The following is a 110,964-nucleotide window of genomic DNA, read 5'->3' as shown; positions in this document are numbered from 1 at the left end:
CTTGCGTGATCGCAGCGTACTGTGTAAAATAGTGGAGGTGTTAGTGGTGGATTAGGCGGTGGTGGAGGAGGCGGATTTGGTGGAGGAGGTGGTTTTGGTGCTGGTAGTGGGGCTGGCTTTGGCGGTGGAGCTGGAATCGGAGCTGGCGGTGGCCACTAATTCAAGTGCAATCATGATATGAACATTAGTTTTCTGCTGCAACTTAATTTAGAGAAATGAATTAATTTCTAGCTATATATTATTTACTTATTATGTTCCCTATCATGAAAGTACGTAATGTGTTAATAGGAGGGGTATTATTAATTTGCAGCTTTGGTAATCAGTATTATTCTTTAATCTTATTATAATTAATTTCCTTTAATTTCTTAGTCCCAAAAAGCATCACCATGAAGCTTTTCAATGTGATTATGCTACTGCTTCTTCATGCTTATAAATATAGGATAAGAAATCCATCATTTTAAATTATAATTAAACTTCTGTTTGACTAATCTAAATTAATTTAAGAGTTCCATACTAATATGTTTTTCTATAATAATTATCCAACACAATGTCGTCTCAACGCTAGTGTCAATTTGTGATTGTTTTTACATGCAAAATTTAGTACTGCACTAGTCTAATGTAGAAGAAGCAAAATTACCATTGATTGAAGAAATAAAATATTATGGCCAACCCCCAACCCAACCAAGAAGTGTACTAATTAAATGCTTTATATATAGGTAGGATGATGCAAACAAATACTTGTTTGAAATAGAGATATCACTGTTTTGTTATTTCCAGTCAATTACATTATGTTCAGTGAAAAAGTTATCACATGTAGTATAATGTGATTGGTCGAGATAATAAAATAATGATATTCTGGCCAATCATGTTATAACAAGTGAAAAAATTATCACGTAATAACAAGTGAAAAAATTATCACGTATGACATGACTCATCGGAATAGCAAAATAGTGTTATTCCGTTGTGGGTCTGGGTGCATGTGGTGATCAATGTAAAAGGCCCCAGTTGAGAAATGACTACACCATACTATAGTTATTATCTACTGTGTGCATCAATGCATGTGGTGATCTATATTAATTTAAAATCATTTTTGAACAAACCCAGCATCTCTTTTAACTCTATTTCATTTTCTCAGGTACTTAATGTTCCCAAAGCTTTTCTTTTGCCACCATGAGCTGGTTGAGCTAATTTATTAGCTTCACACAAATCAATAAAATATGCTAGTTGACACTTACTCAAATTCATGCTATCATCTGATCTCTCTGGGCAAGAAAATGAAAGATATGGGAGAGCCTTCTTCAAATAGGATAATATCAATCGATAACTGATAAACTAGGACAAAGTAATGAGGAAAGTTTTGTGACAAAGCGAGAGCAGGCCCACTCTGTCCTATATGAATTCTCCCATGCATAAGTAATCATTTACTTGAAATGACGATTCAAACTCGGTACAAAAGAGCGGGCACACTACCCTATCACTTTCATGAGGAACATGTCTGTGTAGTGGTCATATTTACGTGAGGACTGTGTAAGAAAATGATGCCCAATATATAGCTCACCTTCTGAAAGAAAGTAAGAGTAAAGTATCCTAAGTACCTACCGACCCTTAGCATATATTTCATTAACAATGATTTTATCAAAACTTCAAAAATGCATACATAGAACTGACATATTGGGAGAAACTACGAAGTAAAAGAAGCGAGCATATCCCTGGCATTGTGTGGTTAATTAAGATTTAAGTGACTCAGAGTTAGCACTATAAATCATCAACGTTTTCTTCGATGAGAGACCTAGAAATCTCTGTTGCACACGGTGGCGGATCCAAGATTCTTGGTCCAAGGAGTCACAGTGTAAAAGTGTCGAAATTTTTTTAATAAAAAAAATAACACTAAAAAACATAAAAATAGTACATTTATTCAATTCTCCAAAAATTAGGATAAAGTACGACACGTATACGAAAATTAAAATAATGTATTTCTTAATTTTAATAAATTATTATTGTACTTAGACTAAAAGGTTAAAAGGGTTTTATTAATAAACATTTGGGCCAGGCCATAGTTATACATGGCCCAAACTTTTAAAAAAAACCTACAACTAGTGAAACGGTGAGTTTTAACTAAAATGAGGCATAAGCCAGGGCAAATCACCCACACTTTGAAAATTTCTATTTATATAGTATAGCTGCACGGCTACACTGATAAAATATTCTATTTAAATGATACATAGTTGCGCAGTTATACTGTTATCATTTCTATTTAAAGAGTATAGCCGCGTGGGTATTATCTTAAAATTTATATTTATAGAGTATCGCCGTGCGGCTATACTTTTAAAATATTCAATTTAATTACATAAATTAAGTAATTAATTACTATTTGTTAAGTAACTTATGAAATGAGTAAAATATTTAAATATTCACTAAAGAAACAATAATTAAAATATAATTACTAATTAAAAAAAAAAGACTAAGATATTACTTCATTACATAAATTAAATTCGTATAGCTGGGCGGCTATACGTTTAAACTATTCTTTTAAAGCGTGTAGCCGCGAGACTATAATTTTAAATAATTATTTATACAGTATAGATGTGCGGCTATACTATTAAAATATTCTATTTAATTACATAAATTAAATAATTAATTACTATTTATTAAGTAATTTATGAAATCAGTAAAATATTTAAATATTCGCTAAATGAACAGTAATTAAAATGTAATAACTAATTAAATTAATTAAAAAGAAAATGATATTACTTAATTACATAAATTAAATTGAAGAAGTTTCCCAAAAAAAAAGTAAAGAAACTAATTTTACACTTCTAAAGAGTATAGCCGCGCGGCTATACTTTTAGAATATTCTTTTTAATTATATAAATAAAATAATGAATTACTATTTATTAAGTAATTTATGAAATCAGTAAAATATTTAAATATTCATTAAAGAAATCATAATTAAAATATAGTAACTAAGCAAAGTAATTAAAAAGACTAAGATTTTACTTAATAACATAAATTAAATAAAAGAAGGTTGCCAAAAGACAAAAGTAAAGAAACTAATTTTACAGAATATTCTTTTTTAATTATAGAAATTAAGCAGTTTTGTCGGCATAGGTATATGCTAGCAAATGTTTGTTGGATTAGACCTCTCCTGACAAAAGTTACTTCTACCGACAAAATTTTATCGGGAGAGGTCTAATATGGTAAATTTTGCTAGGAAAAATATGTGCCAACGAAATTTCGTCTGAAGAGGTGCTTTTGTTTTTGCTTTTAAATTTTAAAAATATAAAATTAATATCTTTACTTTTGTTTTTTGTCCAATTTCTTTAATTTATGAGAGCAAAACCTAAATTGTAAAGCCCTAGGTCGAGTTACGTAATTATCCAAGCCTAATCGAGTCCTAAGTGCCCTACAGTAGGTTTACAATTAGGGTTTGAGTCTTGCGAACGGTTATGGAACAAGTTCGGATAAGTTTGAAAGCTATGGTTTTTGGTTTGACACTTGGATTTAGGGTTTGGAGGCTAAAATTCCATTTTTATACTAGATGTGATGTAGTGGTACTCTTTTTCCTTGACCGGATTTTTCTCCATTTGGGGGTTTTTAAAGGAAAGGTTTTAATGAGACCACACTTGTTACATTACTAAAGTCCAGTCTTCTTTTTGTACTTTGACATTGTTGTTTCAATGAAGTTATCTCACTTTGATCAAAAAAAGAAATGAATTTAAATATTTAAATACTAATTCTTCATTAAATAAATAGAAGTAATTAAAACATAATATATTCAAAGAGTATCGCTGCACGACTATACCTATAAAATATTCTATTTACTATTCTATACGTTTAAATAGTATAGACGGGCGGCTATACTCCATAAATATAATATGTAAATGGTATAGCCGGCCGGCTATACTCCAAAATAGAATGTTTAGAATATTTTATAGGTATCGCCGGGAGGCTATACTCTACAAATATAATATCTTAACGGTATAGCCGCACGGCTATACACCAAAAGGAATATTTTAAAGTATAGCCACCCGACTATACCCTGTAAATAGCAAACTAGGAAAACACCTCTCCCGACGAATGCATTGAATTTTCACATTCCCTTCAGACCTTTTGTATTTTGAAATATGTGGGGGATTGTTGGAATTTTTGTGAGTATTTCGAAATACAAAATTTATTTTATTATTTATTTTATGTTTCTAGATTTCGTGTGGTTTAATTGCAATTTTAAACTGAATTTATTTTGTAAATTTATTGTATGAATTGAGTGTTATGATTTCAAAAGCTTATTTGCGTGAGTTTTAGTTGGAACAATTTTAGGCTTCAATTGGGATAATTATTGATTTGTTTTAAAGGTCTGTATGCAGATTTATTCTAAAAGCTTTGGTGTGGCAATTTCATACAAACTTAATTGTTTTTCAATGCTTTTGGCATTTAAAGATTTGAATTCAAAATTCATTTGCGTCAGTTTTGGTTGACCAATTTCTATTTTGCAATTGCTACTTTGTTTTGCTATTAATTTGGTGATATTATAGCTGTTAAGTTTGTGAAAACGGGCAGACAATTATGTTGTTTTGTTACTATTTCTTTTAATGCCTTAGCTTCTTGTTGAGGCGACTAACTATATATTTAAGCCCATTCTCTTTAGTAGGAAATAATATATGAGGTTATTTTCCTTTCATATAAACCTTGAGGGAAATATTCGGGTTGTTCATCCGATCTAAGTATTGCGAGTGTACGTTTATGAGGGTCATAGGTTGTAGTATCTTGGAGAGTAGGGCGCCATGCATACAACCTTGCTACACCGAGACATTATCTCTTAGGGGCGAAATCTACTCTTAAGGACAGTGAATGGCACGCCTCAACCTAAAACTATTATTCTACTCAAGTATCAATGGAGACCAACCTCTACATCCCAAAAGATAAGTATTTTGCTATAATTTCATTGATTTTATTTAATCGACTGTATCAATATAAATTACAATTTTCTAATATATAATTTCTGTGATGTTTTGGAGGAAAAGTAGCATCCTTCAACCAAATTCTCCAACAGAATTTGTAGGTTACGGTGAAGATGGAGATTTCTTCCTAGTCAAGTAATGAATGCTTCCCATTTCAAAAGCAAAAGGATGGAGGGTCATAACATGCACCCCCACACAAGTGATCCTCCCTATAATATCTCTCCAGACTCAGGATCCTTTCCTACTTATATTACTTTATGCAAGCCCATTGTTTAAGTCTTTGTGTTTTCATTAGTTCCATTCTTTACTTCGTCAGTTTTACCCGAAAAGGTTTGAACTTCGAATTCCATGTCTTTTTTTTTTTTCTTTCTAAATGTACTTATGATGTTGAGCTGTTTGGACCGATTATATGCAAAAATATTGATATGGGATTTAATGTTTTACTCTTTGTGCCATTACTGTTTCTAGACATCATATAATTTGTTTTTTTTTTTCCATTCTTACATTTCCATCTTTTTCATAACTCATCCCAACTAGGAGTCACGACTAGGAATGCAATGTTGCATTCAGGTGTCTTAAGGGTGTGGGCTTTATTTGGAAAATGACCATTTTCATATATATGCTTGTCTTTTTTTAATATATGTTCGAAAAATGCGTAGGCGGTAGGTGGGCAGCAAGCATGGGCCTAAAGCCTAGATGAGTAATCGGGGCCTAAACACCTCTTTTTTAATAATTATTTTATATTATAAATTTATACAAAAATCATGCAAAATAATCAGATATATAAAAGAGAATATTTTCCAACCTTGATATTATCTGACTTTTATTTTTGTATTTTCATTAACCTTGATATTTAAAAAAAACTGCAAAAAAAACGTAAAAATAGGCCCATTTTAATACAATGTTTAAGGCCATTTTTTACAAAATCCAACCCGTTAGTTATATTAAAAATTAGGTCAGATATCGTATTCTTCCCAGCGTCACCTTCTCCTTCCTCTCTCTGTCTCTCAGTCTTTCTTCCTGACAAGCAGCGGCTCCTGCGCGCTTCAACCGCCCTTCGTCCGCTCCTCAACGTCCAAACGCCCGCCTAGACCCGCCCAGGCCGCCTAGACCCGCCTAGACCCGCCTAGGCCGCCTAGGCAGGCGCGCCTAACTCCCTGGCGCCTACCCCTAATGATTAGGGTGAAATCGCGGTGGTGTGCTCCCGCCTAGCGCCTAGGAGCCGCCTAGGCCGAATTTTCGATCCTATTTAAGATTACAATTTTTTAGTGTAAAAACCAAACAGAACTGCCATAAGTGGTTTGGTTTTTTGTCCATAAAAAATGTGTATTCCGTAGGCATTTCGTCTTTTGGTGACCTCTTTTCTTTGTGATTCTGCTCTCACCAGTGTATTCCTCAGGCATTAAATAAAGAACTGTATCCTTGACAGCTCGATTGCCTAATATGATGAGGTGATGCTTTGTTGCTACAAACTGGAACAATAGGCCAATATGATGATGCCCATAGGTGTGACTTGTTTGCACTTTCCATGCCCTCCTGTTTTGTTTTTGTTTTTCTGTGTTTTTTTTCTGAGGTTTAAGTTGTCTTTAAAACTTTGTAAATCACAAACATTAACCAGCCATGAATTATAGTGGATCAACGAACGAGGACATCATCACCTTCGCAACCTACACCTCTAAAGGCTCTAACTGCCAAGTGGCTATGCTCATTACGGTCGATGATTTGAATCAATCTACAGATATTGTTTGTGTTTTTGTGAATGCCACATCAACTTGACTGTACATAGAGTATATGCGTCTCTAATTCTGAAGCTTCAGGTCATCTGATTTAGTGGATATCTACCAAAGAGGAGTTTTCTGATGACTAGTGGTTTTCTTGCTTATTGCAGGCTTTGCATCTTTTGTTTGTGCCTCTTCTATAATCAATACCTGCATTGGCAGCCGAAGCAAGAATAATGAGAGCTTGGTTAATATAAGATCCATATGAGGATCTATCTTTAGTTCTTTTCATCTTCTCTTCTAAAAGCTTATATTAAAATAGGACTTTGTTTGGAGACACAATGAATGAGGATGAAGAAAACATTTCTGTCAAACTTATAGCTAGCAAATTAAAGAAGATTGTTTGTTATGCACAAGTAGGGGAGGATTTCGTTAATCTGTAGTTATGAATGATTGCTTGTATTTTGTTCTAATCATTCTCGAACTTATTCAAGAATAACTTGGGATGAACTATGGTCTTGAAGTAAAAATTACAAATTCCACTAAGCTAGCTATGACTAAATTTGCAGTATTTGATCTGATATATAACATGCAATATATATATTTTGATCACAAGATTGAGAGCGAAACCTAAATCATAAAGCCCTGAGTCAAGTTACGTGATTATCCAAGCTTAATCAAGTCCTAAGTACCCTACAATAGGTTTACAATTAGGGTTCGAGGCTTGCGAACGGTTATGGAACAAGTCCAGATAAGTTTAAAACTTGGATTTAGGGTTTGGAAACTAAAATTCCATTTTTAGAATACTAAAATAATTTTCTAGAATTTTTAAATAATTGAAACTATTTTAAAAATAATTTTAAATTCTAGAAAATTATTTAAGATAATTAAATATAATTAATTAAGTAATTTTTATGAAATTAATTAAAATATTTAAATGCTAATTCTTCATTAAATAAATAGAAGTAATTAAAACATAATATATTCAAAGAGTATAGCCGCGCGGCTATACATTTAAAATTAATAGTATAGCCGCGCGGCTATACTCAATAAATATGACATGTAAACCGTATAGCCGCACGGCGATTCTCCAAAATAGAATGTTTAGAACATTTTATAAGTATAGCCGTGCGGCTATACTCCAAATATAATATCTTAACAGTATATTATATTAGTAATTATGTATTAATTATTATTTCTTTAGTGAATATTTAAATATGTTACTAATTTAATTCTGCTGTGCAAAAACGAAAAAATAAATTACTTATTTTTCGTTTTGGTGTCTTTATTACATTTCCCCATAGCCCAAGTCCCATCTTTTTTATAATTAAGTATTATGTATTATTTAATGCCCAAATCGAATTAAAATTCACCAAGACATGTCTAGGTTAGGTTCGGTCACATCATACTAACCCAAGATTGAGAGCGAAACCTAAATCGTAAAGCCCTAGGTCGAGTTACGTGATTATCCAAGCCTAATCGAGGCTTGCGAACGGTTATGGAACAAGTTCGGATAAGTTCGAAAACTATGATTTTTGGTTCGAAAACTATGGTTTTTGGTTCGATAATTGGATTTAGGGTTTGGAGACTAAAATTCCATTTTTAGAATACTAAAATAATTTTCTAGAATTTTTAAATAATTGAAACTATTTTAAAAATAATTTTAAATTCCACAAAATTATTTAAGATAATTAAATATAATTAATTAGTATTATTAAAGAAGTACTATTTGCAATGAAAGAAGTTCTCGGAGCCATTGCATGATAGGATTCCCTTGGACTTTCAAATATATGATCATTCTTCCCCAAGTCTTGTCACTAGTTGTATATAACTTGCTTTCTATTTCTGCACAGATAATCCTTGATGTCCCAACAGTAGAAGGACGCTTGATGCTTGTGGACATGGCTGGCTCTGAAAATATTGAGCAAGCTGGCCAAATTGGATTTAAGGCAAAAATGCAGGTAATGTCTTGGTGGTGCTTAATTTATGCTGATATACTGTATGCAGTTTCATTGTCATTGTAACAAATGTTAAATTATGGTTATATTGAATTCACAGACTGCAAAGATCAACCAAGGAAACATAGCTCTCAAAAGAGTGGTTGAATCCATTGCCAATGGTGATTCTCATGTGACGCAGCACAAGCACAAAGGTTTCAAGCGAAACTTTGAGTAACAATAAAACTGGATTCCACCAGAAAATTAAGAGAAGCTCTCTTGGAATAATGTTATTAAAAATTGAGTTGCCAGAAACATTAGACAAACCTGTCTAAATACACAATTCTCAACAACCCTCAACCCTTCAACTACTAGGGGAGTTATTACATAAAACTGAAAAAAACAGGATTAATTTGGAGTCTTAATAACGTAACTCCTAAACTGTCCAAAACAGAATTTATTGGAAAATTAACTACCAAACTTTAACTGCAGTTTTGGAAGGCCAAACGACCTCAGAATGCCAAAATCCACCTTATGTCACAGCAAAGCTGTGAGTTACACTCGTGGCGTCGTTCCCTTTCCGAAAAGGTATTTTGCGTCCTAATCGGAGCTTGGACGACAAAACTGCATATTCCCGCTACGTCCTTTTTCTAGCTCAATCGCGATAAAATCTGCCATCTGTTCTACATCATCATGTGCCTTTCAGTGACAGCAAACTGACCATGCTTCTACAGGTAAGTTTTATTCACACTAATGTCAGTTACTAAGGATTATATGGTGCCCTGCCCCCTAACCTTGTATGTGAATGACAGTTCTCATGTTCTTTTTGTGCAGGATTCTTTCGAAGATGCTAAAACAAAAATTTTAATGGTACTGTGTGCAAGCCCAGACCCAAAGGAAATACACAAGACAATCTCCACTCTTGAATATGGTGCAAAAGCAAAATGTATTGTCCGTGATCCTCATACGCCAATCAAGGATAAAATTGGGACTGAAGATTCATCTGCTGTTATTTTAGGATCAAGGATTGCTGCCATGGATGAATTCATCCTTAAACTGCAAAGGGAAAATAAGCTCAAAGAGAAAGAGCGAAATGAAGCACACAGGGAGTTACAGAAGAAAGAAGAAGAGGTTGCTGCACTGAGAGCTAAATTTGAGCTTGTGGAAGGGACGGGATCTGGGAAAAAGGAGGAAGAAATCAACTTGAAGGTGACTGAAGTGGCCCAGACTCTGTAACGTGAGTTGGAAAAGAAGTTGGAGGAATGCCAGCGTATGGAAAATGAGTTTGTTGAATTGGAGAGGAAGAGAATGGAAGAAAGGATATTGCAGCAGCAGCAGGAAGTTGAAATACTGAGGCGGCGGTTGGAGAAAATTGAGCTTGAGCTATGCCGCTCAGGTGATGGAAATGTTGAATATTTGGATTGCAAAGGGAGCAAGAAAATGTACTGAGAGAGAAAGAGAGAGAGAGAGAGAGAGAGAGAGAGCAGTGAGCCTTAGATTGTTCTAACAGTTTTCTTACTCTGCATGAACATAGCAGCAGAGCTTATATTCCTTCATGACTGTTACATGTTCTCTCTTACATCAGTAGATTCAAATCTAACGGTTTGTAATAGTAAGCCAATGTGAGTATGACACATGGCAATACACAGCTGTCCTAACAGCTGGGAATTCAAAACAGACTCTAGCATTGCACCTGGCATATAAGCACAAGGCACTCAGCTAACACAAAGATTAAAAACAGATTGAATATAAACTGACATAGAACTTACTAACTAATCTGAAATTAGCTAGGCAGTTTACATTTTAACACTCCCTTCTAAAGTGCTAGCTGATTTCACTCCAAGCATTCTCCTCAAATAGTCAAACCTGTCTTTGGGAAGAGCTTTGGTGAAGATATCAGCAATCTGCTCTTCTCCTTTGCAGTAGAGCAGTTCAATCACTTCTTCTTGTATTGCATCTCTAATAAAATGAAACTTCCTTTTAATATGCTTGCTCCGTTGATGAAAAACAGGATTTTTAGCCATTGCTATGGCTGAAGTGTTGTCACAAAACACAGTTGTTGCAGTGGTCTGTTCTTCCCCAAAATCTTCAAGAACAAACCTGAGCCAAATGGCTTGTGATGTAGCTTCTGCTGCACTCACATACTCTGCCTCTGCAGTAGAGAGAGCCACACTGTGTTGTTTGACTGATGCCCATGAAAAAGCACCACTTCCAAATGAAAATGCATATCCAGAAGTGCTTTTCATATCTTCCTCAGATCCACTCCAGTCACTGTCACAGTAACCAACTAAGAGTGCAGATTTTCCTGTCACATACTCAATTCCATAGTCAATTGTGCCTTGTATGTACCTTAGAACCCTTTTAGCTGCCCCATAGTGCATCTTAGAAGGGTTGTGCATGAATCTTGCAAGCAGGCAGGCAGAGAACATGATATCTGGCCTGGTTGCAGTAAGGTACAGCAGGCTGCCTACAATTTTTCTGAACAAACTTTCATCTGCAGCATCACTTCCATCCTCTCTTTTCAATTTATCAGTAGCCACTAATGGAGTGCTTACTGACTTGCAGTCTTTGAGTCCAAACTTATCCAAGAGAGTGAGAGCATACTTCTTTTGATGAATGAAGATGCTCCCTTCAGTTTGTGTTACTCCCATACCAAGAAAATGGTGGAGTAAACCCAAATCAGACATCTCATACTTGCACATCATTTCAGCTTTGAATTCTTTCATCATTTCATCACTACTTCCTGTGTACACTATGTCATCTACATAGATTGACACTATTAGTGTTCCCACACCTTCCTTTGTTCTCACATAGAGAGTGGCTTCACTTGGACTTCTGTGAAAACCACACTGATTCAAGTAGGTGTCAATTTCACTATACCAGGCCCTTGGAGCCTGCTTCAACCCATAGAGGGCTTTTCTTAACCTATACACCTTACCCTCATCACCTTTAACTACAAAACCATCCGGTTGATCAATATAAACTTCTTCTTCAAGGACACCATTTAGGAAGGCTGACTTGACATCCAATTGCCATAGTTTCCAGCCTTTCTGAGCAGCAAGAGCTATGAGAGTTCTAATGGTGTCTAACCTTGCTACAGGAGCAAAGGTTTCATTGAAATCAATCCCTGGTTTTTGTGTGTATCCCTTGGCAACAAGTCTTGCTTTATGTTTTTGAATGGAGCCATCAAGATTAAGCTTAATTTTGAATATCCACTTCACTCCCACAATTGGTTTACTACTTGGCCTGTCAACCAATTCCCAAGTGGAGTTTTTCTCTATCATAAGTATCTCCTCAGTCATAGCCTTCCTCCAAGCTTCATCTTTGACTGCTTCTTCAAAATTTTCAGGTTCAATGATGCTCATCTTGCATTGAGCATACACTTCACTCAAACTCTTCCATTTCTTTGGGGTGTTATCATAAGTTTCTAATGGAGCAGAGTCTTGAGTAGCATGCACATCATTACCTGTTTGTGTTTCCATAGGAGACTGTACAATCTGTTGCTGTAACAGATTTGGTTCTGAATCCAAATCTGATACAATTGAACTTACTCCATCACCCCAAGACATAGGGATTTGCAATGCCTCATTGGTTTCCCAATTCCACATTGCTTCTTCATCAAAAATAACACTCCTAGACAGCTCAATCTTTTGAGTTCTCAAGTTGAGCACTCTATACCCCTTTTCACATACACCATATCCTACAAATACTCCCTTCTCACCTGTGTCTTCCAGCTTGTGCCTTTTCTGTGTGGGGATGTGAATATAGCATAGAGAACCAAATATTCTCAAATGCTTGACACCTGGTTTTCTTCCACTGAACTTCTCAAATGGAGTGGAATTGTCCAGTGCACTTGTAGGACATCTGTTCTGCAGATATACAGCTGTATTGACAGCTTCAGCCCAAAACTTCAAAGGGATTTTCTTCTCATGCATCATGGCTCTTGCCATTTCCATCACAGTACGATTCTTTCTCTCTGCAACTCCATTCTGTTGTGGAGAGTAGCCTACTGTCAGTTGCCTTTCTAATCCCATCTCTTCACAGAACTTTGAGAAATCCAGAGATGTGTATTCTCCACCTCTATCACTTCTTAGCTTCTTAATTTGATGACTACTTTGTAGCTCAACCATGCTTTTGAACCTTTTGAATATGTTGAATGCTTGAGACTTATGCTGTAGGAAGAACACCCAACACATTCTGGTGTGGTCATCAATGAAGATGAGGAAATATCTGTTCCCTCCAAGAGTGATGGTCTGCATTGGACCACAAATGTCTGAGTGAATCAGTTCTAGAGGTTGAGTGGCTCTCCAAGCTCCTTCCTTATCAAAAGAGCTTCTGTGATTCTTGCTTTCTGCACAACCTGAGCAGACCTTCTCATGTTCTTGTAAATTAGGCATTCCCTGAACCATATCTCTCTCTTGTAACAACTTCAAACTAATATAGTTTAAGTGTCCAAATCTTCTGTGCCACAGCCAGGATGTTTCTCCAACTGTTGCTCTGTTTGCCATAGGAGGATTAACATAGTCAAGATTTAAAGGAAAACATCTGTTTCCCTTCATTGGCACTCTTGCAATGCAATCTTCCAGCTGCCTATCTCCATAGATATCAACTGCATTATCACCAAATACAAGCCAATGCCCATGTTCTATCATTTGACCTACACTTAGCAAATTTTCATCTAAACCTGGTACAATCATGACTTCTTTGATATATCTAGTCACACCCTTCATTTCTATAGCCAAAGTCCCTTTGCCTATTGACTGCACTAGATCACCAGTCCCCATTTTGACTTTACTCTTCACACTTTTATCAACATTTACAAGTAATGACTCATGGGAAGTCATGTGATTGCTGCATGCACTATCAACATACCACATATTCACATTCTTTCCAATTGTTGCAGCATGACATGCATAGAACATAATGGCAGGTTCAGTTACCTGATTTGCAATGTTAGTAAGTTTCCCTGCCTTGTTTGCTTGGTCACAGTCCTTGACAAAATGACCAAATCGATTGCAGCCATGACACTTTGGTTTTCCTTTAAACCAACACTCACCATAGTGTAACTTCTCACAATGTTTGTATTTTCCAGATTTGTCTCCTTGACTTGGTTTTCCCCCTTGATTGGCATTGTTTTGAGGTTTAGAATCCCATTTCTTATCCTTGGACTTCCAGTTCTTCTTTGATTTATTAGAGCCAGAACTAGAACTTGATTGAGATCCTTTTGAGTTTATGCTCATGCTGCTGAAAGCTTTCTCAGTGGTGCTTTCTGCATGTCTGTCAAGGCGCTGAGCAAAACCTCTTAATGCTGCAATTACCTCCTGCACTTCAATGGTTTCAATGTCTCTAGTTTGCTCAATCACATAGCAGACTGGATCAAATTCCTTGGTTAAGCTTATTAGCAGTTTTTGAACTATCCTCCCTTTGGTCAGATCTTCCCCATATCCCTTCATCTGATTTACAAGCTCAAGTAACCGAGTGATGTATCCAGACAAGATCTCATCATCCCTCATCCTGGTGTACTCAAAATCTCGACGCAGACCCTGCAACATGATGGATCTGACTTGCTTGTCACCATGAAACTCCTGATGCAAGATATCCCAAGCACCTTTTGAGGTTTCTTCATTTGAGATTCTGGGGAAGATGTCATCTGAAACCGCACCTTGGATAATACCAAGAGCCTTAGCATCCTTCATCAACAAGGACACCATCTCTGAATCTGATGACCCTTCTTTATCAGCTTTTGAATCTGGAACTTGAAGGCCTTTCTCAACCAAATTCCAGATTCCATGAGATTTGAAAATTGTTCTCATTCGAATCTTCCAAAACTCATAGTTCTCCCCATTGAATATTGGAGCTCTAAGATCACTCCCTCCTGACCCAGCCATCTGAGACCAGACTCAATGAGTTGAGAGTAGGAAATTTCTCGTTGGATTTCCAGACTCAGCTCCCACAGCTTCAACGCCCTCTATTCAGATCCAACCTGCGCACCTGATACCATGTTGAATATTTGGATTGCAAAAGGAGCAAGAAAATGTACTGAGAGAGAAAGAGAGAGAGAGAGCAGTGAGCCTTAGATTGTTCTAACAGTTTTCTTACTCTGCATGAACATAGCAGCAAAGCTTATATTCCTTCATGACTGTTACATGTTCTCTCTTACATCAATAGATTCAAATCTAACGGTTTGTAATAGTAAGCCAATGTGAGTATGACACATGGCAATACACAGCTGTCCTAACAGCTGGGAATTCAAAACAGACTCTAGCATTGCACCTGGCATATAAGCACAAGGCACTCAGCTAACACAAAGATTAAAAACAGATTGAATATAAACTGACATAGAACTTACTAACTAATCTGAAATTAGCTAGGCAGTTTACATTTTAACAGGAAATGGTAAGGAAAGTGGGACAAAGGACCATGAAGGAACCCAGTTTGCCAAAAGGTTGTTAGGGATCTATGCCAGTGATGATGCAGGAGGAATGGTAAAGTCAATGGATTTGGACATGGATGATCAAGAACCTTTTGCTCGTGAGGTGAAATATGTAGGTGGGGTTGCTTATCAATCTGACAGCAGTACACAACCATATAGGTATGCCTAAGCACTGTTTTTGAGGAAGAAGAAATGGAAGAAGAGAAAGGACTTAAGGAAAATGTGGAAGCTAAAGAAGTGGAGAAAGAAGTTATAGAGGAAAAGAGAGTGCATGGTTGATGGGTCTAGCCTCCAGAGTAATTATAATATGGGATCCCTGACATCTTTACCTAAGGATTATCAACATACACCAACTGTGAATCAGCCAAGCAGAAATCCAGGGGAAGAAGATGGCAGGGGGGGACCAGATGATAGGCTTGTCAGGATCCGCTACATATTTACTATATTTACACTCTGTGGAAACTACAGAGAGCTCTCTCAATATGTGACAAGTCCAGCACCTACTGTTGCATAAGTTAAATCAGAAAAATGAGCAGAAACTGACAGAAGAGAAACAAAAGTCGAGTATGTGATGAGATGGCTTTGGCTTTCAAGGAGAATTACAACCCTTCAGATGTGGTCACTGATGCAGATACTGAAGTGTATGTGAAATGGGAGGCTTCAAAAGAGAATCCAGGGAAGTTCATTACAACACTTAAGGTTGTAAAAGATGCAAGCCTTGCTGACCTGCGAAGGTTGATTGAAATTTATCTTGGTGCAGACAATCAAGCATTCACTTTTCTCATGCTTGGGGTATGTCATTTATAAATTCTCTAGCTTGTTGATCTCGTCTTAAAAAATGGAAAACTTTATTAAGACAATCATGCTAACATGGTTGTTTTTATTGACAAAAAAGTTCTTATAAATCAAGAAATTTAGTGCATCTCTGTGATTAAGAAACACTTGATTCAAACTTCTATTGTGTATATATGCAGGACCCCACTGGAGCTTCAGTACCGAAGGAGAAGCAAACAATTCAGGCCACTAACAAATTATGTAATTAAAATAGATGAGATGGCAGATGACAGGGGTTGCCATGTCATGTGCCACATGTGTTGGTATCCAAAAGTTGGTAAACAAGTTGGTGCCCGTAGCGTTATTGTTAAAGTAATTAAAAAAGACTAAGATTTTACTTAATTACATAAATTAAATTAAAGAAGGTTGACATAAAACAAAAGTAAAGAACTAATTTTATACTTTTGAAGCAAAAATAAAAATATGGATTTATAGTGTGGCAAAAACATGGATTTATAGTTTCATATTTCCTTTAATATATTCGAATATTTAAACAGTATTGCTAAGATATTATGAAATCATTATTAAGTAATTTATGAAATCATTAAAATATTTAAATGTTAACTAAAATAATAATTATAAATAATTAAAAAAGGCTAAGATCTTACTTAATTATATATATTAAACAAAAATAGTTGGCAAAAAAAGAGTAAAGAAATAAAAAAACCTCTTCCGACGAACGATTTTGTTAGCACAGACCTACGCTGGCAAACATTTGTCGGATGAGACTTCTCTTGATGAATGTTGGCCGGCATAAGTCTATAATAATACTAATTAAAGTAATTAATAAAAAAGACTAAGATATACTTAATTACATATTATTAAATAAAGAAGTTGGTTTTAAAAAAAAAAAAAAGTAAAGAAACCAATCCGGCAATATCAACTAAAGAAAGTAATGCCATATATAATTTTGATACAATCACAAACTAACCAGGCTTTGAATCAAATATTTAGTTATAAACATATATAGGGCACAGATTGTTATGCATAACTATCACATATCCGTCAGTGAGGTATATATAACTCATATGGGTGAGCTCTTTCACCATCTATGTAGGTAGAAGTTTAAAACTCCCAGACACTCAATAAATATTTGTGTAAACCCCCCTCCCCCAATAGCTTGTACTAAAAAAAACCGTCACACATATCCAAAAACAAGTTTGCACTAGAGGCAGTACACCCCTATGATCATGATTGTCTTTTCACGCGAGGATAGCTCAAGGTTGAAAGAAAACTTTCAGCTTAATCATCCCTCATTTAAAAATTTGCTCTCACTATGACATAGCACAGTACGAGGCAATTACTTATTACAATTAAGGAAAAAATGTGGAATTAATTTACTGAGTAATTAGTGGGATGACAAATTGTTTGGCTACTACAAACTTTGAAAAGTCTCAAGCGTAAACAAGATAGTTCAAAAATTGTTGTGGTTGACTCGCTATTTGGTTTGAGGTGTTGGAAGTAAGGAAATAGGCCGGAACATGAGAACCGACCAGTCGCCAAGTTTTATGTGACCGGTAGCAACAATACCAAGTGTCCAAGTTTTGGAGCACCTAACCAACTAGTTCAGATTTGACGCAGTTTAGCAATTGGTCGTTCTAGCTAGCCAACCGGTCAGTTGTTCGGTTTCTTGTTTATTTTGGATAGTGTTTTAACCTATTTCTTTAATGTTTTAGTTTCCTACTTCGGATAGAATAGTAACACAAGTCCTATGTACTATAAATAGGATTTTAGGATGGTTGTGAAAACATAACAATGTACATGTATAGAGAATTTCTATGTTAATTAATGATGTCCTTATTGTATGAAGAGTGCACGTACATCCTTTGTTTGTAGTGCACTCGACAAAGTATTTCAATGATTGGAACCGTCTATGTTTCAGGTCATCCTTTAAGGATTATCCATGTAAAAATCATGAAGTTGCTTAGTCATCTAAAATGTGCAAAAAAATCCAGTTCGTTAGACAAAATTAAAAGGAAAATGTGGATGATAAATGATTAAACAATTCCAAATTTGTCTAACTTTTTACATGGATAATTTCTTAAAAGAGAACTTAAAAACTGAAAGGTTATGATCACTAGATTAGAGAGCCCATAAAAAAGATGTCCTTATTTTAATTACAATAAAGAACATTTTTATTGGAGAAAACCTATATGTACATATATAATATATTACATACATGCATATCTGAGCTCAAATTTCTGACATAAGAAAGAAGGAGATTAACTGCTTACTGTACAGAGCCAAAGAAAAAAGGACAGCAAGGAAAGGATGATCCATAATACATGTCTGAAATATATAAGGGAATAGTGTTGCTGTCCAAAAAGATAACATGAGGGGGAATGAATGAGGATGCATGCTAATAATGTATAGATCACCAGCTGCGCAGGACCATGGAGGTTGTGAAGAGTCTTCATTTTTGTTGTTTTTGGTTTCCTCTTTGTCTGAATTGCTTTCTTACTTGTTCGATTCAGGATTTGGACCGCTCGGGACTTCATGCGCAGAAGCTTCAAATTGTTGATTATTCTTGGCGCTCTTCTTAGCCTGTTTTGGATGCAAGTCCATGGAAGATTGGAGGAGCTGTGTAGCTGTTGAAGATGATGAGCCAGCCGCCATGGTTAACGACTTTGAATTATTAAACTCTGATGGTGTAGGACGAGCAAAGTGAGGAACAACAAGCAGCAAGAGAAGCCCAGTATGAAATAGCAACAGAGATAATTGTGATCTTATTAAGATTAAGAGTTGAGGAACTGATTTTCCAGCTTTTGCCATAAAATTTGAACCGATACGATAGCAATTAATCCACCCCCCACCAATCAAGAGGAGATCAATATCCATGCATGAACGGCTGCACCACCAGGTATAGGAAGCAAATTAGGGAAGGAAACAGCAGGAAAAAATGGTGACTTTATATAGAAGTGATGAATAGGTCATTTGGGATTTAGGGGTCACTTTGTCTACTTGACTTCATGCTATGAATGTATGTATATATGTGAAGGAAGTTGAGGTTCCACCCCAAAAGCAATTGGCAATGGGGGGAGTTGCCCAACTCCTTATAAACCCAGGCTAGGTCCCTTAACATTTCAATGTGGGACAAACAATCTCAACACGCCCCCGCACATGTGGCGAACTTTCAAGCCTAACACGTGGACAACACATATTGGGTGACGTGGGAGCACGTATGGCCGTTGGGCCCAACACGTGAAGCCTTGCTCTGATACCATGAAGGAAGTTGAGGTTCCACCCCAAAACCAATTGGCAATGGGGGGAGTTGCCCAACTCCTTATAAACCCAGGCTAGGTCCCTTAACATTTCAATGTGGGACAAACACTCTCAACAATATGTACAATGAGGAAATTATATATGCTATATATTTTATGTTCTGAAATACCATTAGTGCCCCTTCTCATTGCAACAAACTTCAATTAATTACCGAAAACTCCAGCTCTATCCAATTAAACTTTTTCACTGTTGAAAGTCATGATAGTGCAATAATTTCAAAACTTCAACTGCTATTCAACCTAGCTAATCTGGTCGAAAAGGAAAAAAGAATCTGGAAAAGAAAGCAGGCCATAATTGAACAATCAAGGTCATGAGGATGAAAGTGCAACAGAGTCGTGGCTTTTCTTGCATGGCTACTTGTGCAAGAAATCTCTCTTTATTCATTAAAGAATTTAATTTGGTAATCTGTGAATTGCTTTTTTTTTTTTTTTCCTCTTCTTCTGAAAGATAAATGAAACAAGACAGAGAAAGCAAAGCAGGACGTCCTCAATCAGTATACTGCTTTTCTGTGCTTGTGAAAAAATCTGTGGGGCTTTATCTCCATGATCCGATGCGTATTGGTCCCCACTTACCTTTAAACTTTGCTCTACACTGAAAAGGGTCATTCTTCGTACGTAAGGTTAACATTTATCTCTCTTTCTTTTTTTTCTTCTTTTTCATCGCGGCAAGCTTTTTGACTCTTGTGCATCGCAATTGAAAAGGACCCTACTTTCATTTTCATGCATGCATGCTAGTAAATCCTTTATATATATTCATTGTCTATATGTGCATGGCCTAATGCCTGTTGGCAGCTTCTTATTCCTTTGAAATTAACTTATAACGTTAATATATGTTAGTCTAATTAACATTTTCTCGTTTGTTACTGGCCTAACTCAAGTCTGCTTTTTGGTTAGTCATATATATTTTATTGTTGTATCAAAACATGAAAGTGGTATACTTTATATGAATATTTTTTTGCTTTGGGCTAAGCCAAAGTGTGAAAACACAGCTATGGCTTCCTTACAATTCTTGGATAATGGCTCCTTTATGGAAGATGGTTACCCAAGAAATGACTTTGATTTTCTTAGAGTGCTTTTATACTTTTATCGTTTTCTTCTTTTGTCTGCGGGATACAATGGCGTGCCAATGGAGGGGTCTTGTCTCTTTTGAAATCTAGAGAAAAGGTTATAAAGGCAGTTGAATAATTAAGCGCTAAAGTATATGCATGGCGCAGCATTTTCATCTACCTTACTGAAATCGTTTCACACAATGAATGATGCCTTGCTACTACAATACAATCACAAAAATGAAGTCATGAAAAAAATATTTTAGTCCACACAAATAATATTTAGTTCCAACTAGTTTGAACCATTAACATAAATATGCATGGAAAAATGAACTAGCAAGGTATATAATATATGCGATTTGTTAAGTCGAGGCATGCCATGCTGCTATCATGCTATGTCACAGATAAGAGATATGCGTGCAAATCTTGCTTAATATAGGAGCCGACGCACACACACACACTGTTGAAAAACAAAAAAGAAATGCTACCCTTAGATTTTGCATTTTATGGGAGTGAGGCACTATTTAGTGTTACAAGTTTGTTTGTTACAAATTTTGAATCGCAAATTCTTTTAGTTTTTGTTTTCAGGGTCAGAATATATGTTTCTTGGAACATAATATTGACTCCAACTAGTTGATTTGATTTTCGTTGGTACCATATGTATATAATATATATATATATATGTATTTTCTAGTTTTGTTTTTATGATTAAATTTATTATGTACATTCATTAAATTAAGGGCTGGAACAGTTTAGAGAAGGAATAATGGAACATAAAGTTTCGATTGTGGTATCACCTTTATGAGCTAATGCGCGTCCATTTCTTCCTTTTCATGTCTTTTTTTCATATATATATATATATATATATATATAGCCGGGCGGCTATACTCGGATTTTTTAAGGAAAAAACGTATAGCCGGACGGCTATACTGTTTTTGTGGGGTTTTTTTTTAATTATAAATACTCTAGCCGAGCGGCTATGTTCGGGGTTTTAAAAAAAAAATATAGTATAGCCGTCCGGCTATACCTTTTAAGTATAATATTTAAATGGTATCGCCGTGCGGCTGTACTATTTTTGACTTTTCACTAAATAGTCTAGCCGCACGGCTATACTGGGGTTTTTAATATTTAAAAACAGTATAGCCGACCGGCTATACGTGGGTAATTTTTTTAAAAAAATTGTATAGCCGCATGGGCGCCTAGGACCTAGCGGGTTTTTTTTTTTTAATAAATCGTATAGCCAGGCGGCTATACGTGTTTTTAAATAGTATAGCCGGGCGGCTATACGTTTTTTTAGTATAGCCGCGCGGCTCTGCTCGTTTTCACCACCTAGGCAAAAATGACTGATATTTAGAACAGAAAATAACCAAAAATTATCCATGAACTTCAAACAACTAAAGGAGAGTCCCAATACTAACCCCAGAAACGGGAGTGCAAGAACACTGATTGGTATTCCAAAAGCGAATCTCATTGTTAAGCGTATGGCACGGACCCAAAACCGCCCTGCTGCCTAGGGTTTTAAAATGACCAGTATAATTAGAAATTGATCGTCATCAACATCTAAGCAGGGTCAAACATGGTGGTACCTCTCTACAGCTTGAACACCCTCAGATTGGGCTATTCAATAATTTCTTGTACATTTGCTTCCACAGCTAAAAGATTTCTTGTTGGAGACCTAAAACCCTCACACATTTCTCTTCAAAATCATCTACTTCACAGATCCATCACCTCAAAAATCTCAGCAGACCAACACAATTTCACAGTCGCTTACCTCATAAACTCATGTGGGTTGTCCCCAGAAGGCGCAATTTTATCATCCAAATCGGTAGAGTTGCAATCCTCACAAGGAGCAGACTCTGTTTTGGCCCTTTTGAGCAAACATGGACTCTCTGAAACCCAGATCTCAAAGGTTGTCAGGTCACGCCCTACTATTCTTGCAGCTGATCCTGAGAAAATCCTTTCGCCCAAGCTTGAGTTTTTCAGCTCTGTTGTAGTTTCAAGGGAAGACCTTGCGAGAATTCTGTGTTTTAATCCCCACCTTTTGTTAAGAAGCTTGGAGAATCAGATTATACCCGCTTATAATTTTCTCAGGAGTCTGATTTCCGAGGAAAATGTAGTTTCTGTTCTGAAGCGCAGTTCATGGATTTTCCTGGAAAATCGCAGAAAGAATGTGGTCCCCAATATTGAGCTTTTGAGGGAATTGGGTATGCCCCAATCATGCATTGCTCTGTTGCTAGCTCACAACACTGAGGTCTTGATACACAAGCATGAAAGGTTTGCTGCAGCTGTGGAAGAGGTTAAGGCAATGGGATTTGATATGAAGAAATCAACTTTTGTGTTGGCACTAAGAGCATTGTGTGGAGAGAGCAGTAAGTCCATATGGAATCGAAGCCGTGAAATTTACAAGCGGAGTTGGGGTTGGTCTGATGATGATGTGATCTCTGCTTTCAGGAAGAATCCACAGTGCATGATTCTGTCTGAGGAGAAAATAATGCAGGGAATGAATTTTTTCGTGAACAAGATGGGATGGCCTTCAAGAGTGATTGCCACATATCCTGTGATTTTGTGTTTCAGTTTGGAGAAGAGAATTATTCCAAGGTGTTCAGTTGTTAAAGTTTTGCTGTTGAAGGGGTTGATAGATGAAGACTTCAGTTTGTCTTCTGTGTTGTTGCCTCCACCGCATAAGTTCTTGGAGAGGTTTGTGACCAGATATATAAACCAATTACCAATTTTGTGGGATGTGTATCATCTAAAATTGGATGTCAAGGATGTGTGATCTTTCTGCACTGTACTAAAAGTTTTGTGTGCTTAAGGTTTCATTTATTTGATAAAGATGAACAAAATATCTTTCATCATTCATGGCATTGGCATTGGTGTCCAGCATTTCTATCATATTGGTTTTTCTGTGTAGGGTATAAATATAAAAGTTACATTTTCATCAACTATTGTGCAGGTCACAGGAATATAAACTAGACCATATTGAAAACCTCATCAAAATGTGAGTTAGAATTGTTGGGACGGGCTTAAACTAAATCTGGTTGAGACCTTTTAAAAAAAAACCAAATCCAACATGTTATTCATATTTTGCTGGATTTAAGTCATTTGTTAGGTTTTGCGCCAAAGTCATTCGTTTGTTTGTTTTTACTCAGAGAAAATCAAATCAAATCAAATCACACATCGTTTGGCAGCCATGCCAAATTTTATGCATGTACATAAGCGGTAGTTAGAGAAGTTTTTCTATAATGTGGGTAACCACAAGTGCAGGATAACCACCTTTTGCCTTGCTGATCAACAGGTATTGTACATGCCAATCGATCAACGGTACAAAAATAGGTTATCCGCAGTTTACCGTACCATAGAAAACCTGGTATAGAGCCCTCTTTCTTGGTAAGACTTGGTAAGAAGACAAAACCTTCAATTCAACTAAGATAGCCTGTCTGCCAATAATTTCCACCTAAAATAGCCTCATAAGTCATTGCTTCATTAAACCATCAAACATTCCATATTTGAGATAACGTGTATAAGTTGCTTCTAACTAAGGTAAACTTTTACCATCACCTTATTACATGTAAAGGAAAAAAGAAAAAGAAAAAGAAATTATCAATGGAGGGAAAATAAACAATAAAAAATATGAAATCAAATTAAATACATGATGAGCTTCTATGTTTAAAATTTATTCAGACTTTCTCTGCAGTTGATGAGATGAAGAGCCAGCAGACTTGAAACTGGGGATTTGAAGCAAAAATCAGCAAACTTTATTTCCAGATTTTAACAGATTTGTCGTGAGACTAGTAGAGGCGACCATTCCTGTGACTGGTGACTGCTAAAGCTGATATTACACCCTCATGAGCCTGAATGGTCATACAATTATTCTCAGCCATGTTCCAGAGCTCCAACTACTGCAAGCAAATATAAAGAAAAAAGCAGCATTAGCATCCTAGAACATACATCACAAAAAGAAAACTCAGTCTCAATGGTTTACAGAACGGATGTTCTCTCAAGTTGCATTTGGAAGAGGATAAGAAAGTCCACTCTATTTTACGTAGCATTTGGCCGACAGATCACTATGGAATTGTTCTATTTCCATGTGATGTCTTGATGCAATATAATTGTGGCCAAACAACCTACAAGAGTTGATTTTTATTTCTAAGTGGCCGCTGACCAGGCAGTTTTGAGAAAATAATATTCTAAATATTTCAAACGTAACAGAATTCGTGTGCAATCCAATTTTTCATTTCACGTCACCAAAACAAAGCAAAGTTTACCTGGTAGCCTCCAATGACCAAGTGAGTGGAGTAGCTTGGATGGAAAACACAAGAATGGAACATGTTTCCACTGGGACTGAGTTCATGAATGCACTCTCCAGAGGATAATGACCACACTCTGACAGATGCCAAATAATCTCCATTTGTATCCCAGCAAAGAGAGTGTACCTCAGTGGAGTGACCCTGAGATTCAGAACATCGTGCTTTCCGATCAGTAACATATCAAAACATAACATACTTTTCAGACTTGATTGATTAATGAAACCTTTAAGTTCCGTTGAAATTAACAATTGCAATGAATGTGTCTGCCTGTCACTCTCAGCATCAAATATAGACACAACATTTCCAGATGCAGCAGCAAAAAACTGTCCAATTCTCGGCTGGAATCTCACCTGTGTTGAACCTCTCTGGATCATTAAATGACTGGTGTTTAGAACAGAAAATAAACAAAAATTAATCATGAACTTCAAATAACTAAAGGAGAGTCCCAATACTAACCTTAGAAACGCGAGTGCAAGAACACTGATTGATATTCCAAAAGCGAATCTCATTGTTAGCATCACAGGAGCAGAAAAGGTTATTCTTCTTAGGAAGGAAATCAAGTGACATTACATGCGAGGTATGCCCTGCAAAAATGAACTCAACCCTTTAGAAACCCAAAATAATAAAATGGGCAGAAAGGAATAAACTAAATATAAGTGCCCTTTATAAATGCGGACCAAAATCTTCACTGGTGATAAAGAAAAAGAAAGTCGGGAAATTCTTGATTACACGTGTCAAATACAAGCACCTAATGCATACTATGTTCGGATATTCCAGCACATAAAATGGACCTGATGCCATTGATAACATACAAAATATACCGAAGTAGAAGCTATAAAATAATGAAAACAGAAGTCAAAAGAGAGGTCAAATATCTCTCTCTGAAGGTAGATTATAATGACAATGTTGTAAAATATACAGTATCTTATATACCATATCATGTTTGAAAGTTCAAATAAGTGAAATCCATTCTTAGCATTCATGTTACACTTTAAATAACACCGATCATGCTTAGCTGACTATCCTGAGACTTACATGGGCCAAAACAATATATAAATCTGACAAATTTTAAACCTACGCCTTATCACACCATTACCTAAATTCCATAGTGTATTAAAAAATCTTGAGTCTCCTCAAATTGAATTTACAAACTAGCAAGATTGTCATAATGCATGTCATCAATAAGACTATCCAGTTAGACAACCGCAAACATTATATTGTAACAAAACTATGATTCCTTTGAGAAACAATAAGCATTCATGAACAAGCATAAAAAAAACGAAGAAGTTACCTTGCCAACTATTTTGAATAATTATTTCAGTCGGGGTCAAGATATTTAATTGAGAATAAATCAAAACCAGAGGAAGGGAAACCAAAAATTGTTTATGGAAAATGCATTTGGCAACATTGAAAATGAAACAGAAATGGAAGCACAGAATTTACTTCAGCAGCATCCCAAAGTCGCACAGTTGTGTCAAATGAAGAAGTTGCCAACTGAGTTGAATTTGCTGAATTTGGTCTAAATCGAACATCAGTAATTATCAAGGAGTGCTCCTCTGATGTGCTTTCAGTTTGCAGTGTTTCCATATTCCAGACAACAACCTACTGACATGAAAAAACAAAAGAAAATCATTCACATCATTCCTTTTCTCATTAATATTGAAATTTGGATAACTTAGGATTGTCTTAATCAATTGAAGTCACTAATTTATTGAATTCCAAAGTAAAAGTTTCAGACAATCTCAAAATAGAATCAATCTAAAACCAGTTCTGTTACAATTATCAGATAAGAAGTACCTAAACCCAATTAGTAAATCAATTATTTAGCTTACAACAAGACTTGAACCTGGGCTTTACCCCTTCCCCATCCAACCACAATGCCACCTGAGTTGGATCATGGGCATTTGAGACCAATTCTTAAACCTTCTGATTCTTTGATTGTGGATAAGGCAAAATCAAACATGGTCAATTTGAGTTTGCGCAACTATAGCACCACGGAAGAATCAGGAACACCACAGATTCTCTACTCATATATCAGTTCTTCTCCTATGCGGACGTTCGGACGTTATTACCGTGCCGATGCCATTGTAAACAGGGAGAGGGAGGGGTAGTAGAAAATACATGGCATCCATACAGTAATACATAGGAGAAAATCTTTATACATATACATATATATATACACACACACACACACACACGTATATGTGGGTTTTCTTTCCCAAATAATCCTGCCTTGATTGCACAGGTAGTTAAACCCACAATCAAAAGTGTTTTACCATCGATCTGCATTTTCCCCATAAGACATTATCACACACATCTTACTATGTAAAATGAATGCCTTGCCTCCAGTTGGAAATACTATGTGAAACTGGAAAAAGGCCATTCTGGGAGAACTTTATAAAATCGCAATCATACAGAGCCAGTGACAATGCATATACGCCAAAGCCATTCAACCATTTTGGTAAAAGGATCTTCAGGGATACAGCGAATTCTGGTATCAATCTATTTTTTCTTACATGCACCCCACTAAATCAGTGTCAACTTCAAATGTTATCACAAATATGGGGTGTAACAATCAGTAGAGATGCTTTGTTTTAGATAAATAATCAAAATAATCAGAATGGCTTTCCCCGGAACTAAGTCATAACATATTTCCCGAAGTATCTTCTGGACCAAAATAATACAAGTCAGTAGTAACTAGTAACAGCATCATTCATGTGAAGCATAAATGAATAAACACTTTACAACATTAAATATAGTAGTACTAGGCAGACCAAATTTTTGTACCACATTTCAATACGACATAATGTGGCAAGTGATTTGTACAAGCAACTTCCAAAGAGAGAAAATCATTAATTGACATGGCACGTACACATTATTTGCCACATGATGTGGTATTTCAATATGGTGCAAAAGTGTGGTCTCTCTAGCATTATTGTTCACCAGTATCTTTAGAAATTGTAATTCATTCCCTAGAGGGAATTATACCTTGTCATGCCCAGCACTGGCCAACAGTTTTCCTTCTGAAGAGAAATGACAACAGACAACAGACAACTTTGCTACTACTTTTACGTATTGAACCAACTTCACTGAAGGAAAAACCTGAGTTAAAGAGAAAAAGTCACTGTTGCAGTCAGTTGGATCAATTAGCACTGTACTTAATAGCAGTAATATTGGCTGCATTGAATTTAGCAAGATTGTCTCATGGGTTTTGGCATATAAAATAATTTATTAGCAAGAAATATGGCAGCTAGCAATGAATTCAGGTTGACATCACCTGGAATAGACCATGAAGGAAGACTGCCCAGAAAGTACACATTAGAAGGTCAAGGAGGGAAGAAAAAAATCCTTACCACTAAATGGTACAATCTGCCAAGTAACCAAGAATCTGGCTCTTGCGGTGCAGGATATTGATGCCCCGGAACCAAAATACCCAATTGTATTGTGGACCCATTGGTTGGTAGTGAACATTCAACCAGTTTTGGAGGGTATCCCAAAGGGCTTCTCTCTGGGAAAGAAGAGGAGGTGGATGGTGATAATGCTGGGATAAAAAAACACACATGGTCATAGGTTCCTTCTGTAATAAGGTTCCTGGGTTGCATGGACCCAAGTTGCCATGCATGATCCTAGTTTCAAGTTCAAGCTCTATGCTTTGGATGATAAAATGCACCTTGGCAACAAGGTGACGAAGGAGAAGCTCTTAGAGACAATTGACGGGTAGAAGAGCAGTCATGATGGCCATATTTTTAGGCTAATACCATTAGTTGTTTGGATATCATGAATCATGCATCTTTGGCTATGCTATCAATGAACATTTAACAAATTTAGGAGAAAAAAACATTTTCTAACATGAAATAATCTATACCCTTTGAAGCTTCTGCAGAATGTGCAGGGTTCCGTTTCAATGTGCCAAAAAGATCCCTTCCATCTCCATCATCATGTGATAAAAAGGATTCCACATTATCTTCTAAGGAGCCAACATCTCCGAATTGTTCAATGTCATCCTGCAATTGAAAAAATGATTCAACAAAGACTTTTTAAATTTAGTGGGGAAAATCTGTCTCGAAGCAAGCACAATTTGCTAGAGTGGTCCCATTAGATAAATCAGGTAGCAGACACAGATTGGAGCCATTAATCTCAAGCACTCCAATTGGACACAATGTTAAAAGTATAGATAGTTATAACTTATAACTTATACATGGAGAATAAAATGGATATGTGGGGAAATGAGAACTTTGGAGATAAAATTTTGCTGTCAAACACAAAGTATAGCATATTTAAATATATGAGATTCAAAAACCTCAGATTATAAGAAAATGCGTGTCTTGCTAGTAACTTTGTACACACAACACCTTTATCAATTGCATATCCATTGAAACATGGACATCTAATAAACATAATCAAATAATTAGGAGCATCAAATTTCCCTTTTCCATCCTTCACACATGATTTTAAATCAAGATATTATTGGAAAAGGTATGAAAGTAATTAGTGATTGCTTGTTCCAATAAAATGTCTACGGTGAAGACTTTTGTTCTAATTTGCTACTGGCATTTGGCAAATTACCAGCCATAGAAACTCCATCTCCAGGGGTATGGGTGGAAGGCGTTGATGGTTGAGAGTTGGGTGAAGGACCAATTGTATTTCCTGTACCAGTACTGTTAGCAGCTCCAGAGGAAGAAGGTCCTTTCCTCTTGCAGCTATTCTATTACATAATAAACGGCCATTAGTAATTAATCTAATATATATGTTTTAGTATAGTATCAATTTGGTTCATAGAAAAGCTCAGACAGAATTAATATTCAAACATGTGACCTCAATAAAAAATTTAGCTTATAGCAGTGAAGGGAAAATAAAGCACTTGACATCACTGTATCAACAAAAGGAAGCACAACCTGTTGTACTTGCTCAGGCTGCAAAGGATCTTGTTGTTGTTGAGAGGAAGAGTGATGCATCTGTGACACATGAACTTCAGAATACAACTCACAATTACAAGACATTTACCTAATAGAAAGGTCGAAATATTATTTAATCTGAATTATACCTCATAAATTGTAGATTGGTGTTAGGAATGATGTGGAAGGAAACAAAGAAAGTAGGAAAGTGAGCATAAACAAACATAACAAAATCAAGATGCTTTTAATCCTTCTCCTGTCTGGTAGACAACATAAAATTCTATGCCTCTATTTTGATTCTTAAATTCTTTTAAGAACCAGGAAGTCATACCTGCATTCCCCATTCCTGGTTTTGACTGCATCATGCCCTGCCCATAAATTGAAGAATCCATAGGCAAAGATCTCTGAGCAGTGCCCATGTTAACTTCACTCTTTATGTCCTACAGACAAGGAAGAAGCAAAGCTTTACTAAAATTAGAAAGAAGGAAAGGAAGAAAACAGTACAATTGGTGTATTATAAGTAGTTACTGTGGTCTGTTGACTTCGAGCCTGGATTTGTTGTAATGCCGCATTAACACTACCGGGGTTTCCTGGATTTGTTGTAATACAGCAAATGACCAAGAAAAATAAACTACCAAAATAACTAAATATCAGAAAACTGTGAAAATATGAGATCTTCCAGTTGCTTACCCAGAATGGTTTGTTGATTTCAGAAGGGCCACTCTAGCATCAAGGACTGGTCGGGATGTCTCTGACTCTGAGTCAATTGGATTGGGGTGTTTCATACGTTCCTCATAGTACAGCCACGGCTATACTATTTTTGACACGTTGGTCTCTTTTTTAAAATTAAATCGTATCGCCGCGCGGCTATACTCGGGTATATTTTATTTTAAAAAAAGGTATCGCCCCGAGGCTTTACTACAGTAATTTTTGGAAAAAATCGTATAGCCGGGCGGCTATACCTGTTTTGACACGTGCACACTTAATCGCTAGCCGGGTCACTTCTCCTTTTAAATAGTATAGCCGCGCGGCTATACATGGATAATTTTTTTAATATAGTACAGCCGCGCGGCTATATTTGTTTCCACGCGGGGCTCTTTTTTGTAATAAATAGTATAGCCGCTCGGCTATAGTCGGGGGTTTTTTTTAAAAATAGTATAGCCGCCTGGCTATACTCGGGGTTTTTTTTAAAATAAAAAAAATTAGTATAGCAACGGTGGTCCTAAATGGGGTTTTTTATTTTATATGTATATTATGTGATTTTTTTTGGTAAGTTAAAAAAAATGTTATATGAACTCAAATTAACAATTGTAATAGAAAGAAACAAACAACATGTAATTTACACAACAACTTTATAAAATGTATCTCACTTAAATATAACTCGTCTTGTATTTTTTATGCAAAAGTATCAATTAAATTTCAAATAATCAAGCTTTTCTACCATGTCTTTTTCAATGGACAACATAGCTAAACCATTAATTTTTTTCATGTGATATAGTTTATCAAAATTCAATGGTCAACTAATGCTTTATATTCTTCCTTGAAAAAAATCAATACAAAATATAAATAGTGATGAACAACAATGAAAGTAATACCACCACCCACACTTACAACAACTCACATATTTCAATTTTCAAAAATATAAGATTGGCTGGCTATGTTGTATGATACAACTTGTATGCTATCGAAACCTCTTATTTCAATATTCAATTTTCAACTTCTTGCTTTCTTGGTGGGTTGTCGAAATATCTATTGTATGCTATGTTGTATGTGATTTCCTAATTGATTCAACTAGGTTAATTGATTTATGCTATAAGTGGGCCTTTACTGAGTTTTCTCTTTTTAATTTTGAATTGAGTAATTGAGCAAGTTTATTCATTTTTTTTTCAATGAGTGGGCCTTTATTGAGTTTTCTCTTTTTAATTTTGAATTGAATGATTGAGTAAGTTTTTTTTTTTTTTTTTTTTTTTTACAATAATTGGTTTGGGCCTAACATAATATTTATATAATAATAATTTTTTTTAAATGTATGTATATATATGGATTTATACAAGTTGGGCACCCTCCCAATTTTGGGACCCTAGACGACCGTATGGCCAGCTCTTGCCCAGGGCCTCCCTGGTCCATAGTTACGGGATTGGACACTGAGGATTATCATATGGCAAGATAAGATGTACTTTTTTGATAAGGAAAGAAAATAGATTGTAAGGTGGGACTTAGGTGTTTACTGAAGTTTCCAAGGGAAATAAAGCTTGCTTAGAGAGGCTTGATGAATATGAAAGAGCTAATATCATATAATATATGATGCAGAATTATATTAGACTCAAAAGAAGAAGAAAGACCAACGGTTGCAGAGTTAGCTTGGAGTTTGTCTAATTACAAATTTTTTTATTTATAATTCTTATCAAATTGCTTTTGTCCATCGGTTTGAGGATGATTCGATGTGGAGAACTTCAACTGAGATCCCATCATGTTAAACAAACTTGTTCAGAACCTACCTATAGACCTAGTATCTTGATCATTAAATTCCTCTAGTAATCCAAAGTACTTCACCACAAGTTTAAAAAACAAACATTATGTCACATCCGCAGGGTAAGCATGTGGTGTGGCTATGAAAACCGCATACCTTGATAACTTGTCAATCATAACAAGGATAGACCGCATACGTTCTATCTTGGTAAGTTGGTGATGAAATTCATGGACAACAATTGCCAGGGTCTATCGGGTATAGGCAGTCGTTGTAGTAATCTTGCCTCTTTCTTTCTTTCAAACTTGTCTTGTTGGCAAACCAAGCAAGTTTTCACATAGCCTTCAATGCCGTCCTCTATCTTTGGCCAGTAGTAGGATCTTCAAACTAATGCAATCATTCTGTCAACTCCAGGATGTCCAACCCATTGTGGATCATCCTCCAACCAATATCTTCTCACAAGTCCCTCCCTTACTTGGTGTTGGAGTTTGATGTAGGCTGAATCATTAGATTGGTCTCAAATCCGATCTAAGAAATCTAAGTGCACTAGGGTAAGTGTAGCCACAAATTCCTGAACTTCTTTGTGACTCAACATGTTCGCCACTTGATTTAGCTTACCAGGTATGTGCACCCAATCAAAATCAAATTTCGACAAGAACTCTTGCCAACGTGATTTCTTTGGGGTCAGCTTCTTTTGGGTCTTGAAGTATGTGTTTGCCACATTATCTCACTACCGTGAATTGAGGGCCCAATAGATAGTGCCTCTAAATTTCCAAGCAATGCACAATTGCAACCATCTCCTTCTCGTGGGTGGAGTACCTTTGCTCACAATCCTTAAGCTTACGCCTTTCAAGGGCAACGAGGTGTACTTCCTAGACCAACACCTCACCAATAGCTCTATCCAAGGCATCAGTGTGAACTTTGAAAGATATGTCTAAGTTTGGTAGCTTGAGTACCAGCTCCATAGCCATGACTTGGTTTAACCCTTCGAACGCTTCAACACATTTTCCTGTCCAACACCATGGTTTGTCATTAACCAATCTGTCAAGGCATTCACCTTCTTAGAGTAGCCCTCAATAAACTTGTGGTACTAGTTAGCTAACCCAAGGAAAGATCTCAAGTTGGGCACTTTAGTAGGTGCAGGCCAGTCAAGGATGGCTTGAACCTTCTTCCCATCTATGTGTATCTTGCCTTTCCTCACCAAATGACCCAAGAACATAATATATTGGCAGCATAATTCATATTTCTCTTTTTTGACATAGAGTTGATATTCCCTAAGCCGTGCGAAAACAACTCTAAGAGGTTTCAAGTGGCTTTCCAACGAGTACACTGTACACCATAATATCATTCAAGTAAACCATAAAAAACGAGTCCAAATATAAAGGACATCATTCATTAAATTGTAGAAAGTAGCAGGGGAATTGGTTAACCCAAACGACATTACAAGAGATTCATATGAGCCATATATGGTTACACAAGCAGTTTTTGGTTCATCTCCCTCCACAATGCGCACTTGCCAATAACCCAAGCGCAAGTCCAACTTTGTGAAGTATGTAGCTTTCGACAACCTCTCAAATGAGTCAGCCATGTTTGGAACATGATACTTGTTCTTCACGGTCTCCTTGTTCAAGGCACGATAGTCCATACACATCCTCAACGTTCCCTCTGCTTTATTTTGGAACAACACTGGAGCACCGTTTGAGGCTTTTGAAGGTTGAATCGGTCCAACATCAAGAAACTCATTCAAATGTTTTATGAGTTCTGCTAACCCAGATGGTGCCATTCCATAAAGGGCTTGAGCAGGGGGTCTTGACCCAGAACCAATTCTTTCTTATGATCAATGACTCGCCGAGGAGGAAGCTGCTTGGGCAGTTCAGCATGCAAAATGTCCACGAACGTATCCAAGTGTTTAAAGTTGGAGTTTCATGATAATCCTAATGGTGGTTCTCCTGAACCTGCTCCTGCTTCTCGATTGGTAAAGGTTGTCAGCTTTGGTGATCGAATATTGATTCTAAGAGAGATATGCAATCAATTATTTCAAGGTAGCAGTGAAACTAGTACTTATGATCCCTGTGATAGGGCACTAAAATACAGCAGCATGGCATGGAGTTAATCAATGTGTAATGGCTCCAATGGTTCCAACAACGACATGACATGGAATGGCTCCAATGGTTTCCATACAAACATGCACTCCCTCCAGCCAGTTATTTACTTAAACTCATTCACGTAAATAACTGAATGAGTTTAAAATTAATAGAGGTTGAAGTTTGAAATTTAAAACTTATTCAAGTAACACTAAATAGAGTTTAAGTAATTTACCTTGTTTCAATGCCATACAGTGCTACCTCTCAATTGTCCATACAGCAACATGGCATGGAGCTGAGCAATGCGTAATGGCTCTAATGGCTCCAATGGTTCCAATGGCGGCATAGCGTGGAATGGCTCCAATGGTTTCTATACAGATATGCACCCCCTTCAACCAATTATTACATATCTCTGTCTTCACCATGCCATGCTTAGCCGTCTCTTTCCTTGTTTCAGGTTCAGACTACATCATATCACCACACCAATTATTAGAAATTGTTGAGTGAGATAGACTCTCTCTCTGTCTCTCTCTGTCTCTCTCTCCGACCCCCCCTAATGGCGACCATACGCCATCCTTGAATTTGGTGTTTGGGATGTTGTTTGAATTTAAAGCCCACTGGATCAATCCGGACGGACGGCTTCAACTATCAATGCCTGGGATGAAGTTGATCACATCTTCACCGCGAAAAGTCTATTCGGGCGAAAATTTATCGGGTAGGAATAAATTTCTATTTAAACCCCACACTTTTCTTTGTTCACCCCAATATTTAAATCATTAAGCTCTTAAGTTTTATTATTGTGTAAAAAGACAAAAAAGGTCATCCAACTTAATACTTAACCCTAATACATCTATACACACACCTCCACACACCCCACCATTATTCATATTAAGTTTTAGAAAAACACAAACTCCTTTACACCCTATTGCCAGATTATTATTCTCTTTCAATTCAAGAAATCTACTACTCTTATTTTCTCTTCACAAAACCTCCTAGTTCATTCTCAATGCTGCTACATATTTGACAACAATATTTTTATCTCTTTAAGTAATGTGAGGTTGAGGTGAACTTAGAGTGATGAGGGGCAAGATAGCAGGGTGTGGGATGTTTAGCTTAGCTATGCTTGTGAAAGAGCTCCATTTCTCCCAAAAAACACTCTTAAAGCCTTTTCCACTTTGAGGGGGGAGGAAGCCATTGTTCTTCCCCCCTCTTCCCTCTTCTCTTCCTCATTTCACCTCTTCCCCCATTTTCAAAGACAAAGGGTTTTCCCTATTTGTCTTAGTTTTGTTATGATTTTCATCCAACTATTATAGGCGGCTGCGGCTCATCGTCGGATCTTCACCTGCATTTCGGCGTCGAATCTCCACCACCATCTTTTTTGCAATTTCTTTATGTTTGAAATAAGTTGTAGAGACTCTTTGGGTTCTCTGTGTAGTTTTCACCTCTCTTTTGTGAGAGTTTTTCATCTCTCCTTTGTGAGAGCTTTTCATCTCTCCTTTGTGAGAGTTTTATTTGTATTGTTATGGCTCCAAGCTTTATCTTTTTTTTATTATTCTAAGTTTGCAATCTTAGTTGGGATGTCTATGCCAGAGTTTCTTCGATCTTGCATGATCGTTAGTGGAGACACACCATATTGTCTTAAATTTGATATTAGACCGCTCCGTTATTATAATGGCCCTTTTGTGGCTAGTTTGTATTGGCCCTTTGTGGCTGGTGGCTTTTTTGGCTGAATTATGAATGCAATCATAGAATTTCTCAACAAAAAAGAAAAGAAAAAAAGATAGCAGGGTGGGGTCTAAGGTTGATGAGTTTCTAAATAAAAAAAATCTTTTTCTGTTGGGTGTATATTTAGGCATAGTTTGGGAAGATAGTGAGGTTTTCTTAGAAAATTGTGAACTTTTGAATTAGAAGTTGGGTGAACTTAGAACGTGGGGTGAATAAAGAGAAGTGCGGGGTTTAAATAGAAAACTTCGAAAAAGGTCTACCCATGCGACAATTTGTTGGAAAGGTCTGTCTAGCAAAAATTTGTCAAGAAGAACAAAATTCGAGAGGAAAGGTCTATCTTGTCGAAGTTTGTCGAGAAAGAATAAGATTCGCTAGGACAAGTCCATCTGGCGATAGGCCTCATCATTTGGCCCGCAGGCTCATGGGCCGATGGGGGTTCGACCAGCCCGGCCCGTTATGGGCTTTGAGATGGCCCGGCCCACCTTAGGCGGGGCTAGACTTGAGCTTGGGTGTCTGAAGCTCGGCCCGACCCATAAGCCAGGCCCGATTAAGCCCACAAAAGCTCGGCCCGTTAGGCCCGCATACATATATAATTATGTATAAATAAGAGTTTAGGTTTAGGATTATATCACTTAAATCACATATATAATTTGTTTCATTTCATTTACTTTTCTTTACTCATCCCTAGTTTATAATTGGATGATTAGCACATTAATTTGTGTCAATTATTAATTCAATAATTATATATATAAGATGAACAACATATCACATCACCAAATATAATCATATCACGAAACATAATTGTACCACCAAATATAATCATACTTTTCTTGAACACATCACCAAATATTTGCATATTTATTCATACAATCCTTAAAAAAAATATTTTTTTGATAGTTATTATTTTTTAAAACATATTACGGTCTAATTATGTAATAACCTCAAAAATAATACTTGGTTTTATTATTTTTGTGAAAAATGTTATTAAGTTGTGTGACTTTATTGGGTGTTTTATGAATTTGGTTTGATGTGAAAATATTGTAATTAAGTGAGTTTAATCTCAAATTTGGACTAAAATGCCCTTATGATTAAGTTTATGATTTTTTTTTAATGAAGTAGGCCCGTTTAAGCCCGGCCCGATGGGTTTTCTCAAGCCCGACCCATGAATCGGGCTTGGGCTTTGAATTTTCTGAAAAAACCCGACCTGGCCCAGTCCGGTATTTTCTCTCTTCTCTCTAAAGCCCGGCCCAACCTAGCCCAAGTCCATTGAATTTGAGCCGGGCTAACTCGGCCCGGCCTATTGACGAGCCTTACCTGGCGAATGTTTGTTGGGAAAGAACATAATTCGTCGAGACAGGTCTATCCCGTCGAAAATTAGTCAGGAAAGAACAAGATTCATCGGGAGGAATGTCTATCTCAGTGAAACTCTTTTTTTGTTTTTCCTTCTTTATGTATAAAGATATCTTAGTGCTAATATGGTCTAGCTTAGTGGATAATGGTCTTGACTTGCAAATTAGAGGTCTCAAGTTCAAAACTCCATGACATCTTAGTTGTGTGTATATGAAAAACCCCTCTTCCGTGTTCTCAAAAAAGATATCTTCGTCAATTCATATATAATCTTGTTTATTGTTATTTCTCTTTCAATTTGAAAAGATACATTCAAATCCTCTCACTTTTCTCATATCCATAAAAATTAGATTTTTATTTTAGGCCAAACGACGTCGCTCGTGGCTTCTCTCTTGAAAATTTTCGGTTTTTGGGTAAAAATAAAATAATCCAAGGAAATTTCAGTTCGCCCCTCCGTCCTCTTCCCAACTCCAACAGCCACAGATCAGACCCTCTTTCTCTCTGTCCTCCCATGGATTTGCTTGCACGCAGTATCTGCTTCTACCTACTTACCATTTCTTCGTTTCTCTTCTCGCAAGCTAGGGTTTGCTCTCTCTCGCTCTATATATCTATCTATATATTTTTGTAGCGATGACAAGTCGTCGATCTGATTATTGTGTTGTTCGATTTTGATCCAGGCCGAAGGTACTGCTTCCGTCTTCTTCATCGATAGCTCCACCCATCGATTTCTTCGCAGCCCGTCCTCAAACGATGTCGTCAAGGTAATTCCAGCAATTGCTTCTGCATCTCAATTACCTATCTATATTCGTCAATTTAATTCTGCCTATGAAATTCAGTAGAATTGAACTAAAATGGTCAGAAATGTGTCGATCTATTTATGATTTTACCTCTAAAAGGGACTCTTGGGTTCTTCTTTGTACCGAATTTTAAGCATACCCACATGTAGTTTAACGTATTCTTTTGTACATAAAGGGGTACTTAGATGTTGTTCGTCATTTGTTTGCTAATATTACTTGCTTTTACCTTCACAGCCTGACTCAATGTTGCTCCCAGAAGTCAGTGCAGCAGTGTCGGTCTTGCTTGGATTTGCACCACCTGTCACGCTCTCAGCTGCTGGTTCAGCTAAGGTGTTTGATAATAATTTATGTGAAGTTATTTTATCCAGTTACTTTGCTTCTCGTTACTCAAATGTCTAATTCATGATATATCCTTGTTTCTTTTTGGTAGTTGAATGAGGTTCTCATGCCTAATCCATTCAATAGACCTCGTGCTGTTTTTGTGCTGGAAGTCAGAGGAATTGATGGTATATACACTTGGTTCCAAAATGCAAGCTAACCTGTGGATCTTTTATTTTGTCATTATTGTTTTATGTTGTGCACTGACTATCAACGTGAATGTATTATACATGCAGATCCTAGTCTTATAGTCAAAGATAACGCCATGTTCAGCAGCGCCTATAGTGCCAATATTGATTTTGGCTCAAACAAAGCTGACATTGAGCTTCCAGGTATATTACTTTTTCTAAATGTATAAGTGGCTAAACTAGTGCATGAACATTACTATTCATCATCTAGAAATACATGAGTTTTATTCATTGTGTGTGTTGTTGCAGATCAAGGTGAAGTCTCTGTGTTTTCTTTGGATGAACAATTGGCAGATTATACTGTTAAAGAGATTGGCGATTTTGTGAGTCAGGCTTCAAGTTATTCTATATCATATTTTGTTCTCCATGTTGTTTATCTTTTCCATATTCTTGGTTATTTTCCCTGTATACATGAAAAGGAATTTGAGTTCTCGGTTTAAACTTAATTTGAATTATTTTTTTTCTCTTAGGCATCTTGGATGGGTGGTTCATATGTTGTTGATACATTGGAACCACTAAATGGAGAATTGAGCATCCCTTTGGCCAATGGTGACAACTTGAAGCTTCATATGTCAAAGGTTCTCTTAGATTGAGTGTTACATGGTCTTTTGTTTGATTATATATTTTGCATATATGTTGTAAATTTGGCCACTTAAATCGCAAGGTTTGCATTGCATATCTTTGCAGGAGGCAGACAGGATATTCACAACTAGCCTTTTGTCTCTCATCCGCAACTTTAGAAGTGCAATGGAGATGCATCAAGATTTGTCTCACAGTATCCACAGCCCAGCCGAGTTATTAACAGGCTGTTTTGATCGAATCAAGGTGTTGTTTCCTTCCTTTTTATTCTTGGTAACTTCAAATTTTAGAATGGATGCTAGAAAATGTTCGATAGAAATGAAGCTTTATATAATGTATATTTTAGTTAGTAATGTAACAGTTATGATAAGGAAGACAGAGGTGTAGGTGTTCTGCATGGATTGTGTCAAAGTAATAACTAACTAGAGTATTCTTTGTGTGTGGATATGTTTATGTTTACGGTGGGAGGGGGAGGAAGATCTAAGTCCCTCCAGGCCCAGTTGAGGGTGATACTTTCAAATGGATCATAAAAAATAGTAGACTACTTTCAGATATACCCTCTGACAAAGACTCCATGTATTTATCTGATCAGAGAGATGGCATTCCAAGAAACCACTAAGTTTGGTATGATGACAAGCCACAGTTTCTCAGTTAATTAAAAAAAAAGTGAGAACGTACTCTTACCCGAATAGTTAAAAAAGCAACGTGTATTCTTTTTAATTATTCCGGATGAGGGGGAAGTGGAGGGTTGGTAGGGTGTGGAGCTCACTTTTGGGCATCATGCTTTCACATCCTCGGGATTTTGGGATATACTATTGTCTCTTATTTTTGTCGATTGGAAGGCTGCATTGTTAAGTTGATTTCAGTTAGCTTAGATGTTTTTTGATCTATGATACTCTGAAGCCCAGCCCACATCAGGAGCTGACATGCCTGAGTCGACTCTGCCAACTCTTCCATCGAGTTTTCCTTACTCAGCCGACTCTGCCATCGAGTTTTCCTTACTCAGCCTCACATATTTAATATGTTGTTTGTAGCAGCTTGTTGGTTAGAGGTCTTTCCTTTTTTAGTGGACAGCTTGTTTGTTTTGGTTGTATTGAGTATTGATATTTATGTCATATTTAATAAAATCCTTTTGTTCCTCCTTAAAAAGAAAAGAGTACATCAAAACCCGATGCGTATTTTACATATATGCAGTACATATGCAGATATAAACACGCACACCCACACCCACACAGTCAAATAATGTGTTTGCACTTTCTTTTCTGCATGCATCGTTGTTTATTCTTACTACACAACTGTAGTGAATTCCATAGCTTAATAATATTTGTTTTATAACACTATGCTAGGTTCTGCAAGAGCAGTATGGAACTGAAGGTGCTGCTCATGGAGTGGAGCTGCTACTTGCTACACTGTCCAAGATATTTGACTCACTCGATGATGCATACAAAGGTGATCTTGGTTTTAACTTTTTGGTAATTATTATCTGATCGCAGGCCGTAGCTTTGCAATATTCCTATGCCTAGGGGAAGAAAATACCTGACGTTACATGACAATCTGCACATAGCTAATTCTTGTTCTTTTAAAGCAACTCCTGTTCCTTGAAAGATTGTAGCCAATTTTATGTATATATCTGCCATATCTTTGCTATTGTTAAATCATTTTTATTTTTCGTTGTTTAATAGTTTGGTTGAATATATCACTGTCTTTAAAGTTGACATTAATTTGGCAGGTCAAATTGTTGGAGCTATCCTTTTCAATGGAGTTGCACCTGTGGAGTCAGGGAAGATGTTGAATGTGATGTTTACTTGTCAGCCATCTCCTCGTTGGTTGGCTGAAAAAGAAGTCCCGAAAGATACAAAGATTGTGCAAGTGCTTTTGGTTAGACGTACGCTTGCTTGGATCACTGGAATCATTCTCATCATTTCAACTCTATTGGGGGTAAGGTTCACTTGTCATTAAAGACCCACAGTGAAACATGAAAAGGAGAAGAAAAAACAACCCAGTGGCTATGAACCAAATTTTATATGCTGTTTGGACTTTGGTCAAGAGAATTGCAAGTTTAAGGATGAAATAATCAAACTAATTATAGTTGAAACATCTGCTCTGGCTTGACAGACTAAGGAATTTAAATAAATTAAAAAGGCTTTCTTGAATCATTTTTGTTAGGATGTCCAGTAGGTTATGAATCACCTGTAGATTGTCAGATACATGTTTTTGAGTGATTGTACAAATGAGGTTATTTTATGTTTTGGCTATGGAGGTTGTCCTGTGATACAGTTAGACAGTGGTTAAAAAGGATATTTCACATGTTTTGTTGTCCTTGTTTCGATGTAGGTATGCTTCCTTCTGAATATGCCAGTCACCAGGGATACCCTACTGTACTCTAATGTCAAGCTGGACTAAGCATGAAATGGAGCTACTTATTCAATGTTCCGAGTGCCGGGAAGAGGCCCAGGTTGCCACTAAACCTATTATGACATGTCTGATGTAGATGCCTTGTTGGATGTATCCATGATTAACATTGTTGTTGGGATACTGTTATCTGATGATACTGAACAGGTTTCTCTAGCTAAGCAGATGCTCTCTATCACACTGATGGCATGAATTGAGAATTGGCTTTATGGAAACGTTAGTTATTAGTCACAAAGGTTATTATTCATTTTTTATTATAAAAAATGTAAATCATGGTTTGGGCACCAGGGGTATGAACGAGAAATTTCTTGTTTGTTGAATGAGGTTTATTCTCAGCATTAGGGTTACTTGAGGAGATTCTCTATGATATATGTATTTGGTGTATTTAAATCTAGAGTTTTACATTATATGTATTCTATCTCCGTAGATTTGAATAAAAAAAACCATTCAATTTTCTTTCATATTCAGTTTCTTTTCATGGAGGCATGTGTACGTGCTCTTCCGATTTTTCAAAGTTGTGAAATACGGGCTTATTTTGCTTATCAACCTGGAATCATCATGCTTTGTTCTTCTTTTTCCTTATTTTGCTTATATTCCACCAAGATGGTTAGATGCCTTGCCTTCAATCTTGGTGAAGCCAGTAGCCCTCCAGTGTTTTGGAACTCGCCTCCCAAACCTCGTCAGTCCCTCGACACCTCTTCCTCTCTTGGACTTTTCGTTTAGTTTTTAGAAATTTTCATCAGTTATTTAGATATTTAGTGATATATCCATTTTTAGCACTAATATTATAAATAAATCCTACACAATTGAATTTCTATAAACAAACCAAAAAAAAAACCCAAAAAATGACAGCTGGTCTTATTGAATTTAATATTAATTATTAAATTACTTTGATGCCCTATTAAATGTTTTGGGTATTTTTATGAGATTTTTGAGTTGGGTTTGTTTTAAGAAATTGATGACAGTTTTGTAATTTATAAGAAGTTAAAATATTTTTTGTTATATTGTAAATGGGTTTTGCATGTGTTTCTAAAGCCCATTTTATATAGAGTATTTTTATAATTTGAGCCTCCGTATTAGGTATAATAGTGAATCTCTCTTTAAATATTGGCTATTCAAAATCTTTTTTTTTTTTTATTACAACAACTGAGATACTGAATAGGTCGACTAAAAAAAGTATATCATTTCGTAATTGTAACATTATCGCGTTCAAAAAAACACGTAGTAATCACGTTCGCAGTCACAGTATGACGGCAGGCAATCATGTTCACAGTCACAATATGACGGCAGGGTAATCACCGATGTCAAGAGTCCATGTTCACTCATGGCCAATAGCAAGAGAAAATTGCTCCTATAGTTTTTGGATAGGAAATAATGGACGTGTTGAGAAATATCCATTTTCACTCAATTTCTTCAGCTTAGATCTCATTTATTAACATTGTTAATTTACTCTAGGGTGTAGAATCACTTAGACATCATGATTCTAGTCTTGGATTGATCAATAACTTTTATTCTATATTTGAAATCTAGTTATTCGAAACCCTATAACACGTTGGCTGTGTGAGAAAATCCCATCCCCCAACTTATATAATTGTCTAGAAAAAATATTAAAAAAACCTAAAATCGAAACTTAAGGTCATTATATACCATAAATAACTAGCCTCTTGACACATGCTCACGCATGTGCCAATTGGTTTTTTTTTTCTTTTTTATTTTTATTTTTAGAATTAAGAAAAAATAACAGGGTAGTTATGTTCCATAAAAATAGGACCTATTATCTTATTTTAATTTTAATTTTAATTTTTTTAATATTAAAAAATGTGAATTTACGATATTATTCTCATTTAATTAATAATTTCAATTCTTAATGTTTGAATTAACAAAGGGCATTTTCTGATATTTTGAATGTTTCACCATTCTCTATCTTTTGCTTTATATATATAGATAGATCAACCATGCCAATAAATGAGATCAAGAGTCAAAACTTCAGGAAAGAACAAACGTCATGTGTAGATCATGGATAAATTATTTTTTTTCTTTTACACATTTATACACGTTATTTGTTGGAGTGGTATTATAAAAGTGAGCAGTTATAAATAATGTGTGTAATTTAAGGCCAAATTTTAACTAGTGGAGATGCTCTCCTTGAGATTGAGAGAGCGGGGGAGGGAAAGTGACCGTTGTAATGGCGGTTGTGCAAACGGTGACAGTTGAGTGAGGCTTGTGTTAACCAAACCCCAAACCCCAAAACCAAGCGTGTGGTTTCAAAGTAGAAAACTTCACCCTTCATATCCACTCAACACATATCTTCTTCATCTTCTTTCTTTCTTTAATTTCTCTCTTGCAAGTTACAGCTAAGTTTTCTTTTTCTTAGATGTCTTCTTGCTCTCTCACTCTCTTTCTTCACCCTCCTCCTCCTCCTCCTCCTCTTCTTTCACTTCCATTTGCCCCCAAAAAACCCCACCAATGTTACTCTCTCTCTCCACTTTCCCGCACTTTCAAATCCTTCAAATCTCTCCACATCATCTGCTTCTCTTCAAATTCTTCCTCTTCCCAAAACGACCGCGAGGAGTCCCGCTGGCTCCGCGAAGAGCAGCGATGGCTCCGCGAGGAGCAGCGCTGGCTCCGAGAAGAACAGCGCTGGGCCCGTGACCGCGACTCGCTCCTGCGAGAAATCGCCGAGCTCAAGCTCAAAATTCAGGCCCTAGAGCATCTTCAGGAAGGAGGAGGGGCTTCGGTGTCGGAGTCCGAGACCATCGCCAACATCGCCGGCTTGTTGCAGATTTTGACGGAGAAAAATCGGATAGCTGAGACAGGGTCGAGTTCCAGAGCCATAGAATTGGACCATATTCAGGAGGAGATTCAGGAGGTGTCTGCCGTTCCGGAAGTGAAGGAGAAGAAGAAGAGCAGAAATGCTTTGAGGAAGGGGTCGGAAGGTGAAGAGGTCCGAGCTATGCAGGTCTGCTTGCTTTTGAAAGGCGAGTTTTGATTTTTCGGAGTCTATCTTTCATTTCTTGTGTTTTGTTTATGATTTAGTGTTGTCTTTGAATTATAAAATGGTACTTTTAAATTTGGCAAACTGAAAACTGAGCAGCATACGGTTAATTACAACTTACTAGGGGGTATTAACTTTCTTTTTAGTATAAAAAGTTGTTAACTTTTGTTTATTTTCTTTTTATGTAACTGGGTTTGTGTGGTTCTTTCCTTTTCTAGTGTTCGCTTCGTTTTTGGATGTAATATTTGTGATTTCGACTTGTTCTAATATAATGTTCCTGTTCTTTGACAGGAAGCATTGCAAAAACTAGGATTTTACTCGGGTGAGGAAGACATGGAGTTTTCCAGCTTCTCAAGCGGGACCGAACGTGCTGTCAAGACTTGGCAAGTAAGTTTCAATTATCATTAGATGTTACCATGTATAATGCATGAAGAGTAAAATTTCATAATCATCAAGTTGAACAAAAATTTCACAACCCGAAATATATATGTTAGTCAACTTGTAATATCTTGTTTGACAGGCCTCCTTAGACGCCCCTCAAGATGGCATAGTGACTGCAGAACTTCTTGAACAATTATATACGGTCGCACAAATTGAGGGTCTGGATAACAAAGGGAGTACTGTGACTGCTACACAAAAGGTATAGCCTTCTGACGACATACCATTAGCCTTTATTAAGTGGAAGCCGTTGATGTTTTAAGTTTCAGTACCAATATATCATTCCTCACTTGGAACTAAACATAATGGTTTGGTAAGTCATCACTTGCATTCCTCAAGAGGAGCCAAAAACTCATTTGATGGTTCAATTTGAAGTGAACTAAGCCTTCATTTTCTTCAACCAGATTGTAACAAATTGTAGCAAACAGTACTAAGTACCAACCAAGAAGCTCTGTTACTTAATTGAGAAACGGACCTGAAGCTTCGACTCTATTTTCAGTAACTCAGACATGAGGTTTCTTGGTTCCAGTTCATGAGACAATCACTTAACATGCAAATAAATACGATATGACAGTGACATAATGTGCTGTGGTAACTGGTAACACACCGTAACTTATTTTGGATACTAATAAATGAAGCTGATTATATTGGTAAACTGATTTTCTTCTCCTAGTTGGGCTTGAGCTAGCAACCTGATCATGTTCGTATAAGCTATAGCGAACCACTACATAGGAGCTGAAACATCGTAATTCTTCTAATGGTTACGTGGGTTCTGTTGTTTAGGAAGATACAAATGGAGCTGCAGTTACTTCTGTAACAGAAATTTCGGAGGTCCAGCAAACACTTGTGAAAGAAGGTGTTACAGAAGTAGAGGTATCTGAGCATCGTGTTTTTCTTCTAGGAGAGAACCGCTGGGAAGATTCTTCTAGACTTAGCAGGAACCAAAAAAAAGGAGGTGAAAGCAAGGCAATGAATACCACCACAAGGTGTCTTACTTGTCGAGGGGAGGGTCGCTTATTGTGCACAGGTACCTCCTGTCTCCCGTCTTAGTCACTATATTCAAGTTTATAAACCATTGCCTTGCTACGCTAAACTTTTGCGGAAGTACTCTAAATCCACCCATACTATGTATTTGTATATTTATTTTGTTTGATCTGATTTTTAAATATAATGTTGAACACCAATGGCTTTGATGATGATAAGCATTAGTTTTATTTTTGTACTTTTGCATATTTTGTTTCAACTATCCTTAGTCCCCTTGGTAGCTTATCTGTGTATTTCTTTGTTGCAGAATGTGATGGAACAGGCGAGCCAAACATTGAAGAACAGGTTAGAGGTTTCAAACAGAGATATTAATATTCTCATTTTCGAGCATTATCCATCCAGGATGAAGTTTTAATTATTTTGTTAAATGACAACAGTTCTTGGATTGGGTGGAAGAGGGAGCAAAATGTCCATATTGTGAAGGTCATGGGTTTACAATTTGCGACGTATGTGAAGGGGCAACAGTAGCTTAGGTATGAAAATATCTTCCCATAAAGACGTGCAGTTTTATGCTTTAGTACATGTGTTTAATGGTAGTTTGCGTTTATAAACAAATGCAGAAAATCATATGTATATCTACTGTTTATTATACAGGTCAAGGGGGTCTAGCTCAGTGGAAAAGGGCGATGACTTGCAAACCAGAGGTCTCATGTTCGAACCACGACATCATAGTTGTGTGTGTATGTGAGAAATCCCCCGCCCCTGTAGTACTATAAAAAAAAACAAGTTGACGTTGTACTTGGAAATTAAAGAGAAAAATAAAAAGGGAAGTTGCCAATCGGCAAGTTTAATACTTGATCAATAATTCAAGGGAGGTGATGGAGGCAGAGAGATGAGAGATGGGAGGTGATGGAGGTGGAGAGATGAGAGATGAGCTATGTTGCACCGATACTCCTATCTGGGTATGCTGTATTCGATATTCTGATATGCCGATATGGATACGATAAGCCTCTTATACATATTCGATACGGATATAGGAGTGTCGTTGACTTTTCTGAAAGTTTGACCTTCTGATACGTTTCCAATACTTCAAGGATACTTTTTCAATACTTGAAGGGGTAATTTTGAAAATATATTTGGTCGTTTTCAAATTTATAAAATCCTATGGAGCTAGATTTGGGAAGTGGCTTCTCAATGTTTTGGTTTGTTTTTGTGTTGCCTTTTTTTATGATTTGAACAATCCTACGGAGACTTATATTTTGTGTTTTGTTTATGGAGACTTGTATTTTGTGTTTAGTTTTATGTTTTGTACTTATGATGGATGATTATAATATGATGGATGCAATATTAATCTTTTCTATTTATATTATTTTTTAAATATATATTATTTTAATCACCATATCGGTGCCGTACTCTTATCCTAATTTTTGGAGTTTTGCCGTATCTGCGAATCATATTGTGTTGGCATACCCATACCCGTACTTGTGCAACATAGGAGATAAGAGAGGATAGGGTTTGTCCCGAAAAAGGTGAAGACAGGGTTAGTGAAACGTCCTGTTTCACTTATGGGCTAGTATTTTAACAAGGTTCTCTTATGGGCTTGGGCCCATATACTAAAACATAACCTAATTGTGTTTTTATTTCAACCCTCTGCTTTATATCATCAAAGCATATCATGACACATATATACATTTTCTTATTAATTTTGGTATAAATTTATAATTTATAATACGAAATAATTTTGAAAAAAGAGAAACGGCCAGGCAGCGGGCTCCCAGGCTTTGATTACTCATCTAGGAGCTAGGCCCCTGCCGCCTGCCTACCGCCTAGCGATTTTTCAAACATTGAGTACTAGATACTTAACCTTAAGCCCAACAGCTAAAGCCTTCACTTTGAACATAAGCAGAAAACTTAATTGTATTTTATTAAAAAGGGAGGAAGTAAATTACTCGTGCAAGTGTCTAAATTGACAGGTATCAGCAGAGTATATAAAGCACGGCAACACTGTCATGGATCAAGTGATACAGTTATGTAGAGATCAATATTGTATCTCCATCAATCATTTAGAACTTATACTGCCCTACAAGCTCTTATTGTGACAGAATTCAACCAATTTAAATTTCCCAAAATATATATGTTTCCTCCTCTGGTGAATGTGAAACAACTACGTGAGCTTTGGGAGGACAGGACAAACTCCTCCAGACCTTGTATACAAATCTTTTCGTCCTATTGCTTGCATCCTTATAGATTTGTCTTTGGTTTGCTACCTGCAGCAATACGCCTCGTCACTGAACGCATTGTCACAAATTCCTCTGCTGCAGAAGGGTGTATTCCCACCTGCACAAGGAACAAAAAATAACTTTCAGTATAAGTGAAGCCACAAGGTAAAAAAGCATTTAGAAAACAAAACAATGTACAGGGGAATATACTCAGAATAAAATCACCATTTACTTTCCCTTCCAACATCCATAACAAAAGTTAAAGGATGGTTACCACCTCTCCCCTCCCCCCCTATTGCACCCAACTCATCCTCTCCCTCTCAACCCATGTTTCTTTCTGTCCTTAAAGAGAAAATGTGTTTATCCTCTGCTTCTGTGCAAGTAGTTAGTGAATAAGCATTCTTTTTTGTGTATTAATTCAACAGACTCTTTTCCTTAAGCCAAAAACAAGACATTAAAGTGGCAAACACTCGAACTACTTAATAGCCATAACGAAAAGTCCAAGTATGATCAATGGTCCTAACAAAATACACAAAGTAGGTGATTCGAAAGTAAACCTCAGAAATGAATCTTTGCCCAGCACTAATACCCAACTTACCGTACTGTCAAACTGTGCCTTGGTTGCCCCACACTTCAGTGCAATAGCAATGCCCTGTGTAAGACACCCAAAGTAATGTAATTCTCTGAACAACAATAAGATGGTAAAATGAAAAGAAGATGAAGAGTACTATAAAGAGCATTTAGAAGCAGTATAAGCTCAAATTACACAAAATCTCTGCAACATGGTGAAAATTAACCTTTGTCTATTAGAAAATGATAACTCATGATTCTAAAGGCTTCTATGAGTGCATTTTCTTTAGCTTTTTCAACCTAATCTGCTCAAAATATCGACAACTAGTGAGAAAGAAAAAGTGAGAGCGGGTCACACCTTGACCCAATGTCCTAGAGGCCCTGAACTTCCGCCTAGGGCTTCCATTGATCAGAACTGAAAAATTGGCCGATTTTATGTATCCATTAAGCAACTTCCTCCACCCTACCCCCAAACCCCCTTTTTCTGTGACATTATCTAAGAAGATCCACTACACATGATATTACACCTTTCAAAATTGACCTTGAACACTTCCAAAGTTTCCATAATGTGAGTCATCAATTTAGTTCCATGATAGTTTGTACAACTTTGAATATCCCCTTCATTCATGTAGTACAATACTTTATCTCCTATCATCAAGCATACACGCCCTCATCTTCTAAACACTTCAAAAACCTCAATAAGAATATTGTTTGGTCCTAAACCCCTTCCTGTGCCTAATACTTTGGATCACAAACTAAAGATGACAATTATCCAAAAGATTTTACTCAAGTATCACACGCAAGATTAAGCTTTCTATTTTTCTTCTTTAATACTCATAATATACCATCACTTAGGTAGTAAAACATAGGATCATGGGCAACAATATTGCAAGATTCCTCTCAGGAATTACTAAAAAAATAGAGCTGAAAATACTTGATTCTTGAAGGACTCTCAACATGCAGACACTGCAATAACTATACATATCTAGGGATACAGACAAATTAAAACTAGAGAGAAGTCCTGTTGTACTCGAGAGCAAATTTGTACAGAAAAGAAGGAATTAGTTGACTTCAGTTATGCAAGCACAGTTTTGTTGATTCGAAAAGTTCTTTTATGTATCAAATTACAGCAATTGCAAACACAACATAGCATTTGAGATTTACGGAGTTGTACAAATAACACAACATATACCTGCACAATCTCAGGTGCATCTGGCCCACACATGGATGCCCCAATAACTTTATCTGTCTCAGCATCAACAAGAAGCTTCATAATTGTCTTTTCTTGTCGTCTAGATGAAAAAGATTAAAAAAAACAAATACATTGAAGTCAGTGCTTAAAACACCAAGGGAACGGACTATAAATTTGCTCAAAGAGAATAAATAGAACTTCAAGCTTATAATTGTATGCTCATGATTTTGCTCATAAATTGAAGTCAAATTTTTTGCCTATAGTTCAATTGATAATTGAGCTCTCATGTTGATGACCTTATTTATGGAAAGCATGAAAGAATCCAAATTCAAACTTAATCATGGGGCATCACAGTACAAACCAATAAAGCAACAATTGTAATTTTCAGTCAGCGTCTGTACGGACATATGCAGTAATGCAAAGAGTAAGACCTCATAATGCCGTACGTACCCAGATACAGTGTTCTTCATTGGAGTGAAGGTTGATGTGAAAACCAATATATCACCTTTGGCTTGTTCTATTGCCTGTTCTTCACTAAGGCCCACAACAGAAAGAGGTGGAATGCTGCGAACATCAAACAGAAGTTCATTAGGAAATTTTTTTTATCCAAATGCAAGAAATCAGAAATGTTCGAGTATCATAAGATTGCCCTGACACAAATTTAAGTAACCACACAGCTACTGAGAAGCCAATTTAGTAGACTTAAGATGTCTAACATGACCAAAGGCAAAGGCTACAAAACACTTCTTAATTGTTGTCAACGTGGCAGATTTCAAGTGAAAAACCACAGTAAGTTTTTTGACCCAAGGCCTAATCCAAAAGTGCTAGCTGAAGGTGACTTTTGGACTCCTAGGCCTTGCTTATGTAACATAGATCTTCCCAGCACATTTTTGATGTTGGATTCGGGGTATCACAACCTCCCCTACTTTAGGACTTGGCATCCTCGCCAAGACGGGAATCACCTTTATCAAACAGGCAGGCCTTTCAATGTGCAATTCAACCATTTACCTGCCCACGGATCCACGTTATCCCGTAGCACAAAGGGGTTGGCGCTCTTTCCCTCATCGGCAGGGAGACGTCGTCATAACAAAGGCCCACAAATCCCACATAGGCAACCGGCAGGGTTGGGGTGTGATACCATTTGTAACAACCCAAGGCCTCGTCCAAAAGTGCTAGCTGAAGGTGACTGGGTTACCTAGGCCTTGTTAATGTGGCAAAGATCTTCACAGTGCATTCCCGATGTGGGATTCAGGGTATCACACCAAGCACCCGGTCTGGTGTTTGCACTTCTCAAGAAAAAGTACAACACTTAACTAATTCTATAAGTAATAAGCCCGACACTTCAAAAGGATGAAACACTTTTATAAAATCACAAAATAGCAATTCAAAATATAATTCAACTACTATGATGTTCCTATATTTACAAGAAGATTTCCCCTTCTTAAATGAAGTTAATTGGTCCCCAGAAAAACTAAGGTTCTTCATTCCAATCTTTTTCACCTAAAAGATTCCGCAAGGGACCTCTGAAGTTTAAAGCATTCACATTCAGATCCATAAATATCTGTAATTAGATTTTCATTTGAGTTGATCATGCCATATTAAAAACAAAATTCAAACCATAATGCATCTTCAAATCCTTCAGGAAAAGAGGGCTTCTTATGTTGATCCACTGGTGGTATTAAATCTTTAAGAAAGAACAAATATCTAACTTAAAATGCCAGTCCTCATACACTCTTTATATGCGGAGGAGTTCTCTGGCAAGAATCACTTATGAGTTAATGTATTCTAGAGATCTCATGAGATCATACAGTGTACTTATTGTGACCAGCTCCACACCACACAAAAAAGTCACCTTTAAAGGGGGAAAAAACATACAAACAACGGAAGGCCCTTTTTTTAAGGGAGAAACTATTACCAAAACACTGCACAGGGTATATCGCGGTGATCCGGTTTGCTAGGTTGGTCACCAAAAACAGTTTTCTGTTGGGAACATAAGATAAATTAGTAACAACATCAAATCATCTAATTGTTGATAAAGCTAAGAATCCAGAGAAAAGGAAAATTAAGCAATCAATAAAAAGTTTAAGGAAAAGGTAGAAAGAAAATACATACTGCGAAGCAAGTTCCCTCCATTAAAGCCACAGGGGTAAGGTTTGCTCGGTTTGTAACATCACCGACAGCCCATATGCTAGGTATGTTGGTACGTGAATACTCATCTACCTGAAAGAGAAAAGAGCCGAGACCAATATGGTATAATTGCTTGCCACAGTAAAAATCTCTCTCTGGGAATGGCATCACTGATTTTCGGATTAGGACAAAGCATCAGACAAAGAAAACAAAAAATAAATTACTAAAGAAAAGAGAAAAGGAGAAACAAGGGAAGTTGCATTAAGATTATCAACTGTATAACTCTATATTGTTTGAAAAGACGAAACCATAAATCCCACTGGCTCCATCCACTAATTGGAGACCACCCTGAACTGGTCCTAATCCTCACATTACCATTGAACTTTGATTGTCACATTGATTGACAGCAGAACAAAAGAGGAGGTATTAGGGTTTTACAAAAATTAGGGGACCCAAAATGCGTAAGTACAATTATTTGCCTTCTCATAGAGAAAAAGGGAAAATTAATTCCAAATAAACATTGAAGACTCAGATTTGCGAATAAGGAAAACAAGAGATATACAAGATACTGACACCAGATTAGTGAATCAAGTTTGCAATAACTTCGAATGTCTAGAAAAAACCACTGCAGAACTAATACTAAAATCAAACACATACAAAATCAATTCAAAGTTGAAACACATGACAAAATGTCAAATGAAAATAACAAGATGCAAAAGTCAAAGCTAGTAACCTTCACAGCTCCTGTTTTATCAAGTTCCACACCTACGGCTTCCAAATTCAACCTCTTTGTATTGGGAGCTCGACCTGTCATTTGTAAATTAGACCAAGGCAATCATTTCCCTGTGAGAGACTGAGCTAAACCATAATACAAATATCAGTACTAAGTTCACCCCTAGTGCTCTAAGTTACGAAAAACAAACACAAGTTTATACTACTAGTGAACAGACTATTAAATGCATAATGTCTAGATACACGGATGATTGGAGATGATAATTCCACAAAGTAGTGCAACTACCGAAACTATTATAATCATTTACCATGCAATATGGTGGAAGCCCATAATGAATCCCAAAAACCAGAGACACATTAAGAAGCATGGATAAGATGCAACAACCAGGATTGACAGCTAAACTTTAAAGGAAAAAGGTAGCACTATAGCTGTCACGTAGGTTATGAGAACTTTGAAGAAAAGTAGCACATGAACTCAGGTGATGTCTAACAGCTAACATGAAAAGGAAAAGCAGGTTTTCACTATTGTAACACTGGGTGACTTATACAATTATTTAGATAAAAGAAAAAAACAGCTAAACAGGACAGCTCAATATCAAGCCATGACCAATGACATTGCTTTACCCAACAAAGGAGGGAACCCTAGATGCTGTTCAAACTATTGGCAACAAGGGAGTCTTATCCAAGGCTTGTATGATGCAATGTGAATTGCTAAAAACATAGCGGAACCAACAGAAGAGTAAATACATAATTAAAGTGTTCAAATGGGACAGGCTGACTATCACCGAGGTGTATGATGCAATGTGAATCGCTAAAAACATAGCGGAACCAACAGAAGAGTAAATACATAATTAAAGTGTTCAAATGGGACAGGCTGACTATCACCGAGGGTTTAGCCGAGTGGTGAGGCCTGTGGTTTGCTCTCCCGGAGTTCAGTTCCTAAGGTACCTACCTAGCTATTTGCTACAGTTTCCTGCCTCCCAAGGATTGCAGGGTTCAGCAGAAGGTCCCAGTTCCGATTTCACGATTCAAATATTGAAAAAAACTGAAAATAATTTCTTTTTGGCCTAGGCACGAGCTCGTGGTTTTTAATTAATTTTTTTCTTTACTTAGTTACAATTTATAACAAGTAGCATTAAGTTCCAACCCCAAACACAACTAAATAGGTCTGTAGTTACCAGTGGCAAACAGTACAACATCTGCTATCAGCTCTTCACCATGATCCGTGCTAACTTTTATGCCATCCTCTGTTTTTATCAACTGAATTTGCAGGAATAATCATTAGTACTAGGACAAACAAAGATCAAACAAAAGTCAAAACATATACACTATAAAAGTAAGAGCAGCAACAAAGGTACGTCTATACTTCCTATGAGTCACAATACCTCTGTCAAATTTGTCTGTGGGTGTAGATCAATTCCCCTTCCTTCCAGATTCCGTGCAACCGCTGCCCTCATTTCATCATCAAAACCTCTGTAGTAGGATATGGACAAATCTAAGTGAGTCACAAATGCTACTGTGTCCTTCACAATAATTTGTAACATGGCATAGGAAACACATTTCAGAGTGCAATATTCACTCCTCAAACATGAAATGGCAACGAACTTCTAACTATTAGAAGTAAGGTTAGTGGAGAATCAATCTAAATATACTCTCTTTCAAATCTATATTTTTTTTTGAAGTCTTTAAAAATGGGTTCAAAAAATGAAAGTTGTTTTCTGGGAGAACCAAAAGGTAGTTCAGCTTCCATTCCAAAAATTGTTAAAAAGCAAAAATCATTTTTTCAATCCTTCTTTTTCATTGGATCCTTATAAGGGGCTTGTAGCTTAGAAAGACCGGGAGGGAAAAAGGAAAGGAACAAGCATTAAATTTCTGTACACCATGCAAGCTTAACATTTTACATCACTCAACATTTCAACATAATCAACTTGCCCCCTCCTTTTCTCTCCTTTTCAAATTCTTTCTCTCTTTCCCCATCAGCATGCAATAACTCTTTCTTCATAACAGTGGTCCATCCACTAGGAATTACCATGATTGATGGTCCAAAATAGATTTACACTTATTGGCATGGCGTGTACTGTTTTGAGCACCAATTTTCCTAATTTCATAGTCATTCCCAATAAATAAAAACGCCTTACTGTGCAATTCAAAAAATCTCCAAAAAGCACAAAAAAGTTAAATTAAACTCAATTCCCAACAAATACCTTAGTGCCTCAAACTTGCAACAAATATTACATAATAGACAGACAAAAGCCCACATGGCAGCAACTCCACTATAAACATCATCAAGGCTAACAGTTCAAAAGGGAAAACGCAATAACATCAAAAATAACAACCTCAATGGAAGTTCCTTTCTGAAGAATAGATCCACTGAAACACCCATCCCACGCCATATTGAAGCAAACTCAACAGCAATGTACCTAATAACAAGGAAGGATAATGGGGCTAACTTATGAGCATGCACAGCAGATTAAATCAAACAAACAACATAAACAAAGAGATCAAGACAAACCCTCCGCCAAGCACCACAACACGTTTAGGTAACTCCTCCAAACTCAATGCTTCATCAGATGATATACCCAATTCCTAGAAAAGAAATTAAAATGAATTAGAAAGAAAACAGAATATGTGTAAACAACAATAATAGCACAAACAGAATCATATTTGAATGCAGCGACCATGTTATGTATCAAACTTAGGCAGTAGTTGCAAATGAAGGACAGTTGAATGCTATAAAAATCAGCTCTATTCATCCAACTGGGGTGATAAAGGGCTTCTTTGGCTGTATTTTTAATGACAAGGGACCTCTTTGTTTTAACAGAAAATTCAAGAAGAATTATAACTTTGATGATCAACAAATCTACCTTTTGTCAAATAAAACTGCATAATATCATAAAGCACACTCAGGCCAAAAATAAAATGTCGAATAACACAACTTCATATTTAGCATACAAGTTTAAATTCCAATGCAGAATTTTACCTGCCCAGGAATAGCAGGTCGTTGAGCCCGACTGCCAGTTGCAATCAATATGTGCTTGGCTGAATAGCTCAATTTAGTGCCATCTAGCTGTGTCACCTCAACTTCGTTGGGACCAACTATCTTCCCCTCTCCTTCAAACAATTTAACCCCAGCATTCGACAATAAACGCTTGTATATTCCATTTAATCGAATTATTTCCTCTGTCTGTGAAAGAAGATAGGTAAATATCAGTTTTGAGTTATTAAATAATTAATAAGTAATAAAGGCAATTAAAATGAAATGAGGAAAATTTATTTCTGGATTTCAAAACAACAATTCATTATATAAAGAAATCAAACCAATCAAAGATATCTACCTTCCAAATGGAGTTTCATTGTAGTAGTTCTTAAATATAATAGGAAAATAAAACCCCACAATAATATTTTTGGTGGTCTTCTTGTTGTGCCTTAGTGAATTTTCTATCAAAAAATCATCTTTGTTTCTTTAATTAAAAAAATTATAACAAATTCAACCGCAATTGAAATTTTCAAATCTTTTGTGATTTTGATAACAATTAGACGAACCAAGAAGTCCCCAATTGGTAACTTTGTAATAATTTTGCAAGGCAACACACATGATATTAAGGAGAGTGAAATTTAACACTCAAACTCTGCTAACCAACCTTCTTATGCAAAAGTTTCTTCCAGTTGAAATCAACTTTCTCATTCACTTCCCACCCATAATTCCTGGCATCCTGCAATAGCAAAACCAATAAATTCATCAGACCATTTCTTTTAATAAGAGACAAAATACTTGATCAAATATACAATATAAACATCTGTAAAAACGTAGTGAACAAGCTATCCACTGGAAATGCATATGAAAAACTTCCACAGTACAGCTGCTAGAAACCTCGCATTGTGCTAGATTATCCAGTAGATCAATTAGTTTGAGTGTCAACTAAATGGTGTGATGACTTCCTTTTTGTTAGTTTTGGCTAATTCACATGAAAATAAGTTTGTGAGCTCCTGCTAGATGCATTAATTGAGGCAAGGGCAAGTACATTCATCATACCAATTAACATCAACTATAAACAATAAATGTCATATTCTCACCTCGATTTCACCACCAAAAGATGCTCCATACACCAAGATCTTTTTGGGAACACAACCACGAATGACACATCTGGAAAACCAAATGTGCAAAACATAAAACCATATAAGCAACATCAATTTTCAGAAGTCCTAATTTGTCACAACAACGTGACAGACCACTAACCACGGCATTGAATTTAAGAGTTTCAACGAACTTACGTTCCACCAACTCCTCCAACTACTTCTGAGCTGATAGGATGAAATGGAAGCTCACATATCCCAACCTATGAAATCAAATGAAATGAACCCATAATATGCTTCTGTCATAAAAGGGAATGGATGAACAAAGTTAATAGAAGTGTTTTCCGGTAATGTATATATTCGTACCTTAGCTCCAAAATTTGCGGAAAATCTGGAGGCACGGACACCGCCGCTTCCAGCCCCAATAACGAACAAGTCGAAGTCGTAGTGGACCTCTCCTTGATTAGGTTGGCTCACCTCACCATCAATAAGCATCTTCCTCGACATGATTATAGAGTAAATCCAACTAAATCTTCAGAAACCACAATATCATCATCATCATCATCATCATCATCATCAAGTATCTTTTTGGAAAAGTGCACAAAGCAGAAAGGCTACAATTCTATTTGGCTGCCGACCGAGAAAGTGGGTGAAGCGAAATCAAAATGCAATCTTTTTTTTATTAATCCGAAAAACTTATTTGATTTTGTTCAAATCAAAACAGACATCAATTACCAATTAAGAGTACTAGAAATTAAAAAGTAAAATTAAGAAAATCCCATCAAAGAGGGTGTCAAATGCATGAACTTTTTTTCGTAACCAAAAATGAGAATTTGAACATTTGAAAATTTGAAATACTGTATATAATTTGGTTTGGATTGTATGATTCGTACATAACCATTAATGTGTTGCAGAAGGAACGATCTTGTGGGTAATTAAATTAAAAGGAAACGTGGATCGTACCTTGAAGTTGAAGATGGCGAAGCGACTGTTGTTGTGGCTTGTAGGGTTTTAGGATATAGAACAAAAACAATGGGAAAATAAAAATGCGAGTGCGCGTAATGCGAAAATAAATGGGAGGTAGCTGCAGAAGCAAAACAGACCGACGTAGAGAGAGAGAGAGAGAGAGAGAGAGAGAGAGAGAAAGAGAGACAGAGAGAGAGGGAAGAGAAATTTGTTATAGGCTGCTGCTTCTTCTTTAGCAGAGGTTTCGTCCAGTCAAATGCGTGGCATTATTTAGTTGTCGAATTTTGGATCGATGATTTATTTGTGTGTGTGTCTGATTATTACTAATTAATTGTAGTTTGACACGTATCTCTTTTGAGAATACAAGGTCCATGTGGTGTGTCGTGGACCATACACAAAAGAAAGACCAATTGGATTTTGATTTTGCATCTCCTCAAGCTTGGATTTGTATATTTTAATTTCGATGGTTCCATTTCCAATAAAAAGGAACAAGATCAAGTTAACAATGTTCTCTTTAAATTGCTGTTTTTGTGTGTGAATTAACTCGATTTACAAAAATACTACAACTTGGATGAAAAGAGTGTCGAAAAATAGAATGAACAAAACACAGAATCGGTCTACATTCATCACTAATGAACCAGGGCATAGTTGCTTTCTTATACATCACATCCCTAACAAGTTTCATGAATGAATTGCATTTACACGTGTTATAAGTAGAAACGAACAGGGGTATTCTCATACCAAATTCTCACCACTCGAACTTCGACTAGTCTCCCCGGGAGACAAGACGACCCGCACTACGGTTGTGAACTTTGTGATGTTTATGGACAATTTGCTAAAAGAGGTGAATAATTCAAAAGGAAAAGCAAAATAGGGACCACCACAAGAATGACAAGAAGAAGGTTTGCTATTGTTTTCCTTCTTGGAATTAACTCTTTTTGGTATACATAATGGGTGGGGCAGTGATGAATTGTAACGTTGTCACATTTTAACATCACCCATCCAAATCCTTAATGGGTTGTTATTGTCAAGTTCAATAAAGAGTCAAAGACAGTTATCGTCCAAAACAAACGGATAATAAGAAGCTTGAGTACCACTTTCGAGTCACTCAATCATATGGTGCCTCAAGAACATGAAACGATTTCGGCATTGCATTCCAGTTTAGATCTCAGAATTCAGATACCAATACAAGGAAATCACTTGCCGTATTTTTGCTTTTGATTAGTCACAATAAAAAATTTCAATGACAAAGGAAAACTGATGTACACATCATGTAAATGAAATACAACTCAATCTTTTATTACCTATTTGGCTATTTCGCCAAGGCTTCCCCAAACCTCTCCCAGCATATATTAATTCACAGCGAGAGGGTTCCACGAAGCAAAGATTCGCTAGACACTTCTATACAATACAGTCAATGTTACAAGTTACAATCAGCATGCACAGTTGAACACAGAATTCCCAAAGCACTTTGCCTTGGTTGCTATCTTTCTCACACCTGATTCATTTTGAGAGGATCTGGAACTGAAAGATGACAAATGTATTCTATCCATTATATTAATAGTAGGAGCCTCGAGAATTGCCTTGGGCAGATTTAACGCCCATTGCATGGCCCAAATAGAGAGCGGCCTCATATATATTAGAGATCTGAAGTGGCCGTCCATCGTCCATCCCTCAGGAGTCTGGAACCCGTATCTATATGCAGCAGAAGATGAGAGTTATATTTGTCATGCCAAAATAAATAAGTTTTTTGTGTTCACAATATGATAAAGAATTCAAGATATTATTTCCCCGCCACAAAAGTTACATGATGCTAAAATGGTGATCTGGAGAAATGCACAAGTACTGATGTGAGAAACTTAAGACTAGCCAAATATTTTAGACCATATTGTTAAGGTTTAAAGAGAAGTGAGTGCAGGTCCATACTACTATCCTCATTAAGGGGAAGCAAGTGTAAGTGGGGAAATATAGTGTACAAAATAGGAGATAAAACTCTCAACCCTTATATTGATATGGAAAAAAAAAAAAGCTCCTTTCCGGCATTATAGAAGTTACAAGAGGTTCTTAAATTTGAGGGTCACATATTCTGTACACCATAAATACAACAGCAGTTGAACATCAAAGCTTGGCAATTGAATACCATAAACCATATATCTTTATCCGACCTTGCATTCATGCATAACTTCCTAGAAGTGATTACTGCATACATCCATAATCTTTATCTGGTATATACTGCTCGAACACATTACCCAGCTTTTAAGTTTAACCTCAGAAAACTATCCAGAACGCATTTGAATCAAATTCATGTACAACTTCATTAAAGAACGTCATGAACTATTGCATTCATCGACCGGCCCTTTCCTAGTATCTTATGCTTTTAGAAGAATTGATATCTGCCTTATTGGACAAATATGTTGACCACAGGGAAATATTCAACTTGAAATAAATAAATACTAGGATTATTTTTTTTAAAGTCCATCATTTTCACATCTAAAACATGACATGAATAGGTTTTTTTCTAAAAAAAATTAAGAGCGATAATTACATCAGCTATACTGTACTGAAAATTAATTGGAGTGTGTGTTGTACTTACCCGTAGCCCTCCTCAGACCAGCCGGCAATAAAAATACCTTCAGCAGTAGTGAATGCCTCTTTCTCCTTTCCAGCCAGGATCATTGTAGCAGCCACTCCATAGGTGACACCAGTCCATATTTCACGCGACTGCATGCAGGACTCATCCACCTTTCCACTGGGATGCATTCCATTTACGGCACCCATCTGGCCTCCTTTAACTTTCATGACATTGAAATCATAGATCTTCTGCAGAGCACTTTGGATTTTAAAATCATCAAAAAGGGAAGGTAAACCTGAGGATGCAGTATACCACTGCCCAGCCAGTTGATCTGCTTGTATAGATTTACTGTTACTACTTGATCCGCTATCGTAATTAAAATAAGAGCCATTCCACAATTTTTCCTCAAAAGCTGGTTTTGCCTTTAAATATTTAGTTTTACACCATTCAGCAAAAGCTTTGTCGCCTAGTTGAAAGGCCATCGCAGCTGCAGCTTGAAGTGCAGCAAGCCACAAGCAGCCACAGTAAGCACTAACCCCATGAACTGTCCAAGCATCGTAGGTCTGATCAGGGAAACCATCATTTTCAATGAGACCATCATTGTCCCTGTCAAATTGTTCCATGTACTCCATTGCAGCACGAACAGCAGGCCAGACATCAACTCCAAATGCCATATCCCCTGTTGCAGAAAAGTCTCTATACACCTGAAGTACAAACTTTGGGTTCAAATCCTTCCACTTACTAGTATCATGAATATTGTATGCATTCATTTCGTTCCACGGATCATGTGTTCCCAGATCATGAGGGACAGCTCCTCTAACCTTACGAATTCCCCAATTGCCTTCTGCCAGAAACTTTACTTTTCTTCCATCTTCAGATAAGACAGCTTTTGCAAAGTCCCTTTGAATATTGAGTTCGATTTTGGGAAACAGCTCAAGAAGGGCAAATGAAGCATAGAAGTGCACGTCATATGTGTTCCACATGATATATTCCACTCCTTCCAAATAAAGGAACCTCCCAACATCTTCGTAGTCATTTTGTGGATCCAACTTTACACTCCTATGATGACCAGTTGCAGTATGCTCGACAACTGTGCCTTGTTTATTGTTGACTTCAGCTTCAGTAACCTTGACGTCTGTATATTCAACATTTGTTAATTGACGTTGATTTTCATTAATGTTTGTTACTGGTAAGGGAGAATCTGCAAGAAAAATCATTAGCTATTATAAGGGAAGGTAATAAGCAATTAAAAGTACGTGTTAGGGCTAGTGCTAGTGCCCACACAACATCATTCTTAAAGCTAGGTCAAAATGTGAAATATCAAGAAAATCAGTATAGATGAATACCAATCCAAACTGTTCCTCCAGCCACCAGAAAGTAGAGCTCATTGAACAATGTGAACTTGTACCTGCAAACATTGTACACAGCATTAAGTATTAAGTACAGAAACCAGCAACGAGTAATAGCTCAGTTATGTCCTAGATATCTAAAAGTTCCCATAATCAATCAGTGACAAGTAAGCATAGCAAAGTAACTTAACAAAGTTCACTTGATGATTCCATTGTTGTGGGTCTTTCCATTTGCAATGGACCTGGTTATGGATTTATGATGCTTTAATCACAACACTTGCAGAGAGTATTTACATGCTTTTGACAGGTTTCCATAAGGGTATCTGACAAGACAATCTCTTAAAAATTAACTGCAATATAAAGGACCAATCACTGGCAAGTTTTTTTTTTTTTTTTTTTTGGGGGTCAAACTTGAGCAAGCTCGAAACAACTTTCAGTGGAGACTGTTGTGGACTGTTAGTTGGGTGTACACCCAAAACCATAAGAAAAAAATTTGTTGTTTGATAGAACATTACGATTTAACGAAGAAAAACAAAAGATAAATACTGCTTGAACTAAGAATTACCATTCTGGTAATTTTTCATCCTTGAGGATAGGGTTTTGCCACTTTTCAATATCTTCTTCCCATCGCTTGTAATCTGTCCAAATTTCAAGATTAATCAGCATCCCAAAAAAAAACACCAACTACCCTTGTTAAATTTGAAACAAATGCCAAAAAGTAAAATCTAGGAAACTTCAACAGATTAGTGTCTCGGTTAAATGTTGCTCAAAGAGGTCTCAATTAAAAAACAAAAGATACATACTTGTTAACGCATGATGCACCAAGTCCTGAGCTGCCCTTTCAGATGTTCCATAGAATTTTGTGTACCTCCTGAAACAAAATTATAAACATGAACAACCAAACAACCACATTACCATTCTTTTTATTAGCTGTCCAGGTTACAACTCTCGTACGCATTCATTTGTAAAACAGTGTGCTCCTCTGGATACTAATAGCTATAGTACAAGTAATGAAACAGAGCATCCCAAAAGTCCCATTACATGCACAAGGGAACAAGGGGAAAAAATAATTTTCCAATTACTTGCAAAAAGGAACAAGGGGAAAAAGAAGATTTGCAAGAAACTTACCTATGGTACGAGCTTCCCTTCAAAAATTTTACTTTTGGAGATGACCATGATAGACCAAATGCAATAGTGCATTTCCCATGAGGTTCCACCCAAGCAGAAGCTGAAACTGCAGCACAGAGTGTCTCTCCAGGTGATGAAGACATGCATGGCCCAGAATTGAAATTCTCCCGATCAAATTGTCCATCCTCGATAGATAAATGCACAAGTTTTTAAATAAATAAAAAATTGTCTAGTATGCATAACGAAATCTAAGTAGAAGTAATTTTAAAATTTAAATTTAAGCAACAAAATCACCGAATTGACATGTTCAAGTTAGGACAAGCAATTGAATTTCAGTTAATTGCCAGAGCAAGATGAGATATAACATAAAGCAACCAAAAACACACATTATACATAACATTAGAACACCAAAGCACTGAAAATAATACCTGCACCATTTTATCCCACATTTCTTTAGCGGTAGGGCTACTTCCTTCAGATAACCCAAAACATGGCAAAACAGTCACACTCACGTTTTGAGTTTCGCATGCAGCTACCGCAAAAGTAACAGGAGGATTCCCTTTTGCAGTCCTGCAACATATGCATAGTTCATAGAAACAATTAAAATCTACTGTTAGGGAATAGTGACTGACAGAAAGAACTCAAGAAGAACTTGCAAGAATCATGCAACGTGATAACTCAAATTGTGTTGGTTGTTCAGGTTAACAAGATTTCAAGGGCAAAAATAAAGCAGAATTTTTAAAAATTGCTACATGGAACAAAAACAAGCATAGGCATTGAATAAGGTGCTCACCAGCAGACATTCCACTGTTAACACATGCAGTTGCATGACATGTTTCACCAACAAATAAAGAAGAAAGCGCATAACATACTATACCATTTAACTAACAAAAAATTTCATAGCAACAAATAATAACGCATGAATAAGATTCCAAAGTATAAATAATTTGGCAATTATTTGTTGAAGTACAATTTCAATTTTTTTTCATCATATACAATTTTGTATTAATTTGCCAACACTTTACAAATGAATGACAATTAAAATAGGAGTAATAATAGAGAAGAAGTGAAATTGAATCTCATTTCAAGTTTGTTTATGGTTCAAACTACATAGAGAATTAACGAATTTGTTTGAGAATCCATCATTAACTTGATCTAATAAAACATGACACAAATAGAGATTTTATTATTTATAAGAGGTATTCTTGTACCGTGAATGATTTAACAATATCAGTTATGTAGTAGACTATAGTTCAAATGGTATTCCCAAATTACAGTAGGCTTCCAGTATTACCAAAACAAGAACACAGCTATTTTATGAAATCCTATATATGTAGATTACAAATATGCTTTTTAAAATTTTTTTTTTTTTTTTACCACACCTATGATTAACATACTGGCGTATGTAATGAAAACCCAATTCAGATTAAACCAAAATGCTTAATGAAAAGTATATGAATAATCATGCCAGTCAAAATTAAAACCAATCAGCCAATATCGTAAACAATGGTTGAATGTCTAAACGATATTAATATTTAATCTTAAGATTGCAATATATAAGCAACCATATTTTACTTTAGCATCAAACGACGATAGCTGAAATGCTTCTATGATAGCTGTCATACTTTTGTTTTACTCTTTGACTCATTTCGTGATTTTTTAAGAATGGATTTTAAGGTGGTAAGTTGATGCAGAAGCATTTTATTTTGTCTCATGGTCCACTTTCTTTCACTTTGTTTTGGGGCTTATATGCCTCAACAGACGGGCAGGGAGTTGTCTAAACACATGGTCTTCACTTTGACCTATTAAAACACTGTATGGGCAGAACAATCTGCAAACCAACCATCACAAAAGTGTAATAAGGTTTGTTGACTTGCTTGTGATGTAGAAGTACACCAGAGACTCCATCTTCGCCTCTATCAAATGAGAGAAGTAAGTCAGAATATATTTGAAATATGTATGGTTCCGTAATAACATACAGCAAACACCAAATTTACTCACATAAATGGTTCATTCACATGATCTCCTGACAAGTGTGAGATTCCTCCAATTGAATTCTACAACAGGAAAAGCAATAGTTACTACATATCCAACAATCTTTGAATCACTTGGAAACAACTCCAGAAGAAATATAATCTTACCGCCCATGTAAATAGAAGGCTGACTTTCGCTCTTTCTTTTCCAGTGTTCACCAACTATATCAGAAACAAGAGTCTTAGAAACAAACGAAATAAAAGAAAATCATATTGAAAATCTTGTGCTAGGATTTTTAGATTTGCAGCTTGTCAAATACATCAAAGAGGTTTTGGAACTAAAGATATTTTTCATTTAAATGTGTATGGCATCCGGTTGAATGAGCATACCGTGTAGACAAAAACAGCTGTAGGAAGACTGCTTTCTCTGTAATTATGAGGAATGAATGGTGAAATTTGCCGACACGAAATTTTCAATTCTGGGTCAGGTTCACCTAAAATAAATATATTACAAAAAAACATGTGAATTAAAACAGCAGTGCAATGGGGAAGTCATACATGAGCAATAAAAAAGAGGAACGAAGAAAGAATAGTACCATCGTATACGGTCCATGCCCTCGGAAATAAAGCATGGTATGTGGAATGCTGGCCACCCAGGTTCCAGCCCCATGATGATATACCCTGATCACCAACTTTCCTGTAAAAGAAATAAATTAAATTAGGATATTGAACTACTAAAGGTAAATTTAGCACTCCTAATAATCAGGATTTTTGTGTGAAATCTTAAAGGTTTACTGGTACATCTTTCCCTATTTCTGTACATAAGCTGCAAATCCTATTTGTGGAGTGGTTAATCCCTCTAAGTTGAAAGTCTGCCAAATGGTTATAAGAGCTAAGTATCTTTTTGATCTCCACATAATGTTAATAGCACGAGTTGCCAATTTCCTGCCTAAGTGTCAAAGCATACCACCAAATTCCATAGGGGCCAGGTTAACCAAGGAACATCTGCCAATGTAGCATTCACTTGCCAATTTAGAGAGACCTCTAAGACTTCCTTTTATGCTAAAAAGGAAGACAGAGACTCTCAATATGACATATGGACCCAAAGCTTGGTCTTGACTTGCAGTCAAAGATTGTAAAGAAGCATGTAGAATTCTATAAGGTATTATCATATGATGGTTTTTCAGAAATGGTTTCTAAACATAAAATTATCCTCTTACCCTAACCCTTCATGTTGACCAGGGGCCAAGACTGATGCATAATTTTTATTCCCACCATCCCTAGATATAAAAATCTGCAACATCACAAAATGAATCAAATTGTCAGAGTTAAATCATGATTTGAAGACAATAGGGCAAAACAATTTTCTTCTTCTCTAGAGATAACTAATAAAATATTGATATTCACTTCGCTTATATATTGTACAAAAGCAAACAACATTAACATTTCTGAGCTGAATACAGTGTCAGTAACAGCCTGAGGTACTAAGAGCAGCCAAGCTGGACTGTAAGCATTTAGAGAACAATCCCAAGATTCTAAAGTTTTAAGATGCCATCAAGCCCTTATATACATATCCCTTCAAAATTCTCAACCCCTCCCTCCCGGAAAAAAAAAAAATCATTTTTTAAACTACTAATTTGCTAGGTAAACATTGGGCAATGAATTTCATGACACCATCTCTCACACCTAACCAAGACCACCTTATCAAATATCTGTACGAAACTACATTAAGTAACAACCATCTGCAGGTAAACAACTGAAGTAAATAGATTGATTATTTGAAGCTTTGCCGCATAAATCCTTGACCATTGCCTTTTGAACATATTACAAAGATGTCCTCTTTCTAGCCATATAGTAATATTGCAGTCTTTCTACCATGATTCTACACTACAACATACAAAGTAAACTACAGGCATAAAACAAAACTCTGATGGTTTGACTGGCAATACCAACAGCACTGCTGGAGCTGGCGGCAATTGTATGGTGACATAGACACAATGTCAGTGCACATGTTAAAGGCATTAGCAATGGTATGGCAGTGGCAAATCCATATCAATGGCAGAAATGATCACAGTAATGTATATCACTATATGTGACCATTTAGTTGCTTATGAAGGAAACAATGATGATAAAGGATTACATGTTTTCCTATTCAGCATTCAGCGCGACACAGATTGCTTAACATTTTAGTAATTTTTTCATACCCGGTGCTTAAATTTTTCATCAAACACACTGAAATCTTTAATGCTATACCATTATCAGATGCATTGAGAAAAAAAATTTAAAAAGTTACCAAACACAATTAATCATCTGTTGAAACTTTCCATTGTCAGTGTTGAATTGATTTATCAAAGACACCCGAATTTAGTGTCAACGTAATTAGAAAGCAAAACAGCATATAGAACAATAACTTTTAAGGAAGATCAACTTTGAACTGCTGTCGAAACAATTCTTGACAGCCTGCTCCAGGCTTATGACATAAGAATAGTTAAAACTATTTGTTACTTATATGGAAGAGTTTCCAAGGACTCTCAGGTTATCCTGATTTGACATCCAAACACAGAAGGTACTTAGCACCTGTTATCGTATGGGTATTACGGAACATATAATTAAGAAAAGGAATTAGATAACATTTTTTTGGATACATAATTGACATGGTTGTGTACCAATAAAAATACAGTAGGAACACTTAAAAGAAACAGATAATATCAACGCATGAGTAACACGCGTTCCAAAGAAGCAAAAGAACAACAACAAACTACAATACAATTAAATAGGATAAAGGGTAGAACTTTACAGAGAATTGATTGGCCATGACAGGAGAACCTTCACATATACCAGGAATTATTTGCCATTGCCTGAACTCGCCTCTAAAACCTCTAGATATGCTGCCACTTCTGTAATACATTCAGATAAATGTCTGGTATCACATTAACAGAGATAAACAGGTCAAAGAGTTGAGTCAACCTATTGATTCATAACATACCCCATCCCTCCAAGTGGAACCCCCTGAGCTGCAGATGGCTTGCAACTTTCTCGTGTAAAAGGATCAATAGGTGCTTTCTGCATGACACAAGAATTTTAACATCCTTTGTAAGGAGGAATCTTCACCCAATTGTTGGACAGGTATAACTCATAGAAATACCAGTTGTAAAGAAGGGCAAAATGGCATATACATCTAGAAGGTTGAGAGATTTTACCCTTCCATGAGAAGCCTCTTCCCTGATATATGACCACAAGCGTATACCTAACCTAACCTAGAAATTCAAAATTTTCACACTAGTTAAAAAAATTTAACCAATGAAGTGGATGCTAGAAAATTGGTAAAAACTGAAAAAGCTCCAAACATCATAATGTACAGGATGAATTTATTAGTGGACAACATTAAAGAAAACAAATCACTAACCATCTTTATCGCTTCCCTAAATGTAACACTAAATTCTCTGAGAAGATTAGCATTGCTGTTTAACTTCCTCCTCCAGGCATGTTCTGGTGGGGCCGCACTATCAAAATCAAACTATAGAAAAGAATGAAAAGAAAAATTAATCAGATTGAGTACAGAGTAAAGTTAACCTGGCAGGCTAACCGCCTATCAAAAAGGCACAAAAAACACAAAATATAATAGCTCAGAATCAGTTTGCTTGCTAATACACACTACACAGTAAGAAAGATGCTCAACAAAATTCACAAAGAACAAGAGAATTGTTTTATTTATTTTTTATTAAAAGTTCATTCATTAGAAACAATAAATTGACAACTAATAACCCAAAATCTAACAGTGGTAGCAGACACAAATGTTGCATTATGATACGGCTTGAGATTCCAGGCATGATATGTTCCCACATTGTACACAACAACCAAAAAAATGTAAAAAAGACTTCAAATTAAGCATGAGAAGTCCTTCAATGAAGCATGTGTAGAATTAACTAAATTGCAGAATTTTGAGTTTAAACTTGGCACAGATTTTAATCAGTCAATCATGCAAGACAAGCTATTTGATGAAACTACGTTCAATAAATCAATATTTTAATTGCGATTCTTCTCCACTGGTTCAAGTTAATTGGAACTCCCCTCCACCACTCCAATTAAATTGTTCGAACACCTTTGAGAAGTAAACAAAATGCATATGAAGACCAGACAATTAACTTCAATTTTATTTTGGGCTTCAATAGTGAGAACAAGCGTATAGCTATGCCCTCAGGCTTTGTTGATCAAACTCTAGACTTGATCAGAACTGTCAGTTCTTTACTTTTCCTCCCATCTCTTACATTTTCTCAGCAACCAAACATAGCCCAAACGAATAACACAAATGTTTTGAGAAAGAGAGAGAGAAAATTAAGTAGAAGAAGAAGCATACCAACTGCAAAGTGTTTCTGTTGATATACTCCTCAGGCGGCCATGAATTCTTTCTACAATGGAACAAATGCCCACTGACCATGTCGACTAATTCTTAGCTATTCACTAGCCCAACAAAATAAAAAAACTATCTGAATTTCCAGTTAAAATATATCTCCAAACTAAGCCGTCCAAATTCGATTACAAGGAAGACCCAGAGACCTTCCTTCCACCTCCAGAAAACGGCAAAGCCCGAATATAAGCGTACACGAAAGGGCAAGCAAGCAAGCAAATAGCTTTGAAGCTTTCTTTGAGCTTTCTTCACAGCCAAGATCTTAAATTTGAATAGGCAGAAGAAGCAGCCGGAGCTGGAGCTCCACCGAATCCAATTACTTTGGGGATTCGAAAAGCAAAGATTTTGAAATTGATATTTGATTTGATTGAATTTGATTGGATTGGATGGATTGGTGGCTTGGTGGGTCTGTTGAGTTGAGAGTCTTTTGTTGTGTGTGTGAGGATGTAAGGCGATTGAGAGTTTGTCGTGGCGAGCAGAGAGTCGGCCGCCTGTAACTCAAACAGTCTCCAAATGCCTGCTGCAATCAACTACGTGTCTCAGATCGCCAGGTGGAGCTTCTTTCTGCTCTGCTTTACTCTCCCTCTCCCTCTCTCTCTCTCCTGCCCTGCTGTTTATGACTTCTGTTTTGTTATTTGGGGTATTTAACAAATTTTAATAAATTTGGGTTTTTTATAATTAAAAGATAAAGAAAGGAAGAAGAGCGCGTGAGTGAAAAGTCAGAAGCTTTGCTTGCTTTCGTAGCTTCTAATTCTAACCCGAAAATGAGAGAAAATGATAACAAAGCAATAAAAGTGAGAGTGAAAGTGAGAGAAAAGCATAAGCCTTTGTTTATTTGTTTGTTGTTGGTTTGGGGGAGGGAGGGAGGGAGAGAAGGGGGTGGCTCTTCCTGTTTGCTGTTGCGTCGTCACTCTTTGTGCGTACAACTTACAATCTGTGCCACTCCTCATATTAATCCAATCACTGTCCACCATTAAATGAGGGAAGATGCCCACTATAAACTATTCGTTTTATATATATATATACATATATGTTGTACTAAAGTTTAAAATTCAATAAGTACATTTGAATTCTCCGTTTCTCAATATCACTTGTATATTTAAAAAAAAGAATTTCCCAATTTATTTCAGCTCGTTTAGATTCTCCAACAAAATGACCCGATATTGCATTTGTACATCACTACTAAACTCTATAGTTTGTTTTGATTAATACTAAAAATTTGCATATTAAAGAATACTACAAATTTATATTCTATAATTATGTAAAAGTGAAAATGAAAATGAAATACAATAATAAATTTTCTTGACAAGCGGAGTGATACAAGGTGGACTGTGTCGGTATGTCTTGGCAAAAGCACAGGCACAAAAAGAGAAGAAAGAAAGGACGGTAAAAGAGTCATGGAGGGTGTGCCAGCCATTGATATATGGTCTGGTCAATGGGCATATCACATTACATACATATTGGCATTTTAGTCAATGTAGAACCATCTATTCTCCACTAAGCTTCTAGAGGATGTAACAAACTATTAAAAAGTCTAGTGCAACAAAGTCATTACTCATTATACATTTCTTGCCTCCTTGAAAGGAAGGACATTTCTCATTTATAAACCGAACTTATTAAAAGTATTTAAAAAAATTATTCATACATGTTAATTGACAAAAAAAGTAAGAATTTCTACATCCAAACAAGTATTTTCTAAAAAAAAATTAAGTGATCGTATTTTATACTATTATAATTATATTACACCTAAAACAATAGTAATAGTAGATATGAACTTAGTCAAGTGAATTAGAACGAACATACTTATACTTTGCATATAAATTCGAATCCCCCTCCTCATAATTTAGATTATATTAAAATAGAATATTGCTCGTATATAAAAAAAAAATTTATGTGTTTGTTTTCATTAACGGCGTGGGCCTTGGTGTCTACTTGTTACTACACCACGAGGTGATCGCCTGCTTGTGCATCCATTTGTCCATTCATATATGTTTGTTGTTTTTGCCGATTAATAGTGTTGTTGTTTGTAGCCCTAATTTTAACTCATAATTCAAAGATGCTTTTGGGACCGGAGTTTAATGGATAGGGATAGGGAGGATTTCATTTTATAATTATTAATTAGAGGGGCCAAATGGCAAGGCGGTACAAGGAAAAATAATAATGGCGGTGGGGCGGTGGGATTATAAATAAATCCAATCCAATAAATAATCAGGCAGACATATGATTGACTGTATTTGATTATTATAGTAAATAATTGTCACATGTGTGTTTTGGATTTTGCTTTGCATAATAATCCATTGAATTATTAACCACTCACTTCCACGGCCATCCAAAATGGACCCAACCGACTAAACAAAGTTCCCACCGCGCGCGCTTTGCCCGACCACTAGCCGTTGACTCACTCAACTCTCAAACTCAAACTCAAACTCAAACTCAAAGTAAGGAGCTGTTCAACTCTTGGTTACAAGCCCAAACCCATCATAGGCCCAAGCCCTAACAAAAGGCCTCCCCAAATGTCTTTAGACTTTTAGCTCAGCAAGCAAGCAGGGGCCACGTTGAAAGAAAAAGAAGTTCAGACTTCCATCTCTTCTGCTCAGCCAAGTTCCTCCTCCGTTGTTTCACTTTGTTCTGGTTCACTTGTCCTAATTCCAAGAACCAACACCACTCCACCAGGTGCTTTTCTTTAGTCCGACATTCAATATAGGTTCCGGGGCTTAAATTAGGGCTGGATTGTGATTATTGGGGATTTTGTTGAAATTAGTGCTTTAATTTTTATGATATTTTGCTGAAATTGTGGCTGTGATAGTATGATTTTTGGGGATTTCGTTTAATTGAGGGTGCTGTGGTTGTTCTAAGTGTCATATCCTAATTTCTAGATTGTGATTATTCATTATTGTGAGAATCATATCCTCCTTTAATTGCTCAATTTCTCTCATACTATCTCAGTCAAATTAAAGCTCAAATGGGGGATCATAATGCGTTTAAAGATCAGATTTTTAAGAGAAACCAAACAAAATTTATAGGGCCTTTGAATATAAAAACGTTAACCCCAACTTAACTATGCAAATGGCCTATAGATAAACAGTTTTGATTTGAGCATTCCATATATACTTATAATCAAGTTCACTTACAAGTTTTGCTGAACTGACCATTTTACCCTTCATTTGTTCTAAATGTTCATTTGAGCTTCCACCTGACACACCTGAAGAATAAACAATAAATGATCGAACTAATAAGAAAAGCACTAATGGAAAAACACCATGAAAGATCCAATCAATTCTCGGCAAAACTCACAGCTAGTTTGATTATGTTTTTATATTCAAAGGCCCTGATAATAGTATATATGCAGCTGTTTTATCAATGAAATTCAATCGTATTGTCGAGTTTTGTTTAGGATCATTTTATTTAGTTAATTTGTATGATTTTAACAGGATTTGCAGAAATTGGGAAATTCTAAAGAAGTAGTGGAAGCTCTGCCAAAGTTTCGATAAATCTTTTTCACTTAGGAAAAAACTTGGTATGTAAGCTCAGCCCAGCCCATTTTCAATCCTGCTTCCAGCATTGGCTATGAAATAGTGGAAAATATTAAAACAAAAAAGAAAGGGATAGAAAAGAAAAGGACATGGATCCGGAGCAGACCTTCATACGAGTACAAGAGCGGTTCTCGCAGATCCTTACTCCTAAAGTCAGAGCTGCTTTGGAGTACATTTACCTCTTCATAGCCATTACGTTGTTCTGTATTCTCGTTGTTATGCATGCCAATTACGTTCAACAGGTTTTTCTTCCACTTTCTTATCAATTTATGATTTTTCGTGTTTTTTTATAGCATGTCACAGTGGGACTTGAGCGTGGATAAAACTTGTATTTTGTGAATCAATTCCATGTAAACTCTCTCCCACCAAATACCTATTTTGATGCTTTTACTTGTGGAGGACATATATGCAATTATTGACTATTTATGCTTTCCCCTTTTCTTAGTTATCATAATTTTAAATTTCATGGAAATGCTTAGATAATTGGTTTCTTTTGATATTGTTGGATAATGTTTTCAGTGTGCTCCACACACATGCATGCTTTATATTTTTCGCCGTTGATTTTTTACCTTCCTTGATATCTTGCGATCCCTTGATTAACTTTGATTCCCTTGCACTGGAAGCCTGGCTGTTCAAGTGAGCTTTCTGGGGTTGAAACAACAGAAGCACAAATTATTCAAATTAAGGTATATCATGTCTTCTATTTCTTGAGCTTTTTGATTACTTTTTCACTTATTCATTTTTGTGTTGTCTCACAAATCTGGTAGAAGATCATTATGATGCTTTTGATTAAAGTTTATAGGTTAATAACAATAAATGGTAAGCTTGCATATTCTTTTAAAAAGTGGCTGCATTTTCTGGAGTCCTTGCTTTATCTGGTTGTAAACATAATAATACTGTTTTTGAATATGGTGCAAACGCTTAACTTATAGTTTCATTGGTGGATTTGTGTTCAAATTTTATAGCCAAAGTTGTTTTTTTTTTCTTTCGAAAATTCAGATGTACTTGATTTTTAATTTCTTTTTTAGCTTTAAAAGTCTGTTTTCTTTCCTGGATTTGGGTTGCACATTACAGGCAACTTGAGTTTGTTTGTTATCTTGGCCTGGTCATGTCTAAAATGCTGACTTTATCCCTTTCACTTAGATAACCAGTGCAGGATTGTGGTCGCAGAATGAGTCAGAGTTCACCAACGTGATAGATGATGTCCCAGACACAAAATTTGTAATGTATAAATTAGAATTTTGCTAACATAGATGGAGATGGATTGACATCTTATGCTGCAAAATTTTGGTTGAATTAAATTGGTTCTGATGCTAGGAGGGGGAAATTGGCATTGAAGTCTGATTCTGAAGTTCTGGATCATCCGGCAGATAGCTCTACCAATAGCCCCAACACTATGCCAACAGTTGATGATGCAGTTAGCAAAAATGAAATCAAGGAGGACCGTAGTAATTTTCTTTTATCTGTGAAAGAGACAGTTAAAGCAGCACTTATTAACTTTATCAAAATATGGCAAATGCGTCCTCGCCTCTTGTCAGTGTTTCGGAAACACGGAACACATATCATCGGAAATTTGTGGGTGAGCAAATTTCATTGGCATCCTTTAATATTGAAATAACTGCTGACATTGCTCCTGGATATGCAATAAGTTGTGTTTCAAGGTCCATTTACCTGCATTTCATCTGGTCCATTTCGAAAGTCATCAGGAAAAAAGGCTATATCTGCCTTGGTTTTACTGCCCCCTTTATTCCTTGGCATTTGAAGGATTTCAAATCAGCTTCTCTCTCTCTCTCTCTCTCTCGGATTTGACCAATTTCACACTTGTTAATGGATTATAATTACATGCTTACCGTGAACATTATTTTATTTCTTGTATTGTAGTTTAAATTTGTCTTTGCTGATTTTTAATTTTGATTGCAGAGCATTGCAGGTATACATTTAGATCTTGATATTCCCAAGTGGTTGCGCATACTTCGTTTGGACAGGGTTAACTTGTATGCAGGTTGCTGACTATCCTTTTAATTATTCTTTGTTTATCATCATTTTGGTTTTCAAAGCAACATGTCATTTTTTTAATTACTTTTTTAATCCGGGAAAAAAAAAGGTAAGATAGTGAAACTGAATTTATTGTTTGGTGTTTAAAGGAGCACATAACATTTTTCCACTTTGTTTTTTTTTTCTCCTTTTATTTGGCCTCTTTGTCAATAGCAAGAAAAAAAAAATCTCTTTGCTTTTGTTGGATTGAATTTTAATTACATTTCCTGATATGAAATATTTTATTCTAATGTTGTTTCAATTACTTGTTTGCAAATGCTTAATTGGATACAAAGAAAAGGCAGAAAATAATCATTGATAGCGAGTTCTCTGGATATTATGACCCATGAGCATGTAATTATTGTACTATATTGAGGATGTTGTTTTTGATATTGAAAGTCAAACCTTTGGAGGAGCTTCTAGTTGCCATAGTACCAAATCTTATTATATCTTATAGATGTCCTGAAAATTTCTTATGTGCATATTTATGTAAAAGCACGAAGTCCTAAAGCTAAATAGTGAACAACATAGTTACCCTTCTTGGGTTAAAAATATAGGTTATGGAAATAAAATTTGAAAAAGGTTTTTAATGAAAAAAAAAAAAAAACTCTTTATGAAATGATTACAATGATATTCATCTCTTGTTGTATTTCTATATGCTTTTCTATGAGCTTATTTTTTTCTATCCCAAAAAAAAAAAAAGAAAAAAAAAAAAAGAAACACGATAGCTGAACAGATGTTTCTAGTTATTGTTACTTTATATCCATTGTAACCAAGTTACTGGGAACATACGTTATCAAAATTCTGCAGTTAGGACTGTACTGGATCTTTTGTTCAGTATAATCAGTTTTTCAACAGCCTTTCTTGAACTTGTGAGAACTGAATGCAACTGTTATTGACAATTTGTTTTGAATGTGTCTCAGTGCAGTGGCTTGAGAACAGAAGCAAAACTTTTGAACCAACTTATTTATACACTATGGAAAAGGTAATTTCTGAACGTGGTACTTCCACTATCTCCTGAGCTTTCTCTGAGTCAGACTGCACAGGTTTTGGCTGCAAAAGCTTGTGATGAATAATAGTGCCATGGTTTTGGAGCTTGTTTTGTATTATTTTGGTAATTTATTTATCAAAATTTTGTTTGCAGGGTTATTTCTTATTACCTGAAAGTGCAAGGGCTCAGCATAATATTCGTTCTGTAAACATTAGCATATCAGCTCGACATTCTTGTTTTGGGAACAGGTACCAATAATATCTCCTGAAAAATTACTAATCTACAGTTAATACTCATGATGCAATTTTTTTTTTCAGTATTTGTTTTTATTATGAAAGGACATTATTTATGCAAGAAATATCATGGCTTATTTGGATTCATAGTTTTGAGTAGTTAATGTGCGTATGTGAGTTGTATACTAGCAGGTGTTCTAATTGTTGTGTATTTACCTGAAATTACCAGGTGGCAGCAACTGCTTATTAACAGATTTGTTGGATATGATACTATTTTAATCAATAGTTTATTGAGTTCTCCTGGACAAGGTAAATTACCAGTTTTTTGCCCCTTTATTTTTCCCTATATCTTGTATTCCTAATGTCGCATTAATGAAAAAGGACCCCTGTGCAACAACCAAATGAAATTGACTGTTGCTTAAACGAACTCTCTTAAAACTGTTGGTTTATAATAATAATTATTATTTTTATCCTTGAAATAAATAAAATAATTGGTTTTTGATGTTGCTGATTTGATATTGTGTGTTTTGTCTTCATTACTCAATTCTTGAAACAAAACAACCCAATTATTGTTAACCTTAATAGTTAATGTCCAAGTTTGACAAAGCAAAAATAAACAACATGAAAAAAAGCAAAGCCCCCACATGGGCCCATGTCAAATCACGGACACGTGCAATTAAGGGATGATTAAAGACGCATGCTTTGCCAGGGCATGATTGGGCTAATTCCAACAAAGTCCATTCTAAACTTATCTGTTTCATTCTAACTTTGATTGTTCAGAATCTGTTATTTTGAGTTTGGTTTAGCTCATGGTTTACTTTCATAGTTTGATTTTTATTAATTATCCTGTTGTGGCTAAGCTTGTTATGCCACCCATTCCAGGTTATCTTTATAATTTTCAGACAAAGGAGTTCTTTAATCTTAGTTATGCACAAGAACCCCCAAAAGGTCCTGCAAGGTTTGGAGGTTTGTTGACTTATGCCTTCGATTTCCATTCTTGTGCTGCCTCTCGTGCAATGTGGTTTCAATATCTACTTGTGCAATTTCATTACGCATCTCACTGGTAAACTTGATATTGAGGTAGAAGCATGGGGAGGCCCCCCCCATATATGTCTACCAATAACTTTAAGATGAAAAGTTGCATGGTTAGAGTACTAAGCAAACAGGCTAATTTCTGGCGTTATTGTTTATCTATTTATTTATCTTGTCCACTGGTTGATGATAATTGATCAACCACTGCTGTGGAAGATAATTGCTTCAAGGTTCTAGCATTCTATCACTTCCCCTCTGCCCTTTCCTCAAAGATTCTAGCGTTGGCTGTGTTAAATCAACTTTTAACTTTTGGCCCAGGCCATGAATACTTAAGGAGCCATTTGTAAATGAACTTATAAATTAATAATTTTTTTCTTGAGATGCTCTACATAGATTTTCATCTTGGACCAGTCTTGGGTCAACTAACATTGTAGAATTTTGACTTTTCATTGATAAATTAAATGAAATTGAGAACTTGGTCCCTGGAAATCAAATTGTATTAGTTAAAGAAAGTATGACTCCCAAACGTTTAAATGCAGTCAAAATAGAAAAATAGAACATTGTGGTTTAATACCCAAAAAACAACAGTGTTACTAACATGCCGTTCACTTTTCACAAACAATCATAAAGTTGCCACATATTTCCTTCTACATGTCCCTTTTTTGTGAAATTTTCATTTTGAAAAGCAGTTGGTGAGGTCATTTGTCTATAAAACAAAATACATGATGAATATAAACTTGTATAAAAAAATGCATCTGTTCTTTCATAAATAAATAAAATGCATCTGTTCCCCAAATATATAAAGGAAGAGTACATAACAAGCAGGTTCCATTAATATACTACACAAGCCTACTTATTTTACTGTTTGCGCTTATGGGAACATTGCAACAATACTTGATTTTATTTTATTTTTTTTATCAATCAGGGAGGGGGAATTGAACTTTTTACGTCTTCCAATTTTGGGAAGAAAAGTACCACTAGACCAAGAGCTAGTTGGTACATCAGTACTCGATGTGTATATTCATCTATCTGTAACTAAATTGCTTGTAGTTTAATGCACTTGTGAGTCTGACATAATGGAGAATAAGTCTGTAAATATCTTCTGGAATAATGACTGAGAGATTAATTGGTTGGGGTTAGGTTTGCGAGTCATAGGAGAGTTGCGAAAAGGGTTTGGACTTTGTGGAAAATGGAAATGAGACGGCATAGATTTTCTGTGTGGCGACGGGGTTTTAGGACTTTGGGTGGTTTGGTTAATGCAGCTGGTATAACAGTCACATTATTTTCTTTTTCATAATTGATTGGGTGGTTGGGTTTTAGGACTTTAGATATCGACTTATGCTTTCTGAAAAGACAAATTTTGTAAAAGGCGGACATGTGGAATGTGTGTTTGTGATGCTTTCAGTGTTACAAAAAATGTTCAATTTGGGTATCTAAAATAATGACATGTGTGCTGTAAAGAATAACCTGTTATATGGATTAAGACTTATTTTAATTATTTATGAACAAAGGGTCTTAAAGACTTATTTTACCCTTGCAATTTATGTGCATTATGCTCAGAAAAATTCTGGTTTCATTTGGTTTCCATGCAGACTACCTTGTGACAAAGTGTGGTGTGCTTATGATGTCACTCTTTGTGTTCTTTACAACCACCATGTCTGTGTCATTCACATTGAGAGAAACACAGACTCGCATGCTGAAGTTCACAGGTTTGTGTTATTTTATCATGTGTATTCTGGATAAAGTAGCTCTGTCTCTGTACATGCCTCCATTAATGTGTTCTTGAGTCCTTTAGCCAATGAAATGATGTATGTGAACTCTTAACTATTTTTTATTATTTTAACTTGAGAAATAGCATTCATCCTTGTGGAACTATGAAATTTAGAGTTTGGTACCCAAAACATTATCCATTTTGTTTGCCTGGTTTGATGAGTATCATTTGGTATGAATGAAGTGAGGTGGCAGCATATTTGGGTTTCCCCGTGTGTCATGCTTCCTCCTTATCCCCCCTCTATATTTGGGTGCTTACTTTTGTCAAATTATTGCAGTGCAGCTTCAACATCATGCTCGTCATCAGCTTCCGACATTCCAGTTGATTTTTGTGCATGTAATTGAATCACTTGTCTTTGTGCCGGTAAGAACACATCTTTTTGGTTCACCATCAATACAATATATACTGAATTTTTCATGCCAAAACCCTTTTTGGTTCTGCAGATTATGATCGGGATTTTATTTTTTCTGTTTGAGTTTTATGACGATCAGCTATTGGCTTTTATGGTCCTAATACTTGTCTGGTTGAGTGAACTATTTACGCTAATCAGGTTTCTCTCTCTCTCCCTCTTTCATTTTAAATATGTGGCAAATGATTGGGTGCCGGTGTACATACTCTTTCATAATGGCTACTTTTCGTGTAAAAAGTCATTCACTCTGTTTAGAATCTGGTTTGGGCATAGGGTTTATGTAGCTCCAGGCTTAAAATGGATATAGTTTTGAGGCTGGGGTTGGGTACTAATTGACAGTCAGTGGTAAAGTGATGTGGAGCTAGTCCAGTGATCCCTGCGGTAGGGTGCCTGGATCACGGGCTTTGATATTTTGAGTGGCTGATTAATTGGCTTAAGATATGCTCTTAGCAAAGGATTATGGCTCAATTCATAGATCTTGGCACCTGGTATAACAATGAGAGGCAAATTTTCCCTGCATTAGGTGTACCCTATTTTGCCACATTTCTAGTTTGTGTCATGCTTTTTTCATTTGATTGTCTTTCTTGCAGTGTCCGCACACCCATATCGATGAAGTTCTTTCCCCGCTTCTTTTTGCTCTACTTTCTGGTTTTCCACATCTATTTCTTTTCCTATGCTTATGGTACGTCACTGCTTCTTACTTTACTGGTAGATGGAAACGTTTTTTTTTATATTTGTTTCTGAAAACCTACCTTCAAACTGTTGCAGGTTTTTCTTATTTGGCTCTTTCTACAGCTGCAGCGTTTATGCAGCATCTCATTCTATACTTCTGGAACCGTTTTGAGGTAACCCCGCTGTGTAGTTTTTTCCCTTTTGGGCCTGGTTTATTGTATAGATGATTATATTATTTTTAATGGCACCTTTTCTTTTGCAAAGTTTGGTTGCTTATGATAAAACAGTGGTAGTTTCATTTGGCTTTCAATTTTACACCAGTGGAAGATGTTCAGATTTGGTGTTCTTTTCTTTATTGGTTGTTTTAGGCAGTAAGTAATTATATCTTGTGAACGTGTTTCCCACTATAAGAACATGTTGAAACAGATTTACACAAAGAAAAAAGGGTAAAAAGGTCTAAATAGCTATGTTTACATTCTTGTTATTCATTGATAAAAAAAAAAACCAGAAGATTTCATTATGTAAACTAAAATTTGGCAATAAAAGCTTATCTGAAAGCCATAAAAAAACGCCATAGATAAAGAAATTAGTTATTGGAAAGAAATTTTCGGAAAGAAAAAGATGTCCTTCATCTTGAAGCTGGGAGCAACTAAAAAACCCTGTCTATTTTATTATGGGAAGTCGTTCACTGCTTGATGTTGTATGCTGTCCGCTTTCATCAAACTTTTACTGTTGAAACTACTAGCCTTTGTGTATTTTCCTGGTTTGGTAAGAGACCATAGGAGATGCTACAGATATGGAATAAGATGATTTATGGCGTGTTCAAGTGTGGTCTTTTTGTTATTGCAGTAATCTGTAATTACCTTAATGAATCGATGTTTGAATAGTTATGTTCTTGGTACAGGTGCCAACTCTACAAAGGTTTATCCAAAATCGACGATCACAGCTCCAGCAACACCCAGATTTCCACATTACTTCATCAACATTCCTTGCCTCAACTTTACATATCACAAGATTGAACACAAGAAATCCTGGCCTGGTTAATTCTGACTTGGCATCTGGACCTGGGCTGAGATCTGAACCCAATCCAGCAGTGCCATCAAATGGAGCTGAAGTTCCTGGGCTGCAAGAACAGTCAGGTAATGACAACCCAGACCGGGTGGGAAACCCTCAGGTTCCAGGCCAAGCTGACCTGAGTGAAGCAGAGAATGGTCCTAACCCCGGCGCTATGAATCCATTCAGTTCACTTTTGTTATGGATCTTAGGAGGGGCTTCGTCTGAAGGCCTCAACTCTTTTCTTTCTATGTTCAGAGATGTGAGAGACCAAAGACAAGTTTATGCTGAACCCCCTAGGCAAGAAAATCAGGATATACAAAGATAGTACTACCGGAAGGCCGGAGGAGATGTTAGTTTACCTTCCTTCAGTTGTTCATGTATGTGAAGTAGTATAGGTTATGCTGGATATACACGTCTGTATAGAAATCATATATGCAGATATATCTTGTCACAAACTTTTAGTTTATCTAAGAAAACAAAAGAAAAGAAATATTGGGTTCGGAGATATCCAATTTTTTCATGTCTAGATTCTCATTTGCAGAACATGTGTGGGTTGCTTTGGGAATGATGATCACTTCTCTTGCAACTGAACCTCCATTTTTTTTTTCCCTTAAATCTTTCCAGGGTCCAGATTCATGTAGCAAGTAATTGCCTAATTTGTGTAGAAGTGGCAAAAGTTTAAAGGTTTCGAATTATATGGATTTTGGATAATGTGTACTTAGCTGTCTTAACAATGTATTTCATAACTAGACCTTTCATTAGATCATCCTTGCAAAATTTCAGTCAAATAGAAATGCATTTGGTTATCTACCTTTGATCAAATAAATAGACGTACACACAATATTTTCAATAAGCAATGAAATGTTACAAATAATAATAATTAGTTTCTGATTTCGGTGAATTTTCAACAAGTGGTTAGTGTCATCTTAAATTACTAAGATACACAATAAAATTCAGAAAGCAATTGACAAGCAACATAGTTCAAAGTTTTAATCCCAGAATATGAAAAACCTACAGATCCATGGAAAGAAATAGATGGAGCGGCAGTCTCTGGAGAGAAGACAGACTGATGGAGAGGAATAGTTTCAGGAGAGAGGCAGTAGGGAAAGTAGTCATCAATTAACAGAGACTATTATATCGAAGAAAAGTAAAGACTCCCTTGGTAACAACATAAAAATGAAGAAAAAGAAACAAAATACAAAAACTTAGTATAGAACTTAATACAAAAACTACCAGAATAAGCTTGAAAAGAAAAGAATATGCTCAAACATATTCAAATGCAAAAAAATTAAAAAAATATGAAAATTCAATTTCCTAATCTAATTTATCTCTTCCAGCAACCGTACATGAAGTACAATTACTTTCTTTTCTTGTCTTTTTAACGCCCAATGAAAAGCAGTTCTTAAATTGTTCCAGCTTCTCATAGCTATCAAATATCAGAACTCTCTGTGAACTTGTGATTCCCAATCTCCCAAAAACATCATCAACAAATTCACTGCTCCACCGGTCCAGGTCCCCAAATTGTCATTCCTGAGAAGGTTGAACTGATGCTGCCAAATCTTCTAACTGTTTCCTCCCAAGATTGGATATAAGCTCCATGGAAATGAAGTGCTTTGGTAGACTCTCAACCTCTTCCAACTTGAGATTGTATATCGGTTGAAGCTTTTTTGCTTCTGAATCTGCTGCTTCAGCCTCTGCAAGCAGAAGGTTTGCTTCTTCAAGGTCGCCCAACTCCAGAGCAGCTTCTCGTTCTGCTTTAGCAATACCAGATATCAGAAGCAACCTCTCAAACCTAGCCGTTGCTACTTCTTTTTCCTTCGATTGAATATGCCCCTCAGTCTCCTGCAATCTGTTAACAGTCTCTTTTATCTCTTGCTCGAGCTTCTCAAGCTCTAAGATGGCTCTTTCCATGTCAATCTGTATGCCATCCTTTTCAACATTCAATGACTTGGCCTCGGCAGCTAGCCGCGCAGCTTCCTTAAAGTTTCTTGCAGTGGCTGCAACTTTCTTTTCTGCTTCGACCTCTGGGACTCTTTTGTCTATGAAAAGAATTTTCTGCTTAGAGGTTGCTATATCTTGCTGAATGCTTGACTTTTTGGAAGACAGTTCCTGTAATGTAGCTCTTGAGGCAGATACATCCTGTTGGAGCATTTGAACATCCTTGGAAAGCTCCTCCTCAGTCTTTGCAAGCCTGACCTTATCTTCCCTGGACTTCAAAATAGAGGACATGAGAGTTTTTCTAAGGGTAGCAACTTGCTGATATGTCTCGGCTTCCTCTGCAGAAGCCCTAGCCAGTTCCCTCAACTTTGCTTCCCTCTCTTGTTCCTGAGTGAGGAAGGCATTGATTTCCGTCATTTTTGTTGAGAGAGCCTCGCTCTCTGCATGTATCTGAGAAAGGCCTGCTTGCAAGTCGCTAGACTTGGCCTGAATGCTGGATTGCATGTCCTGGAAGTCAGAGAGAGCACGATCAATCCTTTCCTCAACTTGTTTGATGTCATGATCATTTTGTGCAATCTCCTGTTCCTTGCGTTTGACCAAAGCAAGTAGCTTGTCCAGTTCGTCCATGAGAATGTCTTTTTTCTTACAGAGACATTCTTTCTCTAGCTTGTCATCTTCCACTAAAGTGTCAATGGAAGTGTTCAAGGAAAGCCCAGCATCATGGATAATATGGGATTCAATCTCCAATTCCATTTTCTTGGCTTGCAAGGCTTCAGTTGACGAAAGCCATTCGTCGGTTTCTTTTGAAGAGTGTGATTCTGCTGTTTGCAAGACCAAATCTGCATCATTTGAAGCATCCTGTGATATTGAACCAACCAACAATCATATTACTCATTAAGGATTACTTGCAGCTACTCATGTCATAATTTTCACTCATTCCTTTTATCTCCATTTTCAATACTCTGTCTATACAGTTATAGTGAATGCTATATATGAAACAATAATAGTAATTAATAAGTGGAGGTGGGGGTACTCACTGTTGCAAAGCGTTGAAGCAGGGAGGCGCATTCTTCCTCGGCGGCGATCTGGGATTGGAGAAGGTGGTGCATTTTCGAGTCAAGAGCATCGCAATTGGCCTCAGCATCTCTGAGTGCATCAAGGAGAGCCTGTTTCTGGTTTTGAGCAGCAGCAAGGCTGTCACTAAGCCTTTGGGCCGTGTCGAAATCCTCAGCCTCGCAGGCCTCTTCGAGCTGCTTCTCGAGATTGGCATATTCGAGGGAAGCCAAATTGAGATGGTCAGCGGCAGCCCTTCTCCTGGCAATGGCGTCCTTCCTAGAAACAGAGACGGATGCGGCTGATTGGCGAGTACGGTTGAGCTTGTCGGCGATCAGGGCCTTGCTCTGATCCAACCGTAGCTCGGGAGGGGCTTCTACTTGGTCATTTAATACCACTACTTGTTCTTCTACTGATACTGATGGTAGAGTGGTGGGACCCACTGGGGTGCTGCTGATGGCGGTGGTGGTGGGGGGCAAGGGAAGGGAATTGTCATCATCTACATAGACATCATCGACATCATCGTCGACCTTGGAATTGGAATTGGATCGGGCGTATCCGATGCGGAGGCCAGCAGCTCTCTTTTTTCGTCTGGAAGTGGAGTTGTGTCTGGACGTTGTTGTTGGTGTTGGCTTTGGTGTTGGGATTTGGACAACATCTTCTTCTTGGGTTTGGGTTGGGGTTTGGAATTGGAGTGTGAGGTCGGAGAAGAGGTTTTCGTCGAGGGGCTCAGAGGAGGATGAAGATGGTGGTTGGTGAGATTCAACGGCGGCTGGATCTCGAGCATAATCATGTTGTTGTTGCAGAGGTAGTTGTTGAGGCTGATTATTAACAAGATCATGGCGATTGTGTGTCTCCAAATCCAATTCGGATTTATTGGTACTGTTGTTGGGGGTAAACAATACCATCCCCTCAAACAGCGAATCCATCTCATCTTCCTCCATATCACTTGGATTGGATCACCCTAAACCCAAAACTAAAATCTTCCAAATCCAATAAGGAATTGCTTGCTGCTCTTACCAAATCCAAAGCTTGCGTTTTCTGTTTAAATTTTTGGTGGGTTTGGCTGGCTGGCTGGCTGGCTGGTTGTTTGGTTTCTACTACTAGTGCGCTGCAGAAGAAGAGATTCTGAAATGGATGATGAGGCAATTCAGGCAGGCAGCTTCAACTAACAACAGAGTTGATCGTCAAACTCTGGGGAGATGGATCATCGTTATAAGTTTACTGCCCCTCTCGATTGACAGGAATTGCCCACATTTTGTTCCCTTCTTTCTTTTCTTCTCTTTTTTTTTTTTCTTTTTTTTTCTTTTTTTTTCTTTTTTTTTTTCTGAAAATGAAACTTCCCATTTGGCCTCAAAACATTTTTCTTTTAAAATACAATCTAAATTGGAAACTCATTACTACCTTACAAGTCAATTACACAGTTGCAACAGATCTCTATGGTTAGTGCCTGGGCCTGATTTTCGCGAAGCCGAGATTAATGCCATAATGGGCCAATCATGACTTGGGCTTTTAACATTCACTAAATATTCTGGCCAGGAAATCATCATAGATTTTAAAGGGATATTTATGAGGGTTACTTGGCGTAGAAGAGAATCAAGTGATTAGATTGAGTTTGATTTGATTTCTTCATGGTAAAATGTGACTTCTTATTTAGTTATTTAGTTAGGATTTTGATTACTTACTTTTATTTAGTCATATTGTAATTGAAATTTATTTCTTATTGTAATTTAGATTTATATTCTATGTTATTAGGGTTAACACATATTGCATACATATCTGTTTATATCCAGAACTTAACTGGAATCCTAATCCCACAATAACACTCCGTCTAATATATATATAAACTACAAGAGAATTAAAGGTCACAGGGCAACATTAGCTACAAGATACGCATTCTTTCTGAATTGGATCTGTTCGATCGAATTACAGTCTTCCGGGACAGGTAAGTTATTTTATTTTTATAACCTTTATTTTATTTGATACAATTATAATTTCTAGTTTGGATTTGAACCATGAATTATGTAATTTTTAGAATTGATTTTATATATATGTGTGTTGTTTCCTGGCTTGAAAATGTTTGGGTGAGATTTATGATTAATTCTTGGCATAACTTGTATTGATTGGATTATGAAGCCCAAGTTGATTAGGTCCTGTGAGTCTTATATGACCCACTTACGTGGGTAGGAATCAGGATTCAGAAACTTGTTCCTTAGAGCTCAGCTAGCTTAGGTATCTTTAAATAAAGAGATCATGAATTTTGATTCATTTTTGTTTTATTTCTGGTATAAGCAGTATCCGCAACAGCAGCATCAATAGGAAGAAATGGGTGATACGCAGACAATTATTAGGAAGAAATGGGTGACACTGATAGGCAGCAGCAATATCAACAGCAACAGCAACAGCAACAGCAGCAGCAAGTGGTCGAAACATGTCCCAGATGATATCATGCAACCGATTCTACAACGGCTATGCATATTCGATTATGTTCGGTGTCGCTCAGTATGCCGTTCATGGCGAGAGTCTATTGATAGGGCAATTGCCAGCAGATGGTGTCGTCCTGCTCCTCAACTTCCATGGCTTTTATTTCGTCTGTCCGAGTTTTCATTTTGTCTTTCAAAGTTTTCATTTCGTCTTTCGAAGTTTTCATTTAAACTTCAGCATTTTATCAAATTAAGTCTGCCGAATGATGATGAGCATGATGATTATGTTGGGTCAATCGAGGGGTGGTTGATGAGAGTCGATTGGACTGGATCCATAATTACCTTATTGAATCCCATCTCAGGTGGCCGAGTGATGCTTCCACGATGCAAACATTAGATCACTGCTCCTTTCATCAATAAAGTTGTAGCCTCCTCGGTACCAACCACAAGCAGCCCATCATCTCTTGTTGTGGTTTGCCTTTCCACGAATGTTGAAAGAACGAATCTGGCCGTCCGTAGACCCACTAATTACACGACGACGCTGGCTGTCTGTAGACCCACTGATAAATCATGGACCCGAATTGAAGAGGGCCTCAGGTTTGAAGATATAGAGTTCATCGATGGGAAGCTATATGCTGCAACCAACAACCCGTCGGAGTCTTTAATAGTGTTTAAGTTTGACACACATAATCATGATGATCACCAGCAGCAGCAAATCCAATACAGGGCTGAAAGGTTGGTTGTACTTGACGACTCCGGGCCAGATCGGGTGAGGTTCGAGCATATATGTCGTCTTTTCCTTGCAAAAGATTTCTCTGCATCAACGGAGTTGCTTATGATTACTTTTCCAGACAATTTTCTAGAGAAGTTGTTGCTATGTCCACATGATTATGCTGAAGAATTTCAAGTTTTCAAGCTGGCATTCAATAATAATGCTGCTGCTAATAATGGTCGTCCTCCACCTCCTCATCGATGGGTAGAGATTGTCGGATTTCGTGATCGGATATTGTTTCTATTCCAGAAATGCATGGAATACCTTGACACCATCAACGTTGACACTGATGATTTGCTTAATAATGATCTAGTATACGGCATCCATACATGTCTAAATTTATTAAGGCAACGAGCCATATGGCTCACCCCAAATCCTTGGTAGCACCCATCACATCCTAATGAAAATGGACTCATATTTAAGCACCGCTTTATCTTCTTCTATTTCAAGGTTTTGCTTGCATTCGCTTGCTTTGTTTTTGTTAACACTAGTATAGCTGCATCGTTGCTCATTGTTCTAAGACACCTTTTTTTTTTTCTTGTGCATTCCACCTATTACTGTAATAAAAAACAACGATAATTTTGGACTCCCCCACTTGCCCTCTGTCTTCAGCAGGTTGAATCAGCTGAGCACTACTTGTTCCTATGCCCGTGGACAATGGCACACTGGTTTGGTGCCCCTTTTTCCTAATAAAGTTTATCCTAAACCAAACTCTAAAACTAAAACTATAATTTGTTTCTCATCTTCTTCCATATCACTTGGCTGACCCTAAACCAAATCCAAACTCTTCCAAATCCAATACACCAGAAATTATGAATCTATCAAAATCTGGCAAAAGAAAATAAGAAATTGCTTGCTCCTAGTCTTACTCCCAAATTCAAAGCTCGTCTGGTTTGTTACTAGTACTAGTGCGTTGCAGAAAAAGAAATTCTGAGATGGATGAGGCAGGGGAAGGCAGGCCGGCACCTTCAACTAACTTCAAGAATGTAAGAACAAGGCTAGGCTTCTCAAGCTGGGTTTCTTGAGATTTGTAAGCTATTGAGAAATGAGATTCTGAGCATTAAAAAAAAAAAAAAAAAAGCTATCATAGTAAAAACTAAATTGGAAACTCATTATTATTACCCTACAACTCAATTACACTACTGTTCTAACAAATTTTGATGTCTCTGTACGTACTAACGGTGATGCAACATCAGGTTTTGTCTTGCCATTAAATTCAACAAATTTTGATAACGTAAGATCTAATTTCCTTTATACTAAAAGATTAGTTATTCATATGTCCATCTTTAGGGGATTTTGATGGTCTTGAAGATGTTCAGTCAAAAACCCACAGCCAGCCAGCATGCTAAAAAGATATCTTCATGTTAAAAGTTAAAACAATACAATGTATAAACCTTAAATTACACAAGGCATCACTAAATGTGGTGGGATCTGGAATGGGAGAGAAATGACAAAGTATTCTACACAAGTTTTCTATTATCATTAAGACATGATATCTATAGCCAAAGATCAATGCCATTCTATTCCTCCCAATGTGGTAGAGCCCACTCCTTCCCATATCTCATTGAGGCCTACTTCTTCATTGTCAATGCCTTCCCTGTCGCAGTCCCACCAGCCACAGCCATTTGCATCTGCTACCACAAATCAGGAACCAAAGTTACTAAACAACAATAACAACCTTACACACCTCAACCTCAAGAGACAAAACATAAAAGGAGAAAAACTGTGCTTCACAGGGAAACTTGAAAAGATAACTTCTGATTCAAGATATAGCATACTAACAGTGATTATAAACAGGTCCTGCTTTCTCCTTGATTACAAAACTCTCATTCCTTCTCCTTTTCTGGTAGGCTTGTGGTTTTGGTTTTGGATCACCTCCAAGCACTGTGAAATGTTTTCTTACAGTGTGTTTGCCACCTCCACCTATTTGAAAGAGAAAAGCGGGTTGGTAGGTCAGATTTAGAAACCAAAGACATAAGTTGGTTGAGTAGGAAAACTAGAAAGTTTTAGCTGGAACATAAAGGTGGCTACACATGATCTTCTTGGACAAACTTTTAACATCTCAAATCTTGCTTCTAAATCAAACAACCAAATGCGATCTATATTCTACTTTTGTGGTATATATGCTAAATAAGTAGAAACCAACTAGAACATGATGTGTATAGTTGTGGTGTATGAATAACAATGAAAATTACACATCTCAAGACATAATACAAAGGAAAAAGAAAACTGTGCTTCACAGAGAAACATGAAATAATAACTGTTAACACCATTTCTAAGTCGAGATATAGCATACTAACTGTAGTTATAAACAGGTCCTGGTTTCTCCTTGCTTATAAAACTCTCATTCCTTCTTGTCTGGCTGGGTTCTGAATCACCTCCAAGTGTTGTGAAATGCTTTCTTGCAATGTGCTTGTCAACCCCAGCTAATTAAAAAGAGAAGGACATAAGTTGATTGAGTAAGAAAAAAAGTTTTAACTGGAATATAAATGTGGCTTCAGTTGATTTTACTCAATAAAAAATTTATACCTCAAGTCTTACTGCTGGAAAATAAAAAATCAAATGTAATATATTGTGGTGTATATGCTAAAGCATGATGTCTTCAGCTCATTTGTCCATCTTTTATGTTCCTACTTCACTTACAAACTTTTCTCATTAATCTTGAATCTTCCCAGAAATTTTTGTCACCAATTTATGACAGTCCATTATTTTTATATATATACTGTTCGAGAAAACTCTGCACTGCAATATTTGTTCTTCACAATATCAAAGTTCTAATTTCTGCTGATGATGAGATGATCACAAATATTAAGCACAGACCCAACTCATATAACTTTCTAGTTTTAGTTATAGAGATGATAAGCAGTACTATGAATTTCAGAGCCTAAGACCTTTACCACTGAAAGAAAAGACTGCTAGACATGGAAATACATGAACCATGTTGGCAGATACATACAAAGATGTCTATCCATGAACCATGTTTGATGTCTATGCATGTTCCTCAGATGTTTCCCAGAGTTTACATTATTACATGCATGTTCATGAACTGACAAAGCATTCACATTGGATGTTCTTTCAGATTGCTACTCAATCTTATACCAACATAGAGAAACTTGAGCATTTCTGCAATTTAATTTTCTCCCTGTGTCTAAAATTCAGGCCTATTAAGGAATCTAGCACCTAGAGTCAGACCTGCATCCAATGGACTTACATCCTGGACCATGTGGGAGGAAAAGTTCAAATACATACCTAAAACAACTCAGATATATGCATCCCCTGTAAATACATATAGACAAAGAAGTACTTCACTTAACACCTTGGCGGGACCTCATTTCAATTCCCACACCACATTTCTCCAACCAAAACTCTGTTGCAATCTATTCTATATTTGTTCTTATTTTAGAATTAATAAGCACACTTACATAGCACAACTGTTAATCATATTACTTGAGAGTCAATGCACTATAAGAGTTAGCATGTAAAGACATGGAAAACTGATTACACTCTACTCCCTGTTGTGGAGCTCATTGATACTACTGATGAATTAAACAACTAAATTCTTGAAAGCACAGGGACCGTTGAATTATTCAAAGAAAAGAAACAAATCTTAATTTTATAGAGAATAATAATATAATCAAAACAGAATTGTGATCCTTGGCTTTTACACGCATAATATCCAGTCCTGAGCAAGCAATATTCTATGGAATTGATTGAGTTGCAACATAAAGAAAATATTCAGTTTTTCAATAATACTTTATATTCCTCTAGTTTCCCTGAAGACCAACCAAATACAAATCAGCAAGCAAGAGAAGATTTAGTTTATTCTAAGAACGTCTTTGCACAAGAGAAATTGAGATAGGAAGGCAAACCTTCAAAAGGGTTCCTCCTTTTTCTTGATTCTTCTACAACATCTCCGTTAGAACTTTCTCGTCCACCATCTGTGGATGGACATAAAGAATGTCCTTTTCCTAGATCAGTATGCTTGAATTGTTCAAAAGCCAATAAAGCAGCAACATGATTCTTCTCTGCTTCCCCTCCTTTCTTGGCCTCAATTTGCTCATCATGATCAATGCACTCACTTAAATCTCTCAGACCAAAAATTGACGAGAAGGGCCTCAACCTTGCCTGAGAATTTAAACCAATTTCAGTTAAACCACAACTTTTAAATTAAAGCCCCAAATGCTCCATACATTTCAAGTTTCAACTTTTAAATCAAAGACCTAAATGCTCCATCCAATTGCAAATTTCAAGCTCAACTTTTAAATCACATACCCAAATGCTCCGTCAATTTGCAAATTTCAAGTTATAACTTCTAAATCAAAGACCCAAATGCTTCTACAAGGAAAATACAAATTTCAAGTTCCAAAATTTCCATCTTTTTAAATTTCAAGTCCCAAATTTTCCAGTATCTCCATCAATTTCTTATAGTTCTTCTAAAGTTACAATTTTTCCTTAACCTATTGATTCACATATGTAAATGTAGGCAACAATAGAGAGGAATCGCCCCTTTGGTTTCCTTTTATCAATGAAAATATAAGTAAAATTTAACAGACAACATAAAAACCAATATTTGATAGTCTTTCATTTCCCCTCACCGATTTCTCAACAGCCAATAAACGTAAGGGTACCTTTACTGTCGTGGGTTTTCCAGCAGTCTGGTGCGGCTTCCGTTCCGAGAGCGGCACATGCGAGCCCCCATCAGGATCTTCTTCTACAGCCTTGACACTAATTTCACGCGCAAAAAATTATCTTGCAACAAAAAAAAAATCAACAGAAGATATATTACAAAAAAGAAAAAGAAAAAGGGTTTGTGATTCTTTTCGCTTACGACTTTTTTGAGCAAGACGAGAATAATGAAGGAAGTGAGCGCTGCCCTACAGCCCTAAACCTTGGCGGAGTTTTCTTTGAGCTCATTTCAATGCTCCAATCTCTGATAAGCAAAGTTTCTGTTCTTGCTGTGTTCGCGCTTTGAAGTTTTGGAAAGTTTTATGATATGCTTTAAAAACACCCGCTTTAAGTTTTCGCGCCAATTATTTGAAATCTATATATATAAAGCAAAAGGCAAAGAATGGTGAAATATTCAAAATACCAGAAAATGCCCTTTGTTAATTCAAACATTAAGAATTGAAATTATTAATTAAATGAGGATAATATAGTAAATTCACATTTTTTAATATTAAAAAAATTAAAATTAAAAACAAAATAAGATAATAGGTCATACTTTTATGGAACATAACTACTCTGTTATCTTTTATTAATTCTAAAAATAACATAAAAAAAAAAAAAAAAAAACCAATTGGCACATACGTGAGCATGTGTCAAGGGGCTAGTTTTTATTATGAAAAAACCAAACTTCCTGGTGAGGGTCTTTTGCTCAATGTGCCCTGTGTGTCACCTTCCCTTTTCTTCCCTTCAAGTGTTGGCCTCAAATTCCGAAAAAATCGTCAAATTTGGGCAAATTTAAAAACATTTAGCCTTTATTTTTAACAATGTGACATTTTGAGTCATGCTCTAATTTATGAAGAAGGAAATCCGAACTTGAATATAAAAAAAATATTTTTATACATATTTTCTTTTGGCATGCCCACTAAACCTTATTAATCCATATTTGATAAGTTTGGATTCATATTCTTCTAAATTATTTTATGATCCATTATAACGACTAGACGTGATTAAAAACTCACAAGTACTATGTGCTTTTCATTTGAATTATAATATCGGACCGAAGCTGCCCTTAAACACATATGTAATATTTGTAAAAGATAACTATATCAAATTGGGTTGGATTATCTCTAATTTATTTTTTATTTGTTAGGTTGATGGGTAGTCAAATTTTCAAGCACAATTCAAATAGAAAAAAATTGAATCACAATCTATATCCTATTAAATCATATTCATATTAAAATCTGATTTATTAATAAGGCTACAATATTTTAAAATAATAATAACTAAACAAGTTGAGGACCTAATTTATTTATATGATAAGGTCTGCAAAATAATAAATAGAGATTTATGATGCAAAACTGGTTTTTTTTTCTTTTCAATAACACAATCAATTGAAATAAATTAAAATTTCTTTTATATTTACATTATTTTTTCTTAGGCTAAAAGTCATTTTTAGTTCCTATAGTTGACATCTTTTTCACTTTTCATCCCTGTAGTTTCAATTTGGTCAATTGTGCCCTTGTAATTTCATAATTGTAGCAATTCAAGGACAAGTTGTGAATTCTATCAAATTCTTTAACGGGATCAGGGGAATTTCCTTCAACTATTGATTTTGACATTAGAATTTGTTGATTAATGAATTTAGAGCTAGGTTGGGAACGCTTTTATTATTATTTGCTAATTTGGTCACTTTGGAATTTCATTTCAATGACAAATCAATTGCTTGTTTCTTGTTTGTGATTAAAAAAAATATTTAAATTTAAGTTTCTAATTTTTTTAAACTAAAAATGGACGAAAATAACCCTAACGTCGTGAAAGAAATTGACAAAACTCGTGACATGTCCTTAAATTACTACAATTATGAAACTACAGGAGTACAATTGATCAAATTAAAATTATAAAGACGAAAAGTGAAAAAGAGATAAACTATATGGACCAAAAGTGACTATTAGCCCTTTCCTTAAGAAGAAAAAAAATATTAAACCTTGCATAGGGTAGTTCAGAGTGCAGAGCTCCTCCTTATAGCCTTCCATTTTCGCTCTGGTTCTTAGCTTCCTTGTGGCTCAAGTCTCATAATCCAAACCCATGTTTACATCAGCAAAAATGAACCGTCAATGGCCAACTTGTAGCCGATTCTGCTTTTCTGATTGATTTCTCCGCCAAACCCACATTTGATATGACGATTTTTGAAAACCCAAAAAAGTGAAGAACGATGGACTCGGAATTTTCTGTGCAATTGCAAACACAAGCCTACGGCGTTCTAAGTTCCAAAGATGTGCATCCCATGGAGACCCTCTTCTCTCATCTCTTCAGCCCCCAGGAACCCCAACGATCTCAAGCCTATAGTCTTCTCCATTGTTGCAGAAAGCACTTCCCAGATTTGTTATTCATAAAGCTCTTCTATGTGATTAGGCAAGGCCCTTCTGCTGACATTCGTGCCAGGTCAGCCCTGGTTCTTCGTTTTGTGCTTTGTGACCTTTGGCCTAAGTTGTCTTTGAATGCTCAAATTAACATGAAGAACAACTTTCTTGTTTCTCTTCAAGAAGAGTGTTCATTGCCCAGTTTGAGGATACTCTGTGCCATTGCATCTGAAATGGCATCAGAGATTTCTGGGGTTGGCAATGAATGGCCAGAATTCATTGAGTTTTTGTTGAAGTCTTTTCAGTCGGATTCTGAAAGGTTTCAACTTTCTGCTTTGTGGGTGCTTGCTTTTTTGCCAAAAGTGTACCGGCCGGTTGCTTGTAAAGCTTTAGCTCCCAGCATTGAACCTATACACTTGGCTTTTTTAAGTGCATTGAATTCGGAAAATGCTGATATTCAGGTCGCCACATTTAGTGCTGTGGTTAGTTTGATTCATTTGTTTTCGAATTCATCAGGGCGGAATTGGTTTCATGACCTTTTGAGAGGGATGATGGTTGGACTGTTTAATTTGTTAAGTCGCTTGAAAGAAGACTATGCTCGAGGGGCTCTCAAAGAGTTAATAATGTTGGTAATGGAAGAGCCACAACTCTTGAAGCCATACCTTAATGAACTAGTACTTGACATGCTTAAGATAGCAGAGAGTGAACAAGTGACAGAGGGAACCAAAGTGTTTGTTCACAAATTCTTGCTAACCATAGCAGAAGCAAGCGATTTGGCACTTACGATGAGGGGGTTACCATATCAGACTTTGGTTAGGCTGCTCACAGTCCCAATGAAACTGCTTCTCTGTATAAATGATGACAATGCATGTTACAACAAGGAAAGTGACCAGGGTGCGAATGTCGGGAAGACAGATCTTGGAATTGCATACCTGACAAAAATTTCAACTGCCTTAGGTGAAAAGACAATGACCCCCATTGCTTTTGAGTTGTTCTTGGAGTACATGGATGCTTCCGATTGGAAGAAGCGTCACGCAGGAATTAATATGCTTGCAGTGATTGCAAAGGAGTGCTCCGGCGAAATGGTAATAGCTTTGTGCCTGGTTTTTTGCATGAATTTTGTTTACATACTATTAACTGATATTTGGGAATATTTATATGATACTGTATTGCACCTTCTCTAAGTATAATGATTAAGGAAAATGGTAGTTGGTTTACCAAGTATAACCTGCTTATTTTCGATATGGTTCAATCAGTCAATAAATATTTTGTGTAGGTATCAATAAAAAATAAAGGAATGTTGTATACACCATATACATTTTCTGTTTTACTTGTATCTCTTGTATCCTTTTTGCACATCTGGCCTGAGACTCTGGGGTTTAAGGTTTGTTAATGATAAAGCTAGATTACCTCCTGACAGTCTGAACTATTCACAAATTTGTGTTAACTTAGTATTTAATTAGTATCCAGTACCTACTATTTCATGATTGTATATGATCCTTAGATCTTCAGTGTCTCTCAACCCATTCCTTTACTGCAGGTACTGATGAAAAATTGTTTGGAACAAGTTACGAGCGTTATTTTGAAATCATTCCAAGATCCCCATTCTCGAGTTTGTTGTGCAGCTTTTAATTTTATGCAACTGCCTATAACCCTAATAGAGGCAATGCAAATCCTCCATCATTTGAGGATTGTGCCTGCACTGGTTACTGCACTTGACCGACATTCAATTCCAAGAGTAAAGGTCTGGGTTATGAATTTACTATGTGTTATGCTATTTGGTGATTAATTACATTCTCAGTTATTTTTTATCAAATATTTTTTCCATACAGTCATCATGATTGTGTAACCTCATTGCTATATCTCTCTAATCATTTTTTATAGGCAAAGTTCCTCTGTGATTTTTTATTTTTTATTTTTTATTTTCTGTTAAGCTCCCATCCTGGTAATTATTTTTTCCTGAGCTTAAAACCTTTAAAGATGATGGTTTAGAAGTTATGGTGACAGGGGATGGATTAATGATGGTTTCCTTTTTCGTAGATGGCTATATTTTAGGCATTTGGTGATTATGTGTTGATTTTTTCAGAGGTAGACATGCTTTTATGTATCGTTAGGATTGCAGTTTAAATAGGATTAATTTGTGTTTGAGAAAGGATCCTTTGATCTATATATTTTTTTCCAGTAACACTCCTCTCTCTCTCTCTCTCTCTCTCTCTCTCTCTCTCTCTCTCTCTCTCTCTCTTATTCTTTGCCAGTAACACTCATCTCTTTTTCATTATTAATTTTGACATGTTAATAGTACAGTTATATTTTATAGTTATAATAGTCCAAAGTATTTGCAATTATGATACTGTATCTTTGCACTTTTGGTCATCATACTAAGCAAAGTATGAATCTTTTCGTTTCTGTCTCAACATTATCCATTCAGAGCAGTCTTCCATTGTGTATTGACAAGCAGCGCAGGTTTACTTGTTGGAAGAGGAGATAGTTTAATATTCAAAATAAAAATAAAAATCTTGATCAAGTATTTCTTTTTTAAAATCTTCCTGCAATCTGCCTTTTTTTTTTTTTATCTTCTGTTACTCATTTGGTTCTTGAACATTGAAATCCATCCACACTTTCTTCCTCCTTTTTATATTTTGAAATGCCCCATTAGTTATTTGCTGGCAGGCAAACAGCTAGAACTGACTGATTTTAATCCCTTTGTTTGCATTCAGGAACAAGCTGCCTCAGCAATACTACACTTGATAAAGAAACTACCTTCAGATGGCTTAAGAATGCACACAGACTTGGATACTATATTGAGCAAACTGCAGAAAGAACCACAGGTATAATTATATGTATATGTTATTTTCTAAAATTGATCTCATCAACAAGACCACGGTTCAAGTGTGGACTGAAGACATCTGCTCCTGATCCAGTCTGTATATGGTATAAATGTGTGTGTGTCGGGAGGCATTTGAATGAGAACATAAGTCTTCAACTTAAGTCCTCATTAGATAATGTCCATTATTTTTGTTTAGATGCAAAAAATCCTCCCCCACTCCCCCAAACCAAGAGGAATCACTTTCTACAATTTTAACAATTAGAATTTGGGTGGTCAGTTGGAAACTTTTCAGATTTTCTCTCTTAGTGATATTAAGCATTTGAAAAGAAATCTAAAAAGCCATGCTGACTAAGTATATAGAGTAGACAGATCGAGAGGTTACTCCTTCATGTCAGTGTCACTTGACATGCCATAAAGTTTTGTATTGTCTGCACAAAAGTATACTGAATCTGTTATCTCAATGGAATCTTCGCCAAATGAATTTGTTAGCTAAGACAGGATGATGTCAACACATAGTCAGGTTATTGGAGTTCTTTAGGTAGTCACCGTGTACTAGGGTAGGGTTAGGAGACTGAAATAGCATAATTTTCTTAACTGAAAAAGATATTTTGGAGATCAACCATTTCAGGTTGGGGTTTCTGAATGAATGAAGATGCCCTTAGGTTGGGTAGGTAGCAAATCATAAAGAAGAAAAAAGAAACAATCAGACCACCCTTCAGTGTGTCTATTTTGAGGTGAGCAACCACACACTATTTGGTTGACTGTGATGTGGCAGCGGTAGATCAAAATGCCAAAATTTGAATGACTTACATATAGAGCCATTGTGCTTTCGTCCTATAGAAGGCAATGGATAACAGCATTGAGGTATGCTCAGTTCTCTTCTTTTCTGTTCTTTGTTCTGTTTCGACTGTTTGTGCTTGATTGGACATTAACTACGTAAATGAGACAGTTTGCACACATAATGACTTACTCATATAGCTTATTTTTTAGTTCAGTTTTGGAGAAGTTGTAAATCTTAAGACCATAGCTTGTTAGAATGAATGACTTGTTAAAAGTGAGATTATAGTAGGCTGGCAATGAAGCCATGAGTAAAACTGGCTGTTGGGGTTGTACTTTAATGGACTTGTTTAGGTCCGTCTGGTCAATGGGTGCGCTTGTGGATGTAGGCAAATAGCTGAACTCATGAAAAGCTCAGTGTTTGTGTTTGTAAGTGACTTGAATTGATTGAAAAAAAAAATGTTGTTTGCACATTAAATTTCTGAAAATTTCATTATCCAGTCGAAAATTGGTCTTTCAGAAGTAGATTTGATTCACATCTAAATTTTTGCTCATCAACCTAATGTACCTAATTTCTTCTTTCAGAGCTCTCCTGTCTTGCCTTTAGTTAATTTTAAATTTTAAATTTATTTTAAACTTTAAGAAAAAAAAAGAATCACTCATGGCCTCTCTTGTCCAATTTACGCTTTCATCCTTTTCACATCAAGGATAAATATTGGAGAAGAGATTACTTGTACACCCTGTGATGTGTGATCTGTTTTTTATTATTTCATCAGTTCCTTGATGTTGTGAGCAAGATGCAGTATTGAGAGTCACTGAATTGGAAAGACATTACTGTATTCTTCTAGTTATTGATAACTGTAATCTACTTAGGATGAAAATTTGATAAGAAAAGATTACTTCTTATGGTTTTGATTTTCTTTTCCATCCTTTTCCAGGGGCACGCAGTGGGAAATACAACGTAGTGTTCATACGGCTCGAAATCAGCACTTTTTTCTCTCTGTTCTGAAGAGGGGGCACTAAGTCATTTTCTTCCATTTCGTTCTGGGAAAATGAGTTTTTTTTAAAGGAAACTGAAGAGTGTTTTGAAGACATTCTCTACCGTGGCATGTCCGCTGCAAACTGCATGCTATAAGCTGGGATATTGGAATCTGCGGGACTTTTCCACTTCTTCAGATACCCCAGATTAAAATGTGCTTATAGCATCCCTAGAGATTTTTTTATTTAAAAAAATGTGATAATCCTGTGGACTGTATTCTTATATTCTTCTTTTTCTGATGTGCAGTATGTTCTTTCTTGAACTGAAGTTCAATTTTCGAAATGCTCTAGGGTTTGAAAGCTTTTGTAATGGGGTGGCTTGATGAAGCAAGGGATTTATAGTATAGCACAATTAGGGATGGCAAAAATCCCCGTAGGGGCTGATCCCCGTCGGGTCCCCAACCCTAACGAGGGGAGATAAATATTTTTGTATGCAAAAAAATCAAAGATTCGGGGCGGGCATGGGGGATAGTCCCCCGACGGGGACGGGGGCGGGGATTCCCCGAAACCTAATAAACGGGGATGGGTTCGGGGACGGGGGCGGGGATGGAGAGCAGAGATGGGGATGGTATTGTCATAACCGGCCCCTACCCGACCCGTTGCCATCCCTAAGCACAACGCAAAAATTCCTAAAAATTATACACTTTTGAATTTTAAATAGAATAGCCTAGGGGTGGAATTAGGGATGGCAAAAATCCCCGTAGGGGCGGGTCCCCGACCCTAACGAGGGGAGATTTCTGGGCTAAATGAGTATCGGGTACGGGATCCCCGAACTTGAAAAATCCCTGACGGGTATGGGGAGGGGATGGTATTGGCGTCCTCATCCCCGAACCCCGACCCGAAAATATATATGTTTATATTTAAATAATTATAATATTTATGTTTAACCCTAAGTTAACTTCCCTATCCTAATTCTTCCTAATTTTCTATGGAATTTCATATTGATGTGATTTTGAATAGTTGAGTTTAACTTTATAGTTAATTTGGATGTGTTGAATGATAATTTAATATGAAAGTTAATGTTAAAATGTATGATAAATATTTTTGTATGCAAAAAAATCGGAGATTCGGGGAGGGTATGGGGGATAGTCCCCTGACGGAGACGGGGACGGGGAATTCCCGAAACCTAATAAACGGGGATGGGTTCGGGGATGGTGGCGGGGATGGAGAGCAGGGATGGGGATGGTATTGTCATACCCGACCCCTACCCGACCCGTTGCCATCCTTAGTTGAGAAACATGTTTATGTATTGTATGCTACTGTTGGTTTGTTTGGCTTTAATTTCATATTTTTTGGGATTTTGAGTTTCTGTAACTCTAATATTGGTTTGTCTTTGCTCTTTTGTGGGTTGTAAAATCTTTCAATGTAAAGGAAATGAGAAAACTTTTGCGATTATCTTGAATGCTTGAATTTTGTACGGTGGTGGATGTAGAAGCAAATAAATTCGGTATCGATTCCACCACATTGTGGGATGAGATTTAGGTGCAACCGATGCGGGGGATGTGCATTAACTAAACACAAGTTCGGATTTATACTACCCAACGCATGTTCGGATGTACATTAACTTAATGCGGATTCGGATGTACACCACCCAACAACATGGGTTTAGATGCACACAACCCAAAAACATAGGTTCATATGTGCACAACCCAACATGTATTTAGACGTGCACAACCCAACAACATGGGTTTTGATGTGCACAACCTAAAAACTTAGGTTCATATGTGCATAACCTAACAACATACGTTTGGATGCGTCACGACCCATGGAATTAGACGAACATCATCTAATGTGGGATCAACCTAATGCGACTCCTCCGACAGTCCATTCAATTGCGTATATCCATGATCGCATGAATTACGGAACAAGATAAATATGGTTGAGAGTTGATCTCGCATAACTCTCAATGACCTGAAAAATGTGAAGATGGGCATATGACATGCAAAGTAGAGCTTGTATCCTAATGTTGTCGCCATGTATAAAAGTGAGGCTTCACATCCAAATCGATATATTTGATTTTGAATTAACTTGTGCACTCAAATACATATATAAACTAACTTGAGTGCTTAGGGTTTATGGTTTCTAATTCTGAAAGGTTAGTTATATTTCATGTATAAAATGAGTTTTTATGAAATGAGTTTCTAATTCAAAATGGTTGGTTATATGCCAATTTAGAAAATAAGTGTGTACAAAATGCGGGAAATGGATAGAGATGAAGATGCAGAGTCTGATGCGCTTCTCATCCCGGTGAAGAAGAGGTGGGTTTCCTAGTTTTCACTAGGGGTTTTTACCGAGTTGGTCACAAGCCCGTCAGAAGCAACCTCAGCAGAAAGCAAATGGAAAAGGAACACCGAGTGGGATCAAAGAAACTAGCGGAAAACTCAAGTGACCTTTCTTCTTGCAGGACCACTCTATGTTTTTCAGGTCCTTCCGCGCTCACTTTGTGCTTTTTCTTCTTTTGAAACATATTCTTTATTCATAAGTGTTAGTTATATGCGTTTGTACAAAATGAGTTTGTTTCTAGTTGAAGTTTGCGTTTGAAAGTCGAGCACGATAATCAAGGTAATTTAGACACATTTACTCAACTTTCTTTCATAATGCATCATCATGATGTGCAAGCACTTGTGGCTATACATGTGCCACCAACTATAATGATAAGTAGGTTTGTTTCTATGTAATACATATGCATTTGGTAAGTAAGTATGTGAATAAGTATTTCTGTTAATGCAGAATGACCATGTGCTTATGTATATCACTATGTCGGCTATGTTTGTGCAACTTGTTCAATCACATGTGTTTGTGCAACTTGTTCAATCACATGTGTCTGTGCAACCTATTCAACCACATATGCATGTGCAACCTGTTCAATTACCTATTCATATTCAATCACCTATATATGTGCAACCTGTTTAACTGCCTATGCATGTGCAACCTATTCAATCACATATGCATGTTCAACCACTTGTGTATGTGCAAACCTGTTCAATCACCTATACATGTGAAACCTATTCAATCGCCTATGCATGTTCAACCCTAATGGATGTTCAATCATTTATGGTAAATAGATTTGCTTATGTGTAATATATATACATTTGGTAAGTAAGTATGTGAAAATATATTTCTGTAATGCAAAATGACTATGTGCTTATTCATATCCCTATTCCACCTATGCTTGTGCAACTTGTTCAACTACTTGTGTCTGTTCAACATGTTCAACCACCTACATGTAACCTGTTCAATCAACTATGCATGTTCAACTAGTTATGATGGTAAGTAGATTTGATAAAAATAGGTCATCTTTGCGGTTTGTTCATTCTTGTCAATTGTGCTTTTAGTTCTTAGGCGGATGTTTAGTTCCGTCCTTTCTGTTTTCTTGTGTTTTTGCGTGCATAACCTAACAATATGGGTTCTGATGTGTACAAGTCAACTACTTGGGTTCCAATGTGCACAACCCAACAACATAGGTTGGGATGCGTCACAACCCACAAGATTAGACGAATATCATTTGACGTGGGATCAACCTAATGCGACTCCGTCGACGGTCCATTCAATTGCACATCCTTCCATGACATCATGAATTGCGGAACAAGACAAACGTGGTTGAGAGTTGATCCCCCATAACTCTTAGTGACTTGAAAAAGGTCAAGATGCATATACTGTGCAAAGTGGAACTTGCATCCCAAGGTTGTCGCCAGGTATAAAAGTGAGGTTTCACATCCAGATCGAGGTATGTGATTTCGGATTAACTTGTGCACTCAAATGCGTAAAACTGACTTGAGCGTTAGAGTAACTTTTGGAGTTACCCTACATCTCTCTCATTTGATTTCGGATGAGTGTTGCTTGGAGATTTCATTGAATTATCCTACATGCAAAGAAAAGCCGAGAACTTGTGGAAGATATTCTTATTGTAAGAATTTCTGCTCCAATAATTGTCATCATTTGTGAGAACTCTGACAAAATCAATCAATGGTTTGAGCCGCACAAGATGCTTCAACCTTATCTAATCATCGATCTGAAGATGTCAGACCAAACTTATAGAAAGGAGAACCTAGTCTCGCATATATCCGGCTTAAGAAGATACTGAAGGAGTTGCGTGAAACAAAGAAGATGGCAGTTGAAGCTTTAGAGAAATCCAAGGGCAATTAAATGTTGAATCAGGAAGGCCCCAAGAGAAGCAAAATGAAGGAAATGATAGTGTTATATGGAGTATCCACTCCGATGATCAGCGCAACGACCATGAAGACAACCATGACCATATGAGGGAACTGAAAAAGTTCAAAGACAGTGAGCTGCGAAGCCAGATCGAGAAGATTGTGAAAGGATACAAATCGCAGACACATGCCGAGTTGACCTTGGAAGCTGCAAATGGGATCTGCAAATCGCCATTCACCGATGATATTCTGAAGACTAAGAAGCCCACAAAGTTTGCATAGCCCAAGTTTAAATTATTCAAAGGCATAATTGATCCCATCGAGCATTTTTATCACTTTCATCAACAGATGGTCCTCGAAAGTGAAGACGAAAGGTTGTTGTGCAAACTATGTCCGTCATGTTTGTCGGGGTCGACATTGACGTGGTTCAGGCAGTTGAAGCCAAAGTCCACTGGCAGCTTCACCGAGCTTTGCAAATCTTTCAAATCTCAATATGTGTGCAATATCAAAAGAGAAAAAAGGACATTACAACATTACTCAGCACAACGCAAAAGGCCGGTGAAAGCCTCAAGTATTATTTGAAGCGATTCATAAAGGAAATGTCTACTTTTGAGACATCTGATTCTCAATATGCGTCATTGGCATTTAATCGATCCAGTCAATGTTTCAATAGATTGATAGTTTAAGGTATTCACTGTAAATTGATAAACACAAAACAAACAAGAAAAAAATATCCTCGTAGATCTTTACTTAAATGTTATTAACCCACATTTGTGGATTATGAGTCAAACATATTCAAAAGTAGTGAATTATTAAGGTTTGAATAAACTTCCTGTACAAGTAACCTCTCATTTGTGGATCAAGAGGTTCCCTGTTAATCTATCCAAACATTTTCTTCATGTTATTCCATCACAGTTATTTATCAATTTCCACCCCTCTCATCTGTGGATCAATAGTTGTATAAAGGGCTATGAACTGTGATACAAATCTTGACTAATTCATCAATTAAAAACTGCCTCTGTAACAGTTTAAGCTATTGTGACTCGCTTAACTTATGCAATTGTAATTTTCATTCTTTGATCAAAAGCCTTTCAAGTATGATCGAGCAGAAAATGATTTATGCTCTAGATTATACCTTATCACATAAGATATGCAATTGTTTTATACTACGTGCTTCATGACTAATGATCAAATAAACTTTATGCATATCTTGTAAAATCGAAAAGTTAGATTAAAAAACAAGACCTAGTGCTATGATACCATATGTAAGTTTTATCAAGTCTTTGATCTCTAATACTAACCTTGATCTGACATGATTGAATGGTGGAAATAAGGATCTTCTTCTCCTATGTAGTCTTTAAGTGCTCTCTCTCTCTCTCTCTCTCTCTCTCTCTATCTCTCTCTCTAAATGGAGTGAGATTTACGTATGAGTGTATTGATTGCTAGGGAAAATACCTCTATATATATGCACTTACTTAAGTGTTTTATCCATCAAGAAACACTCAAATAATTATGATTGTATTATGATAGGATGTTTTAATCCATATAAGATTAGGAATCCTCAAAACACCAGTGTTCTAATTAGTTTGCAATTAGACTAGAGTTGCAGACATGCTCGACATAAACCAATACAACCTCCTCGACTCCTCATGTTGTTAAAATTTCATGGATAGACAAGGTATTTGTCTTAACAAGAAATGCCATGAATTGAATGACACCATCAACGTTGACACTATTGATGTGCAGAATATGGATATAAGACACGATATCTATACTGGTATAAATTTATTAAGGCAACGAATCATCTGGCTCACCCCAAATCCTTGGTAGCATCCATTACGTTCTAATGAAAATGGACTCATATCTAAGCACCGCTTATTGTTTTCTTTTAAGGTTTCGCTTGCTTTGTTTTTGTTAGCACTAGCATAGCTACATCGTTGCTCATTGTTTTGAGACATCTTTTTTCCTTCAAGTGTTGCAGTCAATTTATATGGTGAATGGCCTTCGATGATTTAGCAGATTATGTTGGTTGTCTTTAGTGGTACTGGATTGGTTAGTGGAAATGTTTTTCTTCCTAGGATTTGGTTTCAATTATTTAGCATGTGTCTGCTCCTCCTTCAAGATATCACATACCTCATTAAATGACAAGTTGTTTTTCTAATTTCTTTCTCAATTAACGATAATTTACAGCTACAATAAAATTTGATTGTGAGAAAATCACATATTGTGCATTTTTCATATTATGATTGTTCAATAATTCAATGTAATAATTTAATTTATTGAACTATTTTGATATCTATTGAATTGAACTGCAGTTTTACTTGCAATTGTACAGTTTATTAGCATGTGGGCCCCACAGTTAGCCTATTGCAATTCAATAGAGGGTTCATCACATAGCACCCTCTATTGCGAAGAACTAAATCACACCATTACAAGTATTTTACTATTTTAGTTCAAATTTATTCAATAAAACTACATTGATCTTAACCATTGCAAATACTCAGACTGTAATAAAAACTGGCTCAACTCTACTTTGCAAAACAGCCACTGTTGTAAGCAGGAAATAGGATATGAAAATTAGTTTTATTTTAAACATCAAAGTAGAATGGAAAACCATATTACAAAAAAACTACCCTGTGATAAACTTAACAAATTATCACCTTATATTTTTTTCTTCATTTACTCCCTCATGCGACTATCATCCTCATCTTCGTCATCACATAGTCCAAGGTTCATGATTTGATTGTTTTAGTCAAGTGTACGATGTTTAAATCCGTCAAAAAAAGGAGTACAATGTTTATTTCTTTTTTTGGATTATAAATCTTACCAAATAACGTTTGTAAAATTGAACAATGCATTTAATGATTCTTTAGCGCTCATTTGTTACGTTGCATTTGTATACAAAATTAATATGCTGATCAACCTACATTGGAACTTAATTTCTAAAATTTTGTATATTGCCTTAGTTAAGGTGCACTATAAGAGTGTACAAAAAATAGCATTGAAACAACCAATACTATCCAAAACCCAAGCATGAGAGACATGAACAAATACGTGGTTTTAAAAAAGACTCGCGCCTAAACAACTTAAGGGGAAACAATAAAAAAAGAGAAGAAAGAAGAGGAATTCTGAACATCCCTTAGGGTCTGCACACGGAAGCCGCAATGCCACCAACAGAAATCATCACCCTACATCAGAAAAATAAAATCAGAAAATTAAAACTAAAAGCAGCATCAAGTAAGAAAATCCAAATGACTTTAAGCCCCCCAACAATGGAGGAGAAGAGAAAATAAATAAATAAATAACCTGTTTATTACCAACCCAACACCTAAAACAAGAGAAAGGAAAGAAAACATAACTTGATATTGGTGAGAAGAAACGAAAATCAAATTGAGAACAAACTCAAGCACAATTACAAAACCAAAGAGCAATTCAAGAGAAATAAACATAATGGAGAGACAAGTGATATACCTTTTCAAAAGAACAGTACTTTGAAGTGATATACCACCGCACCACTTCTTGGATATTGTCCACGGGAAAAATCATCTCCCTTACCGACAGTAAAACCCAAGAAAGTAAAAACCAAAACCTCGGAGAAGAAAATCTGTGAACAACACCCTCGACAATAAACCCGTGAAGGACGATGTGGACGAAATACAAATGTAAATGTCCAATTTGGTAAATTTATCGCTACAGGCCAAGGGAAATTATTCGTCGAGAATTGACATTACAGTTACGCCTTAGATATCTCAATTGTATGTGGGTGTGTGTGGGAGACGTTTGCTTTTGATTTCATTTTTTAGCACATAAATATTTATTATATTAAAAAAGGGTCTAATTGATTATATACAATAGAATGGTGCTATATTCTCTTTATAAATAAAAATAATCTTGATCTCACACTTAGTTTTTTAAAAGCTTCTTAAGTTCTTATGTGTGTTTCAGTTTTGTTTTAGTTTTCATCCAAACCCTCCGTGTAGTTAATTCATTATATGGGTATTTTTTACATATATTTACATGTATGTGGGAATAGGTCAATTTTTCACGAAACTATCACCATGCTTGTCGATAAAATGGAAATTTCGTAATGCCAGTACAAGGTGAAAAAAATCTCACACTAAATGTGAGGCTGGAAATAAGTGATTACAAAGTAATCTGGGAAGAACTCTTAGCATGTTAAGATGCCATGCTGGTCTTCTAGGCAAAAGGCAGACATGGACAAGTGTACCAGAAAACTAGATCTTTCAGATCAAGCTTGCTACATGTAACAAATCCACATGCTATGAATCAAGTGCAGCAACAATTTTGTCTTTCAGATCAACTTCAAATGAAATTATAAGCGTTTCCAGTGCAGCACCAAATTTGTCTTACCAACCTCGGCACTCAAAACCAACGCACAGATCACATTCATGTTAAAGCACAGTACCATCCAAATTGAACCAATGACCCTACGAAAAGTTGATCCAAAGTCCAGCATCTAAACTAACCAGATTCATAATTCAGATACACAATTTATAGATGGAGATATATTAGACCAGAGAACAATACTTGAGGTGTTGAACCCCGCCAAAATTGTCGCAATCTTCAGGTACCATGACAGATAGAAGGGAAAATGTTACCACAATGTTGAACCTTTCTAGGTGCTCAAAAAGATTGTAAAACAGTAGGTAATTATCAAAATGCAATTGATGTGAACCACCCCTGCATAAACTGTTTCAAGGTACCTATTGTCCATGTTCAAATCTAACTACTCAGTTATGATAAACTTTTTTTTAAAGACACAGCTCTTCATTATATTACAGTATATATCTCAAAAGCCTACAACTTGGGGAACCATCTGATAACTAACTGAATATGTAGGTGCATTACATGGTAGTCACAAAACCTCTAATTGATCGCATCGCAACGACTAATCGCAGTTTTACTTGCTACTATACATGTCGTATAGCTCATCAACTCTAAACTCCAGCTAGAGGCCTTAAGATCAGCAATAATCAGATAGAAGATGATTCCATCACATCAACTTGAATGACTAATCAAATATAAGACACACTATTCATGTGCAAATGTGATCATGTCACCACCACATAGCAAATACATGTAACAAAATTTCAAACAGACAGACAAACACAAAGCATTGCATTGGAAACAAAAACCCAGAAACTCGACAGCAACTAATTGATTCACAAACAGAGTCAGTTATAAATTCAAAAATAGTGATTGTTATTGGTTTTATCCAAGTAAAATTATTGTGATCACAGAAATTACAAGTTTTCAAACACTTTTGATCTTCAAGTCTCTGAATTTCCACTAATCATATCCGCAACTAAAATAATTTCCAAAAATCTCGACGACTGACCATGCTTACCAATTAGGTGTGTGAAAAGGTACAAAATCATATAGTTTTTCTTTTCCAGTTGACAGAGACAAATCAACAAGCACCTAACCGGCTATGCATCTTTCTCGCCACTGGAATCCGAATGCTGCTCCGAAGCGGCGGCATTTTGATCCTTGGAGCTCTCAGCAGCCTTTTCCTTCTCCAATTCCTTGACAGCCTCTGCCTCAGCGGCCTTCTCAGCCTGCAATATGGGCTGGTAGTAATCGGGATGAGCCTCCATACACTTCTTCAAAGCCGAAGTGACCTCAAAGCATTTCTCAACAATGTCCTCCTTGTTCTTCTCAGACTCTTCAATGCACTGTTCCCAAGCTGTGAAGCTCTCTTTGCAGCCACCGCCTTTCATAAACAAGCAGAACCCACATTCACCGGGCTCCTCCTCATCGTCCTCCGCTTCCTCTTCTTCTTTAGACGCGTTCTGTGGATTCCCTTCAGCTTCCTGGGGCTTCTCTTCGTCTACGGGTTTGGAATCTGATTCGGTATTTGAGGCCTGCGTTGGAGCTTGGTGTTCCAGGGTTTTAGAAGGTGAATCGGCCATCAGGTAGGGTTTATGGTTTGATGCGATGTGTTTGGTGGTGGTAGTGGTGGTGAGCCGGGGTCGATGGGAATGGTTGAGTTATGAATTGTTGTTGTGGGTGGCTGTAGAGAACAGGACAAGGGCTGGTCAAGGCAAACCCCATGACTGCTCAAAACCTACCAAGATTGGTGGACTGAGAAGCGGAATATTGGCCGGGCCGGCTCAGGCCCAGGGTCATTTCCTTTGGATTTTATTTAAGAGGGCCGGCCTCTATGCACAACGTCTTTTTCATTAAAAAATAAAAATAAAAATACCACTTAAATGCGTGTGTGCCAATTTGCTTTTTTGTTTTTGTTTTTTCCTTCTGTTTTATTCTTTTATTTTTAAAATATTGAGAAAATTAAGATAACCCTATAAAAAAATCAAAATAAAATAAATATTGATGATCTTTAAAATCAAAAGTTTGCGTAACAATTAAAACTCTCATGATAACGTCTTAGTTCAATTCAGACTAAAGGTGAGTACGGTTTGGATTGGATCGGTTTTACTTTAAAATTATAACTGAATAAATTACAATATAACAGTTTAATTAATAAAATTAATGAAGAAACGAACCAAACCAAATCAAGTTAAGATGGTTTGGTTCGGCCAGTTTGGGCCTAAATCCAATTCTTTTTCCTTTTGTATTTTTCAACATTGTTAGCCTAATTACAACCAACAAATCCACAACTTGCTCCATAGTTAAATAATTTTCTAGAATACGAAACCATCCTAAAGCTCAACATGCCATAAAACTTCACATTTCAATAATTAATATAGCTCAATTCAAATATCTATTTATAATTATTTGATAGAAAATATGCTGAAGTTAATCTAATGAAATTTATTTTTGATTAATAAAATAAAATAAAATCTCCAGTTGGATTGTTTTGCAAAGATAATCTTTATATAACTATTTGCAGAGCCAATTGCGATTGTAATACATGTGGGTGAAAATTCCTTAATCATAATGGAATGGACAGTTGCCCAAAATTTCCTTCAGAAGTTAAGCCATAATATTTTAGGATCACTGTAAATTGCCCAATCAAAATTTCGAAATATTGATTTAAATTATTTAACGGCAAAAAAAGAAAATAAAAAAAAAGATTGTATCTTTTATATGGCAATGACTGCGTGGTAGTAGTTGGTGCTTCCAGGGAGAAAGAAAATAAAAACAAAAAAAGTGAGTGAGTGGTGGTATTTCCATTTGAGACGCACCACCACTTCTATCACTCTCAAGTCTCAACAATGTTGTTGTTATAGCCCCTTGAGATTTTGCTTCATATGTGAACTACATCACAGGTTTTCCCAAGTGGCTGAGCCCAAACTTTCATGGTTTCTTTCTTGACATCAAGGCATGCATAGCCACTCAAATTTTGTCCCCGGGAACAACCTACGCAGCTTACCCAGTCTATCGGCTCCCGGAATCCAAAAGCGGGTTTGAAAGAGCACCGATCATCATGCGCGTCAATTATGATCAAGGTGTAGTTATGAGTGTGCACAGTGTGATCTTCGACTCCCCACAAGGTATGCCTCCAGGAGCTTGAGACCGAGGAGATGGGTGGATGGAGATTGAGATGGGTCACTTCTTCAATGAAGGGCATAATGCCACTCTAGAGTGTAGCATGATGGAAACTAGTAATCCTAAGAGCGGCCTCTTTGTGAAATGTATTGAGCTGAGGCCTAATAAGATTTTTATAAGTAACACCTTATGAAAAGGATCCAATTCAGTATGTGACCTAATAAAATATGATTTATTGTACTTTTTATATTTCAAAATACCCTTCATTACAATTTACATTTTCTCAATTTATTTTGTACACTGGTTTGAAATCAATGTAATTTATCCAGTCCGCATTCAATTCGAAGTAGATTGGATTATGGATTTTTTCAATCCAATCTGATCGAATTGATATTGGATTGGATGATTGGTTTTCATAATTAAAAAAGAGAATAATGAAATATAAAACATTTATTATTATGTTTAATCTAATCAAACATTTTAATAGACTTAAAAGTAAAATATAAATGTAATGCTAGTGAAAATGTTTTGATTCTATGGAATATTAAGCATAAAACTCCATTAAATGACTTAAAATGTTCATAACTTTTTGAATTATAAGCAAAAGAAGCATGAACTAACTAGATTGGATTAGATTCTCACA

General features: G+C 36.4%; 13 protein-coding genes and 1 pseudogene across 20 annotated transcripts in view; 7 read left to right on the top strand and 7 right to left on the bottom strand.

Annotated features, from left to right (window-relative positions):
• Positions 1 to 309, top strand: part of LOC109946530 (glycine-rich cell wall structural protein) — a 1,294-nt gene extending 985 nt beyond the window's left edge. The window contains exon 2 of the mRNA XM_020554694.1: positions 56 to 309. Coding sequence (XP_020410283.1) covers positions 56 to 159 — 104 coding nt within the window. The 3' untranslated portion in view covers positions 160 to 309. The remainder of the gene's footprint in view (positions 1 to 55) is intronic.
• On the top strand, positions 8,056 to 16,089 carry LOC18790625 (annotated as a pseudogene).
• LOC18792542 (CLAVATA3/ESR (CLE)-related protein TDIF) lies at positions 18,338 to 18,718 on the bottom strand. Its single transcript, XM_007224154.1, has one exon. The coding sequence runs from the start codon at positions 18,716 to 18,718 to the stop codon at positions 18,338 to 18,340; it is 381 nt and encodes a 126-aa protein (XP_007224216.1).
• Positions 21,608 to 23,071, top strand: LOC109947962 (transcription termination factor MTERF6, chloroplastic/mitochondrial-like). The gene has a single exon (XM_020559847.1). It carries the CDS (start codon positions 21,784 to 21,786, stop codon positions 22,981 to 22,983), a length of 1,200 nt encoding a protein of 399 aa, XP_020415436.1. The 5' UTR covers positions 21,608 to 21,783; the 3' UTR covers positions 22,984 to 23,071.
• On the bottom strand, positions 23,670 to 30,191 carry LOC18792139. Of its 3 annotated transcripts, XR_002269675.1 has the most exons (12): positions 30,100 to 30,191; positions 29,938 to 29,999; positions 29,741 to 29,849; positions 29,410 to 29,483; positions 28,380 to 28,518; positions 27,503 to 27,616; positions 26,438 to 26,440; positions 25,958 to 26,119; positions 24,971 to 25,098; positions 24,738 to 24,879; positions 24,473 to 24,655; positions 23,670 to 24,106 (listed from the first exon to the last, which is right to left on the bottom strand). XR_002269675.1 is itself a non-coding variant. In XM_020554714.1 (7 exons), the coding sequence occupies exons 3-7, from the start codon at positions 29,826 to 29,828 to the stop codon at positions 27,841 to 27,843; spliced, it is 657 nt and encodes a 218-aa protein (XP_020410303.1). In that variant the 5' UTR covers positions 29,829 to 29,849; positions 29,938 to 29,999; positions 30,100 to 30,191; the 3' UTR covers positions 27,801 to 27,840. The 3 variants fall into 3 exon arrangements, 1 of the variants encoding a protein (XP_020410303.1); XR_002269670.1 differs by lacking the exon at positions 26,438 to 26,440 and having other exon boundaries at positions 25,958 to 26,116; XM_020554714.1 differs by lacking the exons at positions 23,670 to 24,106; positions 24,473 to 24,655; positions 24,738 to 24,879; ... (2 more) ...; positions 26,438 to 26,440; positions 27,503 to 27,616 and adding exons at positions 27,801 to 28,022; positions 29,081 to 29,219 and having other exon boundaries at positions 29,410 to 29,518.
• LOC18793713 lies at positions 37,335 to 41,847 on the top strand. Of its 3 annotated transcripts, none has more exons than XR_002269640.1 (12): positions 37,335 to 37,615; positions 37,710 to 37,793; positions 38,064 to 38,159; positions 38,260 to 38,335; positions 38,444 to 38,539; positions 38,645 to 38,718; positions 38,866 to 38,973; positions 39,083 to 39,220; positions 40,321 to 40,423; positions 40,704 to 40,912; positions 41,309 to 41,429; positions 41,534 to 41,847. XR_002269640.1 is itself a non-coding variant. In XM_007225706.2 (11 exons), exons 1-11 carry the CDS (start codon positions 37,544 to 37,546, stop codon positions 41,375 to 41,377), a joined length of 1,125 nt encoding a protein of 374 aa, XP_007225768.1. In that variant the 5' UTR covers positions 37,335 to 37,543; the 3' UTR covers positions 41,378 to 41,847. The 3 variants fall into 3 exon arrangements, 1 of the variants encoding a protein (XP_007225768.1); XR_002269641.1 differs by having other exon boundaries at positions 37,401 to 37,609; XM_007225706.2 differs by having other exon boundaries at positions 41,309 to 41,847.
• On the top strand, positions 43,634 to 47,167 carry LOC18788652. The gene is made up of 7 exons (XM_007227310.2): positions 43,634 to 44,345; positions 44,673 to 44,768; positions 44,902 to 45,021; positions 45,603 to 45,846; positions 46,111 to 46,148; positions 46,241 to 46,336; positions 46,458 to 47,167. Exons 1-6 carry the CDS (start codon positions 43,761 to 43,763, stop codon positions 46,334 to 46,336), a joined length of 1,179 nt encoding a protein of 392 aa, XP_007227372.1. The 5' UTR covers positions 43,634 to 43,760; the 3' UTR covers positions 46,458 to 47,167.
• Positions 47,703 to 57,957, bottom strand: LOC18791729 (glutathione reductase, cytosolic). Of its 3 annotated transcripts, none has more exons than XM_007222080.2 (17): positions 57,681 to 57,954; positions 57,084 to 57,347; positions 56,916 to 56,980; positions 56,718 to 56,787; positions 56,285 to 56,356; positions 55,624 to 55,827; positions 55,156 to 55,229; positions 54,980 to 55,063; positions 54,029 to 54,116; positions 53,822 to 53,903; positions 52,645 to 52,718; positions 51,897 to 52,004; positions 51,700 to 51,764; positions 50,235 to 50,348; positions 49,785 to 49,884; positions 48,621 to 48,674; positions 47,703 to 48,140 (listed from the first exon to the last, which is right to left on the bottom strand). In XM_007222080.2, the coding sequence occupies exons 2-17, from the start codon at positions 57,222 to 57,224 to the stop codon at positions 48,045 to 48,047; spliced, it is 1,491 nt and encodes a 496-aa protein (XP_007222142.1). In that variant the 5' UTR covers positions 57,225 to 57,347; positions 57,681 to 57,954; the 3' UTR covers positions 47,703 to 48,044. The 3 variants fall into 3 exon arrangements, with proteins under 3 accessions (XP_007222142.1, XP_007222141.1, XP_020411105.1); XM_007222079.2 differs by having other exon boundaries at positions 57,084 to 57,249; XM_020555516.1 differs by having other exon boundaries at positions 47,986 to 48,140; positions 48,580 to 48,674; positions 57,084 to 57,249; positions 57,681 to 57,957.
• On the bottom strand, positions 58,817 to 69,709 carry LOC18793686 (non-lysosomal glucosylceramidase). Its single transcript, XM_020555514.1, has 18 exons — positions 69,063 to 69,709; positions 68,112 to 68,222; positions 67,906 to 67,962; positions 67,692 to 67,768; positions 67,503 to 67,602; positions 65,926 to 65,999; positions 65,302 to 65,402; positions 65,096 to 65,199; positions 64,874 to 64,927; positions 64,734 to 64,789; positions 64,610 to 64,648; positions 63,161 to 63,302; positions 62,733 to 62,917; positions 62,408 to 62,475; positions 62,170 to 62,242; positions 61,602 to 61,663; positions 60,277 to 61,456; positions 58,817 to 59,378 (listed from the first exon to the last, which is right to left on the bottom strand). The coding sequence occupies exons 1-18, from the start codon at positions 69,141 to 69,143 to the stop codon at positions 59,117 to 59,119; spliced, it is 2,826 nt and encodes a 941-aa protein (XP_020411103.1). The 5' UTR covers positions 69,144 to 69,709; the 3' UTR covers positions 58,817 to 59,116.
• Positions 71,630 to 81,387, top strand: LOC18791627. The gene is made up of 16 exons (XM_007227282.2): positions 71,630 to 71,786; positions 72,545 to 72,888; positions 73,270 to 73,332; positions 73,790 to 73,872; positions 73,964 to 74,225; positions 74,567 to 74,648; positions 75,604 to 75,665; positions 75,825 to 75,919; positions 76,134 to 76,213; positions 76,787 to 76,870; positions 78,529 to 78,645; positions 78,985 to 79,070; positions 79,151 to 79,257; positions 79,707 to 79,798; positions 79,885 to 79,961; positions 80,693 to 81,387. The coding sequence occupies exons 2-16, from the start codon at positions 72,736 to 72,738 to the stop codon at positions 81,167 to 81,169; spliced, it is 1,920 nt and encodes a 639-aa protein (XP_007227344.1). The 5' UTR covers positions 71,630 to 71,786; positions 72,545 to 72,735; the 3' UTR covers positions 81,170 to 81,387.
• Positions 81,945 to 85,466, bottom strand: LOC18791888 (centrosome-associated protein CEP250). The gene is made up of 2 exons (XM_007225165.2): positions 83,820 to 85,466; positions 81,945 to 83,640 (listed from the first exon to the last, which is right to left on the bottom strand). Exons 1-2 carry the CDS (start codon positions 84,777 to 84,779, stop codon positions 82,369 to 82,371), a joined length of 2,232 nt encoding a protein of 743 aa, XP_007225227.1. The 5' UTR covers positions 84,780 to 85,466; the 3' UTR covers positions 81,945 to 82,368.
• LOC18790414 lies at positions 88,330 to 91,984 on the bottom strand. Of its 2 annotated transcripts, none has more exons than XM_020554803.1 (6): positions 91,859 to 91,984; positions 91,659 to 91,755; positions 90,900 to 91,155; positions 89,331 to 89,456; positions 88,813 to 88,953; positions 88,330 to 88,664 (listed from the first exon to the last, which is right to left on the bottom strand). In XM_020554803.1, the coding sequence occupies exons 1-6, from the start codon at positions 91,942 to 91,944 to the stop codon at positions 88,540 to 88,542; spliced, it is 831 nt and encodes a 276-aa protein (XP_020410392.1). In that variant the 5' UTR covers positions 91,945 to 91,984; the 3' UTR covers positions 88,330 to 88,539. The 2 variants fall into 2 exon arrangements, with proteins under 2 accessions (XP_020410392.1, XP_020410393.1); XM_020554804.1 differs by having other exon boundaries at positions 88,330 to 88,661.
• On the top strand, positions 93,908 to 98,959 carry LOC18792621 (ran-binding protein 6). Its single transcript, XM_007223943.2, has 4 exons — positions 93,908 to 95,140; positions 95,596 to 95,799; positions 96,773 to 96,883; positions 98,945 to 98,959. Exons 1-4 carry the CDS (start codon positions 93,908 to 93,910, stop codon positions 98,957 to 98,959), a joined length of 1,563 nt encoding a protein of 520 aa, XP_007224005.2.
• Positions 108,027 to 109,059, bottom strand: LOC18792371 (mitochondrial intermembrane space import and assembly protein 40). Its single transcript, XM_020559624.1, has one exon. The coding sequence runs from the start codon at positions 108,779 to 108,781 to the stop codon at positions 108,299 to 108,301; it is 483 nt and encodes a 160-aa protein (XP_020415213.1). The 5' UTR covers positions 108,782 to 109,059; the 3' UTR covers positions 108,027 to 108,298.

The sequence above is a fragment of the Prunus persica genome, chromosome G1, assembly GCF_000346465.2.
Source record: "Prunus persica cultivar Lovell chromosome G1, Prunus_persica_NCBIv2, whole genome shotgun sequence".
Lineage (NCBI taxonomy): Eukaryota > Viridiplantae > Streptophyta > Magnoliopsida > Rosales > Rosaceae > Prunus > Prunus persica.
Note: the sequence above shows the minus strand (reverse complement) of the source record. Positions and strands in the feature narration are given on the sequence as shown.

Excerpts from the sequence above, each read along its gene's own strand:
- LOC18788652 (XM_007227310.2), top strand. The coding sequence starts at position 43,761 with ATGTCTTCTTGCTCTCTCACTCTCTTTCTTCACCCTCCTCCTCCTCCT. Across the intron at positions 44,346-44,672 it reads AAGAGGTCCGAGCTATGCAG|GAAGCATTGCAAAAACTAGG; the intron begins GTCTGCTTGCTT and ends GTTCTTTGACAG. Across the intron at positions 45,022-45,602 it reads CTGTGACTGCTACACAAAAG|GAAGATACAAATGGAGCTGC; the intron begins GTATAGCCTTCT and ends TCTGTTGTTTAG.
- LOC18793686 (XM_020555514.1), bottom strand. The coding sequence starts at position 69,143 with ATGGTCAGTGGGCATTTGTTCCATTGTAGAAAGAATTCATGGCCGCCT. Across the intron at positions 67,769-67,905 it reads AAGAGGCTTCTCATGGAAGG|AAAGCACCTATTGATCCTTT; the intron begins GTAAAATCTCTC and ends TGTGTCATGCAG. Across the intron at positions 64,649-64,733 it reads CATGTGAATGAACCATTTAT|AGGCGAAGATGGAGTCTCTG; the intron begins GTGAGTAAATTT and ends CTCATTTGATAG.
- LOC18791888 (XM_007225165.2), bottom strand. The coding sequence starts at position 84,779 with ATGGAGGAAGATGAGATGGATTCGCTGTTTGAGGGGATGGTATTGTTT. Across the intron at positions 83,641-83,819 it reads TGCTTCAACGCTTTGCAACA|GATGCTTCAAATGATGCAGA; the intron begins GTGAGTACCCCC and ends TCAATATCACAG.
- LOC18792621 (XM_007223943.2), top strand. The coding sequence starts at position 93,908 with ATGGACTCGGAATTTTCTGTGCAATTGCAAACACAAGCCTACGGCGTT. Across the intron at positions 95,141-95,595 it reads AGGAGTGCTCCGGCGAAATG|GTACTGATGAAAAATTGTTT; the intron begins GTAATAGCTTTG and ends CCTTTACTGCAG. Across the intron at positions 95,800-96,772 it reads ATTCAATTCCAAGAGTAAAG|GAACAAGCTGCCTCAGCAAT; the intron begins GTCTGGGTTATG and ends GTTTGCATTCAG.
- LOC18791627 (XM_007227282.2), top strand. The coding sequence starts at position 72,736 with ATGGATCCGGAGCAGACCTTCATACGAGTACAAGAGCGGTTCTCGCAG. Across the intron at positions 78,646-78,984 it reads TCGCATGCTGAAGTTCACAG|TGCAGCTTCAACATCATGCT; the intron begins GTTTGTGTTATT and ends AAATTATTGCAG. Across the intron at positions 79,258-79,706 it reads GAACTATTTACGCTAATCAG|TGTCCGCACACCCATATCGA; the intron begins GTTTCTCTCTCT and ends TCTTTCTTGCAG.
- LOC18791729 (XM_007222080.2), bottom strand. The coding sequence starts at position 57,224 with ATGTCGAGGAAGATGCTTATTGATGGTGAGGTGAGCCAACCTAATCAA. Across the intron at positions 55,230-55,623 it reads GACCTGCTATTCCTGGGCAG|GAATTGGGTATATCATCTGA; the intron begins GTAAAATTCTGC and ends TTTCTTTTCTAG. Across the intron at positions 55,064-55,155 it reads GTTGTGGTGCTTGGCGGAGG|GTACATTGCTGTTGAGTTTG; the intron begins GTTTGTCTTGAT and ends CCTTGTTATTAG.
- LOC18792542 (XM_007224154.1), bottom strand. The coding sequence starts at position 18,718 with ATGGATATTGATCTCCTCTTGATTGGTGGGGGGTGGATTAATTGCTAT.
- LOC18792139 (XM_020554714.1), bottom strand. The coding sequence starts at position 29,828 with ATGGGCACTGCTCAGAGATCTTTGCCTATGGATTCTTCAATTTATGGG. Across the intron at positions 29,519-29,740 it reads ACCAGGAATGGGGAATGCAG|GTAAATGTCTTGTAATTGTG; the intron begins GTATGACTTCCT and ends CCTTTCTATTAG. Across the intron at positions 29,220-29,409 it reads AGCCTGAGCAAGTACAACAG|AATAGCTGCAAGAGGAAAGG; the intron begins GTTGTGCTTCCT and ends ATTATGTAATAG.
- LOC18792371 (XM_020559624.1), bottom strand. The coding sequence starts at position 108,781 with ATGGCCGATTCACCTTCTAAAACCCTGGAACACCAAGCTCCAACGCAG.
- LOC18790414 (XM_020554803.1), bottom strand. The coding sequence starts at position 91,944 with ATGAGCTCAAAGAAAACTCCGCCAAGGTTTAGGGCTGTAGGGCAGCGC. Across the intron at positions 91,156-91,658 it reads GAAAACCCACGACAGTAAAG|GCAAGGTTGAGGCCCTTCTC; the intron begins GTACCCTTACGT and ends TTAAATTCTCAG. Across the intron at positions 89,457-90,899 it reads AAGGAGGAACCCTTTTGAAG|CTGGGGTTGACAAGCACATT; the intron begins GTTTGCCTTCCT and ends CTTTTTAATTAG.
- LOC18793713 (XM_007225706.2), top strand. The coding sequence starts at position 37,544 with ATGGATTTGCTTGCACGCAGTATCTGCTTCTACCTACTTACCATTTCT. Across the intron at positions 38,160-38,259 it reads CAGCTGCTGGTTCAGCTAAG|TTGAATGAGGTTCTCATGCC; the intron begins GTGTTTGATAAT and ends TCTTTTTGGTAG. Across the intron at positions 40,913-41,308 it reads TCATTTCAACTCTATTGGGG|GTATGCTTCCTTCTGAATAT; the intron begins GTAAGGTTCACT and ends GTTTCGATGTAG.
- LOC109947962 (XM_020559847.1), top strand. The coding sequence starts at position 21,784 with ATGGTGGTACCTCTCTACAGCTTGAACACCCTCAGATTGGGCTATTCA.